The 135,543-nt window shown below is 36.3% G+C and overlaps 4 protein-coding genes and 1 long non-coding RNA gene across 15 annotated transcripts in view; 2 read left to right on the top strand and 3 right to left on the bottom strand.

The window, feature by feature from the left end:
* Positions 1–24,243, bottom strand: part of LOC106068973 (uncharacterized) — a 129,901-nt gene extending 105,658 nt beyond the window's left edge. The window contains exons 1-2 of one of the 5 annotated variants that reach the window (XM_056012337.1): positions 23,879–24,243; positions 22,754–23,153 (exon numbers count right to left, since the gene is read on the bottom strand). The gene's annotated coding sequence lies outside the window, so the exon portion shown is untranslated. Of the gene's footprint in view, positions 1–22,753; positions 23,154–23,874 lie in introns of all 5 variants that reach the window. The other 4 variants (XM_056012335.1, XM_056012334.1, XM_056012336.1 and 1 more) reach the window with 4 other exon arrangements.
* A 14,282-nt stretch (positions 24,244–38,525) lies between these two features.
* On the top strand, positions 38,526–78,749 carry LOC106071200 (uncharacterized). Of its 6 annotated transcripts, XR_008775008.1 has the most exons (8): positions 45,751–46,032; positions 53,040–53,857; positions 58,570–58,707; positions 60,003–60,174; positions 60,472–60,550; positions 61,586–61,704; positions 63,120–63,230; positions 78,398–78,426. XR_008775008.1 is itself a non-coding variant. In XM_056012348.1 (7 exons), the coding sequence occupies exons 1-7, from the start codon at positions 38,828–38,830 to the stop codon at positions 78,605–78,607; spliced, it is 936 nt and encodes a 311-aa protein (XP_055868323.1). In that variant the 5' UTR covers positions 38,526–38,827; the 3' UTR covers positions 78,608–78,749. The 6 variants fall into 6 exon arrangements, 5 of the variants coding, with proteins under 5 accessions (XP_055868323.1, XP_055868320.1, XP_055868321.1 ...); XM_056012348.1 differs by lacking the exons at positions 45,751–46,032; positions 53,040–53,857; positions 60,472–60,550 and adding exons at positions 38,526–38,842; positions 41,004–41,174 and having other exon boundaries at positions 78,398–78,749; XM_056012345.1 differs by lacking the exon at positions 60,472–60,550 and having other exon boundaries at positions 45,726–45,868; positions 78,398–78,749.
* Positions 66,062–90,341, bottom strand: LOC106071201 (poly [ADP-ribose] polymerase tankyrase-2-like). Its single transcript, XM_013231247.2, has 6 exons — positions 90,177–90,341; positions 76,451–76,661; positions 74,014–74,144; positions 72,646–72,844; positions 71,371–71,475; positions 66,062–70,298 (listed from the first exon to the last, which is right to left on the bottom strand). Exons 2-6 carry the CDS (start codon positions 76,565–76,567, stop codon positions 69,561–69,563), a joined length of 1,290 nt encoding a protein of 429 aa, XP_013086701.2. The 5' UTR covers positions 76,568–76,661; positions 90,177–90,341; the 3' UTR covers positions 66,062–69,560.
* Positions 83,112–86,618, top strand: LOC129923090 (uncharacterized). Of its 2 annotated transcripts, XR_008775010.1 has the most exons (5): positions 83,112–83,164; positions 83,498–83,731; positions 84,951–85,057; positions 85,411–85,479; positions 85,842–86,618. It is a non-coding gene; the product is annotated as an uncharacterized LOC129923090 (long non-coding RNA). The 2 variants fall into 2 exon arrangements; XR_008775009.1 differs by lacking the exon at positions 83,112–83,164 and having other exon boundaries at positions 83,346–83,731.
* A 35,165-nt stretch (positions 90,342–125,506) lies between the features above and the next one.
* LOC129923089 (uncharacterized) lies at positions 125,507–135,519 on the bottom strand. The gene is made up of 5 exons (XM_056012349.1): positions 135,425–135,519; positions 133,114–133,548; positions 132,108–132,240; positions 129,412–129,692; positions 125,507–125,688 (listed from the first exon to the last, which is right to left on the bottom strand). The coding sequence occupies exons 2-5, from the start codon at positions 133,160–133,162 to the stop codon at positions 125,573–125,575; spliced, it is 579 nt and encodes a 192-aa protein (XP_055868324.1). The 5' UTR covers positions 133,163–133,548; positions 135,425–135,519; the 3' UTR covers positions 125,507–125,572.
* Positions 135,520–135,543: the final 24 nt, after the last annotated feature.

Genomic DNA, 135,543 nt, shown 5'->3' with positions numbered 1-135,543 from the left:
TGTGATAAAAGAGTAAATTTATAGTTCTTTCACTTTTTATGGAAAGATTAGCTAAGCTTTACTAATATTTTTAATGTAAATCTAATATAGATTACAGCTAGATCCTTGATCAAGAAGGAAATCTAGATCTAGACTAGATCGTACGAGTTCTAAATCAGAAGTCTAGGTCTGGTATTATATCTAGATGTCCAAATAATGATATTATCAATAAATAATCACCCTACTTCTTTTCCAACTGCTCCAGACAGGATAGGATCATATCTTTTTTGAAGTAACGTCTGTATTTTATAAGATAAGATAAGATATCGCATTGAGACGTCAACAGCATGGAATAGCATGAAATTGCGCTAAACAAACAAACAAAATTGGTCAAACTTTTCTAATCGCACAGATTTATCATTGTTAGTCTAGATCTATTACAAATGTGATTGCATGACTGATCCAAACTAATTGATACAACTACGCACGTCTGTTGTTGCTGGGTTTTTTTTTAAATTATTTTTTTATGTTTTTTCTTGATCTGCTGTTGTTGTTTTCAAGCCAATTTTGAGTTGAGTTTCTTTTTCTCATTCCTACGAAAGAATGGATCCGTTGTGTCAAGCAGAAAATGAATTGCCTTCTGATAAGAAACTCATCCAACTAGATCAGGCTGATGCCAGCAAAGTGCGCAGTTCGCGATCCCGTCAAACACCGCACGCCTCGCCGCGCTAAACTGCACCGATTATGAATGTTTTACGGAGCTGGAGGTTCAGATTTGTGTAGTCGTCCGCTTGCCATGTTCGACAAATATTTACAGTGATAAGCAGACGTCTGCAAATGTTCGAGCCTTTCCTTCACGTTTTAAGTTCACTTTAATCAAGTCGTAACAAAACGTTTTCTCTCTCTCTCTCCCTCCCCCTCTCTCTCCCTCCCTTCGTCCCCCCTCCCTCTCTCACTCTCTCTCTCTCCCTCCCTTCGTCCCCCCTCCCTCTCTCACTCTCTCTCTCTCCCTCCCTTCATCCCCCCTCCCTCTCTCACTCACTCTCTCTCCCTCCCTTCGTCCCCCCCTCCCTCTCTCCCTCTCTCTCTCCCTCCCTTCGTCCCCTCTCCCTCCGTCTCCCTCCCTCCCTCTCTCTCTCTCCCTCCCTCTCTTTCTCTCTCTCTCTCCCTCCCTCTCTCTCTCCCTCTCTCTCTCCGTCCCCCCTCCTTCCCTCTCTCTCCCTCTCCCCCTCCCTCTCTCCCTCCCTCCCTCTCTCTCTCTCTTTTCCTCTCTCTCTCCCTCTCTCTCTCTCTCCCTCTCTCTCTCTCTGTAGCCTGGAAGTGGGTTTATCAAAAAAAAAGGGGGGGATGTAAGGTGTGGCTTGTACTGGCAGGTGAATGAAGTCAATGTGACGTAGGTGCGCGTGTTTTTGAGTCGGAAACAATAATACAAAAACTTTAACGAAGGATGCACTTTTTTAAAACAGGGATCTCCCCCCACCTGAAATCACCCTCAGGTAGTCCAAAGTCCACCAAGCAATGAACCCAATCGTACCCCAGGTAGTCGGACTGGGATGGTAAATGTTAAGTTTCCCCACATACCTAGATCATAATACCAGCCAGCACACACACACAGACATAGGCGCAGTACATTTAGCTATGATTTCCAATATTAAAAAAAAAAGGGCGGGGGGGGGGGGACTCTAATCAAGAACATCGGCGTATCTCATTTTTAAAAGCAGGTCGAAACAAAAGGGTGGGGTGAGATGTAACAGCCGTGTAACAGCGCCAGACAGCTAGACCAATTAACCCTTGCAAGTGTTTACCACTTACTTGATACAAAGCTCTTGAATAAAGCTCAGAGCACTGATTTTACAACAACAAATGATGAACTACTGACAAATATATGCAGCTTTCAATTGAGTTTAATGACGATTTAGGCAGAAACACGCAAAATAACAGGCTAAACACACACACACAAAACTATTAAAAAAAAACAAAGCTTATATTAAGTGTATCAATTAGCTCGAATCAATCACGGAAGCTCAAAATTGGAACCAGTGAAATCTGCCCATGTGGAGTATCACCAGAGAATGCCGACCACGTCCTCCAAAACTGCTCTCTTTACCAAGAGGCCCCCGTATAAGACATTGGCCCCAAATCACCCCAATAGAAAGGAAACTATATGGACAGCTCCCTGATTTGGAAACCACTGCGCAGTTCATCTCATATATTGGTCTAGTCATCTGAACACTTCAACAAAACAATGAGAAAGAAGAAGAAGAAGAAGAAGAAGAACAACAACAACAAGAAGAAGAAGAAGAAGAAGAAATCACGTAATTACATTTGTAATAAGCCTCAGATGACAATCCATAAAGGGGACCAATTCATTTTATACCACCACTTCAGTCAAGTACTGTTTCTTTCCCTTGTTTATTGTTAATCTATTGCCTACAGTTAATTAGCTACTTGTTCATTGAGTTTGGGTGTCGGAGAAATAACGTGTACAAGCTTTTTGGCCAGACAGACACACACACAGAGACACACACAGACACAGAGAGAGACACACATACAGACACAGACACACACAGAAACAGACTGAGCGAGCTGTAGCAAGATGTCTAGCAAAAAATACGAGACGACAGTTTAAACCATTAACCAAACCATGTGCCAAAAATTCATATCCATAACCGAGGGGACGGGAGGAAAAAGTGATTCTGGAATCCAAGGACCAAAAGTAGGTTTTTGGAATGGGTGGGGGGGTGATATAAAGAGGGCCTATCCAGTTGAACATAACAGATACTAGAATTTACGGGCCAAAAGTTTAATAAATGGGAACCGACAAAATCCGGGCCGATTCATTAGAAATTTAAAAAAAAAAAGGAGGGTGGGGTGTCCTGTCAAAAAACTTTGTGGAAGAGCGGAAAGGTGCAAAAAAAAAGGGGGAGGGTGATGTCTTCCATTTTATTGAAATGTGGATAGGAAAAAATAAGAAGAAGAGGGTTAGCTGATCAAAATAAACAGTATATACCCAGGGAACAAATCAACGGGCATAGCCGGGTGGTTGAATGCAAGTTTCAAAATGTACTTAAATTCTGTTCAAAAAGAAAACTACAATCAACACGAAGCCATTCACCCTCTTGACTTCAGCTTCGGCTTTTATCAGCAGTTCATCCCCACCCCCCCCCCTTTTTTTTTTTTATACGCAGTCATCTTGCATCAGAATTTGCCAGCCAATCCACCAGTCCATAAATGCTCGCACACACACACACACACACACACATCATAACCAAAAAAAAAAAGGGGGGGGGGAGGGGAGGATGCTAGAATGTTTAGAATTTCAGGGGAGGCAATTAATTAGTTCTGCTGGTATTTGTCTCACTCAACCGCCTAGTTTTTATAACAAATTCACAACCCGGGACCACGGGGGCCTTGCTACGCCACTGTGTATTTATTTATATTTATATATTTATGTATTTATTTATTTATGTGATTCTCTTTTTTTTTTCCTCAAAAAAGTTTGAATTTTTAGAATTCAATGTTGTACTTCTATAGTGGATAACAGAGCTAATGTGAACTCGTTCAGTCTGGCTGGTAAAAGGTGTGTACACGTTATTTCTCCCACACCCATTCTCGAATCATGCTGAAACCTCGCACAATTATTCATTGACATAGACAAGACATGAATATATAAATAAAAATTAACCAATTAGACACTGGTAATTCATTATGTTGTTAACTAGCAAACAAGGGAAACCAATACTTCAGAATTCACAGATATGGCTATATATGTTGGGTTTAGTCCCCTTAATTAATTGTTAACGCTATTTCTCCCTCACGCATTCTCCGATAACGTTGACACTTTAAACAATTATATATTTTAACTAATAAAACATGAATCAATAAACAAAAATTGCTCAATTAGTCACTTAATAATTGGTAATTTATTATTTTGCTTGATATCGAATAAGGGAAATAACTTGCACATTATAGATATAGTTATAAGTACGGAGTTTTTCCCCTTTAGAAAAGCTTTGTTTTTAATGAAAAAAGGATTTCGCTTGTTAATGTTGTTGATGTTGTTTTATAACAACACCAGAAAATGAATATCATGAAAAAAATAATAATCAATCAATACAGACGATTATGACATGTTTAGCCATACTAAGAATAAAGGTAGAATTGTTAGCCGATTCCGAAGTATGGGAGCCCTAGTTGGTCATATGTAATCTTTTTTTTTTAACCCATTGACTGAAAATTAGGAAAACTCTACCTCATTTCTTATTTAATAAATTAAAAAAAAAATGAAAGGTCAAGGTAACATAGGCATTCCAGGTGTCTGCGCTAGAGAAAAAGAAAAAAAACTTCTTTGACGTCATTACCTGATTTTTTTTTCCCTTTTTCTTTTACGTAGAGTCGTAGATAGTAAAAAAAAATAAGCAGTAAAAAAAAAAAAAATTCTCCTGGGTAATTTTTTAAATTATTTTTTTTCATGTTCTTGATCTCTTGGTTTAAAAAAAATAATAATAACTTTGTTGAACATAGCAAGCAACCAGTGTTGTCACGATATAACAAAACATGTTGTCTGACTTTTCTGTTCAGACATTCGGGAAAAAAAAACATTTTAATGACTTTTTTAAATATGAAAACACAGACGGCTTCCATCGTCCGCACGAGAATCACACACACACAAAGCAAAGGTATCAAACAATTGTTTAAAGTCTTCAAGTTTGTCTTTTAAGTAAAAGTAAAAAAAAAAAAGTTTCCCTTTCAGACCATGTGGTCTATAGGGCAGATGATGTAAATCTCATCTGTTTCTGTGGCCTAGTGTTATCGAGGGTGTCATGTGCCTTTACTTTTCCACCAACTATTGTCTGGTACCCATTAGATCTGAGTGAACTCAAAGGCGCCCTAAATATTGATACGATCTTCTCAATCAGGCCTTCTGCAAACACTACTTAACAACACAACAGCACATCTAACACAAGAACTTGACAACAAGAGCTTCAAGTAACAAAGTGGCGGTTTAATTACAAATACATCGACAGCCAATTCAACACAATTGGCCACATCAAATTCAAATGCTTTCTTGAACTTAACAGAACGGCCTAACTAAACATTACTAGTCTCTCTAGCTCGTACAGCTACATTCTCGAAGACTCAAGGCACCCCAAGTCCTTACTGCCTTGCTGTCCTGGACTCAACTGTCCTTGTAAACACACTGTCTCTCGACCATGAAGGGCTCTTGATCACACGACCACAACACAGGTCATACTTGCGTGAACTAGCAGTACTGTCCCTTGTCTATCGACAGCCGCTGACCCGTTGACCTGTGTGATTGGCCTGAGTCGTGTGTATCAGTAGGCCGCACATACATTAACCCTTTCGATCCGCCACTGGAGTTACAACAATATATAGAACTTAAAAATTTCAGTCTTCACCAGGATTTGAACACGGGACCCTCCGGTTAGGAGACCAAGCGCTTTGCCCCTCGGCCCGTGATGTTTAAATACAATTATTTAAAGCTACTGCCTTTTAGTCTGCTTCTACATTTTGTTAAGTGTTAATGGCTATAATTGGATGTTATTCATATTTCAAGTGGTCTTATTTATGTACTTCAGTGTTTTAGTGAGATTGTCTTTACTTTGTGCCATACTGTTGTTGTTTTTTAGGGTTATAGCTTTTATGAGCCTTGTATCTAGACACATACTTAGACTGTAAAGTGTTTGACTTATTAGGTTTGATTATTTGATTTATATTAGGTGCTAAAGTCTTGAATACGTGATGTTGATTTTGCTTTTAATTTTTACGTACTATAATGATTTCCATGCTATGACCTTCATATATTGAGCTTTTTTTGTTTTGTTTTGTTTAGTACCATTGGTCAGTGCTTGTATTTAAGGCTACAAGGCCAGGAGGATAGCCACCAGCAAAGTAAATACAAGCCAGGAAACTCGAAAGAAATGCAGTGGAGCAAGGTGCAACCGACCCAAGAGAAAAGACAAGCCAGGAAAATCGGAACAAATGCATACACTAGAGCAAGGTGCAACCAACCCAAGCCCTGAATGTCACTGGCTCTATAAGATAGCAAACTATAGCTATCTTATCTTATAAATTACAGACGATCCCCCAAAGGATAAGATAATTACGTCCTACGCTTACCCACATTTTACTCTAATCATCCATGTTAATTAGATGCTTAAACTCTTTGGGGCAGGGGTCATTAGGCGTTACAAAGGTATCGCGTGGTCAACCCAACGAGCGACTGCGTTCACTTTCAACTAATATGCCCTATGGAATTCGATGTATCCAGGAGGGTGGTGGGGGGTGCGCCTGAAACAACTTAAGATTTAAGACTTTCAGTCTTCCTCGGGATTCGAACTTGAAACCCGTTGGTCCGGAAGCCAAGCGCCCCATCCAGACACCTCGCCCCCACCCCCGCAACAAAAAAACTACAAGCAACAAGGAATTAAAACGAACAATTTAACACATCAGTGAACTTAAGTCATGCATGTATAACAAATACATGTCGAACTCGCAAGCATCTTCGTACAGTTTTCAGAGTTATTCTCCCTTAAATCGAGGCAGCTTTCAGCCCGCGGGCCGCAGACCGACGACCACCGCAGCGTTGTAAAGGCAAGCTCTTTTTATGCCAACTACAAGAGTCAGGTTACCGCCGAGACCACAAAACATCCACCGCAGTGACTCTGTTCGGCTCGCATCTAGTACCACCGAGTTGGTTTATTGTCACAGGCGACACTCGGCTGTTATGTTTGCTAATGGAAGGACTAACAAGCTGATTCAGGGGGGGAAAGGTTGAGACGCAGGGAGGGGGAGGAGGGGGGGGGTCTATTTCTACCCTCCCTTTTGAACATTAGCGATCTCTCCGTTTCGTGCAAGAGTGACGTCCCTTGTTCAGGTAAATAAACAGTCACGGAACCTAACAACTAGATCGAGGGTTCGTGGGGAGGTCAGATTGTCAGAAGTGTAGATCTTTCACCTTCACCTGTCTCGAAGCTGGCTACACCTTTGGGAACAACATTTGATCTGTCCACTTTTCTCCCATTTCCTAACTGTCTTACGACCACCGGTGAAATGGACACTTTTTGACAAGTGATGGGCACTTTTTAACAAGCGCCAGAAAATGGGCACCGGATTAATGAGTACTCTTTGATAGCGACTTTGATCTTTAAGATTAATTGTCTTTTTTTTTTCAGAACGCGTCCTACATCCTGGGCTATGACGTCATGGCGTCCTTTCAGAAAATCCAAACTTTGTTTATTTGAAATTGTATTTTCATGACTCGAAAAGCTGACAAAACAAAAAGCTGACAAAACGAAAAGCTGATAAAACAAAAAGCTGACAAAACAAAAAGCTGACAAAACGAAAAGCTGATTGTCACAGATTACATTATAGAATTGCTTGTACATTTCACTTTTGAAAGTAATATAAGCCCTCGACATAAGTCTCGGGATTTAATCCTCAAATTTAGACACTTGACATTCAAGTCAGGATTTACCCAAGGGACATAATTAGTATGTTTAAAATCTATTGGTTGATTTGAATTAAAAAAAGACATTTTTGAAAAGAGTTAGCGCCAGGGAATTGGCGGTAGTAAGAAGGTAAAGGGAGTCGATAAAATAAGGTTCTTGTAGATAGACACGTTTTCTAAGAGCTCTGTTTGAAAAGCCTTTGTAATATGGTTCATGCTCATTGATTTGTAATTTGTACATAAACTGTACTTACGTTGTATTTAATAAAGTTCCAGAGTTTTGTTTTATCAAAAGATTCGTCATTGGTGATTCTAGATCTTCATTTTTTGTTAACTATTGAATTCAAGTAAAATCCCCGGCATCACAACACGTCATACCATCTAAATGTTGTGACACTGATAAAACAAAAAGCTGACAAAACGAAAAGCTGATAAAACAAAAAGCTGACAAAACAAAAAGCTGACAAAACAAAAAGCTGACAAAACAAAAAGCTGACAGAACAAAAAGCTGACAAAACAAAAAGCTGACAAAACAAAAAGCTGACAAAACAAAAAGCTGACCAAACGAGTGGAAAAAAAGGCCCATAGGATACCAAATTTACGATGGACAATTTTTCGACGGCCTTTCTTTTTAAATTCCTAGATGTAGTGCTCGCATCGCAACCTTTGTTTGTTTGTCAATTCCTCTTTATCCCTCATAATGTTTCCAGTAGAACAGTGTGAATCTCCAGTCCAAGGTTCTCACGCTTACGTGAATGTAAAGATCTAGATCATTGATGCCCAACCATTTTCGGCCGGCGGGCCAGTTTAATTTCCGACACTCGTGTCGCGGGCCACATCATCGAATAGATAAAAAAAAGAAATAGAGAATAAACCATTTTAAATAGTTTTATTAGCAACCCGTAGCACTATTTGGCCTACGTACACACGTATGTCTATTATGTAAGATCGGTTTCATTTGTTTTATTAGTGAAACGTTTGTCTACTCAATGAAGTGCTTGTAAACATGTTTAGGCGGGCCGGATAAAGCCACATCGCGGGCCGGATCTGGCCCGCGGGCCGTAGTTTGGGCATCACTGATCTAGATAGCTTCTCAAAACCCATTACCCAGCTAGATAATTCAATATAAAATATAATTTTAAAAGTACATAATACACACACACACACATAAAAAAGGAAAAACATTTTTTGAAAACTTTTTAAATAAAGACAATACCTGATTTGTAAATCTTATGGAGTGATTATTTTGCTCTTCATAACTAATGAATGTTATTGTTGTTTTTTTTAAAAGGTACATTTTATATTTAGCCTCCATTCCTCCCACCAACCCCCAACCCCCCGGGAATGAAACCCTGTCTAAGCAAATCTATTAGACTTTATAATGTTCTGAGGTTTTTAATTTCGGGATCTTTGGGAGCCTCTGAGTCCACCCAGCTCTAATGGGTACCTGACACTAGTTGGGGAAAAGTGAAGGCGGTTGGTCGTTGTGCTGGCCACATGACACCCTCGTAACTTTTTAAAATAATATTCTAATGGTTAGGCCGCCCAGATCTAGCCTTAAAAGACGGTTCGCAAAAGGTTCCCTAACATTAATTTATTAAACTCTTCAATGAATCATGCCTGCAAGAGGAAATACACTAAGACGTATACAGTCTGTTCAAGATAAATATTTTTCAAGTTTTCTAGCCAAATTTACATTGATTTCTCTGTATACTTTAAAATATTATAACGGTCAAACTAGAGTTTTCCCAATGAGGCCCAAAACTAGAGTTTTCCCAATGAGGCCCAGTGGCTGACATTTTTTTTTTCCAACTGTCAAATTTATATATTCCGGTTTTTATAGGTTTGAAACAGTTTTTATTGTTTTGAATAACGATTTTTCAGCAAAATAATAAGCAAGATATACTAATCCAAAAGTGTCCCAACCTTTTTCGCCCAGATGAGTTTATGAATTTCTGGCACGCGGGCAAAGGAGGACTTAGAAGTCCGCGGGGCCCCGGACGGGTGTCATAAGCTGGATCGGGAGGCGTAAGCGTAGAGTATATGTATCCGCACCACTTCAAGCTAATGGGGTCGTCCTCCTCTAATGGGGTCGTCCTCCTCTAATGCTGTAGACCTCATTGTTAGTAAAAACAAAACCAAAAAAAAGTCCCTACGCAGGTATTGGCAATACGTTGTTTTTTTTTTTTTTAAACCAACTTGTCATGTTGCGAGCTACCATGGTAACTGGTATCATATCAATGACGGGGAGGGCTTCCAAAATATCGAAAACAGGTCCTCGTTTATAAGATCTGATATGGTTTCCGACGTTGACGGTGACAAGGAATCTCATATCGCGGGGCCCCCTTTGGGTGAGGGGTCTGAGCAGATTGCCCCACTTGCCCCCCCCCCAGGCCGCCTCTGACACGAGTCGAAGGAGGTATGACCCCTTTAAATATATGTAGTATATATGTTATATGCATATATGTGAGTGGCGCTCAGCCTCATCGGCTTCATTTCACTCCACCGGAAGTAGCTTCGAGGGGGGCCGGTTAGCACTGCGTCACGGGGGTCGGATGTGGCCCGCGAGTCGTAGTTTAAGCATCACTGTACTAATCAAATGTGGTTCATACATTCATATTTCAACAAGTGATGGTTGTTGTTTTTTTGTTGTTGTTTTTTTTGTTTATAACCACGTCTTCGCACATGCATTTCAGAACATTTACAGCCAGGTATCTCAATATTGTAAATTTATTTCCTTTTTATAGATATATAACAAAATTATTTAAATTACCACTGTTAAATTAACTATTTTGGTTATTTTTTTTTTATTGACTCGTGTTTTGTCTTCGACAATGAATAATTGTGCAAAGTTTCAACTTGATCCGAGAACGAGAAGTGAGAGAAAATGATGTGTTCGATATTTGTACCAGACGGGCAGACAGACAGACAGAGGAGTTGATAGAAGTTTGTCAAAACGTAAAGCGAATGTTCGTTTTCTCTAACTTGATACCGTAGGCATAAAAAAAATGTAGAACATTTTAATCATAAATAGAAAATGATATATATCTTAGAGCAGTGTTACCCAAACTTTTTTCCTTAACGGACCACTTTAGGCATTCTGGGTATTTAACCGAACACTTTCCTTATTTTTTTAGAGAGATCAATTCAAGTGATGACCTACTAGTTAATTATTCCATTAGTTTGTGGAACACCTATTCAGGCCTCGCGGAACCCTAGAGTTCCGCAGAACACAGTTTGAGAAACACTCCCATAGAGGTTTTAAAGAGAGAAAAAAAAATGCTGCATATAATATTTAGAGATATACACAAGATTATTTCGACCTTGAATGTGGAGTAGTCTCGACATCAAGGGGCCACGAGACATGCTGGTGACGCCCCTGTCTGGGGTTTTAACACCCTCAGGAAACATCCACGTCATTAATAAGTGCTGACGCTGCAGGTATTTCTATATTAAATAAATGTTTCCACGAGTAAAGAAGAAGAAACTATCGATATTACACTGACTAAAAAGCAAAAAAAAAAAAAATGCATATAATCTCAGGTGAAAGAGATAGTTAAACTACTTATAGATAGTGGGGGAGGGGGGTGATGAATCTAGTCCAGGGGTTCTCAACCTGTGGTTCGCGACCCCCCTTGGGGGGTCGATTGACGATTTGCCAGGGGTCGCCTAAGACCATCAAAAATATGGATTGTTATTGTCTATTCTTCTATTGCTGTATGTGTGTGTGTGTGTGTGTGAGGTGGGATCGCGGCAGAGTGGGAGATTGTAAAAAGGGGTCGCCGTTCTTGAAAGGTTGAGAACCGCTGATCTAGTCACTAGCGAGAGACTCGGGCAGACCCAGACATTTTTTTTACGTACTAGTGACTTCATTGAGTATGTTCGACACACAGGCAGCCAAATTTATTTAATAAACTTTTTTACTCCCCCATTTTTTCGGTTCGTGCTCCAAAATGGAAATATCGAAAAGCAAAGAGTTTTTAGTCACGAAAGTGTACACCAAAATTCATACATGCATTAAAATCTTTATATTCCTGAACTTATTTTCTTCCCCGAGGTGGAGACAAAAGAGGACGAAGAACATTAGGAGACGTGGCAAAACGTCCTAAATTAAATTTTTAGGGCTTGAAAGTCAATGCATTTTTTTTATCACTAAATGCACTGTATGCAGCAACATAAGTAGAAGCAAATAGAGCATCCTATTGACTTGATCAATGGAAGACGGATAGACAGGAATAGATGGATCAATGGATACATGAATGAATGGATGGGAGAATGGATGGATGGATATATGAATGAATGGATGGGCGGATGAATGGATGGATGAATGGCTGCATGGATAGATGAATGGATGGATGGATAGATGAATGGATGGATGGATAGATAAATGGGTGGAAGAAGAGAGAAGATCAACACAATTTCTAATGCTTGATGTAGTTTGATATAAACAAAATTGAACAACTAACTGGAGGCCGATATTCCACAAGTGAATATCCAGATTGCGGAAGCCCCAACTTCACAATCGGCCAGCGTTGCGGCTCAGTCCGGTCCTTCGATACCCCTGCCCACATTGGAAAACGAGGCCACAGAAATCATAGTCCATGACGAGGCCCGTGATACTTGAGCTGGAAACCCATAAGGCCCCCCACCCCAAGCCGAAAAAGCCTAATGTACCACTGATATGCAAACACGCGCAACACATTCTTCAAGACAGAGGCGTCGCTAAGAGAGGAGCTACCGGTGCACTCGGTTTTCATTTACGCCATTGACACTGCTTTGAGGTACCAAAGCTGTATCTTATTAATATAATGGATATAGCTCTTTAATACTGCGCCACTTTTGCTGAGGTTTCAGAGGTTAGCAGTAAAACCAACACGACACACACTATCTTAGATGTGAAGATAGCATGCGGCCCGGCTTGCCCTGGGCCTGCTCCAGGGCACATCTCGTATCTGACCTACATAACATGGCGTTAGATTAACACTAATTAGTTTCACCCCAAAGAGGCGCCCCGTCTAGCGAGGGCGACATGGGCGATGGGGGATCTGGTGTGAGGTTGATTTAATTAGCAGAGCTCTTATCAAATCTACTTCTGTTTTATGTTGGTTTTCTCTAAAACTCAGCCATAGCTTTGCACTCTCCTTTTTTTTTTTATTCAAACAACCGCCACCATATTTTGTTCTAACACTCTATCTAATATATAAACTATTATAAAGCATATCTGAGGTGTTTGCATATTTGCATAGAGTAAATAGAAATCAGATCCGTTTCCAATCTTGAACAAAATTTGGCATGAATGTTTCTTAGATCATGGTGGAGAGCGTAGTGTAGGCTTAATGCCTCTCCAACATAAAGAAGGCCATTAAAATAAAAATACCTAAACTTAATCTCTATTGAAGAATGAAACTTTTAAACAATTCGATTAAACCCAATTACACGGTTCCTTACACTAGCTATGTAAGGGAACATGGCGCTAGATGAGTGCCCCAATACGCAAACCAAGGCCCTTGGGCAGCGGGGTCATATCAGACTAGTATAAACACAGTAAATACAATGTATGAAAAAATTTTACTAAAAAAAACAACAACATATCTTAAGCATTTTCTTTGTTTGTTTACAAAATGTTCAAGTCAATTCAAGCTCTACAATAAATACATATAAACTATATAATACGCCTACATCGGCTTTGTTGTACAAGCTGTCTGAAGTTACAATCCAACGACCGAATATCAACACTCATGAGACATGGTCCCTCGTTCGACCTCTCAGGTGCGGTTCAAAGACAAAACAATTGCTCGTAGATTGTTTGCTGACTATGGCGCAGTGAGGGTAAACTTCTATAAAGTTCGAAAACTTTTTTATAAATAAACTCGCCTTCATTCTACAGATGCAATGCCTCATTAGAGGCCAAAAAAAAATTAACAACTATTAAATAGTTGTTTTTTGTTTCGGTGTATCCGGTTTTGTTTTGTGTTTAGTTGGCATCATTGAAGTACAATTTAGAATCCTTCACATTGCTTCGTTTCTAATGAAAATCCCCAAAATACAACTTAGTAAAATTCCAATGTAGATATGTATGAAAAAAAAATTGCAGGATGCCTAATGACCTCCACCCATTTCAAAACCAATACTTGTAACATATAAATAGCACACCTACTTCTTTCTCTATGTGAAATCTCTACAATGAAACAGTTTCTTCCCAGACCAGGCATACTAGAAAGCACAATCAACCTGGTTTATATCTAGTCCACCAAAATTCCTCATGAGCTCACTGCAATGCTGTTTGGCCTCAAACTTGGTTTGATGACAAGTTAACATCTGGAAACTGGCGCCGGTCTGTCAAGTTGTGGAGGCTTCTCTAATAGTGATTTGGAAAAAGCGGTCATAGTTCCCTTGGACCTTTCAGACTGTATACAATGGGCGCAGGACACGTGACTTATACACAACGTGCTAATGACAGAGTGATGTACAGGGACATTTTTTTGCGTTGATTAGCCCAGCTCCAAGTACACCTTGTTGTACTTGTACATAAAAAGTTACAATAGGAGTTGTCAGCTGGTAAACGCACCAACAAAAACATTTAGTATTATGGTTTCTCGGAACCCTTAGGCTTCCGAGGAAACTAAAGACAGTTCCTTTCGAAAGAATCCCAATATCAAGGACCTCGTTCGTGTAAGTACATGTGTCTACAACAGAGGACAATAGACAACCCAATGATCGTCAAGTCTGAACAATTTCTGTACCATATTAACCTGAATTGTTGTGAAAACATGGAACTTACGGTTTTGTCTTAAGTGATTTTTGGCAATGTGATCTTCTGCTGAAAAAAAATAAAAAGTCCTATCATTTGCATCAATCCTACTCAAAGTTGCGTCAGACACTCGATACAGACACAGTCTACAACAAAGCCAATCACGACATTTTGGCATCAACTTGGCAGCCGCTGCTATTAAAGTGGGATATCGCGGTTATGATAGCCACCTTATCAGATACAACTGCACGCGCTCATCCCACGTCTGCTCTGGTCTGATGCAGAGCACGTGTGCCCACTCGCCCGTGGAATGAGTCTATAGCCTTCACTCCATGCTCACGTGTGATCAAGGTCGTTTGAAAAGTGGTACAGGCGCTGCTTAGATTGTGCTGGATTATAAGATACTGATTAAAGGGATGCACTAAACACTTTATATCATTAATGAAAACCCGAATGTAAATAAATTAAAAAAAATACCAAAATACTTTTGTAAAAAAAAAAGGAAAGCTTATATAAGGGAAAGTACCGCATAATTACTTCCAATTCTCTCAATACTTTAAGATTTATTTTCTCCATTCATGTACAAAAATGATACAACGACCAATGTATGTTTGTTTTTTTTTTGTTTTTTTTTTTGTTTGTTTGTTTTTTGGTTACGATTATAACCACGTCTTTGCACATTCATTTAAGAACAGGAAAATTATTTTTTTTTTACATGCTTCAAAAAAAAATATAAAAAAGGTAAGGGAAATAACTCCACATTGACAAAAATTTATCCAAACTATAATAATTATTTCCCTTTTTCGATATCAAACAAAAGTAATTAATTAACAGTTATAAATTAACTATATATTTTTTTTATTCATGTGTTGTCTTGGACAATGAACAAATTGTGCAAAATTCCAACTTGATCTGAGAATGAGAAGTAGGAGATGAAAAACGAGTAAAAGAATCCCCCCCCCAGACAGACAGACAGACAGACTGACTGATTAAATGAACATAAGCTTTGTAAAAATAAGTAAAGATTCATGATGGTGTCAAGTGGCCCGAACAACGACCAACCGTATTTGCTTTCCACAATCCTTTGGTTTAGTCTTATAGACATCCTCGCAATTACGCATTTAAAAATGTCAGGTTTTGAACTCTTGGCCTTCGCTCTACCATTTAGCGACCTTTTCAAAGACTTTTCACATTCTATGGCATCGTACTTAAGAGACTCTTTGACCTCTGCTTCATGACCCACGAATAAACTCTCTAAGAGACGGTGACCCGACAAAACGGCACCGACAAAATAGCGCGAAATTTCCCTACAAAATAGCGCAAGACAAAATAGCCCGAAATTTCCCTACAAATTAATGCAAGACAAAATAGCGCAAGACAAAATAGCGCGAAATTTCCCTACAAATTAATGCAAGACAAAATAGCGCAAGACAAAATAGCGCGAAATTTCCCTACAAAATAATGCAAGACAAAATAGCGCGAAATTTCCCTACAAATTAATGCAAGACAAAATAGCGCCGACTAAATAGCGCGAATTCCCCGACAAAATAGCGCAAGACAAAATAGCGCGGACTTATATGTGTGGGTATCAAAGTGAAGGTCCTGAGCAGCATGCTTTCTTGATGCCTCTATCTTCTTCGATATGAATAGATCTAAAAGTATGTCATATTTGCAGAGAAAGAGATCACTTGTACATTTTATCTCTTTTTCCTTATTCATCAATGTTTAAATTACATAACAATTATTTTGAAATGTAGTGACCCCGTTCAAGGTTCAGGCATATGATGATGTGTGTGTTACACATGTGTGTTATAGTATAATCAGAAATCTTGAAAATTTGCGCCATTTTTCGGAATCTAAATAAATGATATATTTAGAAAATATTCATTTTAGTTTATTACAATTTTTAAATAATGTTGCATATTTATGTTTTCAGATTTATAAAGAGTTTCCTGCAAAATTGCTGAAAAATAATGATAACATTAAGATAAAAAAAATATTGTCTCTATTACTATTTTACGATATCTAAAGTAGTTTTTTGTAAATGAATGAAATATATTTTACCAAGCTATTTTGTCGGCGCTATTTTGTCGGGGAACCCTAAGAGACTACGTCACTGCTCGGCTGAATTTTAGTAGCGTTTTTTATTTTTTTTTGATCTAAAATTCTTTAGGAAAAGTTGAATGGCCTGGACCCAATAAAATGCATTTGGGTTAATTTGTCAAAATATTTGGTGTTAATTTTTTTGAACCAATTAATATTTAATTCACACCTGGAATTTGAATTTAAGTGTATGACAATGAACAGGTGAGCGATGCAGATTTTTTTTTTTCGTGAAATGTAGTTGCATTTTATCACGTACGCTCTACACTGTCTTATAAAGAGAAATTTCGTATTTATTTTCGGTGGGCATCTTTTTACATGCATGGGGAAAGAAAGCAATTTATTACTATGATTCAATCTAAAGGAAAAAAAATTATTAAAAAAGAAAGAAAAAAACATAAATTTAGTAGATTCCTCAAAGGAACCACAAATCAGCTGACTGAATTAACGCTACTAGATCTCACTGAATCTAATCATTATATATCATTATAGGCAAAACGAGCATGTTTTATAGTTTATAGCAGCTGTATTTTCATTTGAGACCAAAAGAAAATCCGCTTCCGACAGACGCAAGTAGCGCAAAGAAAATCTACATCGAACACCGGCGGGCAATGGTGATGTCTGCGCAGGATGTGGCAAAATATGTAGGTCACAGCTGGGCACGTGGAATACTGCATTCCTCATTAATCTTCGAACTCGAAGACACGCCTTATTATTATTTCCATTTTCAGATATTATTTTCATACCGGAATTTCCATATTCATTTTCCAAACATGAATACCCTATTTTTATGCTTATGACAATGCTCGAATACCTTATTTTCATGCTTATGGCAATACGCGAATGCCTTATTTTCATACTTATGACAATACTCAAATACCTTATTTTCATACTTATGACAATAATCGAATACCTTATTTTTATGCTTATGACAATACTCGAATACCTTATTTTTATGCTTATGACAATACTCGAATACCTTATTGTCATGCTTATGACAATACTCGAATACCTTATTTTCATGCTTATGACAATACTCAAATACCTTATTTTCATACTTATGACAATAATCGAATACCTTATTTTTATGCTTATGGCAATACTCGAATACCTTATTGTCATGCTTATGACAATACTCGAATACCTTATTTTCATGCTTATGACAATATTCGAATACCTTATTTCCATACTCGAGTACAGTACTTCCATGCTCAAATAGTTTGTTGGCATACACAATACACATCTAAATGTATGCTCGAATATTTCATTACCATAATTTTCTTAATTATGTCTATACTCGATTATCGTGTTTCCATTTTCGAATACCACATTTTCATGCTCGCCTTGTTAGTACACTCGAATACATATCTAAATACACAGTAGTGTCTTACTATGTCCGATTATCTTATTCCCATACCGAAATATCATATTTTTATAATCGAATACAGTATTTTATACTCGAATACCTTAACAGTTGGTAGCTTTATGAGAAAAGTGTTGCGTTTATCGGAGAAATGTCACTTGAAAATAGAATTTAGTCATAGCGTTCACGTGTGTTGTGACTGACAAGACGTGACGAAAGTCGCGCAGACGTGGCACAAACAACTGGCCTACACCATCGCGCCCCCACGCACACACAGGCACCTACCTTCGCACCCACAGCAGCGAGTGACACACGGACCTTCAGCTGACAAGACCACGGCAGTTGGTGACATGCAGTCTGAACTTATTGTCGTTTTATCAATGCAGGTCACCGCCAACAATATTTACATTAGGAATGAGTAACTTCCTGTCGAACAATCCTTTATCGTTTTTTTTTTTATTTAAAAAAAGAGGTTATGAATAATTGCATTATTCGTGCTTTTCGCTAGTTACTTCCTATATTTATTGTACGCTCTAAAAACAAGTTGTAGGCCTTGGCTTTCTTAAAGATATAAATAATTACTTAGCCTATTTTTAGAAAAATTGACATTTTAACAACACATCTTTTTTTTTTTACAAGTTAAGTTTCAGAAGTTAGTTCAGAAATATTTTTACCAATTTTTATCACGTTGAGCTATGAATATGTTTTGTTTTTTAACAGCGCTTTATAAATACAATTATTATTTGTTTCTGTTTAGCTTTTAGCTTTCTCAATGCGCTATGATCCTATCACTTGTCAGGACCAGTCGTGAAAGGGGGAGGGAAGAAAGGGGGTATCTTGGTGAATGTTGACATGATCGTTTTTTAAATACATATAAAAATGTTCACTCAGGAGTCAAGAATCCTCAAGGGGACTAATTCAACTTTTACCACATCTATCAAGTACGATTTCTTCCTCTTGTTAGTCAAGATACCAAACCAAAATAACTAATTACAGATAGTTAATTAACCAATTGTAGTTATTTTTTTAATTGATTCATGTATGCTGGAGTCAAAGAAATAATCGTGCAAAATTTCAACTTAATCCGAGATTGGGTGTGGAAGAAATAACGTGTAAAAAACCTTTTTAACAGACAGACAGACAGACAAGAGTTGATATAAGCTTTGTAAAAACAGATTTAGAAAAAAAAAAAGGTCGAATCACTAGGATATGATATGCTCTAGCAATGCGATGCCCAAAATACGGCCTGCGGGCCAAATCCGGCCCGTGACATGGTTCCATCCGGCCCGCCGAAACGTCGGCTAAAAGTGGAGAAAATCCCCCCTCTAAAAAAAAAAGGTTCAAAAAATGTATCTTTAGTACTTAAGGATTCTCATATTATCTCTGATAACCTTTAACGTGCGTTTCTCAATAGGAAATGTAGAATATACCAGCAAAAGTGGGAGGATCTTTACTTTTATTTTTTTTTGTGGAACATGTTAATAAGCCAAAATGTTTTGTTTTATAAAGAAATGAGGCTGTTTAAAAAAAAACAACATATATGTCAGCATTATAAAATAAATATGGCGGCATTCTTGTTTCGAACCACGAATACAAGATTGATTAACTCAGCGGATCGATGGGAATATTCCCCAAAAAGAGACAAGAAAATGAGGCGGTTTTAAAGGCACCTACACTGCTAACATTTTAAGTAGAGAAATGAAGTTATTTTCTAATATAACATAATCCAAAGGGGTTCTGGTGAACTAGTTTCGGAACAATTTCATTTCGTTTCTGTAACTTTTCGGTCACGTGACCCGCGAGACGAGTGTTGTGAATCAAAATGGCCCGCAGGTCGAATTAGGTTGGGAATCACTGCTCTAGCCTATACTGTAGTGATCTAAGGAACATGCCAGGTTTCACACACTAAGACGATCAAACGTTGGTGATTTTAGTAAGAAACAAAAGAGCTACATATATAGATACCTAACATTCTACTTTATATAACAGATACAGCAAAATAAAGGCGTCGAACACAGAAAGTCGCTGACAAGAAAATGACACCAATTCGGTTTAATATAAAAATTCACTATTACACCCAATCGTATTTACTCAGTAGAATGATGTAGTGGTATATTAATGGCCTTTTTTTTTCATGATTTTCGTAAACTTCATATGGATGTCATCAAAATGTCAATAGTTGAAACTTTTCATACGACAATAAAGCGCTTTTTAAAAAAAAAAAAGTTTTAATTTTTTTTTCAAATATGTTAAAAAATCCATGTAAGCACACACAGTAGTGCTCATCTCTAGACAGGAAATGACGACTCCACTCAACTCAACATCTCAAAATACATTTTTAAGCGTAATCAACTCTCTCCATTGCGAAGTCTGTCACTAGTGCATACAAAAACCAAGAAGAGAGGCATCACGTGACTAGATTCAAGTGTCTACACGGTGACAATGTCTTAATTGATTGCAGGAAACACAATTGTAACGATAGACGATAACACTTAAGTCGGTTAAAAACAAATAACAATAACATTGACCTCTTCACCCGAGACAAACTTGTAACATGTACAAGGTCCGGACAGGAATGCAATATTTTATAGCGATGTGTAGCTGAGAGGCTTAAAACCGTTTGGCCGTGATTTGACTATCCAACAAGGAGGCTCGAATAAGAATCACGACTCGAGCAGGGTTGTATTTACCGAGCGCTAAATGGCAGCACGGAAACCTTCTGCCAGATTCTTCCTTCAACGCTGATCCCCTAAACAGATTGATGTGTTTAGCGCGGGGGCATTAACATATGGTAGGATGCAAAGGGTGATTAAAAGAAGTATCAGCTTTGTTTTCAATATAATAATAATAATAATAATAATAAAAAAAACAACGAAAATATGGGAACCTTGGCTTGGAGATTAAGCGTTTATGGAAATTATCTAAAATAACAATATACCCCATTGTCATATCAACCGAGGGGATACTACTAACTGACCTCACAGATACCTTCAAGGCCCTTAACATTCCTAGGAACATTCTCGTTGCCTGTCAGAGGGCGGTACTGCTGCAGACCTGCCACATCTCCAGAAAATTCCTCAGTGGAAACTGTTAAAGGGACTACGATGAATTTTGTTTCTCTTTAGCGAAACTCGACCCTGGCAGCGCCAGAGAATGACTACTCGTTCATTTCTAACATAATAATAATCTTTATTGTCCGTAAGGAAATTTGTCTTACAATTTGTACATTACACCAAACAAAGCATTGTAACTATAAAAAAAAAAAAAAAATGTACACTCACACCTAACTCACTCATAATTTACATGTGAAAAGTTTAATATCAGATTGTTTTTATTGTTTATATAAAAAGTGATATACTGTCATTACTCAGATATTATCATCATCATCAAACTCCATTGGAGTGAGGGCTTGAGAGGTTCAAATCCTCTCTTGCAAAAGCCCTGGAGAAAGACCTGCTGTTTTGCGTAGTGCGTGCATGTTATCATACAGATCGATAATTTGTGGTTTCCCAGACCAGACGGAGATCAGCAAGTCGGTAATTCACGGGCAAAATTGATGTGTATGGGAGGGGTAGAGTTATAAAACGAGCCGGGACACGTAGATATAGCAGATACTAATATACTAATACTACTAACTGATACAGATACCGAGGGAGGGACGAAAATGTCGAGGAGAGAAAAAAAAAAGGAAATGGAATGTACAGGCCAGGGGTGACTTGAGTTTGGGAGGGCGTTACAAAGCGGGCCATACCCATGAAACGCAAAACATATAAGAATAAGCTAGCCAAAAGGGACATAGTCACTAGTTTTATTGAAAGTGAGTGTCGTTACCGGTCCTTGACTTGTAGCAACAAACTGCTTACAGACATCTAAACTGCTGTACGCGTAATAGATCTTTATTAATAAAACCTGAAATAACTTGAATAACTTCCTTTAGTGAACAAACTAAAGTAGAACTTTATTTATAATATGGACAAAATCAAGTTAATATGAAATCAAATAAGTTAACTAGACTTAAGTAATAGTATTTCTTAACAAAATCTAACGCATTACAATAACAACCGTTCAGTCTCACGTTCTGGAGTCGTCTCCCCTAACTAAGACCAAGTGACGACAATGCCACCTATGTTGCATCATTCACAACCGATCGCTAACCTCTTCCCACCGTCACCATATCAACACACACACACACACTCCTTAACAGTGAGGCGGCCTAAAAGTTCGTTGTTGTGGATAAGGGCTATCTATTGTGAGATGCTAAAATATTATACCATTATACTGCAATGCTGAATGTTCCACTGAATATACAATGCCCAAAAAAAGTGTTTCGTTTGGGGAAGAAACGTTTCATTTAAAAAGTAGTTGGGGGGGGGGGGGTATGACGCAACTGATGGGAACTAAGTAACGTTTGTGCTTACTCTATACGATGATTTCAACCATAGTGTAGCCGGGGTATATGCTAGTAGATCTAAATTGATATCTTAATCTATTATTAAAAAGCCCAGAGTTCTATGTCATAAAATGTTGTTGTTCGTTTTTAGCAATTAGGTCTGAAACCGCGGTTGCTGAGTGAAAAAGCAGTTGGCTTACGAACCGGAGGGTCCAAGCCTCCCAGGTTCGAATCCTAGTGTTGATTGGGATTTTTAATTTCGGGATCTTTAGGGAGTAGTCCGTCCAGCTCTAATGGGAACCTGACATTCGTTGGGGAAAAGTAAAGGTAGTTGGTCGTTGTGCTGGCCACATGACACCATAGTTAACCCTGGGCCACAGAAACAGAGGACCTTTACATTACTTGCCTTACAGACCCCATAGTCTGAAAGGGGAACTTTAATTAGATCTAAATATAAATCTATATTTCTTCTAATCGATAAAATGTCTTTAAGCAGCTCATCTGGCAAAATAGGACATGAATCAATACCATCCAAAGGCGTATCGATCTCTCTCGTGGCCTGCCTCTATTTTAGGGCTGCTCGGAGAATCCCCAAAGCTTAGGGGATTGCCCTTATTAGAAAGTAAACAGATCCAGAAGTACACATGACTCATGGTGAACTTAAAATAGTATTAGAACACAAATTGGGTGACTCACCTTTGTAAAATTAATTCCAAGACAGAGAATGAAATTTGTCACAGATTGTGTCACGTTCTTCCTAGAAGTCACTTATCTTATTAGATGTAGCTCTAGATATTATCCCACGTCAATGAAAGATTTAACATTTTATAGATATATATCCAAAGGAATTCACAAGCTTAACACATAATTCACATATGTCAATACAAATCTAGATTCATGTGTGACCAAATAGATCTAGTCAATGTTGACAGATAGATCAATGGCTCCTTTCTCCAAATTCAGAATAAATTAGGCCAGTAATAGATCTTATATCTTCTTATCTTATATAATACAGACGTTACTTCAAAAAAGAAGATGATTACGTCCTACGCGTCATGCATTTAGTCATCTAGATGTAAACTCTATGAAAGTCGATCTATTTGGATAATACGAAGAATCACAACCAATGAAGACATTGCGAACTAGACTTAGATCTCAATCTAAATTAGATCTAGTTACTAAAGTAAAGCTAGGTATAATATTGTAGACCTAGACTCTAGATCTTTAGTGTTGATGGCCTATTGTGAGCGTAAGCTAGATCTAGATCTGATAAGGCCTACTCAAAATCTTATATTCTAAATGTAATTAGGTGTTCTCTCATTAAAAAATGATGTTCTAGACTCTATAGATCTAGATAAGTTACATCTAGACAATACTAATCAATCCAAATGATTATCTAGAAAATAAAGATATGTTGACTTAGAATATTTTCTTTCAAAATGATTGTTTCTAAATAAAAGATAAGCAGTATATAGGATCATAGATTTAGTATATAGATCTAGATCTAACTAGGTAAAAACAGAAAAAGTATAGAACTATATAGATATATATATGATTATGATATAATACTTCATATAAAATCTAGAGTCTAGATCTCTAACACTAAAGCACAGCTTGAATACGAATTAATTACTAGACTAGATCTAGAATCGTAGAGTTTAACATAATTAATAATGCACACAGTATAACCAGAATAACACTAATTTCTTTTTGGATTATAAAGATTATTATTATTATTAAATCTACTGATCTAGATCTAGACAAGTCAATAGATCTAGATCTATAATCTATCTATATTCTATATCCATGCTATCGACCTACAGAAGGCTACAGCCACAGAACAAGGTTGACACATGCACAATTTTGATGTATACCGGTACGAGAAATGAAACTGATGTACACATGTGTACAAAGCTCAGCCCTCGTGTAGACAAAAAGCATGTCACGAAAAGTGAAAAGTACACAGGGCTATATATCAGTCACTGTTTGAACACTTGACACAGTAATACGATCTCGGTATCTAGAAACTAAGGCTAGTAACGGGCTGAATAACTCCGAGCGGAAACACATGCGGGTTTTTTTTTTAATTGTGTGTCACACTCGGTGTTTTCGTGTGTATGTGTTCTTGACGGTGACACATTGAAAATTCCGAGACCTTACTCAGAATAGAACAGTATTATTTTGAAATAACTGGATCTCGAGTAATAATAGACTGCTGATTGCGTTACTAAATAAATCACAGAATAGAGAAAGGGTAGTGTTTACTTTGTATTCAGGCAGGGGGAGGAGGGGTCAGAGACGAAGCGGAGGTCCAGAAGGTTGACCTCTCGCTGGTGGGCAGAGTTAACCTTTTAGACTCTGTGCTGCTAGCGGACAAGGGGAAGAAAAAAAAAACCTGCGTGACACACAAGTGACAAACACACTCGAGGTCATACAGTCGGGGTAAAGTCTCAGCAGACGACAGCCGGTGATAATTTCAGAGGAAGAACAAAACAATAATGGCGCTATTTGGATAGCGGAAGTGATGAATTATTACTGTTAATATCACTCCGCTTCCCTCCCTCGTGTATCACATTTGCTTTTTCTTTTTTGTTCTACTGTCGCTTTTTGCTCGGTCGTATTTTTTAAGCTATTTTTTTTCTTTTCTCTGGACCCCCCCCCCACCTCCCCAGCTGTTTTCTTCGCTTCTTGTCCTTGACACTTTTTCAGAAATTTACACCAGGTAACAGAAAGGCAGGAAACTGAATCAAACGACATTGAATTAGCACTACAACTACAAGATTGATATATGTGTGGTTCTTCCCCTTTTGGTAAGCTTTTTTAAAACAGTTCCAGTTGTCAAAAAGTGCTATCGAGTTTAACTAGTGAAGTAATTTGATATGTCTTGGTGTTTGTGGTAGAATTGTAATATTACAATATTTTCAATTATAATATGTTCAATCGGATTAAACCGAAGAACAGAAAGATACAACAACAACGAAAGAGAGAGAGTGTATAGACGGCCCTCTTGGTCCGCTGTTTGGTTGGCAAATGTAGGTCAAAGGATTTTTTTTTATATTTATAGAGCGATAGCATGAGGTTGGTGAAATAAGTTTACTATAGCGATTTCGCTTTTGATATTTGAACCTTATACAATACAGACGTTACTTCAAAAAAGAAGATGATTACGTCCTACGCGTCATGCATTTAGTCATGCATATTAACCAATGACTTTAATTCTGCCAAGTCACTGGTTTTCCTGGCTAGCCCAGGCAACCCATTCCATGCACTAATAGCACTAGGGAAGAAGGAGTGTTTGTACAAATTTGTCCTAGCATATGGGACGAGGAATGTGCCTTTAATATATTAATAGTGACCAATTATAGAATTAATTGTGAATTTAATAACATGAACTCATAATGAGAATTCAGTAATTTTAATAGAAGGGGGATAATGTGTACAGTGAAAAAAAAAAGAGCTAACGAAGGGATTTTTGACAGGTGTGAGATATAAGTTAGAGGGGGGAGGCCAAGTGCATCTAGTCTAATGTGATGTTTCTTCTTCCCCTTTTTTTTTTCCTTGTTTCAATACATTTAGCGCTTTTAAAATAAAAGAATTCTATCCTGCAATACCAACCATTCAACACCAAAACTTTTTATGTTTACAATTATTTTAAATTTTTTTTTTTCTCTTTTGTAACTTTACCGCGAGTTATTTCCCCTATCTCTCACTTTTTAACGAATGCGTTTTTAATTAATCTGGGAATCGTCTCTCTACAGCACGATGTCAGGCAGAGCTCTGGTGCACGCGCTGGCTATAAATACATTCCAAGACTACGATGAAGACATATTTATTTCTTTATCGCTCGGTATTTCAATAATTACACATAAAAGGCACCCCCCCTTTTTTTTTTCATGTCAGTACCCGAGTAAATGACTCTGTAACTCTTCTCTGAAGAGGAACTTGGGAGTCAATGCCGTGAAAGTATTCAGCTTTTTGGTTGAAGTTTCTAAGCAGATTTAAAGACGAGTCACTGAAAGTATTTCTGGAATTCACGGCAACGTTGAATACTGCATGCCGTGATTCAGGGGTTCTCAAAATATTTGTTGGAATGTGTAAATAATTGTAATCATAGCCCGTGTCATATGTCTCCTTTTTTTTTACCTTCTAAATGTTTAATTGCTTTAAACAAAATCAGTGCTACCAGACTCCCAGGGGGCGCGATGGCTTAGTGCTTAAACGCTTGGCTTCCGAACCTGGGGTCCTGGGTTCGAATCTCGGTTAAGATTGGGATCTTTAGGGCGCCTTTGGGTACTTGACTTTAGTTTGGGGTAAGTAAAGGCGGTTGGTCGTTGTGTTGGCCACACCCTGCTCATTAACCGTAGACCAAAGAATCAGATGATCTTAACATCATCTGCCCTATAGATCTGATAGGGGAACTTTACTTTTACAAGACTCCAAGGAATTGAGATTCCGTCAGTAAAATAAGAATTTCAAAGCTTTCTAAGCAGGAACATGATAACCAACTATTCATACGATTGTAATGCAATCATAAAGGCTAGTACATACATTAAAAGTTATAAGCTCCCAAATACTCAGGGGATGGGTACGTATTAAGATTTAAATTGAATTGCTTAATTCCTGACGTTTAATTCAGGATCAAATATCTAAAAATTTCAAACAGGATTTTGAACCAGAAAACTTTTCAACAGCATCTAATTTTGGCCTTTAGTTTTGTCCTTATTAATTTGTCAGTAACAGAATCTAAACCTATACGCTGCCTTTGTGGACCTCACCAAGGCTTTCAACCAGATGCGTAGTGAGGGGAGATGGGGGGGGGGGGGAAAGGGGGCCACGATGCCCCGGGCGTCACACTCAGGGGGGCACCACTCGCAGAAAGATAGCAAAAAATAAAATTATTGTAAATATTTTAATTAGATAATACATATTAAGGTAATTTGTTTTATATAATTATTGCTGCAGCGATCGTACCCCATGATGACCTGCTAAGTATTGTAAAGAAACGCAAGCTTAAAATAAATGGCCATATTACAAGATCCACGGGGCTCGCAAAGACCTTTCTTCAGGGAACAGTACCAGGAAAAAGAAGAAGAGGCAGACAGAGAAAGCGATGGGATGACAACATAAAAGAATGGACGGGCCTGCCACTGAAAGAGGTTCTAAATAAGGCAAAAGACAGGGAGGAATGGAGAAAGACGGTCGACAAATCCTGCTTGATGCCCCAACGGTCCAACAGACTAAGGGATAGGTAAGGTAAGGTAATTATTAAATACATTGTATTTATTAGCCTATATTTCTATGTGATGTTCATGGAAAATAGGGGGTCGCCAATAATGTACATTTTGCTTTCTATGCCTCTGCTTTCGACATGGTTTGTCGCCATGGCTTTAGATAGGATTTTGACCATTCTCGGATGCCCAACTACGTTCCTATCTATTCTCAAGCAGTATTGTTTAGGCTCTCTTTGTTGAATTCTTCTTTATCGGTATTCTAACTATATCGAAATGTAGTTTTAGAATCACTGTCAAGGGAGAGAAAAAAATGCGGTCATATTATCTACTGGATTCCTTGCCAGTCAATAAGTTTCTAATAGGCTGTTATGATTGAGTTGGAATTGAATGCTTTTTCTATCTGTGTCGTCACGCTTGAGATCACGTCAAACAGTTTTGTTTTTGAGATTTGCAAGACTTGAATTCCTGGAGTATGAGTCTTCTCTGGGAAGTCATTCATGCGCCCAGTTGTAGCTACTATTGGCATAAGACCAATATTATAAGACACTCTATTGCTGAAATGTTTGAGTGTGGTTGTTTCTGTGTGGGCGATTGCCGTTGTGTGTTGTAAAAGTGGTGGGTGACTTTGAGCATAATTATTAAGTGTTAACATACGCGTATATTGTATTCAGTTTATGTTATTTAAAAAAATTCTAAGGATTGAAATGTATATGTACATATTGGCTTCACCAAAAGGTATTATTCTAATTGAAGTGTTCCTGGTCGTGTGTTTTGCGATTTGGGCTGTCGTGATGATGGCCCCGAGTTCGAACCCTGACCCGCTGGCCTCCCCTTACGTCCTGTAGGAAGTTTCGACAATGCCGTAATAATCTTCCTTTCTGTAGGAACATCTGCAAGTTATAAGTCAAACAATTGGTGTATCCGGTGCGCGTAATACGAAAGTATTCATAAGTTGTTTATTTAAAACAAAATACTAATATTTAACCTTTTTAGAACAGATTATTTTTTTAACCTTTAGTTTTAATTCCATGATTCTTTTAGGACGCTGCTGAGTCCACCCAACTTAATTGGGTACCTGACTTTAGTATGGGGGGGGGGGCGTCGGAACTGTGATGTGGCAACAAGCTATTGGCCTAAAATGCCCACATATTGCAACGTCACAGGTCAGTGTTAAGGCCTTCTGTAACGATTGGCCTAGCTTGCAGTATGAATAGCCGGATTTCTAAACTGTAAACAAAGAGCAGATTATTCTTATTAACATAATTATGTTACCCCCCTTGGCACGTAAAGCGCACTCACACACACACACACACACACACACACACACACACACACACACACACACACACACACACACACACACACACACACACACACACACACACACACACACACACACACACACACACACACACACACACACACACATGCGTTAATTGCTTTAGACATAAGGCGTTGTCTCCTAAGATTACGGAAGAATGCTAACCGTTACGTCACAGTACGGACCGAACCTTGACCTATATTTATGGTTGGAGCTATGCAGAATAAGCTGTTATCTGCTGTGGGTCTGTTGTTTTTTATTAGTTCTTCCATTTATGCGATTTTTATTGATCCTTGTTGTTTATGTCGGGATAATATTCACGGAGGTCTTTTTTGCACTGCGGGCCTTAGATAATTGGAGGTCCAAGGTGGCTGCCTTGTGTTCCTAGTATGATGCAGCCTATACCTATCACCGGCCCTGGTCTTTGAGAGTTGTCTCGTTTGTCTCCCTTTGGAATCTATTCACTGCTGCTTCTTCTCTTTTGTGAGTGTCCAAAAAGAGTCAGTCCAAAGGTCACTAGACTTCTGGCTGAAGGAAAGAGTTTCAGCCAATGACAGAATTTACATTTTAACAAGAATACGATGGACCCATATTTGACATGCATATTCTGCCCAAATCCGCCACAGACAAAGATTCGATAAATAGCATTTGTTTCATGGCACTCATCACCGAAAAAAAAATATTCTGATCTTCTGCTGTATCTTCTGCATCAATGAACAAATATGTCGACATTCTCTGCTGTTTCTTCAGCACTATGACCAAATATTTCGACATTCTCTTCTGCTTGTTCTGCATCGATGAACATGTATGTCAACATTCTCTGCTGTTTCTTCAGCAATATGTCCAAATAAGTCGACATTCTCTTCTGCTTGTTCTGCATCAATGACCACGTATTTTGATAATCTCTGGTGTTTTTTTCAGAACTACGACCAAATATCTCCACATTCTGTGCAGCTTCTACTACACAAGTGAACCTTTATTAGGAGAGCCGGATAACACCTTAGAATGGGTATCACTGATTATTATAATGCAATATTAGAACATGAGTAGATTTATTAATTAACAAATATATCCGGATGTTGTTGAATATTGTTTGCACAGACTCAGGCATTATCTTGATAAGACTGGTTAGCATAGAGCAGCGATGCTCAAACTAAGACCCGCGGGCCATATCCAGCCTGTGACTTGCTCTATTAATTAAAAAGGATGTCCGGGTGTTATCGAACAAAATTAATTAATTACCATTACTTTATTACCTTATTGTTTTGTTTTTTCTTTTTATTCATTCGTGTTTTGGTAGTAACAATAAATAATTGTGTAAAGTTTCAACTTGATCCAAGAATGGGAAGTGGGAGAAATAACGTGTTCAAAATTTTTTACCTGACAGAAAGACAACAATAGAAAACAAAAAACAACAACAGACAGACAGAGTGATTAGATACAAGATTAAACTGTTTTACAATTGGAAGGGGCCAAGTCATGGGACTGCTCTGTTCCTCGGGCCCTCGGTTTGAGCATCACAGATTTTAAGGGTATCTGCTAGAGATAAACTATCGTTCTAGTCAATGATTCCCCAAAATTTGTTCTTTAACGGATCACTTGCCGTATTCTGAGTAGTTAGCGGAACACTTTGTTTATTTTTCAAAGAGATTAATTGACGTGCTGACCTACTGATCAATTATTGCAGTAGTTCGTGGAATATATAATTCAGGCCAGGTGGTTGGATATCTCTGTACATAGTTATGGAAACATTGACTGTAACATAGCTATTCTCTCTGCCATAAGAGTAATAACTAAAATATGGTTCTCTTCGAGGCCCAACCATGAGGGACACCACGATGAAAAAATCATGGAAAGATAACTTTTATTTCTGCAAGTCGGACTAGAGTTACACCACGTAACTTTCGCGGTGACAGAAAGCGAGGCTCAGAAAAAAAAAACAGAGGGAGGGGGCGTATGCTACGCCGCGGGTTGGCTCGTAGTAACTAAACAACTTCATAGAGTTACTTATAATGTTGTTTTGAATTTTTTAAGTTAACCGACATTCGTAACATCACAAATAAATCTATTAGTTTAACATGATTTACATGCTTTGGCTTCAACTTGATTATAGCTCCAAAGGGAGAGTACACACCCTCAGTTTCATATCTGCACATTTAGATTAAAGTAGCTCCCCCTGTGGGGTTCGTTATACACAACATATTTCCTTAATGCGAAAGATACGAGAATGCAATTTAGACGAGGTCAGCGCCAGGTCGAGATCTACCATACACAACAATACACACCCAAATGTAATCACACTCAGGTGCACACATACACACGCCCATAAACACACATACACACACTCTTAAGCACATGAAACTTATACTACAGCATGAGTGACTAATAATTTTGACCAGTGTTTCTCAACCTGAAGAGCGCGCCCCCAAGAGGTGCCTTTCTTGTGATGACAGGGAGACGCTAAATTGGTTAAGGAGAAGTTACACAGGGCCGGCCTTAGGCTACTGCAACCAATGTGACCGCAGTGGCCCCCGCACTTTCATAGGCCCCACGCTAATCCTAGGTGTAAAATATTAAATTAAAACCATTTTATAACTTATAACAGATTTTCCGAGTCTTCATGATTTAACAGGAGTTCCTGAAAATCTCCTCTGGAAATCTCCGGAAATTATTAAAATCTTTTGAAAACTCATAAAAGTCTACTGAAATATAGACAAAATTGTCATTTTGGGGTGTTATTCAATATGGAAAACGCTAATTCTATTCACGATAAAAAAAAACAACGGCATTATACAATATCCGAAATTGTGGACTCTGATGAAAGACGCTTTTCGCGCCTTAAACTAATGAAGATAGATTGGAACATTTGGTAATTCTGGCTACTGAGCGTGATCTATGTAGGAAATAGAACTTTTATGATGTACTGTATGACTTCGCTACACGCAAGGCTCGTAAAGTAATTCTGTACGTAGTAAAGAATGAATAAAATACAAAGACAAATTTATTTTTTAATGAAACTCTTAATTTTCACTTATTTTCCGTATCCCTACCCAAACTGGACCCTGCCTAATCCGTTTCGCATAGGGCCCCGCAATAGTTAAGTCCGGCCTTGCTATTAAGTGACAGGTGAATACAGAGAAGATTACACCCCCCCCCCCCCCCCGTCTTTTTTTTCCGCCGCAAAAGTTACGTGGGAAAAAAAGAGTTATCTTTTCATGACTTTTGGTGGTGTCAGGCATGGTTGGGCCATGAATAGAATTATATATACAGATATATAATGAAAGGGTTTTCCTGGCCTCCTAATTTTCCTGGGCCCCCTGGAAATTTCTTGAAATTGCAAAATATACGAAAAAGTCCTGGAAATTTCCTGAAAAATAGACAAAAATGTCCTTTTGGCGTCCCAAGCCTACTCGCAATAAAAAAAACGGCATCGTCAGCTTTCATAAAAAAATTTTTTTTCGCAAAGACGAATGTATTTAGTAATACAAATCTTAATTTTTACCAGTGGCGTAACTACAGTGGATGGAGGAGGGGGGGGGAATTTGAAGAATGAGTGTTTTTTTTTTTAACATTAAATATTACTCAAAATGCAGGGGCCCCCAAAGAGGTCAAGCCTCCCCCCCCCCCCAAACCGTGCGCCCGAACGTTGGAAGTTTTCTAGCTACGCTCCTGATTTTGACATTATGCTTAAACCTACCCGCGTAATCCATTTCGCATAGGGCCCCGCAATCGTTAAGGCCGGCCCTGAATTTACATATCCATATTTTTTGGAGAATGATCAGATAATACAGATTAGATAAAAAGTGGATTAAATGATCAAAAGCAATGATTAAATAAAGAGACGACACTTTACCTCTAAAGGATCTTTTTTTTGTACGACGTCTTTGACAAGTTAGTTTTCAGAATTTCCATGACAGAATCCTCTACCAACGCGATTCTAAGCGTCTTTCTCAATAAAGAAATATGTAATTTCATAGTTCGGTAAACTTCGTTACCGTCGTTATTTATGGAAACTCTCAACAGTTTTGTCCCTTCATTCTTTACGGAAAGTGCCGAACCATTGATCTGAAAAGTCCAGTGGCGTAGCTAGGGTGGGGGGAGGAGGGGGGAGACTTTGAAAATCCCCCCGGTCCCCCACTTGAGGGGGCTCCCCCCCAAAATGAGAGTTTTTACATTAAAAATTAAATATTACTCAAAATGCAGAAGATCCCAAAGAGGTCAGGGGGGAGGAGGGGGGAGACTTTGAAAATCCCCCCGATCCCCCACTTGAGGGGGCTCCCTCAAATGAGAGTTTTTACATTAAAAATTAAATATTACTCAAAATGCAGAAGCCCCCCAAAGAGGTCAGGCCCCCGGGCCCCCAAACGATTGGAAATTCCTAGCTACGCCCCTGGCAAAAATTCGGTACTTGTTTCCTAACACTAAGTTAATTTCAGACGATCATACGGTTTTCAAACGATCATAAGCTAGCAGATGTCTTTCATACTGCAGTCTTTTACTTTCCTGCCACCTTCTTTATTTGACTTTTTTCAAACCTACACTGATTGTTTGCACTGAAGATGCCAGGAGAATGCATTTCTTCAACTCCGAATGCCGGAAATGGATTAGCTCCAACGCGACACTTCCTTGGTAGCGTGTTGGGCTCCCTCCAAAGACTTCTTGGTCAGTGATGTCCAACCTTTTCCGACACAATTCAGCAACAATCTCTGCGGATTCATTATGAGTTGAGCGGCAGAGATGTTGCAGGACTGGAAAACACAGTGTTACCAGCTGGATATTGCCCGTGGGCCGTTGTTTGGGCACACATACCCTGGAGGGCTAGCCGAGTTGCTGAGATAACTTTTTGTTTTCCTTTGGAGAAGGGGGGGGGTGAGGCTACGTAGGCAAAAGTTCGTGAAAAACATTCTTAGACTTTATCGCGAGCTAAACACAAGACACTAAATGTGAAAGACATTTTAATATCTGAAATAGTTATATATATATATATTTATTGACCTTATATGATTATAAGGTTAAAGGTCATATACTTCAAGCTTTCCCTGGCACGTGCTATGAGTGGGTGTTATTATTATTTTTTTTTTAAATGCACTTTCGAAGGGGAAGATCAAAATCAAACTCTAATAGGCTGACACAGGATTGAGAGACATAAATACACAGTGGGGTGGGAGGAAGGGGGGTCCAAAGGATAAAATCCCCCCCCCCTTGGGCCACCACTAGAGTGGGTCCCCCACATGAGTGTCCGAAATTTGTTTTTACATTAAATATTATGCCATTTTCTCATATCATGTCAAATGTCAAAATGAAGGGGGCCCTAAAGAGGTCAAGCCCCCCCCCCCACCATGGCCCCAAATCCCTGGCTACGCCACTGTATATCTATGTATATTTATCAGCAGATTGGTTCTAAGACAGTTAGGTGTGGAAGCACGCGTTTAAGCTGGCATGCATTCTGGCTAAAGGGAAACAACTTGGAGATAAGGGCGGGCAAAGTAGACGGATTGACAGAAATATTAAAAAGCATATAGAAAGACAGATAGTTACAAAGATAGAGAGTAAGGAAGAATAAGAGATGGAACTTAAAGGAGTACACTGACTGAGAGAGTGTGAAAGAGAGTGAGAGATACACAGACAGAGAGAAAGACAGACAGAGAGAGAGAAAGAGAGAGAGAGAAAGAGAGAGAGAGAGACTGACAGAGAGAGAGAGACAGAGACAGAGAGAGAGAGAGACAGAGAGAGAGAAACAGAGAGACAGACAGAGAGAGAGACAGAGAGAGAGAAAGACAGAGATAGAGAGAGACAGAGAAAGAGACAGTGAGAGACAGAGAGAGACAGAGTGAGAGACAGAGAGATAGAGAGACACAGAGATACAGAGAGAGACACAGAGAGAGAGAGAAACAGAGCGAGAGAGAGAGACAGAAAGAGAGACGGAGAGAGTGTGAAAGAGAGTGAGAGATACACAGACAGAGAGAAAGACAGACAGAGAGAGAGAAAGAGAGAGAGAGAAAGAGAGAGAGAGAAAGAGAGAGAGAGACTGACAGAGAGAGAGAGACAGAGACAGAGAGAGAGACAGAGAGAGAGAAACAGAGAGACAGACAGAGAGAGAGACAGAGAGAGAGAAAGACAGAGATAGAGAGAGACAGAGAAAGAGACAGTGAGAGACAGAGAGAGACAGAGTGAGAGACAGAGAGATAGAGAGACACAGAGATACAGAGAGAGACACAGAGAGAGAGAGAAACAGAGCGAGAGAGAGAGACAGAAAGAGAGACGGAGAGAAAATAGACAGACAAGGAAGCAAAAAGACAGACAAGGAAACAGGAAAACAGAGAGACAGACAGAGAGAGAGACAGAGAGAGAAAGACAGAGATAGAGAGAGACAGAGAAAGAGACAGAGAGAAAGACAGAGAGAGAGAGATAGAGAGACACAGAGATACAGAGAGACACACAGAGAGAGAAACAGAGAGAGAGACAGACAGAAAGAGAGACAGAGAGAAAACAGTCAGACAAGGAAGCAGAAAGACAGACAAGGAAACAGGAAGACAGATATGAATGCAATTAAGCTGATAACCGTTAGAGACACAGACGAATACCGCCCAAGCTTATGAACGCTCACATTAACCTGTCATATTTAGTCTTCCATCCATCGTGATAAAACTTTCTGTGACGCCCCTGAAGCTGAGAAAGAAACGTGACATTTCCGGACCCTACTTGTTATCTACACTTTAAAATAACGTATCCACACCCCTGGAGATACCCCTTCCAGAGCAGGCTACGCCTCTTCTTCATTAGGGCATAAGTGAGGGAAGAAGAATCTTGAAAAGAGAGTAAACCGCGATATTAATGTATCACACACACTTTCTGACATAACCTGAGCACTATCGTTAGGAACTATTTCTTTCTAAAAGCTTCTCAACACATACAAAGTAAGCCTACGCTGAAAAAATATAGTTCCATTCATAAACTTGCAAGATATTTCTGTCGGTTCTGTCACTATTTCAGGAAGGTTTTTGGAAAACATCAGCGATTCTCAAACTGTGGGGCTTATTTTGATACTTAAGATCCAGTTTACGAACTTTGAACTATCCGGCTGTGTATTTTGCTGCGAGAGAGTTCATCCCCCCCCCTCCCAGTATGCAACCTGTCACGTGGCTAATGAAGGACTTCTAGACACAAATGAACACCATACATCATTTACAAATTGTGCAATTAAAATCACCAACATAACAATATAAGACTTTTCTTCCAGTACAAAGATTAATGAGGAGTGCAGTATTTTACTTGGCTACTCAGCCCAAGCTGTGACCTACATATTTTGCCACATCCAGAGCAGAAATAACCATTTTCCGCCGGTGGTCGATTTATATTTTTCTTTTCGCCGTGTACGTCTGTCTCCGGCAGTAGGTTTTCTTTTGACCTCAAATGTGTATCCCGCGACCTTTTTAAGTGACCTTCCAGCTGTCTCATTCCGAAGACGCCTTCAACCAGGTGCTCTCTTCTATGTCAGTTAAAGCAAGTTGGAGCTTAAACTGGTAGTTAAAGCATTTCCGTGGGGGGGGGGGCGGAGGCGTGGGGGAGGGCACCTCTGATACGTGTAACACCTTTCAGCTCACCAAAATGGACTGATTACGTTCGTCCCCTATACGACCTGCCCAGCGTAACTGTCGGACCAAAAGAAGTCCCTATATACTGTCCATACCGGGTTCGCAAGAAGATTTTTTTGTAGTGCGGTCTTACCACCATATGTCCATGATGGAGCGTAAGCATCTTTGGTGAAAGCCTTCAAGAAATCACCACCATACTTAGGATTTAAGTGTGGTCCTTAACATTGGCTGGCTGTCCAGCTAGAAGATGGACATTGGACACTCTGCGAATCCAAACCTCTTATGCCTTGCTGCCAAATCCAAACATGATACAGGCTTTATCAGAGCTATTTGTGTGCCGATCGCGTGATAGGCAATGACGTCATTTATTTTTCAGTCATATCAATGGCAGGTGGACACATTGTCAATCAATCTGAAGGTAAGCCGATGCACGTAGAGTGCCGAAATGGTTATGACACTTGGCGAGGTGTGTTTGGTCAAGGCAAGCGGTGGCCAGCCTTTTTTTTTCGGCCAGAGGGTCATTTTAATTTCCCGGCAGCAACATCCTGCCAATGGAATCGAGCCTCAGTGACTTAGAATCTTCACTTAAAACAGAAGTTTCGAGGTTCCCGAAAGTGGCGTAGCTAGGGTAAGGTGAGAGGGGGAGAATTTGAAATTCCCCCGGGCCCCCACTTGAAGGGGACCCCAAAAAAGTATTCGAAATTTTTTTTTTTTACATTAAATATTTAATATTACGCAAAAGGCAGGGGCCCAAAAAGGTCCCCCAAATGACGGCAAATTCCTAGCTACGCCACTGGTAGCGCGCCCAAATATGGTTGACTATACCAGAGTAGACACTCCTTGGTCACCTTCGAACTAATGGGGAAGACCATCGTTATATTTTTCTCTCTTATTTAATACTACGTTAGTGTAAGGTAGATAATCGCTAAAATATTTTCAAAACAAAATGATAATCGTTAGCTCCCTTTATTTAGCCGCGTGCGCGAGGAAAAAAAGAAAGAAAAAGGGTAAAAGAGAGACTAGAATGACATCCAAGACAGACGGACCTGACAGATTGCTGTTCATGGTGGTTCATTTATAGCGTCATACTACTAGTGGACGACTAAATCGTTGTAGGCGTATTTTATTTTATAGAACTTCAAATAACTTCAATAAACTTCTTTTTGTGTACGAAATTAATTATTTAAATAAACGTATTTTTTAAAGCAAATGAGTACAGCTTATCTTGCATCATTCTACGAGAGTAACATTAAATTAACACTCTCTCTCTAAAACTAATGATATAGAATTCCTTCTATATTACCAAAGAAACACACGCACCCTACATAACAGGATGGCTGCCTGGTCGTGCGGTAAGCGCGCTGGACTGTCGTTCGGATTTATCGATGATCCCGGGTTCAAACCCAGCCCTCTGCCACCCTACGTCGTCCTGCGAGAGGTTTGGACTGTAAATTAATTTATCTACAACTTTGAGCGAACATCAGAAACATGTCAAACATTTTACAAACAAACAGATCACACAAACTACAACTTACGATGTGCCACCGAGGAACGTGAACATTTTCGTTCTCGTATCTTAAATTTTGTTATTTTTTTTTGTGGATTGAATCATGACTTGTCAGGTTTAGTCAATAATTGTGCAAAGTTTTAACTTGATCCGAAATTAAGAAATGGGAGAAAGAACATGTTTAAACTTTTTACCAGACAGACAGAAAGATAAAATGAGTTGATCTAAGCTTTGTAAAAAATTACTTATTGTTTGTTTTGTGAAATGTTTTCCATGTTTTGGATGTTCCCTTAGAATTGAAGATAGTTTACTTCCTAGTCAAAATCTCCTGCAGGACGACGGGGGATGGGAGCAGGCAGGGTTTGAACCCGGAACCATCGATAAATCCAAACAACAGGCCAGCGAGCAAACCGCACGACCAGGCAAAACGTGTATAAAAAGACTTGCATGCAGTTGTTCATAGAATATCTGGACTCCTCAACTCAAGAAAACATTAAGAAACTGGAATAGACACAAAATATAGCAGTGTGATTCATAACAAACGATTATTCACATCTGACTAAAGTAACACCTTTAGTAAAATCACTAAATTTAAAAAGCCTTCAGGACAGAAGACTCAAAAGTAAAGTAGCAATCATACATAAAAAACTGAACCATGATCTTCAAATACAAAAACAAAATTTAATAAAATATTCAGAAAGACACAAAAAACACCCAGACAGACAGAGAGTGAGTTAAAATAAACTTTGTAAAAATGCGCAGCAAAAAAAAAAACTTCATTAATTTCAAATGTTTGTTTTCAACGCGCATTTATTGACCGGAAGTCAGAGCAGTCTACCAAGCCATGAGTGAATTGGATGTGCTCTACTTAATGTTCATTTGTATTTTCACTATGTGTATGTATGTACTTATGGTTTTGAACTATTCCCGATAGTTGTCCAATAGAATGGACTAACACAAGGTCACACAAAATGAAACGTCACCTGTAGCATACTGCACATCTAGATTCTAGGTCTAGCCTACAATGTCTACATCAAAACTAGATCTAGAATCTAGACGAACATCTCAGCTCTATTCTAGACTCTTCTAAACTCATTCAGTCATCCTAAGTGAAACATGGCAGCTAAAAAGGTAAGAAATAGTATTTAGTTTAACTCTTTCTCTCCATAATTATTTTTCCACGTTTCGACGGAGTTATTCATTTTCCCATTCCTATTTATGATCCCTGTTATGATTAAGCTTCAATAGCTTTGTTGTTTGTTATCCAGAAAATGTTTTATTTGGTACAGAATTAAAGGGAAATGCATGCTCTTTTTATATAACACAAAGTCAAGTTTATAAAATTAAACATTAATTTAATTTAAGGAGATCGAATTAATGATGCTATTATTATTATTATTGCTTTTATATAGCGCTACTTTCATTTATAGCATGCTCAGAGCGCTTTTGGTTCAATCTCATTTGTGGACCGGTGGGGGGGGAGGGGATATCTAGGAGTTGGTTTTCCGTGCTGCCTTTAGGCGCTCAGTAAACACAACTCTGCCCCAGTCGGGTGTCGAACCTCGAGCCCCCTTCTAGGTAGCCAAGCCAAGCCAAGTTCAAGCGCACTTGGCCTCTCGACCACGCTTCCCACCAATCAATTGCTATCGTCAATCGAAATGTCAATCAGGAGAGAAAGAGTTAATAATCTAAACAAAAAATAATTAAAAATAAATACTTACAAAAAAAAACAAAAAAACAAAGCTTATATTAAGCGTACTTGTATCAATTAATTTTGATCAGTCATGTAATTAAATTTGTAGCACATCCAGACTAACAATATAAAAGCATTTATAGAAATAAATTAAAAAAAAAAGTGAATTTGTGGGTTAAATCTTGCTGAGGCTTCTCAAGCCAACGCGGTAACCACTCTGCTAGCGAACATGGAAGGTTGTAAAGTTATCTCTTGTTTCTATTTTATGTTTGTGTTCACTAAGCCTCAGACGGCAGCCTAATTTAAAGGGGACTCATTAAGCTCATATCACCACTTTAGTCAAGTACTATTTCATTCCATTTTTTATTTGAGATACCAAACAAAACAATTTATTACCAATAGTTAATTAACTAACTGGTTATAATTTTTTTTTATTGATTCTTGTGTTGTCAGGTAAAAGAAATAATTGTGCGAAATGTCAACTTGATCCGAGTACGGGTGTCAGAGAAATAACGTGTACAAACTTTTGGCCAGACAGACAGAAACACAGACAGACCGACAGAGTGAGTTGATATAAGTTTTGTAAAAATAATTAGCGAATTTACGTAATCGGCTTAGTACATTGATGGAGGCCCCAATCCACTTTTAAAAGCGTCAATGTAAAATTATAAATGCTATTTTTGTACCAAATAATAAAGGAAACAATACAAAAAATATTTTAAAAACAATGTCACAAAGACAGTTTGTGTGGAAACACAAACTCAAAATCGGCCCCCGAAGTGTTCCACCCAGGCAGGTAAAAAGGCAGGTATCAATATTTTCAGAAAGAATATCAGAATGAAATTCTATCAAAGACAAATGACAGAGAAGAATGGAAAAAGGAGGTTGACAGATCTTGTGTGGTGCCCGAGAGGTCCTGCAGACCAAAGGATAGGTGAAAGTGAATGTGAAGTGAGATGTGAACCTGGCCTAACTGATGTCTTATAATAAGTATTTAATTTCTTCTTCCTCGTTCTCATTATTATGTTGGAGTGTTCAGATGACTAGACCAATACATGAGATGAACTGCGCAGTGGTTTCCAAATCAGGGAGCTTTCCATATAGTTTTCTTTCTATTGGGGTGTTTTTGGGCCAGTGTCTTGTACGGGCCTCTTGGCAGTATCTAATTGATCTAATTGTTTTGTAAAGGGTCAATTTTCTTATTCAAAGCCTCAAGGAAAAGAATTTCCGTAAAAAAAAAAAAATTAAAAAATAAAATTCCTTTAGTTCAGTGTTCCAGGAGCGCTATAGTCCAATCTCAATTGTGGACCAGTGGGTGGGAGGGGGTATCTGAGAGAAGGTTTTCCGTGCTGCCTTTAGGCGCTCAGTAAACACAACGCAGCTCGAGTCGGGCGTCGAACCTCGAGCCCCCTTCATAGGTAGCCAAGCCAAGCCACGTTTAAGCGTATTTAGCCTCTCGACCACGCTTCCCAAAACTTGGTGTGTCCTAACCTGTATCAATATAAGCATTTTTATTAATTATATTTTTTTTTAAAGTAGAATTTATGTTTTATAAATAATGCTATATCTCTTATGTCCCTTTGGTTCCAACACGTCAAGAAGTCCCTCCCAATTCAACACTTTGACTGCACCACGTTGGAGGAACAGAACATCAGGAAAGAGAGACCAGTCCGTGGGTTTCGAACCTACTACTTCACAGTACCACCCGAGGATGAGACCGACTCTGCTAGCGAAAGGAGCAGTGCTGGGAAAACGCCAAGCTTACAACATGTGAGTGCGAGATTGGTTAGTTATTAAGTATTTTATAACACCCTTCAACTAACTCATTCTTTTCTGGTGTCACGGAACGGAAGCGTGCAAGGCCATTTCGAAAAACTAATTAGTATTCTTTCATTGGTTGAAAGTTTACATAACTAGGTCATGGCGGGATGTTGATGACGTAAATCCCATACCATATAAGGAGTGGTTGGGAATTTCCACGCGCGTTGGTTCCAAAAGGTGGGAAGCTCGGAGATGGTAAAAAAAAAGTATTGAAAGGAAGCCAGTCTAGCCATTGGTAGTTTGGGGGACCTGAACGGCGTTAGTAAAAGTATTTTATTAAATTGTATTGTACATTTATAAAGTGTTGATATTATTTGGGTTATTCCTAGTTCCAGAATGAAAGCTTTGTATTTATAGTTGAGGGATCTCAGTTTTGAATGTATAGTTTACATGTGTATCTTTGAGTGTTCAGTAATTGTTTAAATAGAGAAAATGTTTACAAAATTAGAACATCAGAAACGCATTGTCTGGTCAACACCATCTCATCGTAGTCATCTGGCACTCTAAACTAATCTTGCCTTGGCTTATACATTCACTGTCCAATGGACCTCATTCACCAATCGTAAATAAACACATTTAGCCACGTCATAATATTGATAAAACAATCAAAAAAAAAACGCAACACGTGACAGCCACTATGGATTACATAATTTGTATAGAAGATATACAGAATCACGTGGCTAAATGTTGTTTGTTTACGATTGGTGAATGAGGTCCATTCTCTTTCCGCCACTCACCTGGTGCAGTCAACTCTTATTGGTTGCTGGTACAGTAATCGTTGGGTTCTGACTCCAGACAGCTAGTCCAGCTATATCTTGTAGAAGAAAGGTGTGAAAAAACAAGTCCCTTTAAGTATAAAGTGCCTTTTAATTGTGAAGCATTTCAACCTAACATATATACAAGGCTAACATTATATACAGAACAACTCCACTAGATGACTTCCTTCTTGTTTCCAACACACTCCCAGGTACCCAACACTTGACGACCGTGTGTCACGGTTGACCACACATAGTAGCCGTGTCACAATATAGGGCTTAATTTGAACGTTAATCCTGGATAAATCTCCAAAAACCTTTTTAAACAAAATAAGCTTTTAACTTTTATTGAATTTTTTTTTTTATGGCTTCATTCAGCCGTTAAGCGACTATGTTTCAATGTCATATCGATAGTTCGTCCATCGTGGTTCGATGATGACCACTTTTGTCATCCAGGTGGCTGAGGGCTTTGCACTAGGGTTTTGTGCCTCCTCATTTGGCTGGTGAGACCTATGTGAGCCCGGAATGTTCGGCTGCACACCGGGCAGGTTATTCCAGCTGGAGCTAGTATCATTGGCCTTGCTTTTCTTCTCTGGCGCTTTTCTTCTGCTAGCACTGTTCTCTTGTCCTCTGCAACCTGTGCTCCAGTTTTTACAGCGCCACGCCATGATGCTCTGTCATGTGCCTCTGTCTCCCATGTGGCTGGGTCTATGCTGAACGCCTTCAGAGAAGCTTTAAGGGAGTCCCTGAAGCGTTTTCTTTGTCCGCCTTGAGAGCGCTTTCCTTCTCTTAATAGGCCATACAGGAGTCTTTTAGGGATGCGACAGTTTTCCATTCTGATGACGAGTCCTGCCCATCGCAGCTGGAACTGCATCAAGATTTGAAGGACTTCATTTCATAGAAATGAGATGAATGCCTGGGCAGTAGCTATGTTTGGAACGATGTCGCCTAAACAGCAGCCCCCCCCCCCCACACACACACACCTTTTTTCACGCAGCGGATGAATCCGAAAGAACGGCAAGTGCCGATGCAGTTTAGAATCAGCGGCGTCGCAGGCTCTGCCAGGGTATAACATTTTGTGCTGCAAACTGCATAAGGGTTGCCGGCTCCATGATTTCTCCTCAGGGTTGACTTACGAATTATTTCCCATGTTTGGTTATAAATGCATAAATTCTAGGTGATTAGCCAGCCAAGGCTAACGAGCCCCTCTTGTCTAAGGTTAAGTGGTTTAGTCGCCAGACTGGAAAGCTTTTAGTTACCGAGTTGAGGATCTTGGACTTTTTTTTTTTACAAAACTTATACCGGCGTCTGGTAAAAAGTGTGTATACGTTCTTTCTCCCTACCCCTTTCTCGGATCAAGTTGAAACTTGGCACAATTATTCATTGGTGAAGACAATACATGAATCAATAAAAACAATTAACCAATTAGTCCATTAATTACTGGTAATTCGTGTTTTAATTGATACCAACAAGGGAAATTAATCCTTAAGTATTCACAGATATGGCTAAATTTGTAGGGTTTTGTCCTCTTAAATAATTGTACACATTATTTCTCCCACACCCACATTCGGATGAAGTTCAAACTTTGTACTCAACATAACAGGAATACATTTGAAAAAAAAAAAAAAAAAAAAAAACAATTAGTCATTTAATTATTGGTAATTAATTATTTTGTTTGATATCGAAAAAAAAAGAAATATCTTCTACAATGTTATGAGATATAATTGTAAGTGTGGAATTCGTCCCCTTAGATAAGGATTTTAAAAAAAAAATTATTGTTTTTTTTTTTTTTTGCTCTACTCGTGTTGTTTGATTGTCCTGTACCCAAGACTACCACCTCCACTAGCGGTTGTATTAAATAATTTATGATTCAGAACAGGTGGATCTTTGTGCTGCTAGCTTACCACCCTCGTAGGCATAGCAAGTAATAAAAGGCCCACTTTCAGAGCTTGCGATCTATGAGGGCTAATGAGGTAAAGGCCGTCAGTTTCTGTGAACCGCGGTTAACTAGGGTGTCATACGGCCAATCCAACTACCATAAACAGAGACACGCCTGGAGTTTACCGAGGGACGGGGTGGCAGAGTCCTTTTGACCCTTGGAGAGCAAAGCATGTCGGCTCCCTCCCCGCTTCTCCCCCCCCCCCTTCTCCCAAAAGTGTACGTAATCCATATTTATATAAGAACAGTCAGCCTTTAAAACGTACATGTAATGTTAACGAAGTTAATTAATAAACGTACAATCTGCAGTGACAGATGGTCATGATATTTTATGAAGTGCTCAATCCATCCATCCCATTGGAGCTACAGTCTATGGAGGGCTCTGGCGTGTCTCTGGCCCTAAACCCGAGCCTTTCATCTCCACGCCCGGAACCCCCAAGCTGTTGTAGATCTGCCTCAACTTCACGAACATGAAGTGTTAGGATACCTACAATGCCCCCCCTCGCCCCTACTTATATAGTCGGTTGGACCGTTGGGGGGCCACACACAATCCGTTGACCGTCTTTCTCCATTTCCTCTGTGTTTTTTGCCTTAGATCGAATCTCTTTCAATGACAGGCCTGTCCATTCTTTCACCTTGTCTTCCCATCGCTTCCTCTATCTGCCTCTTCTTCTTTTTCCTGGTACTGTTCCCTGAAGGAAGGTTTTCACGAGACCTGAGGACCTTGCAATACGGCCATAGAGTTTTAGTTTGCGTTTTTTTTAAACAGTAGTTTGCAGGTCATCGTGGCGTCCAATATCTAGACTAATCCTGTCTCTAATCTTTTCATTGTGATCCCTAGGATCTTTCTGTAGCAATATATATATATATATCACGTGTTTAGATTGATTACACAGTTCGCTGTAGCCATAAGCTTAACTGTACCATGTTAATGATTCTAACGAAGTCCCCAAAGCCCTAAATCATTGTCTAAAAGAGAACCATGTGTTTACATGCATGACTGGAGATCATTAAAACCAGTGTACGTAACAAACACATGCTGCCTCCCCCTCCCCCTTTTATTCCCTTACCAGCTAATTAGAACAACTGTATTCTATCGATCAGAGCCCTTGATCAATCATGTGATAGGATCGTCGCTGTTATAGCATGGCCGCTTCCTGACTCGACGGTTCTCACAGAGTCCTGCCTGAGGGTACTATGTTCATAAAACGGCACTCGATAATAATAAGGCTTTACTTAAGAGCCCGAAGATTGAAGAGAAGGGCAGTAATTGACGTGGTTACGAAGTCCTGTGACCTACATATTTTGCCAGATCCCACGCAGACATAGCCGTTTCTCTGTTCGCATTTAACGACTGTCTTTATTAATAAATTTTCTTTTGGCATGACTAGTAGACAATTATAAATATTTCAACCAAAAATATTCGCGACGAACAATATATACAAGTCTCTGTTCCCAGGGCAGGATTTAAGCACGCAGAGGCTCAGTCTCCACTGCCCACAGGTTGCGACGTCGCAAGTCAGTGTTCAATCCTACTATAACAATCGGTGTCTCTCAGAGAAGCACAGTCTTCACCGGGATTCAAACCTAGAACCCATCTGTTCCGAAGCCAAGCGCTTTAAATTGTGCAGTTTGTGGAGGCCCCTGTTTTAAAAGTGAGGCTCTGGGCTGCCGTAAATCTGGCCCTGTATGTTGAAACGTATTTAGACTGATGTAAAAATGCGCTTTTTAAAACACTGGTAGATTTCCCCACTTCTCACGAGTTGAGAACCTCTCTTCCGGGGACCAGCATTTGACCAGCCCTACTCTGAAAGTTCACGCCGCGCGTTATTTTGGAAAGGCTTAGTCTGTGTCGACAGAACGTGAACAGCGGTGTTTTTGATCTCAGGAGTGAAAAGTTCGATTCTCAAGCGGAATTGTTTCTATGGAAGGAGCGTCGTAGTTACCATGGTGATCAAATCACCTGGCTTTTTTTAATCATATGGTGTTATTAGTTATAACAGGCGATGGAGTTGTTTCAATTCGTTATAGATTATAATTAAAACAGAACAATGTTTTTGTGAGACAATGGATGAGGAAGTTCAATTGTAATGACATAATATTTTTTATATTATGTCAGTACAAAGCACGTGATACTTTAGTTACTTCTTGGTTGCTGTACTTGTGGATGATGATTGTTTTTGTGTTCGTAACTTCATGGAAACCAAAGCCTTAAACCTGGGCTGGTGGACGCGCCTCTCGAAAGCGGCTCTAGCGACTTTTTGGGGGGAAATTTGATAGTTGCTGTATATTTCCGCATACTGGAAAAACTCTAGTTCGACCGTTATAATTTTTCATGCTAGCCACATGACACCCTGTTCGTTAACCATTTGCCAAAAAAAAAAAACAGATGACCTTAACACTATTTGCCCTATAGATCGCAGGGTCCGAAAGGGGGACTCTACTTTACTTACGTTCTAAAATAACTTTGTTATTACTCTGCGACTGCGCCACCCTCGACAAATTAAGCCCAATCAGACTTATTCTGATCGTATTCAACTTAAAAGAGGTTAGGTAATATAGAAATTATATTTATTCACATTTTCACAAACTCTGACCCAACTAGACTCTCTTAATTATCCTTTGGTATTGCTCTCCATTTCTAACGATTATTTTTTTAACCCTTATCTAGCTGACTAACTTAGTCACACAGCTCAACGGCTATTTCAAGTGACTATCCAAATACTTGTCTATAGGTATAAGTAGGTAGGCTTTTAGAATACCATTGTACATTTACTTCTACAATACTAATGATTGCAATGTCTTTCGATGACTAAGGAGCAGTTACAGTGTTTATCATGGTCACGCAAACTAAACAGCGACCTGCATTTTCCCCCCTCATCACGTGATTTTGTATTACTATAATTAAATTATAAAATTACATATAAAATAAATTAATAACAAAAAAAAAAAAAAACAAGCAAGAGAAGAAAGAATACTTTTTTTAAAAACCAAAGCTTATCTATAGGGGAAATAACCGCAAATTACTGCCATTTATCTGAAATTACAGGGTTTAGCTCCGTTTCTGTTGTGTAAAACAGAATTAATTAAATAGTACTAAACAACTAAATAACTGGTTAATTTTTTGGATCGATTCATGTATTGTTATGGGCTATGAATAATTATGCAAAAAAAACAAAACGTGTCAAGATGTATTAAGGGGACTAAATCCACACACACACACACACACACACACATATATATATATATATATGTAGCATTAAGTAGCATTTATTTCCCTTGTTCCGAAATCAAACAAATAATTAATCATCAACAATGAATTAACATTTTTTTATTGATCCAGGTTCAATAAATAATTGTGCAAAGTTTTAACTTGATCAGGGGCGGACTGGCTATATGGGCATTCGGGCAAATGCCCGGTGGGCCGGTACCCAACTGGGTCGGTAAGGCACCTAAAGAATCTCAAGGATGCCATTATGACACTCACTAAATCGAGGTTTTATAATAAAGTCACTTTTGAGCTTGGTGTTCAGAAAATTTTTTACAGTGGAATACTAATCGAAGTGATACTCTGGTTTTTAATCTCGGGATCCACCTTGCTTTAATGGGTACCTGACATGGGTTGAGGGACAAGTGAAGGCAGTTGATCTATCCTATACTATTTTATATCATTATGATATACAATATATGGGCAGGATTGTTAAGAAATGCTCGGGCTGATTTTGACATCCAGTCCGCCCCTGAACTTGATCCGAGAATGGGTTATGGATAGATATATGAAAAAAGGCACGTTTAAACTTATTACCATACAGACAGACAGAGTGAGTTGATATAAACTTTGTAACAACTGTACATTTGATTTCGATTTTTTTAAATTGGTGTTTAAATTACCAGATAATGGGGTTTTTAATCTAAAACTACACGCGAAACACTTAAACTATTTCATTGAATTAAGTCTATGACTGTGAAGAAGAGAACGGAACTGGCTCTGCGTCATTGACAAGTTCTGCTACTAATGTGTCACAGCAACAGAAAACTCCAGATCCATCCAGTTCCTTCCCATTGGCGCTCTCCTTGTCCGGTTTTTCCAACCAAGTTGTTACATTAAATGTCAAAGAGAATGGGTTCGTGGTCGAGTATCAATGGACCATATGGTGCTAAGTGAGATAACATTGTGGCGCACAACGCCACAAACCAACACACACAGTCACTATCCAATACAAACACACATATGCACGCATATTCACTCACACACATTTAGCTACACACTATTATTGGCTTCGATCCGTTGTTATTGTTACCACTTCCCCCTTTCTTTTTTCCACCCCACTAAGTCATTAAATAGATTAGATAGATATTAGATAGTGATATCTGAAAATGTATGTATATAAACATACATACATCAAAAAAATAAAAGGGGGGGGGGGGTGATGGGGGTACAAATACATGGTATGGAGTCGAGAGAAAGGACGCGGCATTTTAAGCGTCCCCCAATAGGGGAATAGCTGTTATAAGTTTTGTGTGGTCTGTCCGTCCGTCCGTCAGTCCGTCAGCCCTGATTAGATCGCCAAAGCTAGAAAAGATAATAAAACTATGAATTCATGATATTTGAGTTCTTTCAAAGTTTTGATGCAACATTTTATTTTCATAAACGTAAACCATTTTTACAACTATTCACTACTGATAAAAAAAAAAAAAAAAGAAACAGCAGCATCTGCACTACCTGCGATAAAACTGGAATTCACTATTTTGCAAACGTTTTCTTTATCTGAAATAATGTTATAAAAGATTGTTTTCTTTTTCTAAATTAAATATTCACTATTACATATGCTGCTTTTTTTTTTAAAGTTTACTAATGTTTTAAAAGAAAAATACAATTCTTAGTTTGAGTACAATTTAAAACAACAATTAATAAGCAGTGTTTCATATATAAATGAAGTGCCGTTCACTAAATCAGAAATACACTTTCATAATTAGCCAAAGGGAAAAGCTTCTTCCTTGAAGCCTTGAATGACAGATTGGTCTTTAACAAAATCATCATATAAATAATCATTAATAACATCAGTTATTGTAATTTATAAGATAAGATAATAACATCAATAAATCTACGTTTGTATGTAAAATGTTTTATATGTTTCGGATGTTCCTTCAGAGTTGAAGATAATTACTTCCTAGTCCAAACTTCCCGCAGGACGACGGGGGATGAAAGCGGGCAGGGTTTGAACCAGGGACCATCGATAAGTCCGAACGACAGTCCAGCGCGCAAACCGCGCGTATCCTGTGTTATCCGTCTCTCCTTTTTCTGATGGAGTATATAGGGTTGTGGTTGTTGATAGTTTGTCTCTCTTTGCTCCAAGTATTTATTCTAAAAATATTTAAACCTGCCATTTTATCTGCACTTCGGGGGGACCAACTTTGAGTTTGAGCTTCCACACAAACTCTCTTCGTAACATTGTTATTAATTTACCTGCGTCTACACAAACAATGGCCCTTGGCGCAAGAACGATAACTCCTAATGACTTCTGCTATCAGTGACGTGACCTAAACTCATTATGGCCCACTAGTTTGGGTCTGTAGTTTTCTGACACGGGGCGAAGATCGTACGAAGTGTTCTCAAAGAGGATTCCCGTGTTCGGCTGTAATATTATTAATACATTTTGTGAAACACACGGCAGTTGTTAGGTCAATATGACGTGTTCGATTACTCCTGCCTGCTCGTCCTGTTAGTTTCCAAGGAGAAAGAAATCGATCACAGTAGCGTAATAATTAGTAAATAAAGAGACATGAATCTAGGGAGAGAGAGAGAGAGTGATATGTGGGCTAATTAATTATGTAGTGGTATAAGTGATTGAATATAATATTCTTTTCAACCCTAGAGACCGAGGTAAAGTCAAACAACCGGACAGATACCTGATCGTGTGGTATGCGCAGCGGATGTGGTCTCGAGAGTCCCGAGTTTGAACCCTACTTGCTGTAATCCTTAGACGTCTTGCAGGAGGTTTGGGCTTGGATGTAAAAAAGTAAAGTTCCCCTTTCAGACCTTGTGGTCTATAGGGCAGACGATGGAAAGGTCATCTGATTATGTGGCCTACGGTTAACGAGGGTGTCATGTGGCCAGCACAACGACCAACCGACTTTACTTTTCCCCAACTAATGTCACGTACCCATCTGCGCTGGGTGGACTCAGAGACGCCCGAAGATCCCGAAATTAAAAACCCCAGGATTCGAACCTCGGATACCGGTTTGGAAGTCAAGCTCAGCTCAGCCACCGCGCCTCCTGGGCTTGGATGTAGGCCCTTTATAAGGCTCAATTCTTAAGTAACATCCGAAAAAAAGAGATATAAAATAAAAAAACATTGAAGTCTATCTATCTATCTATCTATCTATCTATCTATCTATCTATCTATCTATCTATCTATCTATCTATCTATCTATCTATCTATCTGTCTGTCTGTCTGTCTGTCTATCTATCTATCTATCTATCTATCTATCTATCTATCTATCTATCTATCTATCTATCTGTCTGTCTGTCTGTCTGTCTGTCTGTCTGTCTGTCTGTCTGTCTGTCTGTCCGTCCGTCCGTCCGTCCGTCCATCTATCTATCTATCTATCTATCTATCTATCTATCTATCTATCTATCTATCTATCTATCTATCTATCTATCTATCTATCTATCTATCTTTCTGCCTGTTTGTCTCTCTGTCTATCTATTTTTATTCCAATTCTTTGCTTCTGGTACTGTTGCCTGAAGGTCTCTGCAATCCCTGATGATCTTGACATGTGGACATACAGTTTAAGTTTGTGTTTTGAGACAGTGGTAAGCAGGTCATCATGGGTCCCGATTGCTGTATTAATCTTGTTTCCAATCACGTCAGGGCGATATATACTCGGCCTCTTTTTTCACTAGAGTGGGAAGATACTGTCTCTTGGATTTCTCACCTAAAGAGTTCTTCCATATCCGGTGACGAACAATGCTTTGCTGCGCATCATAGGCGCATGCGCAGGGCAGAGTTATTCAGATATTATTCTCTAGTATCGAGACTTGAAAATTGACTTCTGCTTAATGAACCGTTTTCACTTCATAGATATTCTGTTATGATTAGTTGTAATCGATTCACATACATATATAAATCTTTTGTTAGGATCAGCCATAATCGATTCTTATATATATTTGGTTAGGATCAGTTGTAATCGATTCATATAGAACGTTTGCTGGATCCGCTGTAGTCGATTATTCTCATGTGGGTTTCATTCCTTTGCTTTCTTGTTTTGTTTTTTGTTTTTCATTTTACATTACCTTTTTGTCTTTCTTCCTTTTTCAGCCTCTCTCTCTCTCTTTCTCTCTCTCTCTCCCCCCCCCTCTCTCTCCCGGACTCATATTTTACTTTCGAACTGCTTTGATGACGCCTTTTTTTTTTATTGTAATTCCACGGAAGTTTTGGTCCATGTCGTTGTGGGAGAAATGGATTTCTCTTGTTGCCCAACCTGGACAGTTCGCTTTTCAGGACTTGTTCTACGGGAGAGCAGAAACAATATCACGACGTTATAATGGCTTCTCTTTTTATTTTGTTTATTTACAGTGGTTTGTGTGCTATCTTTTATTGTGGCTTTCATTTCTTTGTTGTATTTCATTCTTCACCCTCTCTCTCTCTCTCTCTATCTATCTATATCTATCTATCTATCTATTAATCTATCTATCTATCTATCTATCTATCTATCTATCTATCTATCTATCTATCTATCTATCTATCTATCTATCTATCTATCTATCTATCTAATCTATCTATCTATCTATTATTCTATCTATCTATCTATCTATCTATATATCTATCTATCTGTCTGTCTGTCTGTCTGTCTGTCTGTCTGTCTGTCTGTCTGTCTGTCTGTCTGTCTGTCTGTCTGTCTGTCTGTCTATCTATCTATCTATCTATCTATCTATCTATCTATCTATCTATCTATCTATCTATCTATCTATCCCTCTCACTCTCGACATTTCTTTATCTATCTATCTATCTATCTATCTATCTATCTATCTATCTATCTATCTATCTATCTATCTATCTATCTATCTATCCATCCATCCATCCATCCATCCATCCATCCATCCATCCATCCATCCATCTATCTATCTATCTATCTATCTATCTATCTATCTATCCCTCTCACTCTCGACATTTCTTTATCTATCTATCTATCTATCTATCTATCTATCTATCTATCTATCTATCTATCTATCTATCTATCTATCTATCTATCTATCTATCTATCTATCTATCTATCTATCTATCTATCTATCCATCCATCCATCCATCCATCCATCCATCCATCCATCCATCCATCTATCTATCTATCTATCTATCTATCTATCTATCTATCTATCTATCTATCTATCTATCTATCTATCTATCTATCTATCTATCTATCTATCCATCTATCTGTCTGTCTGTCTATCTATTGTGTTTGGGCCAGTGTAACCCAGTGTATGTGAATGCTTGCATGCATTTAACTTATACACTCGGGAACTGGTCTGTCTGTATCAACTTCTATAAAAATCTCCTCGAGAATCAACGAACCGTAAAAACAAAAACATGGGAAATGACGAAATGAACTGCAGTGCATTCAATAAGGCTCAAACCTTTGGCTTTCTAAGTTACCTGCCTCAACCATGCTCGTGTCATGAATATGTGAATATGTAGTTTCTGTATCACCCCCCCCCCTACCAATTTTCCCTTCTATAAAAATAGCCATAATGGTATTGCCTTGGTGAATCCGGATAGCATCTTTAGTAGTGAAGCCCTATACTTATGCGCATGTATTGATTTTATGTGGTCATTATCTAGATCCGTCTATAAAATTTAGATGACTTATATCTTCTCTTATCTTTAATAACTTTTTTTTTAAAAACGGACTAAATTCTATATAATTAGGGGGAAATAAATTAATAATTATTTTGAATCCATTAAGGGGCAATCACTCGACATCTGCGGCTAGTGTCTGGGTTAGTGTTCTTGTTTACGGTTCATTCCCCCCATGTCGATCGTCTGGCCAGATAATTGTCAAGAGTGGCAGGCTTGTTTCGATTATGCGTCAATTATTATTTTTTTTTTGTGTGTTCGTCTAGAACCGGTGCTTGCTGTGAGTGTGTAACTTATATGTGTGTGTGTTGTAAAGCTGTGACGCCACACTACACAGACTCTCATTACATGTAAAATTATGCAGCGAAATAATTCATGTTTCAAAACTTCGCTTCGATTTTTCTTTGATCATTCTTCGTTGTAATAAAAGTGCTATAGAACAATGGACATTTTCGATAGAGATGACTTGTCCGATCTAAACATGGCGCTGTCCGATCGCCTGTCAGTCAACAGCGACGTCAGCTCCAACTTCAGCGGCGGTTCCAGTGGGGGAGCTGGGCTCCATTATTCTCGTGTGCACACTAGCTTCGTGGATTACTCCGGGGAGTCGACGCCCAGGGGTAACCTGTCAGACGTTCGCCAGTATCCGTATACTGACAAGACGTTTGGCGGCATCGTCAGGGCGCCAGGCTATGCAGAAACAAGCGAATTAGGTCATTCAGGACTTACTTCTCCAAGATGGACACGCGGGTTCCAAGGGCGCCCTGCCATCAAGTCGTCAAGGGTCAGCAAAAGACCCCCACAAACCGCATGGCCAGGCGATTCTGAAAACCTTAACTCTTGGCCTTCTCAGAAAGCTAAAACACTCGACAGCCGTCTGCTGTTAACCGGAAATGGCATCCCAAGAAGCTCTTCAAGCCAAGCTTCCGGCGAAAGACATTATAATGTCATGCCAAGGTCAAAGACCAAACTTACTTTGGATAGACTTAAGACCAACACGAGCCCGGAAATGTCTAAAACTAGCATCAAGCACGGAAAGCACTGCGAGGCTTGTGCTGTGGATTACATCAAACATTACATGAAGGTACAAGGTCAATACTGTCATCTTATACATTTGTTGACTTATATTCTTATCTTATTATAATACAGACGTTACTTCAAAAACAGAAGATGATTACGTCCTACGCGTCATGCATGTTAACCAATGACTTAAATTTTGCCAAGCCACTGGTTTTCCTGGCTGGCTCAGGCAACCCATTCCATGCTCTAATAGCACTAGGGAAGAAGCAATATGTTTACTTTTCATGAGCTAGCCAATGCTAGTTTCATACTAAACAATACCTTTTGTCTATTTTAGTAATTTTATCAATAATGACATCACTTGACTATATTTTTTTTTACATATTTAATTTTTTTTTTAATTACTCTTTTAATATGATAAGAAAAAAAAAGTAAAGTAGCCTACCCCTTTAAGACCTTGCGATCTATGGGGCAGATATTTCTGTTAACGAGGGTATCGTGTGGCCAGCACAACGACCAACTGCGTTCACTTTTTCCCAACTAAAGTCTGGAAACCATTAGAGTTGGGTAGACTCAGAAGGCGCCCTAAAAAATCCAGAAACACAAAATCGGTCTTCACCAAGATTTAAAACCGAGACCACTCGGTTTGGAAGCTAAGTGCTTTACCCCTCAGCCACCAAGCTCTTATATTGATATAGATAACAGAATAAATCAAAGGAGGTTGCAAGTTATAAAACCTTACTATAATCATAATGTATACATTCATAAATCCATATACCATTTCTGTTTCAACGATTTTCGGCTATTTGGTTATGAAACACATCTCTAGCGATAGGAAGGCAAAAGCATAAAGGTCATTCGTTTCTATGGTCGACGGTTAACGAGAGTGTCATGTGGCCAACACAATGACAACCGTGTTACTTTTTCAAACTAATGTTAGATACTAATTAGACTCTAATTAGAGGTTTAGCTGACTCAGGGGCGCCCGGTTCGGAAATCAAGTGCTTTATTACTCGGCCACCTTGCTCCAGCAAAAGAGGGGGGGGGAAGGGGCATGCAAGGTCTAGAAAACGTTGTATTGATAAAGTAAAAGGGACTTTACAAGACTTAGAAACTTAGAAACGAAGTCTTAACCGTAAATTTGAAATATTTATTATGAAAATATATAGGTATAATCCCAGCGTCGTAGTGAGGGGGGCGCCACACTCAGAGAAGTGCAAAAAAAAAAAATAATTATTGTAGATTCTTTATTGATATTATATATTTATTAAATACTTTTTATATATAAGCCTATATTTCTATGTGATGTTCATGGAAACTTGGGGGTGGGGGGGGGGGGGGGCCAATAAAGTTTCTTTCCCCGGGCGCCTTTTTTTTGTTCACTATGCCTCTGAGTGATCTTTATAAAGGGAGCAGCCATTGTGAAAATCCATTCGCACAATATTTTTACTAAATTATAAATTTTTTACTAGCTTAACTATTTTAACTGTGAATAGACCTTGCTTGTAATCATTGAACTGATTGCAATTTAGCTCTTGTGATATAAAGGGAGAGTAATCCTTGAAGGACTACCGGCAAGACATGGCCTAAATTGTGCCGATGTGCCGAAAACTCAAACTAAAACCCATATTTTGGGCTTGCTAAGTTTAAATTTTACTTCAAAACTAGATGTTAATGGTAAAGAAGTTGGCGTGGGAAAAAAAAAGCAAAAGATTAGTTAGTGGTGGAGTACGAAATGTTGCATACAGTTGAATGGCCAAACATTAGAAGTTGACTCATTTCAATACTTAAGGTCAAACATAACAAGAGATGGAGAGCCAATCATCATCATCAAACTCCATTTGAGTGAGGGCTTGAGAGGTTCAAATCCTCTCTTGCAAAAGCCCTGGACAGAAACCCTGCTGTCTTGCGTAGCGTATACATGTCACCATACAGGTCGAGAAATTTTGGCTTCCCAGACCTGTCAAGACGGAGATCAACAAGTCTGGGGTGGTCAAATAGAACTAATAGAAGAGAGAAAACCCTGTTTAAGTTGGGCATCCACTAAAGTAAAGTTCCTCTTTCAGACCTTGCGATCTATGGGTCATCTGTTTCTATGGCCAACGGTTAACGAGCAGGGTGTCATGTGCCAGCACAACGACCAACCGCCTTTACTTTCCCCAACTAAAGTCAGGTACCCATTAGAGTTGGGTTGACTCAGGGACGCCCTAAAAATCCCGAAATTAAAAATCCCAGCCTTCACCGAGATTCGAATCCAGGACCTCAGGTTCAGAAGCCGTGCGCTTAACCACTCAGCCACTGCGCCCCCACTGCAACCACTGCAATGAGCAAACTGTGGAAAATCTGGAAGAGTAACATCAACTTCCAAGTCAAATGAAAGCTGTATTCTTCCTTAGCAGTCTCTGTTCTTCTATATGGTTGTGAAAGTTGGACACTGAACTCTGAAGCAGAAAGAAGAGTCCAAGCTTTTGAGAGTAAATACTACAGAAAATGTTGGGTATCAGATGCCAGGAAAAAAAGACAAATGAGTTTTACAATTTTTATTCAACATACTGGCTGGCACAAAATGATAAAACACCCAAATACAGTGAAGTGACTAAAGCTGAGCTGGTTTGGTCGTATTGTAAGACAAGACTCTCTGTCAATAGCCCTCCTTTAAGGGCGGCCCAAAGAAAAGATGGCTAGATAATGTAAAAGAATGGACCGGACATTGATTGATATTCTGCTAAGAACAGCTGCTGACTGTCACAGCACCCTTAAGAAGTCAAGGGAGTCAAGAGACAGATAACTGTGTTGATGATGAATTTAATGCAATAGATCCAAAAGATATTTTGCTTTGTTTCCTGAAAGCGAATTGTCTTATTATTTTAATTAATGATGCACCACTTTAAACAACGTAAATGAAAACTTCCTTAATTAGACACTTTGAATGGCGAATGGTGAGCATTTAATTATTAGCAGTTTGTAGATCATAGCGTCTTATTTTCTGATTTTATTATAAACAAGAATTTAAAAAATAGATTTATATTTTTTAAGCACATTTAACCTTATCGTATGTCACAATCATTTCTGGTTATAATGCAAGTTTTTGGAGACTTGTACAATATAATTAAATTAGTGAACAAACCAGTGGCTTAGCTAGGGATTTGGTGGGTCCGGGGGGTCTGACCGTTTTTGGGGTCCCTGCCTTTTGAGATTAGACATCATGACATGAGGCATCATGACATGAGACATCATGGCATGAGACATCATGACATGAGACATCATTACATTAGATAAGATACATTCCCTATTCAAACCTTGCAATCTGTAGGGCGGATGATGTAAAGGTCATCTGTTTCTGTGGCCTACGGTTAACGAGGGTGTCATGTGGCCAGTACAAGGTCCAAATAACTTTTCCCCAACTAATGTCAGTTACTCATTAGAGCTGGGTGGTCTCTGAGGCGCCCAAATTAAAATCGCAGTCTTCACCAGCTACAGAATTCGGGACCCCTGGTTCGGAAGCCAAGCGCTTTACTGCTCAGCTACCGCGCCTCCATGTCATAATATAGGCTTAGTTAATAAATATATAAGTCTAAATTCTAATTGTACAGTATATAAGAAAAGTTTAAACAAAATAATCATTAAGACTCTTTTAATGAATAAACCGTTGTTTATAGGCGGGATAATGCACAAGTGACAAATCTCAATTATATCGCATCACGTCGTGCTTTCTGTGTAGCAAAGGTCATCAATAACATCATCTGGATCAGTGCTCTGTAGTTTATTTTGACTAGCAAGATTACTTGTCAGTGGCGTAATAAAATAAAATAATATAAAAAATTTAAGTCTAAGACTTTGACTGCTTTATTGATCCTTTTGTCATATAAAGACAACACAACAGAAACACACACATAAATAGAATAGACACAACATAAAACGTTCGTTCAGCGACTACACACAGGCATCTTGGTCCTTTTCATGTTTCCTAATCGAAGGGGGGCGTTGATAAAGTCTTATCTTATCTTATCTTATAAAATACAGACGTTACTTCAAAAAGAAGATGATTACATCCTACGCGTCATGCATTTAGTCATGCATATTAACCAATGACTTAAATTCTGCCAAGTCACTGGTTTTCCTGGCTAGCTCAGGCAACCCATTCCATGCTCTAATAGCGCTAGGGAAGAAGGAGTATTTGAACAAATTTTTCCTAGCATATGGGACGAGGAATGTGCCTTTATCTTTGTGTCTTTCAGAGTATTTTATTAAATTTTGTTTTTGTATTTGAAGATTATGGTTCAGTGTTTTATGTATAATTGCTACTTTACTTTTGAGTCTTCTGTCCTGAAGGCTTTCTAAATTTAGTGATTTTACTAAAGGTGTTACTCTAGTCAAATGTGAATATTCGTTTGTTAAAAATCTCACTGCTCTATTTTGTGTCTGTTCCAGTTTCTTAATGTTTTCTTGAGTTGACCGAGTAAGGTACGAACGAGTTTTTGTACCGCACTGTTCTTGTCTTGATTGACAGAAGTCGCCCACTTCGCGACGACTTGACCTAGTTATGACGTACGCCATTCAGTTGGGGGACCACCTCAATTAGGGGCCCGGAGGACTTTCAAATTTGCATCCCCCCCTTCCCCCACCTTAGCTACGCCACTGGGACAAACTCTTATATGGTCTAATGTCGGTAATGTAACAAAAAAAAAAAAGAGTTAATGTTGAAAATATGAAAAAAAAATATATGAAAACGAAAGCGAAACTAGACTTAATGTGTATTACGTTTCACATTCACAGAATCCTTCAGTGTCCGAACAAAACCGCAGAACCACTAGCATCATTAGTGAAATACTGGACCACCCTCGGCCTCGTGCAGCCATCAAGGCATTTTACGAGCCTCTGCAACTGTTGCCCAAATCGAAAGGTCAATATGAGGTAATTGATAAAAGAGCTAGGACAGTTATTTTGTTTAAAAAAAAAAAAACAAAAAAAAAAAACAACCTTAGAAATAATAAATTTAAAAAAAACTTAAATTTAACATATGCAGAGGCGTCGCTAGGGTTCATGTCTTCCGTTGCGATTAGCCAGTGCTCCTTCCCCCCCCCCCCCCTCCCACCATTATTTAATAAATTATCCTGATACCATTAGTCGTTAATATATGTAATCAATCAAAGGGCATGGAGCTAGTTGGTTTGAAAATGATTACAGACAGCTTCTTTTGATCTCATCTCGTGTTTTTTTTTTCTGACCATTTATCAGGTCGTTGTTACCTCATTGCCCCAGAGAAGTGTCACCCAATGTAGTCCGCACGCCTGGCACCCCCCCCCCCTCTCCCACAGCGACGCTACTGTCCCATGTATCATCGTGGTTCGATGATGACCACTTTTTGTCATCCATTGGGGCTGAGAGGGGTTTTGTGCCTCTCATTTGTCTGGTGAGACCTATGTGAGCCCGGAATGTTCGGCTGCACACTCGGCAGGTGTCGTGGGCCTTGCTTTTCTTCTCTGGCGCTTTTCTTCTGCCAGCGCTGTTTTCTTGTCCTCAGCAATTTGTGCGGCAGTTTTCACAGCGCGACGCCATGATGCTCTGTCATGTGCTTCCGTCTCCCAAGTGGCTGGGTCGGATGCCCCCTGAAGCGTTTTCCTTGCTATGATTCCGATGTACAATCTTTAGTGTTGATGTCATGTTAAAAACCAAAAAGGTTAATGGCATTGTTTTCAAAGCTTATTTGAGGTAGATTACGGTAGCAACAGTGAAAATTTCAATTTCGGGAGCTACAAGAAGTAAAGGAAACAAAACAAACCTTTCTTTAAGAAGGAACTAGCCGACCCGCGGTGTAGCATACGCCGCTATTTAGTGACGGGTGAAGACTTTGCGAAAGACAGAGTAGTCCAAATGGGGTGGGTTTGGGCAAACGACTGTGTGCGCATGCCCGGAGAGCGAAGAAGGCGCGGGTGCGGGCGGGGTGGGAGGAGGATTAGAGACTCGGCCTGCGTGCATGGTGTCCCTCATGGTTGGGCGACGTAGAGAATTATATATACGGAAAGAAGATTACTTGTTCTCCCCCCCCTCATGACTTTTTCATCGAGGGTTAGAGAGTCGGCGAGCGTGCGTGGTGTACCGCATGGTTGGGCGACGTAGAGAATTATTTTTTTATTTATATATAGATAACTTGCGCCCTGCGCTAAATGTACAGGGTTCCCTGCAAATCTTTTCCACGAATCTTTCAGAAAAATCTGATGCTAGCTGAGCTTACTAAAGAGGGACCGCTGAACGACTTCAAACTCTCCAAGGAGCCCGCCAACCTTCACACCGTCTGCCTGCCCAAGAAAGGTCTCATCAAACTGACCAGTATGGCCTACGAGCTGAACAGCCCAGACTACTACGATGACCGCCAGAAGAGTGAGTACAGCACCTGTGGTCACTGAGAAAATAGTGGACATTCGAAGATTGGGGGTTATTGGTATTTCTTACTTTAAATTTAAAGCGCTACCAGTCACGCTTGACAGCTCACGTAGCAGCTGGCCAGGCGTACAATAACTGACCGGTTTATTAGGTCACATTTAGCCTTAAGTTGATACTTAACACAATAACTGACTACTGACAAATAGACACAATTTAGACTTCAATTGATGACATGGTGTATGTTAATTTCCATTACATCCATATGTTTGAGTGTTGAAATCTGGTCATTGCCAGGAGATCCTCCAGGTGTGCACTGGGAACACACCAAATTTCATGTAAAGTCAGGTCAATGTCATGGACTTAAAGGATCAATGTAAACTTTTTTTTCTTTTCAGTTTCATTTTGTTTCCTTTCTTTCATGTTTCACTTTATTGTTTCGTTTCTCGCAATTTCTTTCAGTTCAAGCCATAAATGTGTGAATCTTTATTTTTTATTTTCTGAAGATATTTCCCACTTAGCACTTAATACTCTTATAGTGGTAAAAAAATAATAATTAAAAAATACTTTTAAAAAAGCAACGCTTATATTAAGCGTAATTGTATCAATTAGTTTGGACCAGTCATATAATTAAATTTTTAAATAATAATAGACTAACAATAATAAATCTGTGCGATTAGAAATATTTTTACCAATTGTTTTTGTTTAGCGCAATTTCATACTTTTAGCATTCTCAATACACTATGATCCTATCACTTGTCTGGACCAGTTGGAAAGGGAGGGGATGGGTATCTGTGTGATCTTTTTTAAAAATCTATTTATGTAAAGAAAAACCTGAATTCAAACAGGTGGGCTAAAACCCTTGTATGGCTTCTCAAGCTTACACGTTTACCACTCTGCTAGCGAAAAGCACATGAACATCGAAGATTGTATAGTTATCTATTGTTTCTGTTTCATGTTTCATATTATACCTTTTCAGTCAAGTACAATTTCTTTCCCTTGTTCGAGATACCAAACAAAAAAAAAATAATTACCAGCTACTTGGTTACATTTTTAAAATTGAATCTGTGTTGTCAGGTAAAAGAAATGATTCTGCAAAATTTCAGCTTGATCCGAGATTGAGATATAACGTGTACAAACTTTTTTACCAGACAGACAGAATAAAAATAGATTAAATTTACAAGTACTCTATTTACTTTTTGTAATCTATGTCATATATGTAGGCCTATTACTTAAAAAGTGGATTTTCTATTAGAGCTTTCGAAAAAGTGTTTGGGGCCTCCACAATAATCCTGTCCCAGGAGGCCTCCACAAACTTAAATCCGGCCCTGTCTAGATCTAACGTATTTTGTTGAGTTCATTGTTAAGGCGCCACATTTCATATCGTTCGTTGTCTTCTGTTTTAACACAGCTGCCAGCCAAAAAGAGCAAAGCAAGTACAGAGAGGCATTTTATGGTTCAGCCCTTCCGCCACCATCATCAGACGCATTCCGAGGTCAGCTCATCAGAAATAAAAGCATTATCAGACAAGTAAGCCCCGAGTGGTAGTGTTTGTTTGTTGTCCGCTATAATACTATAATGGCTTATATATTACAGAGATCAGACGTTACTTAAAAAAAAAAGTAGATAATTACGCCCTATGCTTTTAATGTGTCAATGTAGTCATGCATGTTAATCAATGACTTAACTCAGCTCGTTGGTATTCCTGGCTGATTCAGGCAACCCATTCAATTCTCTTATGGCTCTAGGGAAGAAAGAGCACCTGTGCTCTTGGCACATCCTGACTAAAGCGTAGCCACTGTAATGAAGCTATAGTTGGACCGAGACCAATCGTTACAGAAGGCCTGTACACTGACCTGCAACGTCACAACTTGTGGGCAGTTTAGACCAATAGCTCATTGCAACGTCACAGGTCTCGGTTGGACGCGTAGAAGTTGGGTCTAATCGGGAATTTCCTTTATTGACATGACGGTACATTGAAAACGTAAAACGGAAATAGCCTAGAGACAGGATAACTGTAGAGACTCACTTCAGCATTGCTTAGGAAAGCGGTTCTCAACCTTTTAAGCTCGGCGACCCCTTTTTACAATTCCTCACTTTGCCGCGACCCCCCCCCCCCCCCACACACACACTCAGCAATAGAAGAATAGACCAAAACAATCCATTTTTTTGATGGTCCTAGGCGACACCTGGTAAATCGTCAATCGACCCCCAAAGGGGTCGCGACACACAGGTTGAGAACTCCTGGCTTAGGACAGGACATGTTTTTAGCTCTAGCGACGTTGGACTGTGCCCTTCTTTTGGAATTAAAAAATAAGCTCCCCTTTCAGACCTTGCGATCTATAGGGCAGATGATGTAACGGCCAAGTGTTTCTGCGACCCACGGTTGTACGATGGTTTCTTGTGGCGAGTGGCCAACCGCCTTTACTTTTTCCAACCAATGTCAGGCACCCATTAGAGCTGGGTGGACACAGAGGCGCTCTAAGGATCCCAAAAAATAGAACTCCCAGTCTTTACCAGAATTCGAACCCGGGACCCTAGGTTTGGAAGCCAAGCGCTAAACCTCTCAGCCACCGCGCCTCTTGATACAAATAAATTATTAGTATATACATATAAATTATTAGTATTTTCCTTTTTTTTTTCTTTTCTGGTCCCTGTGGGTCCCTAATGGTTATGGGCCCCAGGGGAGATAATAGTTGCTACACCATTGTTAAGTGGTACTTCCTTACCACGTAAAGTCCTTACGCGTTTTTTTCCCCTTTCAGGGGCCGCTAATATCCGGATGACATTGGGTTACATGAAGAATAATTTACATTGGGAGTTATTTATAAACCTCAGTGAGAAGCAGTGGACGAATATTCTCTATACTCAAAAAAAAGACATACTCTTGAAATTTCATGGTGTTAAAAAACAATTTAGAATTGACTTTGTTCTTTGATCAACAGATTCAAAAAGGGGAAAAGCTAATGGCAGACCTGGAAGCACTACGTGATGGACACGAGATGACAGATGGCGATTTATGGGATACGCTGGTTGGAGGAATACTGTCGTATGAGGTAAGTATCCAAATTTGATTTGCGACCTAGAAATTCTCAAGCCAGAGTTGAATTTTTGCGTTCATTTTGCTGCTGTACCACAGCTTGTCTAATGGTATGGGAACCGTTGATTTTCCGTTATTCTAGTTAAGAGTCTACGATAAAAATAAATTAATCAAATTAATAATTTATTTTAATGTTTACATGTGTAATAAAAATAATAGACACATTTCATAGCCTCCTGGGAAGGTGGTTGTTTTTTTCAAAGGCAGAGCAATAGAAATTAATCCTAGAATTTCACTTGTTCCGAGGTCTATCGTTGGGGCATAGAAAGTATAACTTGGCATCCCATGTATCACAAGATTAATACCAGTTTCTTTGAGACATTAAGATAAGATAATTTTTATTGATCCAATCTAATGGAAATTCAGTTTGACTACAATTGACAAGCTCAGATAGACTACATCTATCACATGTAATACCAGGGTATCACAAGTATTTTATCATGTCTATTACTGGGGCATCACATATTTTACTAGGGCGTCACAGTGTATTACTGGGGCATCACAAGTATTTCTAGGGCATCATATCTATTACTAAGAAATCACTTGTAACACAAGGGCATCATGTCTATTATTAGGGCATCACATGTATCACAGGGGCATCATACATATTACTTGGGCATCTCATGAGATACTAGGGCATCACATTATCATAGGGGCATCCTATGTGTTACTAGGGCATCACATGCATTAGTTGGGCATCACATGTATTTGTGGGGCATCACATGCGTAAATAGGGCATCACGTGTAAAACAAAAGCATTATATCTGTTATTAGGGCATCCCATGTATTACAAACGCATCTTATCTATTACTAGCGCATCACATGCATTACTAGGGCATCATGTGTATAACTGGGGCATCATATGTATTTGTGGGGCATCACATGCATTACTAGGGCATCATGTGTATATCTGGGGCATTAAGTGTATTACTGGTGCACCACAGATATTACTGAGGCATCTCTGGAACTACTGGGACATCATATCTATTAATAAACAATCGCATGCAATTTTTACTGGCATATCAAATCATTAATAGGGCACACATGTTTAACTAGTGTATGACATGTGTTACTGGGGCATCACATGCACATTTCAGATATAGTGACCCTGTACCTTGAATGGCGATCTTTCCAGATTTAGTGAGCCCTGTACCTTGTAAGGTAGTCTTTCCAGATTTACAGAACCCAGTACCTTGTAGAAAAGTCTTTCCAGATTTAGTGAGCCCTGTACCTTGTAGGAAAGTCTTTCCAGATTTAGTGAGCCCTGTACCTTGGAGGAAAGTCTTTCCAGATTTAGTGAACCCTGTACCTTGTAGGAAAGTCTTTCCAGATTTAGTGAGCCCTGTACCTTGTAGGAAAGTCTTATCAGATTTAGTGAGCCCTGTACCTTGTAGGAAAGTCTTTCCAGATTTAGTGAGCCCTGTACCTTGTAGGAAAGTCTTATCAGATTTAGTGAACCCAGTAACTTTTAGGAAAGTCTTATCAGGTTAAGTGAATCCCTTGACTTGGTCCTGAGCAATGTTTGCATTTTTCAAATCAATAGTAACACTCGTTTACATTTATCTTTGTCTACCCTGAACATCAAGACTTTACAGGGAACCACAAAATGTTTAATACTTAGGATGAAAGCACAACATATTGGTTCTATCAATGATTTTGTATACTGCATCTTCCTGATTCTTTTGTGTACATTTGGGGGGGGGATATCTGAGCAAAACTTTCCATACTGCCTTTAGGCACTCAGTGAATACAACTTAATTAATGGCAATGTCTTCGATTCCGAAGATTAAGGATGAGTGCAGTGTTTCACATGACTACGCAAACCCAGTAGCGACCTGCATATTTTCCCGCATATCGTGCAGACAAAGCCGTTGTCTGCTGGCGGTCTTTTTAAGTTTCTGTGAATCTCAAATGTTTTTCCTGCAGCCTTTGTGAGAGCTCTCTGTCTCTTTCAGAGGCCATCTGCTGCCAGATACATTTTCTCTATGCCAGTGAAAGCAAAATGGCACCTGAATTGATCTTAATTGCGCTTACGGAGGGCACTTCTGTTACGCCGTCCTCATCTAAGCTCGCCTTTGGCATGCGGTCGTCTCCGATGCGGGATAAGATGGTAATTAGTACTTCTATGCTGTCCACACCGGCCTCCAGCAGAACATACTTATATACATACACCACTTACAGACCTTGTGATCTGTCTATTCTGTCCCTTAACTTTCGTAGTAGGGGTGCTGTGACAGTTCGCGTAACGAAATCCCTCCACCTTTTCCCGGTCAGCAGCTGTTTTGAGCTGGATATCAGGAGAGAGGCCGGTCCATTCTTTGATGTTACGATCTATGGGACATAATTTAAAGCTCATCTTTGTCCAAGGGTGTCGTGTGGCCAGGACAGCCACCACCTTTACATTCTCAGTGTATATTAGTCACCAATAAGAGTATGGTGAATTCAGGTGTGTGTGGGGGGGGGGGGGGGTCCTAAAAATCCCAAAGTTCAAGATCCCACTCTATAATAGAATTTGAACTCAATACCCCTTGTTTCAGAGGCCAAGTGCTTCACCACTCAGCCAGCACCACATAAATACAACTTAGCACATTAAATCGTGAATTAAAAAATTTAACTTGAGCCCTCCCCCCCCCTCCCTTAATCAAGTAGTTAATTGCTTTATGTTGAGCCAGACATCTTATTAATAATTAAATGTGGATAAACAATCAAAGATACAACAGATCTCGTTTTCTAGTACAAGGAAGGTGGCAACTATAAAAAAAAACCCACCAAGCCAAACTCTTCTGGTCCAGAATCATTTCACCAATCAACAATTTGTATAGGCTTTGGTTTATTTCAAAACATTATGAACATAGAAATAAACCCAGATACATTACACAAAGAAACCATAAGTTAAAAAAACAGTCAAATAAGAAGATTTCAAAGCACCATAATCACTGAAGTAGACAGTATTCTCCAAATAAAAAAAAAATAGCAACTAAAGTATAACTATTTATAATGAACACTTGCTATAATATAAAGTACAGGCCAAAAGCTGTATAACATACAAAAAAATATCTCATGAATTATGTCCAAATGTATATTGTTTTAATCACTCTGTGAGAATAATTGCAGATTCAGTGTCTGGGATCAATCAAACCAAACCAATTGATCTTGAATTCATAATTTATGTTGTGGTATTGATCTATATTTTTATATCATTATATCACTAAAGAAGCATTTTAAGTCAATCATCAAATGAATTCAGAGTTATGGTACTTTAATAAACAAATTCAGTACATAAGGGTTTTATACATATCTAGATACCATTTAGTTTAAGTATTACAACAAAGCCCACACCACAAGGTCAGTGAAACATTTTAAAGGGGAAAGATTTTGATTGAATAAAAGAAACCTTACACTCAAGCTCATACAGGACCTTCCAATCTAAAGTGTAGAAGATGTTAAGGTCATCTGTTTCTTTGGCCAACGGTTAACGAGCAGGGTTTTATGTGGCCAGCACAACGACCAACCACCTTTACTTTCCCCAACTAAAGTCAGGTACTCATTAGAGTTGGGTGGACTCAGCGGTGCACTAAAAAAATCCAGAAATTCAAAATCCCAGTCTTCACCAAGATTCGAACCCAGGACCCCAGGTTCAGAAGCCAAGCGCTTAACCACTCAGCCAATAGGCCTACTCTACTTTGCTAGGGATTAATTTGAGAGAAGAAGAAAAATTGCTAGATTATGGGATCTAATCAAGTTGCTTCACTTTAACATCTTCACCCATCACACATTCACAGAGACATGTCCAAATTTCATTTTTCTGTGATTCTATTCTATTTTACGGGTTTCAAATATGCTTAAACTCTTTCAGTGTGTACTGTTTTTTTCTGGGAAGAACTAAAATGTGCAAGGCAGGGTAGAGTTACTAAATCTAACATAATGTTTTGAATTTTTTAAAAGGAAAATGAATTTGCTACAAAAGTACAATAAATAGAATAAATGATTCAAGAATGCATTTTTTTTCATTTAAAAGAGTAGGGTACAAGAGGAAATACATCTAAAAATTCATCAAAAAGTTATATTTTGAAAGATAGAGTAACCCCACACTGAAAGAGTTAAGAAATGAAGATTATTACATACAAGCCCAAACCTCCTGCAGTGGACAAGATTCGAACTGGGGACCAGCGTGATGATAGTTCAAAGCGCAAATCAAGCAGCCAAAAAATCCAAATTACATTTTTTCTCTCCACAGTTCTGTCTTTAAGTGTGTATCTTTTATAGTTATAAACTTATTGCACATCAACATATGAAACAGGACACAAATTAGCCACATTCTTTTAAAAGGAAGAGAAAAAAAACATCAAATCACAATATTAGTAACATACCAGTAGATCAAGGCTAACAATACATTTAAAATTATGTTCAAAACTGCCACCATTTGATTCTGACTACAAGAGTATATCAATATGATATATAGTTTACATTCACATCTTGTACAAGCTGTCTGGTTTATTATAACCACAACTGTTTTCTTGCATTTCAGGAGTTAGGTAATAATTCATCATGCATGATATAGCTCTTTGAATAATCATTATCATACAAAGTATCAATTATCATACAAATTCTATCTCTTTAAAGTATCAATTATACAGGTTTTATCTCTTTAAAGTGTTAATTATCATACAGGTTCTCTTTAAAGAATAAATTATACAGTTTCTATCTCTTTAAAGTGTCAGTTATCATACAGGTTCTATCTCTTTAAAGTGTTGATTATCATACAGGTTCTATCTCTTTAAAGTAACAATTATACATGTTTATCTCTTTAGAGTATCTATTATCATACAGGTTCTATCTCTTTAAAGTGTCATACAGGTTCTATCTCTTTGTGGTCATGCCAATTATCATCGGGATAGAAGTTCACAGTTATTTCAAACTTAGCCTTGGAGAACAAATAAGAAAAAGAGGCTTGCCCCAATGCTCTGATCCAGGAGAGAAGGAAAAATAAATCACAAATAAAACAGTTCTCAAATATGGGCATTTTGGTGGAAGCTATTTTATCACAACAAAACAAAAGTGAAGAACAACAAGAAAAAAAAAAGTAAAATGGTATGCTGGCTACATAAAACAATTATAAAATGGCAAATTTTTAAACAACGCATTACAAATTTAGATTTGATCACTACAATGTTATCTACTTTTACCCTACCAAATAAAGGAGAAATGTTATGTCATGTTGCGATTTTCCTTATTAATTATTTTTTTTTACCCCTTTAGACAATGCATGTACAAGTTGCCATATCGAGCCTCTAGTCACAAGATTAGACTGTAGCTAGTGTTCAGCAGATCTGAATAACAGAAGCTGTAAATTTTCACAAAATCAGATCACAGATGAACTTCAAACACAGGCTTTGTGCAGAAGCCTGTGTTGAACATTTAAGGGGCCCATGATGCCAGATATCAGGCCGGGCCTTAGGCATAGACTAAACAGGCAGCATCCCCAAAGTGATGTGGGCCTCGGACAGGACTAACAAATTTGTAGATAAAAAGTAGCAAAACTTGGATCAGATCTCACAAATAGTAGAGCACTAGGACTCTGCGTTTACAAGTCTGTCTCTGTTACAGAAATTGTGATATGTGAATTTCACTTATTTGTCCATTTAGATATATATAGATGGACAGGTTTTTAATTTTTAAAAAAAAAAAATTTTTTTTGGGGGGGGGGGGGAGCTACCAAATTCATTTTGCCTCCGATTATCCAAGGCTGGCCCTGCAGAGACCATAGAGTATATCACAACCTAAAATAGTTTCAATTTCAACAACCAAGTCACAGAGTGTCTCAACAAGCTTTCAAACAAACTGACTGTGCACAGCAGCCCAAAAATTGTCCAACTATTTCTGGGACCGTGACGACCAAACAGACAAACACACAATTCCTCATATTTTGAAATAACACTGTGTTAGATCATCCTTAGAAAAATCCAAGCTCGTGGGAATGCTCCAGTTGAAAGAACAAAAAATTACAAGGGCAAGACCTATGTTCACTATCTATTGTATCGTTACGTAAATAAAACAACCTTCCGATTGGTCAATAGGGTTATGATAAAATAACACACTATCCACTATCAACTGGTCCATTGGGATATGAAAATATAACACATTCCTACATAACAAAGATGCTTTATGTAGAGCCTGGGAACGTCAATCACTACAAGAAAAAACTCTAAGTTTGAGAATGATCAAAACAGAACATTACATTTTAAAAGTTGTCGTTAAATTTATGCTTATACTAAATAGCTGTGCTTTAGGTAGACTTTAAACGATCAGGACCTGTTGAGAATGCTCTGTCTATGTCTTTTAGCAGAAGCAGGCTTTTTAGTGCAGGCGGACATTGGAGTCTATGTGTGGCCCAAACCACATTGTGGCCGGAGCACATCATTGCACACCTGGCAACCCTGCGGGCCTGGTTCTGCAGGGACATGACCTGGTAGGAAGCCCTTTTTCCATCAGAGGTCTGCAGGTGGTGGTCCAGCTGCTGCATATGCTGAGAACGAGCAGCATGCCTCTGGGTGTTATTCGTACCATTGGAAGTGCCCAGAAGTTCATCTTGAGAGCTGCTGGAACAAAGCTGAAGCTTGTGGAGGATCATAGGGAATTCTTCAGGTCTGGAATTGATCAGAACGCGGATCAAAACGTCTGAGGATGACCCCAGGGAATGCCCATGGGCAGCTATTAATGCCATTAGAATATCCATGCCCGGTCCTAGAATATCCAGAGAGTTCCTCTTCACGAGTTCTGACATAGCCAGAATGACAGCATTCTCGTGAGTCAGCGTGGGTTGGGGACCGCTCTTGGGACTGACCTTCGCATAGCCGTATGCCGGGCAGAAGTCTTGTGGCCGAGGCCTGGTGAGCCCTCCTAAATATACCAGCTCATTGACAATGTCAATGTTTTGGTTGATGACTGCCTGGTACAGGGGTGGGCCTGAGCACTTATTCCACTGATGGACCGTGACCATGTTAATGTCTGCTCCGTAGTTCACCTGGAAGAAACGAAACAAGATTAGAACACGACTTTCACTTTGACCTTTAGGACAAAATATTTAAGAATAAAATAACAGTGTTAAATCCCCTAAAGAACTCTTCTATTATGTCTTAACTGACAGAGTAAATAAATATAAATATATATATATAACATGTGAAAGCAGCTCCTTTGTTCTCCCATGAACACACAAGAAATCTTAGAAATAAATACAGCACAAACAAATCCAAGGTTAGAAATTTTGAATTAATAATCTAACAAGAATGACTCCACAAATCCATATCACAAATATAATAAGACATGTCTTCGACTCTTAAGATTAATGATGAGTGCAGTATTTCAAGTGGCTATGTAGTCCTAGCCTGACCTACATATTTTGCCACTTTCAAAGCAGACACAACGGTTGTCTTCCGGTGGTCAATTTAGATTTTTAACTAGCCATCTAAGCCTGTCCTCGGCAGTATATTTCACAATATAGATATACATAATTATATATCAGGTCAAACTAGTAATGTTAAAGCTGACACTGTCCTCCTTTACTATTAGATAGCACGCCCCCTTGGCTTCCAAACCAAAGGGTCCCTGGTTCAAATCCTGAGATTTTTTATTTCGGGATCTTTAGGGGGGACCTCTAAGTCCACCCAGCTCTAATAAGTAGTTGGGGAAAAGTAAAGATAGTTGGTCGTTGTGCTGATCACATGACACCCTCATTAACCGTGGGCCACAGAAACCGATGACCTTTACATCATCTGCCCTATAGATCGCAAGGTCTGAAAGGGGAACTTTACTTTTAAAACTTTACCACCTCTAGAAATTATAAGAAAAAAAAAAAGAAAAAAAATAATGAGCATAGAAATTTAGTTTGATCTAATACAAAGTCAATGTCAAGAGCATGACACTACTAGACCTATTTTCCTTTTCTTATTTCTATTAGTGACAAGTTTATTAGTAGGTTAATCCCCGTTGGCTCTTGCTGTGATCTGCGACAAAAACTTAATGTTCGCAGAAGCACATCTTTTAAGAACTAGAAGCCCATTCACATTAACACGGAAACCGCACAAGGAAGCACTTACCAACAATCTTATCATGTCTATCATGTTGTAATCTATGGCAGTGCTCAGTGGTGTCATGCCATAGATGTCTATTGCATTAGGATTCGCTCCCTTTTCTAACAGAAGCTTATAAGGAGAAGAAAAAAAAAAAGGTGTTCAATGCAATTAGAAAGAAAAGTAAGAAATTATAATTGATATATTTTAAAAGGTAAGTTAAAAATTATTATAATAACCATTATGAGTTTTATACTAAAACATTCAAATACTTCATAGAAACAAAGAAAATATAATTTCTTATTTCAACATTATGGTGTGATATAATTTCTGAAAATGTGTAACACAGGGGGTGCAAAAGAAATCAGTTTTATTTTCAAAAGACAAAACTGTGTTACATTTGCATAACAATTATTAAGTCCATTATTTTAATAAGAAAAATGATTATTCACAATGTTTACTAAGATGAATAATCATCTGGAGAATGCAATTCTGCAGCTCAAAGCGTAAGAAAACGCTTGCAAAAGGGTCTCGGTCCTGGGCTCAACTAGGGAAGCTTACAGTGCTCCCTTAGCTCACTAAAGATATTAGGAAAACTGGGATATACGAGGGTATAAGATGCACAAGAATGGCTGCATGGTCCTGCTGTGTGCGCACCGAATTACAGTTCGGCCCTCTTGATGGGCCCAGGGTCATACCCTTCCCACTATCATCACCCATCGACCTGTGCGAAAACAAAGATAAGATATGGTAAATATTTCAATGAGGATTTTATAATCATTTCTTTACAAAAGACTTATGATTGCCCTTATTATCTTTCATTGTTTTGAGATATGGAGCTTTTGTATACATTCATGCATATTTTACAATTTTGTTTTAAAACTTCCTACTGACATCACCCATCATCTTGCGTGACAACAAAGATAAGATATGCTAGATAATTCAACGAGGATTTTATAAACATTTCTTTACAAAAGACTTATAATTGCCCTTGTTATCTTTCATTGTTTCAAGATATGGAGCTTTTATGCATATTTTACAAACTTGTTTTAAAACTTACAAGTGTTTGGTGACATGGAGAAACAAACACAAATAGATTTAATGCACAGCAATGATATTATTAACTTATACAAATTCTGACTAAATGGTCAAAACTTTTTAGACGAAACTTATTGACTGCTTATTACGCCATCAAATAAAAAGAAAATGTTAAAAATAAAAGATCACCATTAACCTTGAAATAACAAAGGGAAAGAAAATGATTTCAACTAAGACATAGTAGATGTCTAAGAAACTTCCTACCTTTGCAGCCCTTTCATTTCTGTAAACCAAAGCCTTGATCAGAGGTGTGCGGCCCCAAATGTCTCTCTTGTCAATGTTCTTTGAATGGCTAACCAGCTCCAGAACACTCCGGAAGTTTCTCTTCTTGCAAGCTTCATGCAGCGCTGTCATGTCACAGCTGTCTGCCTGGTCCACATTGACGCTGCGCTCAATCAAAAACCTTAGCAGGAATCAAATTTTATGCATTTTTTAAAAAGCTGATAAACATAGGGAACTTTAAAAAAAAATGTTCAGAAAAAAAAATTTTTTTTTGAAAGTGCAGATTATATTTTTGCTAAAATGTTGAAAAAAAATTATTCCATGTTACACATAATACAGTAAGAGAGATAGTTCTTTTAAAAATTTGTTGTGCAGGCACTTATGTTTATGTCGACATGAGAATGAAACAATACGTTTGAAAAGTAAAAAGTTTCCAGCTTATGGTCTCTGCTTGCTCTTTTCTATTGTCAGTCTTCCAGATCTTCAATATCTCTGTTCAATTTTCCACCAAGTCCACAACCTTTTTTTTTTAGCTTCATGAAGTTTTACTTGTAAATTTCCCCTTTCGGACCTGGTGATCTATAGGGCAAATGATACGCTTCTGTGGCCCACATTAATGAGGGCATCATGCGGCCAGCCCAATGAGCAACTGTCTTTTTCCCAACTAATGTCAGCTACCGATTAGAGCTGTGTGGAATCCGAGGCCTCACTAAAGATACTAAAATTAAAAATCCAAGTCTTCGCCAGGATTCGAACGCGGGAGCCCCAGTTCATAGGCCAATTTCATTACCACTCAGTCACCACACCTTCTTATCACATTATATTATAGTAATAAAAAAAAGACAAATTTCCTTACGGATAATAAAGATTATTATTATTATTATTATTAAATAATTATAATTGCTGGTTTTGTAAAGCCAAACCTCCATGCTTCTGTTGAAAGATCAGTGCCCTATGGTCTGATTTTCTTTAGTGGAGTAAGAAAACATCTAAAGATAAACCGGGAGAAGTTTTTTTTTGCCTCTCAGCCATGCATCTCATAATTGGTATGTAAGTTACTGAATATGTGCACAGCAAAGGCACTTAAAACAGTTTGACTAAATATAATGATATGTATTTAAAACAGTAATTTATCCTCAAACTACTGGAATAATTAACTAGTTTGGCTACCACATGAATTAATCTCTCTAAAAATTAAGCAAAGTGTTCCGCTAAATACTGAGAATGTGCGGAATGTTCCTTTAAGGAAAAAGTTTGTGAAACACAGCCTTAAAACAGCATTATAATAAAATGTGACCACAATACAAGTAACTCTCACACCAACATAACTTGAGACACAATGTTTCTTACTTGACTATATGATCATATTCTCTGGCCGCAGCTCTTTGTATCAGTGACGGCACCGTCTCTATGTTTTCTATGCTCCCAAAATTCTTAAACTTTGGAGACTCAAGAACTTCTCTAAGGCCTTCAATATCACCCTAGAGGAAACAAACACAAACAGATAATTTTACAGACTTTTCAATTTTCTGTTGCATTTTTTTTTTAAAGATGATTTATGACTGCAACAAGTCAATTTAACAGGAAAGACTGTAAATGGGGAAGCATCAATTCCAGTATTTTTTTTTAACAAACTGCCAGGCACCTGAGATAAACTTTGATTGGTAACAAAGCAGGAAGGACTACTCCTATCATAATGCTCTAAAGCAGTGATGCCCAAAATACGGCCAGATTCGGACCTCAACATGGTTCCATCTGGCCTGTCAAAACGTCAGTACAAAGTGTAGAAAATTCCCTTTAAAAAAATTTTAAAAAAGCGTCTTTTTTACCTTCGTTAGGGACCTCACTTTTTCTATGATGGAATGGTACGATGACCTTTGTGAACTGGGACTCTGAATGTAGAAGTTACGAGGAAGAGTAAACAGATCTTTACTTTTTTTTGTGAAAAAAGATAATTAGCCAACATATTTGTTTTATAAAAAATGTGACTATTTTGATTAAAAAAAAAACAACTACATTATCAAATAAATATGACGGCATTCTTGATTTGAGCTGCAAATAAATGATTGTTAAACTACGCCTAGAGATTGTAGGAATGATGGGAATATTTACAGAAAGGTACCAGAAAATGAGTCGGTGCTAAAGCTAGCTACAATGTTGCTCACATTTTAAGCAGAGAAAGGAAGCCATTTTCCTACACATTAAAAAAAATAACAAACCCCAATATCCCACTAATTAATGTAGTACTAGATCCACAGGTTTCTAATAAAACAGCTTGAGGTCAATTTAATATCGTTATTGTATATGGCCTGTGACACGAATATTGGAAATTAAAATTGCCCACAGACCAAATTACGTTAGGCATCACTGCTCTAAAGATATATTTATTTGTCTGCTAAAAAAAAGGTTTTAAAATTATTTCTAGTAAGATGCAAAGTGGTTTCAAACGTGCTGAGAAGAAATGCATGCTAGGCTACAATTTAATTATCTACAAGCTAGAAACCATGTGTCACAAAATACAGAAAATGGAGAAACAGTGATCAATTAAATATATGAACAGAAGTAACAGTGACAGTATCAGAATGTAACATTTACAAGTTTGGAGAAGCCTCTATAAAAACACACAGAAGAAACCCAGCGTTTAAAATAATTTTTCTTCAAACTCATTTCAGTAAACAATTATTCCATTCATGAACCAAATTCACATCAAACATAAATCACTTGTACAATTCATATAAATAGTAGAATAGCTCGACTTAATAATAGTGTTACTGTTAAATAAATACAACACAGTGAATAATTGCTGAACAAATAATCGGCTATTAATTACTAATGACCAACAACAGAACACAAATGATTAATGATTACTGAACATAATGGCTAGGTTTGATTTAATTTTTTAGTCTCCCAAAAGACTTTTTAAAAAAACTTTTACATATTTTAGACCCTTTCTACAAAGCTTCTAACTTCCTGTCTCTGTCTAATTGTTTACCGAAAAATACCTTCAAGAACGTAAGGAAGAATCTGGTCTACACACATAAATATTGACCCACTTTTCCAATCAGGTATCTACATATACACATTGTGACCTAATAACCTTTTGGTCAGTTCCCACATGCTTCATGATTCAGTCAAGTGTGACACCTTGAGATGATTCAAAATGTGGAGAAAAATGTATACAATTATTTAGTGCCAATTTAATGCCCCCATATAAATTGTTGTTCAGTCATGAACGTCTATGGTTCAAGCCTAGCCATTAGCTATAGTTGGAACATTGTTGCCCATCTAGCATTTCCCCCCCCTCTCCATGCAGCTGATGTGTCCAAACGATCACAGGTGGCATCACAGGTTCTGCTGGTGAATAGCAATGTGTGCTGCAAGCTGCCTAAGAATCACTGGCTGCTTTTTCCTCAGAGTTCACTAACAAAACCTTTCCCATGTTAGGGGTATAGCTGCAAGCCAGAAGAGGTTGGAATTTTCCTCTTCCTGGGTGGGTAGAAAGCCAATGCTAACGAGCCACTCCTGTAATAACTATAAATATTAGACGCTTAAAGCAAAAGAAGCATGGTCGAGAGGCTAAGTGCGCTTGAACTTGGCTTGGCTACCTATGAAGGTGGCTCGAGGTTTGACACCCGACTCGGGCAGAGTTGTGTTTACCGAGCGCCCAGAAGGCAGCACGGAAAAACCTTCTCCTAGAAACCCCCTCCCTCCACTGGTCCACAACTATAAGCATGAAAGTAGCGCTATATAAAAGCCATAATTTATTTAAATGAAATGTTAGTCCTACCTTTTCTACAGCAGCCACAATGGTATCTACATACTGGTCCTTGTCATCAGAGTTTCCAAGACTCAAACTCCAGCTAGGCAACAGTATGTAGCATAAAGAACTGAGCAGGGAACCCATTGGTGCTCATGGGAAGGGTTTCATTACTCTCTTCACTCCACTCTTGGATAAAATAAATATAATGTTGACTCTCCTTACCAGGTCACTGGATTGTCTGAAAAGTTGCACACATAAATTAACACTTCATTGATATTAGTAACCATCTATAATGGTCATTTTATAATTTACACAAGCAAAATATAAAAAAATCCTTTTGAAAAAATAAAACAAAGCTTATCTAAAGGAGAATAACTCTATCCTTAAAACTATACCAATAATGTACAAGTTATTTCCCTTAATTGATATCAAACAAATAATTAATTACCATAAATTAAATGATGAATTGAGTATTTTTGTTTATTGTTTAAAGTAACGACTTGATCGGAGAATGCATGAGGGAGAAATAGCGTTATTAATTATTAAAGGGGACTAAAGCCAACAAATTTAGCCATATCTGTGAATACTGAAGTACCAGTATTAGTTTCCCTTGTCTATTAAACAAAATAATGAGTTACCAGTAATTAATTGTCTAATTGGTTACTATTTTTTTTGTTTGATTCATGTCTATGTCAATGAATAATTGTGCGAAGTTTCAGCTTAAGAGGAAAATAGGTGTGGGAGAAAGAACGTGTACACACTTTTACCAGACAGACAGACAGAGTGTGTTGATATAAGCTTTGTAAAAACAAGGCCGGATGTACCACAGTGCAAGAGCCTCATTCCTAGATGGGGCCTCCACATTTTGACAAAATACAAATCATTAAATAAGAACAATCTGGTATAAACTTTGTCACATGTAAATTATGAGTGAGTCTGGTGTGTATGTACACTTTGGTTTCTTATAGTTATAATGTTTTTTGTTTGGTGTAATGCACAAATTGTAAGACGAATTTCCTTACGGATAATAAAGATTATTATTATTATTATTATTATTATTATATTAAATTAAAAATAAGGAAAATGAGATTGAATTTCTTTCTTCACAACCATGACATGCTTTTAGTATTATTTAGAGCGTTTATATTTAATGCTTAAAGAGTGAAGGAACCTCCATTGGGTACAGTTAGGCACAGTTTTACATTATTGAAGTTCTAACAATCAAATTATTTTGAATGATCTGCCGCGGGCACGTTGCCCTGCCTCATCGTGGCGCCCGCGTGGAAACGGCCATTTGAGGAATGGCTAGGCTAAATGGGTAGCAACACAGGACTCCCGTGGGGATGCCCACGGGTAGACAAGAGTCCACTCATTGCACGGGCGGGGTTGTAATAAAGTCCCCACAAACACGTCACCAATCCATGCGCTGTTCCTCAAAGGGACCGTTACATAAATGGCGGATCCCGCACAGTTAGCTTGGTACATTGAAGGAAAATGGCAGAAGTCCCCGGTGCATTCTCGGCCTTCGGCCGTGTCTCTAGTCCACGTGTCGGGGGCCGAACGCATCGGTCAACAGCAATGCCTTACATAGGCATTGTCTAGGGTCTCTCCCAAACAGAACTGTGTGTTCACACAGGTTTGTTTTTTTTTTTTTTTTTTTTTACTGTTTGGCGTCCAAATAGGTTTTTTTTTCAAACTTAGAGCTCGAAGAACCTTCGGCTCAGCTCTTAGACATCAACAAGGTTCAAAAGGAATGATCTGCCAGGTCACTGAAAGCAGTCATTTGAAATCCTAAATAAATTAAAAAAAAAAAAAAAAGTTAAAACTCTCCTAACGATCTAAGTTTGTTTTTTTTTTGCTTCAGAATTATGAGAATTCTGTTAAATTGGTAATTTTATTTTTGTGCCATAATTTTGGCCTCTCTTTAACTGTATTTCATTAATAATGTAAATAAAAGCATTCTTTTAACCACAGATCCCAGAGGCCCCACACCTGAACACAACACTACAGAAGTTTATCGGAGGAGAAAGTCTGCGCAACAGCCCCAGGCATCAAAGAGACCAAGTAAAATTTGATAGTCTAGTCCGTGGTACAGACAGATTGCAGCGATCTAGCCCTCCAGCAGACCAGCCAAGTAAACGTATCCTGTCGCCCAGCTTCCCAGCATTAACCATCAAGGAGTAAATTGCTACCAAAAAGAAACAGCGAAAAAAAAACAACCGAGCCATTCTAAGTGCTTAGCTTTGATCAATGAACAAAGTTATTGTGCAAGCGTGTAAAAAATGTATAAATGTAAAATTAAAAAAAAACATCTTGTATGTCCTGACTTATTTTCTGTAAATTTTTTTTTTAAGGTTATAAATGAATTAAATTAATTAGTTGGAATCATAACCAACAAAAGGCTAAATGTGGCTCTACTGTTATAGCTAAGATGGTTTATTAGAGACTGCGTCACCAACAGAGAAATATTCAGCAATGCGAACACTTTCCGGCCTCCTGAAATAGTGAACGAACATCGCATGATGTATATTAGACAAAATGAAAAATGCTCCCCAAAGATAGTAAAACATGGAAGCCGAAACAAGAGCAGTCCTCATATAAGGCATCACACCTTCATTTGAAGACCTTAAAGCAGTGAAGACACCAGTTTGGAAGAAGATGTAAACATCATCAAGGACTGATTCTGTGGAGGCAACTTGCCCCAGATGGGTGTTGGTGAATCTAAGTCTAAGTAAATAAGAACAGTCTGGCTGCTTAAAATCTTTGAGCTTCATTTTGTAACGACTCTCACTATCCAGGCTCTCTGCAAACTGCACCACACGACACCACCAACTCAAACTTGACAACTGGGGGCTCCAAAATAGCATAAAACTTATGTCCAATAGTAAAGCACAGCCCATGCTTGGCAACATCTAACACTGACAAATGCTTCACCATTGATAACCCAACCACTGTATTAACTCCTGTACCTCTGTATTAACTCCTGTACCTCTGTATTAACTCCTGTACCTCTGTATTAACTCCTGTACCTCTGTATTAACTCCTGTACCTCTGTATTAACTCCTGTACCTCTGTATTAACTCCTGTACCTCTGTATCAAACTCTACTGGCCTCTACGTCTCCTACCTAATTTGTCCTTGATTCTTTGTACCGGACTGACTTCACACTGGACTCACTGTAACAGGCTGGATCTTGAATGGTAACTTTGACTCTTACCTGTAAAGTTGTGAAGCGACATGACGCTACTTCTTCTTCTTCTTCTTCTTCTAGCCAGCTTTATTGCTGCTGAGCTGTGAGCTCTTTTGCAGACTGTGCCAAGGAAAAAAAGTGTGCTGTTTTCTTCAGTTGTTCAGCACTGCCGTACAGGGTTGTTGGTTATGTTGGGCTGTAGTGGAAGTAGGGTCTGCCTAAGGTGGATTAGGGAGGGGCATTCAAAGAGGATATGGTTTACGGTTTCAAAGGGGTGGGCCCAATGTCTGCAAAGGGGTAGTTGTGTGGAGTTTATTTTGTTCAGGTGGTAATTTAATAGTGGTGTGTGTCCTGTTCTTAGTTGGAAGATTGTAGATTGTTCTTTGCGGGGGAGGAAGTTAATACTGTCCAGTTTGTTAGGCGTAGTCATTTCTCTGTACATGGCTCTGCCTGTGTTTCCTGATGCCCATTGGTTGAGCCACTCCTCTTTGTGATTGTTGACTAACATTGACCTTAGGGTGAGGTAGTTAACAGGTCTATCTGGTTGTTCCATAGATGAACCTGCCTTTAATAGCTTATCTGCCTTTTCATTTCCCATGATGCCAATGTGTCCAGGGATCCACTGTAGTGTAATATTGATATTTAATTTTGATATCATCTGGTGGATTATCACAATGAGTGTTGTCAACTCTCTTAGGCTGTTTGAGGTGCTGCTGTTAAGTGCTTGCAGAGTAGATTGGGAGTCTGTAAAGACAACAATATCTGATGGTGGTTGCACTCCTTCATATAATTTGTTTTCCACTGTCTGGAGTGCTATGGTAATTGCCTCAATTTCGGCTTGGAAGTTTGAGCAGTAATCACCACAGGGTGCGCTTATCTCAAAGTGTTTATTTTTAGGGAAGACCAGGAAGGCACCAAGACCAGCATTGATGGTAGCTTAGAAAGCCGATCCGTCTGTATAAATATGGATAGCTGTTTTTTGATAGCTTTCGATTGTTTCAAGAGTGCCTACTTTGAGCTCCAGTGGATTTGATTCTTTTGTTAAGGTGTTATTTAGTAAATGTGTTTTGATGGTTGGTTGTTTGTAGTTTAGTCCGGGTGTAATGACATGACGCTACACCTTTGCTCTATATAAAAGGTCACCAAAGGTATTCTAGAAGGCAAAAAAATGAATCTTGTATTTTCTGGGTGATCCCATGACCCTATCCAACATGACTAGCCTGAGTTCATAATGTTCATAACATTATCTTTCTTGAAGCGCTGCCACTCATTATGGTTGACAGCTAGACTAGCACTTGCCTGTATTTTCTGAGTCATCTGATTACACACAATTACACCTATCCATGTTACCAACAGAGATATAACAATATGGACCATTGGATGCTGTACTCTTCTTCAGGAAAGCATGGTGGCTGAGCGATAAAGCACTTGGCTTCTGAACCAGAGGTCTCGGGTTCAAATCTGGGTGAAGACTGGGCATTTTAATTTCGGGATCTTTGGGCGCCTCTTAGTCCACCAAGCTCTAACGAGCACCTGACATTAGTTGCGGAAGAGATGGGACATAATTATTTTCATTACACACCTAGCCATTTAATGTGTGAGATTTCTAATGAAATGGCCCATTATTTTAGTCAACCTTAGAGCTATCCTTCTAGCAGACATAGCTGTGATTTACAAATTTTGCCACGTCAAACAGAGAAAACATTGCCTGTGGTCAATGTTAGTTTTCTCTTCACTCTCTTGTCAAAAGCTTGGTCTCTTTCACTCTCTGTCTTTTGTCAGTATTAGAGTCTCTTCCACAGACAGGCCCATCTATTCCTCAATGTTGTCCTCCCGTTGCTTACTTTGCCTCTTTTTTTTTCTCCTGGTACTGTTCCCTGCTGGAAAGTCTTTGGGAGCCCTGGGGATCTTGTTATATTGCCGTAGTCTTAACTTATGTTTTCTGACAATGGTTAAAGGTGATGATGGGGGGGTCTTACTGTGATTTTATTTCAGGTTTCCATGTTAATAATGTGGATTTGTATGTAACTTGTAATGTAAAATAAGACTTTTTCGCATATACTGCAATTTCAGGAGATTTCCAGGAGCTCCTAGAATTATAAATTACAGACGTTCTAGATGCTTTTTCATATGTCAATCTAGTCATGCATGTTAATCAGTGATTTAAATTCTGCTAAGTTGTTGGTTTTCCAAGCTGATTCAGGCAACCAATTCCATTCTCTAATGGCACTAGCCTCATTAGGCTGTGACTAGGGAAGTCTTGAAGAAGGACCACTTGTTCAAATTAGTGCTAGCATATAATATTAGAGAATTATTATATATTATAATCTAGATTCTAGACTAGGACTACTTTAGATATTAGATCAGAGACATTCAGTTGATTCAGATATCAGTCACATTCTAGATTCTACTTAAATTTTAGTCTAGAGAGTCTAGTCTATTGAGATATTCTAGTCTAGATTTACCAGATTACCAGATCTAAATTCAAACTTTAGTTTCCTCCTAACTCTAGATCTAGAGTAGTGAAAAGTCTCATTATTCATTAGTAGAGTCAGTGACTAGACTACTAGTAACTAGTAGTACTATACTCCCTATAGTCTAGACTAAGTAAAAAGAGTCTAAAGTCTAATGTCTGACTAGACCATGGAACTATACTAATGGAACACCAGCTTCGAGATTTTATGATCAGAGTGCCGTCGCGCATCTTTTTTCGCGCACCATACCAATTTGAAAAATCGATGAGGATGCCAAAGAAGAAATTTACTCCGAGAGCCACTTGGATTGACCTTCATTGAGAGTAAAACTTCCCCACACTATATTTTATTAGATCTGTAAAAACTTAATCCATTTTCTGACTATCTGATAAAATAGATACAATTTCCCTGAATAAAGGATCGTCACAAAATATTTTTTTTAAAGGCCACTTCGTTAAAATAGGTGTTTCCAGTACTTCCTCATTTGGGTATTTTACACAAAATCTGGAATTATTTTTATGTACATGTCATTTTTATCATCTGTCCCGCGCAACCAAACCATCCACTTTTCCCGGTCACCAATGTTCTTAACAAGATATCAAGAGAGAGAGGCTGGTCCATTATTTGCGTAGTCCAGCCAGCTTTTTTTTTTGACAACCTTTTTTTGTTCTCTCTCATGAAGGATATGTTTTGAAAATTAGTCTTACAAAATACAATTCCAAACCAACTCATGCAGTTATCGTCTTTTCACAGTATTGAGCAGTCATCCTTTTTGCTAGCCAGAGTGTTAATTGGCAAAAGTGAAAAATTCATTTGTTTAATTTTTTAAAGTAAATATTCTTAACTATATCTTTTATATAATAATATATTTTTAAAATAATCTTTTATATAGACATGCTTTAATAGATCTAATAAATGATTAACTCGGACCTACCAATATGGGTATATAAATACTTAAATCTGGGTATTTAAAATTTCGAATGCGATTTTTTTAAAAACCGAACCGAGATCTAGATCTCTTGTATAATATCTAGAATATTATAGATCTACAACACCTAGACTAAAGTTAAAGACTAAGGTCTAGATTTATTTAACGTTTTAAAAAAAATCAATAGATCTAATATAGACAGTCATGAGATCCACTCTATTTTATCTAGATCTAGACCATACATGAGATCAATAATTCAAATAATTGTCAATATGAATATTTTAATTATTTATAGATCTAGTCTAGAGTCTAGATCTATCGATCATCTAGTCTGTCTAGTATGTACTATAGCTATACTTATACACTTTTACAGTTTATGAGTATACTCATACGAGTCATACTGGCTATACTATAGTATAGACACTATAGTTAGTATAGTTAATACTTTTTAATAGTAGATCTATCAATTCTATCTAAATCTAGACTTCACTTTCACATCACATTCACACGATTATTGATACAGACAGTGAATGAAACGAATGCAGTGGTTATACTGATTATACTTAAAGTGGCGATACTACTTATAGATCTACCAGTTGATAAACATCATCATCATAGATAATAATCTACATCTATAATCATAGTACCCTTTATTTAGTCAATATAGTCAAGTCAAGATAGTGGAACGTAAACTCGAAGGTTTAATACAATAATATGGTATGAGTCTATGAGTTAGTATAAGATCTAATTATTTTGTTACTTTGTATGTGACAGTATGTCAATGTCTCAATTAAAATAATTAATATCATCAGCCATATCATTTTAAATATTTAAAAAGTAGACATAGATTTTTATTATATTATAAATAGATAGATTAGATCTAGATCTACATATAATTTTACAAACTTTAGAAATGATTGATTTTATTTTTAATTGATAAGCCTTCTAGACTAGATCTAGCATCTCTAGCTAGACTCTAACATGTAGATTGTAGATCTTTGAATTGGATCGATATTCACCTTCCTAAATTGTCTCTCAAGTCTGTAGCTGATTTGAGAGGCCCAACGAGGCAAGACGAGTCTATTAGTACTCTGTCACTTGATCTATCTAGTAGGCCTACTAAGCTAGTGCATTAGCCATAGTGTAGTCAAATCTTGACAACTAGTCTTCTAGATCTAAGCTTCTAGAATAATTAGATCTAGATCCAGTTTAGATTTAGAATATAAAAGTTTTTACTACCTAAAATGCTAAATCTACTGATCTAAATTCTAGATATATAGATCCAGTTCAGATTAGGAATATAAAAATATTCCACTAGCTAAAATTCTAAATCTACTGATCTATACTTAATATGTTGATCTAAATTATATGACATCTACAAAAATTATTATTAAGATATAATTATAGATTCTAGACTAGTTATATATGTACATAAAATATATAAATAAAAGATAAAATTTATGCAGGCCTAGGTCCCATAAATTTATAATTGATCCAGATCTATCAGTAAAAGTTACCTTCGATTGGCAGTTTTACCCAATCTAATCTATACAAGACAATTTATAATCCATGCCTTGACTACACCCCATATATATTAAATAATAGTTTCCATTCCATGCCATACCCAGACCCATGAGTTCATGAAATAATAAATGATGTGGTGTCAAGTTGGATCTATTCCCTGAAATTCAGTACTTTAATATAAAACTCACATATCTAGTTAATTATTTGCTATGACACTGATAAACTTGGACTTGTGTGATACATATATGTTTCTTATCAGATTTAATTAATGAAGTTTTGGTGCATTTTAACCAGTAATAAGGCTACAAAAGTAGCATCAGGTGTATTCTAACCATTGGTATTTTTCCTGTCAACATTTCTATTCTAGTCTGTGATAAATTATAAATAAAAAAAAATGTTTGTAATGTTTCAGTTATTAACAAGTAGAACCATGGCAACCAGTTCTGATGATGTACCTGAATGGCTCAAGGATCATACTTATACTATTTCTACTCTCTGGGCATCCATTCAATATTTAATGTAAGTACTACTATACAATTTTTATTTTAGTTATCTAATAGATATTTTATGAATTGTGTGATTTTCATGGTCAAGCAACATCCAAATATCTGGGATGGAATTTAACATTTTTCTCTCGTTTTTTTATTTTTTATTTATAACACTCTTAAGCACATTCATCTTTCATGAATGCCTAATATACCTTGGCTGTTGTGCAGGCCATTCCTTTACAATAAACTGTTAGATGAAATTAGGAAAAATTGTCTGATAATTTGTATGTTTGATACAACAACGTTTTCAATTTAATAATATTATTTTTTAATTTTAATGTTTTCAAAAGAAATTAACCAATATGCCTAATTGTATAATTACAGTTATGTTTGGAAATGCAAGAAAAAGGCATGCGTTCCTGAAAAGTCAATGATTGGTTGCACCTCTTAAAGGTAAGGTACTGCAATTTTTCCCTATGTACTTTTCTCATAAGCTGAAGTACTTGTATTTTTGAAAAACTAGTTTTCCATGAAAATGTAAATCATAATATATGTTATAGTTGCTTTTAGATTAGTTCAATGTGCATCAAATTAACTGAACATCTGCCTTCACCTATAGTAATAATTCATAACTATTAAGGTCAGGGCCATGTTTACACATTAACGCAGTAGCTCTTTTTAGGTACAGACTATTTTTAGAATGGCAAAATTATATAACTATACTTAATAACATATATACGTTTAGCATGGTCAACACATATGTCACACATATTTTTTTTTTTTTTTTAAATCCTTTTATTTATTTTTATAACTAGATAACTTCCTGTTATGAGAAAAGATGAGATTCTTGGACTCTTGCATAGCACCACCAGAAAGGAAAATCCCATCATGTTGCAAAATAAAAGTCTTGGACCAATTTTAATTTAAGATATATATATTATACTGTAAGCTGTATACATATTTATGTATATCCTGTCATTCAGCCAACAAGTTTGGATTTAGTATTTCCTTAAATCTGTTTGATATTGTACTTGAAAACTATTAATCTGAACCCCATTAAAACAAGAGGGAGCGCAGTGGATGAGTGGTAAGGGAAATTTTACTTTTTTAAAATTAAAATAAGAATCTAACAAAAGTAAACATATAAAATATGGTGCATTCTCCTTAAAACTAAAACCTGGTGCAAAGGTTTAAAATGTTGGCAAAAAAAAGCAACATCAATTAAATATTCTTAATTCCCTTTGCAAAACTTACTGAGAAGAACATGCATGTTGTTCCCTCATAAGTTTCTTGACAGAGGAAATCTTGTTTATATTAGATTTGAATTAAGCAAATTAAGAAAAAAATTATAATCATTATTTCAAATGGTTTTATCTAAACCTTATGAATTATTTTTCAGTTATAAGTATATTGAAATGAATGGATAATCATGAAATCGTTAAATAATTGCTGCTATCATTCCATTGACTAAAGAACCATAATTTTTTTTTAAATTAATTTCAAAATGATTTTTTTCAAGCAGAGTTCACATAGATCTTGAGTGAAATTTTTCTTTTTTTGACTAATGCTTCAATTTTATTGTATCATTAGTTTTTTATTTTTATTACCCAGAATATTTTAAAAATGAGTACACTATTTTCATGCAATAATGTAACTTGGTATTCACACATCAAAATACGCTATAATCTTTAGGCCATATAGATTTGTATAAATATAAATTAACTTGCTTAAATGCATTGTAAATGTATATTGTTTGGATAAGAATAAAGTTTTTCTGTAGACAATTATTGTTCAAGATTTGTTGATGCTCCTGCTTAATAAATTATATATACAGGTCATTAGTTTAATCACACTACTGACACAAGAAAAACTGGTCGCCCCCACTTCCATTACATCTATAGATGTAATAAAACGTGACCTCAAATCAGTGAACATCAATACTGACAATTGGGAAGACATAGCTTTAGACCGCAACAGATGGAGAGACAGTGACCAAGAAAGCTATGGACAGTGAAAGTACATAGGTCTCAGCTCAGGAAGAAAAACGTACAGTCCGAAAAACGGCCAGCTCCTCTACCACCGAAGCAAAAGCCTGTGCTATCTGTGGACAGGAGTGTCTCCAAAATAGGGCTCCACAGCCACATGAGGAAGTGTGCTCTGAGATGAAACCTTAGTCTTTCTACGACTGAAGGAGGCCAATGATGATGATACAGGTCATTAGTTTTAACACGTCTGATAATAAATGACAGTACAGGTTATTGAATGAAAATTTGTCATTATTTCAGGTGCTTTAGGCCTACATCAATGTGAGGTACCAGTACTTTGATTGTGTCATATAACAATTTAAAGCAACATTTTGAAATGAATAGTGTGTAGAATTGACAGTAAATACATTTAAGTGATGGGCTGTGATCTGCATGAATTGAGAGCTGATCATGTATTGAATTTGTGTTTTTGATCTTTACTTCAAGTAAATGTTAATGAACAATTAATTTTTAATGAATAAATAATTTAAAAATAAATACAAAGAAACCATAAACATCTACTTTAGTTTAATAATTTTTTTTCATCAGAACAGAATTTCCAACTTTGCATTCTTAAAATAAAATATAATTTATTTAGAGTAGAGTCAGAACACAAAATCATAGTTTTGAAGTTAAGTAAATTAAGTTTTAGAAGCTGTGATCTCTTATAAACATTTGTATATAGGCTACACACAATTTAATTATTATTTTTCATCAAATTGCAGGAACTAGTACATGTACTTATGCATATTTGACAATAAAAAACCTTAGTCAATGAAATAGTAATACTAGTAAATGAGATAAAAGTAAACTAAATATCATCAATGCTATTGAAGCTTGTTTCTTTTTATCTTGTTTGGTGGACTGCAATTAAAGTTGCTATTAATTTTACTGATTGTCTTAGCTGAAATGCCTGTGTCGTCTCTTTGAATCCTAAGCTTATTTTCTTGGTTAATGGAAGTCCAGATGTTTGGAGTTTCACTTTAAACACCTATATATTCCGAAATGGCCTTCCGATAGGCAAAACCTATTTGCCTAACATGTCATATGCACATAAAGAGGTACCACAGAAATGCTTTAAAGACAAGCTTAGGCGCCAACTTGCTTTAACTCACATAGAATAAGAGAGCACCTGGTTGCATACAGCTTCAGAACGAGACAGCTGGAGGTCACTTACAAAGGTGTGGTATACACCAATAAAAATTAATTGCTGAGGGTAGACGGAAAAAAAGAAAAAAACAACTGATTCTACCACAGGTGGACAATGGTTATGCCTGTGCTCAGTGTGGCATAATATGTAGGTCACAGCTGGGGCTGAGTAGCCACTGGAAACATAGCATTCCTCATAAGTCTTCGGAATCAAAGACAAGCCTATCATTTTTGTAGAATAGTTTGTAGCTTCTGTAAATGCATGAAATGCCATCACAAATGACACAAGTCCTCTGTGAGTTTGATGGATTATAAACATCTTACTTCTTTGCCTTATATTAAATGGTCCTTCTGTATGTTCCACTAGGTACTTGCGTTTATCTAAATATCATTGATATATCGTAACATGTCATCAAAATAAAAACTAGAATCTCTGCAACTGGTTTACAAGTCAGAAGTCATCAATAACACTTGCCATTAAAAAAAAAAAACAACAATTTAGATTACTGATTAGTCAAATTAGTGACTGATTATTCGATTCATTTAGGCCTATAATTTTTTTTATGTGAAGTTTTATAAATCTATTCCATGACAAAAACCCTGGCTAGATTTAGATCTACTGGTCTAGACATCTAGATCTAACTAGAATTAAACTAGAAAACTGAATTAGAGAAGTAGCTTTCTGGATCTAGATCTAGAACTAGAATCTATATATTACTAATATTAGATCTAGTTGCGTCAAACGCTTAATTTTTGGTTGTTGTTTTTAATAAATGCACATAAAATACATTGTATTTTGGCAATAAAAATACCCAGTTGGTAGTCAAGTAATTCTAATAATTAATTAACGAATGACTCTATCAGTATTTGTTTTAGATCTATCAGATTCATATGACTTATTATTTATACTTATTTTATATCATTCGTCCAAGAAAATCTAGCTCTAGATCTATTTCATTTTAGATTAGGCTATAGTTTTTTTTTTGTTTTTTGTTGTTTTTTTTTGTCATTTTATTTAGGCTACAATATTATGAAGATTAACTTTTTCTTTGTTTCCCACGAGACGTGTATGCCTATAGCCTAGTCCTTTCGATAATAAAAAAAAAACGATTAGAAATGCGTAGCTTGGAGTGTCAAAACTGTATTAGGCCTCCTATTTTTATTTCGTGCAATTTAGTATATCGTAACAAATACGCATTTAGCGGAATGGTAGACAGGTCTTCATCCAGATTTAGTGTAAATAAACCAAACACAGAAACACTGAAAGATTGTATTTTCGGAATTTAGATTCTATTTTTTGGAAAATAAGTGGCATTTTATAGGGTGATCGAAAAAAATAACTTTTGTGACGATCTCTTATTCAGGGAAATTGTATCTATTTTATCAGATAGTCAGAAAATGGATAAAGTTTTTACAGATCTAATAAAATATAGTGTGGGGAAGTTTTACTCTCAATGAAGGTCAATCCAAGTGGCTCTCAGAGTAAATTTCTTCTTTGGCATCCTCATCGATTTTTCAAATTGGTATGGTGCGCGAAAATAGATGCGCGACGGCACTTCGACTCTCTTTGTCTTTGTAAAAAACTCGAAGCTGGTGTTCCATTAGTATAGTTCCATGACTAGACTAGTGAGTAATCTCTAGACTAGACTCAGTAGACTAGAAATAGAATAGAGCAATAGAGTGATCTAGATAAAAAAAGATTGAGTAGAGATCTACTTGATCTAGGACCTAAGACTAGGATCTATACTAGATCTATAATTAATATAAAATAAAAATCTATCAATCATTTAAATTTAAATCATTATCATCAAGTCAAGAGACAAGACTCAAGATATCTAGATTAGATTTAGACCCAGAGTAGATCTAGAGTGCATATCTAGAGTCTACATAAAATGTAGGCCTAAATATGATCGTTTATTACATTGAAATTAGAACATAGACTAGAATATACTAGATCTAGAACTAGATCTACATTACTTTGTAATTTGTAGCTCTAATTTGTTTACTTTCCAGAGGGATTGACCTATGACATGTTAACTTAAAATCCAAAGAGTGTTGTTATTTTAAACTGCTAATCACTGTTTTTCGAATCTGGGTTTTCCCCCTCTGATCTAAGGTTTTTATTAACTTGGTTTCAATGGGTCAATTTGATCCCCGCTATGCAAAAAAAAAAAAAAAAAAATTATGACCAATAGCCAACTAATCTTTAAAATGGGCATCGGTATTGGTGGTGAAAAGCTGCCGAGTGTCAATATTTTTGAATACCTTGGAACTACTGTCTCAGATTAAAGAATCAAACCTGAACAACTGGCCAGAGTTGCACGGTCCACAGCAGCTCTTACAAAACTCAAAACAATCTGGAAAGACAAAGGCGTAGCCATCAACACTAAAATCTGACTGATGCGCTCAGTGGTCATGGCCAAACATTTTTCCTACAAGTCATTCTAAAAAGTTTAAAGTAAATGAAGATTATTCTTATTTCAAAATATTTATTAAAAGACACAAACTCAGGACAGTATTTATTCAATATTATGAAGAACTGTGTTGAAAGTGTTAAGTTGGCATGGGACAAACGGCAAGTGTAACAACTGATGAAGTCCGTGCTTAGACTGAGAACACTAAATTAAATTAAAGAACAATATCTCAATCATAAACTCTAAACTGCATTCAATATTAAACATATGATTGAACCATTACCTCAGTGATCAAACTTGTCAGAGCTAGAGGCCTTAACCCAGGGGGTTCTCAACCTGTAGGTCGCGACCCCCTTGGGGGTCGATTGACCATTTGCCAGGGGTCGCTTAAGACCATCGAAAATGTGGATTGTTATTGCCTACTCTTTTATTGCTGTATGTGTGTGTCGGGGGGGGGGTCGCGGCAGAGTTGGGAGGGGGGGGGGTTGTAAAAAGGGGTCGCCGAGCTTAAAAGGTTGAGAACCGCTGCCTTAACCACAAGCAGTTCAGATAAGTACTTTAAGATTTGGAGAAAAAAAGTCCCGATGTTTGGTACCACAGTAGTATCCGCTGGTTTAACAATGGCAATGTGTTGAGAAGAATTTAAAATCTCAAGAAAGAAATCGTTTTGTTCCTTGCTGAAAACGGACTGTGACTTTGTTGCTAGTAGTTCTAGTGCAGAGTGGAACACAGACTTCTCGTTTTATATCTGGATAATTGCAATTTGGTTGTTTGCACATTAAATGTATGTGCATGTTAAATCTTTTCAATCAAAGCTTTCCCATTCCTCCAGGCAAAGAAGTGAAAACAGGTTTTGTCATTTCCTTTGCTGAAAGGTATTATATAAGATAAGATAAGAAAGGTGAAACTTTTTTCTAGTGAAATGTTTAAAATGTACAAGACGTATTTGGATTCCTTGATTTTGGAATCTGAAAGCACATTTTAAGCCACCAATAACTTAGAACACGCTGTCCATACCCTCAACTCACCATTTAGTTCAGAAGCTTCTTCAGCTCCAGAAGACATCCCTCCAACCATGCAAGTGCAAATTATGACAGTAAAAGAAGTTTGTGTCAGTCAGGGCTTTATGGATGCCAGAAGCCTATATCCACACTTTAAAAAAACTTTGCTGCTAAACTTTCACATTATTTAAGTCCACAGACATCAGTAAACAAGCATTAATACTTTCTGCTACGCACGCTGGAAAGTAACTTATAATCACGGTGGAGAACCAGGGCACTCGCAATAACCAAAATAGTTGATTAGACGGTCATAGAAGGATTCAGTCACGGAACTTTCAGGGCTTGTTGCTGTACACTAATGATAATATTTTGTATCTTCTCTCCCGATGCGCGGTCCGAATAATTGTTCTTTACGAACAATGTGTGCGATAGAAGCTATACGTTTCGAGGTAGGGCTATACCAAGGGGTTTCAAAATAAAGAATGAAAAAAAAAACAACTGCCGCGCCCACGGCGACATGATGTATAAGTATAAGTAGTGAGAATCTCTCTAGCCAAAAAGAGCAGGTATCAAGTTCTTGACAGAAAACACAAACTCTCTTTTCTAATCTTTAAGGTTAGGCTTTCTAACAGATAACAAAAAAAAAACTTGGAAAGGATGGTTTTGAGGTCATACGATGAGAATACGTGGAATTAACATCGTATTGGTTTCAAAATCAACCAACGCAAGAAAAGACAGAAAAAAAAAACTTGGAATGGATGGTTTTGAGGTCATACGATGAGAATACGTGGAATTATGGCATCGTATTGGTTTCAAAATCAACCAACGCAAGAAAAGACAGAAAAAAAAACTTGGAATGGATGGTTTTGAGGTCATACGATGAGAATACGTGGAATTGGCACCGTATTGGTTTCAAAATCAACCAACGCAAGAAAAGACAGAAAAAAAAAACAAACTTGGAATGGATGGTTTTGAGGTCATACGATGAGAATACCCTGGAATTGGCACCGTATTGGTTTCAAAATCAACCAACGTTTGAATCCGCTGTTGGAATAATTTAAATCGACGCTCGCTGAACCTCCAAGAAAACATATATAACATCTATATTTTATTTGTCCTTGACAAAAATTGTTTAGCATTGGAATCGAACCTAGGACTTGTGTATCTTTTCTTATCTTATGCAATACATAAACTAAACTTCAGATTTAGCACTCTTAAGATCTGTATCTACTAGATCTAGATCTATGATATAAATTTGGAATAATTTAGATGTAATTTAGAATAGATTTATGAAAAAAAAATTATAGATAATTTATCAATAGACTAAATGCAACATCAAATGGAAAAATAGTAGATTATTGATATTGACCTTGACGTTTGGAAATAAAAATTTACTTTTTAAGTCTAGAAATTAAATTCTATATCTTAATTTAGTATATATCTGTCTAAACTAGACCTAGAAATTCTAGATCTAGAATCTACAAAGATTTTAATTAGAATATAAATCCAGATCTAGTTAAAAAAATCTAGATATACTGTAATAAAAAAATCTAGATCTAGTTTAAAAAAACTAGATTAGATCTAAATCTAGCTATTATGTCTTTTTAAAATACGATTCATGCCAACAAGGTTAAATAAACAGTACTATACCGAGTTGTTTTAGCATTTCATTGGAAGAATTCATTCCATATGACATCAAAGGAAAAAAAATCATTACGTCACACGGCCTACTTAGACTATAATATGTCTCATCAATACAAGCAGCATATCGAGGGATCATATACATTAATGCACCGATTGATTTCTTTTAGCATTTCATTTAAAGAATTAACCCTATATGACGTCAAATGAAAAAGAAATCTCCTACGTCAAACGGCCTAGTTAGACTAAAAAAGGTTTCATCAATACGAGCCAGTTATCGAGGGATCATAGACATGGTGCACCAAGTGAGTTCTTTTAGCATTTCATTTAAAGAAGAATTAATTCCTTATGACGTCAAAGGGAAAAAATCCACTACTTCACACGCCTAGTTAGACTAAAAAATGGCTTCGTCAATACGAGCCAGTTATCGAGGGATCATAGACATTGGTGCACCGAGTGAGTTCTTTTAGAATTACATTTGAAGAATTCATTCATATGACATTAAAAGAAAAAAAATCCATTACGTCATAATGGGCTAGTAACAAAAAATGTTTTTATTAACAAGAGAGATTTCTTGAGGGTGCATGACCTATGTTGCACAGAGTTCTAATAGAACACATTTAAAGATATTAAAAATATTATTTAGATTAAAGCCGCATTTTTTTTTTGCATTTTGTCTGTCATCTGTCCGTCCGTCATGTTAATATCGAAAAAATGAACAATAAAAAACTATTAAAAATTTGATTAACCTTAAATTTTCCTTCCGAAACATTGCAATAGTTTTAAGTATCTATAATAGATTATTCCGGATGTTTGTATGTATAGTCAGAAAAAAAGAGAATTCTAGATAAATCTTAAACCGTTTAGCTAGAAAATTAACTGTAATGTATGACAGAAGTGCGATGTTACATAAATAGAGTTAGAATGTTTTGCTTCAAAATCTGAAACAACCGATATTCGTATTTTTGAAATAAATTATTTGTTTCATTTATTAGAAGAGGGATTTTCAAAGTTATTTCTGTTAGTAGAGTTTTTATATACAATTCGGAACAATTTTGGCAACAATTAGTAAGAAAATGTAAGTAATATAGTTTGATTCCTTTTTCAAAATCAAATCCGGAACATTCTTAACATATAAAAAAAAAACAACTCTGCTACGTTTTAGCAAGAAAATTTAATGTAAAATAAATTTAAAAAGTGTTTTTCGATAATCGTTTCTAATAAATTATTTCCTTTTTTAATAATTCTGAAATAAAAACTTGGAATGGATGGTTTTGAGGTCATACGATGAGAATACGTGGAATTGGCATCGTATTGGTTTCAAAATCAACCATCGCAAGAAAAGAAAGACTGAGAAAACTTGGAATGGATGGTTTTAAGGTCATACGACGAGAATACATGGAATTGGCACCGTATTGGTTTCAAATCAACCAACACAAGAAGAGAAGAAAAAAAAACTTGGAATGAATGGTTTTGAGGTCATACGACGAGAATACGTGGAATTGGCACCGTATTGGTTTCAAAATCAACCAACGCAAGAAAAGAAAGACTGAGAAAACTTGGAATGGATGGTTTTAAGGTCATACGACGAGAATACATGGAATTGGCACCGTATTGGTTTCAAAATCAACCAACGCAAGAAGAGAAGAAAAAAAAACTTGGAATGGATGGTTTTGAGGTCATAAGATGAGAATACGTCGAATTGGCACCGTATTGGTTTCAAAATCAACCAACGCAAGAAGAGAAGAAAAAAAACTTGGAATGGATGGTTTTGAGGTCATACGATGAGAATACGTCGAATTGGCACCGTATTTGTTTTAAAATCAACCACCGCTTGAATCCGCTGTTGAAATAATTTAAATCGGCACTTGCTGAACCTCCAAGAAAACATATAACATCTATATTTCATTTGTCCTTGACAAAAATTGTTTGGTACTCTGCCCTGGTTAAGTGAAGCCTGAAAGAGTATTTTGAACACTGGGGCTAGCTCATTGCTTAGTTCTTTGAGTAATCTAGCTGGAATACCATCAGGTCCAGACGCTTTATTTGGTTTGGTGTTGGCTAATAGTTTTTGAATTCCATTTTCTTGTACTACTATATCTTCTATGTTGTCTGCTTGGTTCAAATTCAGTAATATGTCTTTGTCTCCTGGGGTTGAGAATGCTGATGCAAAGTATTTGTTTAGGATGTTTGCTTTAGTTTCATTATCATTATGTATTATGTTATGTTCATCTTTTAATGGCTCTATGCCTGTTGTTTCCATTTTCTTAGACTTAATGTATGACCATAAGGATCATATACATTGGTGCACCGAGTGAGTTCTTTTAGAATTACATTTGAAGAATTCTTGAGATTTCATGAGGGTGCATGACCTCTGTTGCATAGAGTTCTAATAGAACTCATTTAAAGATATTAAAAATATTATTTAAATTAAAGCCGCATTTTTTTTTTTTGCATTTTGTCTGTCAGTCTGTCCGTCCGTCATGTTAATATCGAAAAGGGAACAATTAAAAACTATTGAAAATTTGATTAACCTTAAGTTTTCCTTCCGAAACATCGCAATAGTTTTAAGTATATATAATAGATTGTTCCGGATGTATGTATGTATAGTGAGAAAAAAAAGAGAATTCTAGATAAATCTAAATCCGTTAATTAAATTTTTGGAATGGTTTCGTATAAATAATTAGATGTACCATAGCCTTCCAGAGAGATTTTTTTCTCCATATTTTGGTGTTAGAAAGTTGTTTTCCTTTAAAATCGGAACATAATATTAATTAGATTTTTTAACTGTACTGTACGACAGAAGTTTCGATATTACATAAATAGAGTTAGAATGTTTTTCATAATAAATCTGGAACAACCGATATTCGTAAATAAGAAGAAAATTATTTGTTTTATTTTTTAGAAGAGGGATTTCAAACAGTTGTTTATGTTAGTAGAATTTTTTATATAAAATTCGGAACAATTTTGGCGACGATTTGTAAGAAAATTTAAGTAATGTAGGTTGATTCCTTTTTCAAAATCAAATCCGGAACATTCTAAACATATTAAAAAAAACCAACTCTGCTACGTTTTAGCAAGAAAATTTAATGTAAAATAAATTTAAAAAGTGTTTTTCGATAATCGTTTCTAATAAATTATTTCCTTTTTTAATAATTCTGAAATAAAAACTTGGAATGGATGGTTTTGAGGTCATACGATGAGAATACGTGGAATTGGCATCGTATTGGTTTCAAAATCAACCAACGCAAGAAAAGAAAGACTGAGAAAACTTGGAATGGATGGTTTTAAGGTCATACGACGAGAATACGTGGAATTGGCACCGTATTGGTTTCAAAATCAACCAACGCAAGAAAAGAAAGACTGAGAAAACTTGGAATGGATGGTTTTAAGGTCATACGACGAGAATACATGGAATTGGCACCGTATTGGTTTCAAAATCAACCAACGCAAGAAGAGAAGAAAAAAAAAACTTGGAATGGATGGTTTTGAGGTCATACGACGAGAATACATGGAATTGGCACCGTATTGGTTTCAAAATCAACCAACGCAAGAAGAGAAGAAAAAAAAACTTGGAATGGATGGTTTTGAGGTCATACGATGAGAATACGTCGAATTGGCACCGTATTGGTTTCAAAATCAACCAACGCAAGAAGAGAAGAAAAAAAACTTGGAATGGATGGTTTTGAGGTCATACGATGAGAATACGTCGAATAGGCACCGTATTGGTTTCAAAATCAACCACCGCTTGAATCCGCTGTTGAAATAATTTAAATCGGCACTTGCTGAACCTCCAAGAAAACATAACATCTATATTTCATTTGTCCTTGACAAAAATTGTTTGGTACTCTGCCCTGGTTAAGTGAAGCCTGAAAGAGTATTTTGAACACTGGGGCTAGCTCATTGCTTAGTTCTTTGAGTAATCTAGCTGGAATACCATCAGGTCCAGATGCTTTATTTGGTTTGGTGTTGGCTAATAGTTTTTGAATTCCATTTTCTTGTACTACTATATCTTCTATGTTGTCTGCTTGGTTCAAATTCAGTAATATGTCTTTGTCTCCTGGGGTTGAGAATGCTGATGCAAAGTATTTGTTTAGGATGTTTGCTTTAGTTTCATTATCATTATGTATTATGTTATGTTCATCTTTTAATGGCTCTATGCCTGTTGTTTCCATTTTCTTAGAATTAATGTATGACCATAAGGATCATATACATTGGTGCACCGAGTGAGTTCTTTTAGAATTACATTTGAAGAATTCTTGAGATTTCATGAGGGTGCATGACCTCTGTTTCATAGAGTTCTAATAGAACTCATTTAAAGATATTAAAAATATTATTTAAATTAAAGCCGCATTTTTTTTTTTGCATTTTGTCTGTCAGTCTGTCCGTCCGTCATGTTAATATCGAAAAGGGAACAATTAAAAACTATTGAAAATTTGATTAACCTTAAATTTTCCTTCCGAAACATCGCAATAGTTTTAAGTATATATAATAGATTGTTCCGGATGTATGTATGTATAGTGAGAAAAAAAGAGAATTCTAGATAAATCTAAAACCGTTAATTAAATTTTTGGAATGGTTTCGTATAAATAATTAGATGTACCATAGCCTTCCAGAGAGATTTTTTTCTCCATTTTTTGGTGTTAGAAAGTTGTTTTCCTTTAAAATCGGAACATAATATTAATTAGATTTTTTAACTGTACTGTACGACAGAAGTTTCGATATTACATAAATAGAGTCAGAATGTTTTTCATAAAAATCTGGAACAACCGATATTCGTAAATGAGAAGAAAATTATTTGTTTTATTTATTAGAAGAGGGATTTCAAACAGTTGTTTATGTTAGTAGAATTTTTTATATAAAATTCGGAACAATTTTGGCGACGATTTGTAAGAAAATATAAGTAATGTAGGTTGATTCCTTTTTCAAAATCAAATCCGGAACATTCTAAACATATTAAAAAAAAACAACTCTGCTACGTTTTAGCAAGAAAATTTAATGTAAAATAAATTTAAAAAGTGTTTTTCGATAATCGTTTCTAATAAATTATTTCCTTTTTTAATAATTCTGAAATAAAAACTTGGAATGGATGGTTTTGAGGTCATACGATGAGAATACGTGGAATTGGCATCGTATTGGTTTCAAAATCAACCAACGCAAGAAAAGAAAGACTGAGAAAACTTGGAATGGATGGTTTTAAGGTCATACGACGAGAATACATGGAATTGGCACCGTATTGGTTTCAAAATCAACCAACGCAAGAAAAGAAAGACTGAGAAAACTTGGAATGGATGGTTTTAAGGTCATACGACGAGAATACATGGAATTGGCACCGTATTGGTTTCAAAATCAACCAACGCAAGAAGAGAAGAAAAAAAAAACTTGGAATGGATGGTTTTGAGGTCATACGACGAGAATACATGGAATTGGCACCGTATTGGTTTCAAAATCAACCAACGCAAGAAGAGAAGAAAAAAAAACTTGGAATGGATGGTTTTGAGGTCATACGATGAGAATACGTCGAATTGGCACCGTATTGGTTTCAAAATCAACCAACGCAAGAAGAGAAGAAAAAAAACTTGGAATGGATGGTTTTGAGGTCATACGATGAGAATACGTCGAATAGGCACCGTATTGGTTTCAAAATCAACCACCGCTTGAATCCGCTGTTGAAATAATTTAAATCGGCACTTGCTGAACCTCCAAGAAAACATAACATCTATATTTCATTTGTCCTTGACAAAAATTGTTTGGTACTCTGCCCTGGTTAAGTGAAGCCTGAAAGAGTATTTTGAACACTGGGGCTAGCTCATTGCTTAGTTCTTTGAGTAATCTAGCTGGAATACCATCAGGTCCAGATGCTTTATTTGGTTTGGTGTTGGCTAATAGTTTTTGAATTCCATTTTCTTGTACTACTATATCTTCTATGTTGTCTGCTTGGTTCAAATTCAGTAATATGTCTTTGTCTCCTGGGGTTGAGAATGCTGATGCAAAGTATTTGTTTAGGATGTTTGCTTTAGTTTCATTATCATTATGTATTATGTTATGTTCATCTTTTAATGGCTCTATGCCTGTTGTTTCCATTTTCTTAGAATTAATGTATGACCATAAGGATCATATACATTGGTGCACCGAGTGAGTTCTTTTAGAATTACATTTGAAGAATTCTTGAGATTTCATGAGGGTGCATGACCTCTGTTTCATAGAGTTTTAATAGAACTCATTTAAAGATATTAAAAATATTATTTAAATTAAAGCCGCATTTTTTTTTTTGCATTTTGTCTGTCAGTCTGTCCGTCCGTCATGTTAATATCGAAAAGGGAACAATTAAAAACTATTGAAAATTTGATTAACCTTAAATTTTCCTTCCGAAACATCGCAATAGTTTTAAGTATATATAATAGATTGTTCCGGATGTATGTATGTATAGTGAGAAAAAAAAGAGAATTCTAGATAAATCTAAAACCGTTAATTAAATTTTTGGAATGGTTTCGTATAAATAATTAGATGTACCATAGCCTTCCAGAGAGATTTTTTTCTCCATTTTTTGGTGTTAGAAAGTTGTTTTCCTTTAAAATCGGAACATAATATTAATTAGATTTTTTAACTGTACTGTACGACAGAAGTTTGGATATTACATAAATAGAGTCAGAATGTTTTTCATAAAAATCTGGAACAACCGATATTCGTAAATGAGAAGAAAATTATTTGTTTTATTTATTAGAAGAGGGATTTCAAACAGTTGTTTATGTTAGTAAAATTTTTTATATAAAATTCGGAACAATTTTGGCGACGATTTGTAAGAAAATATAAGTAATGTAGGTTGATTCCTTTTTCAAAATCAAATCCGGAACATTCTAAACATATTAAAAAAAAACAACTCTGCTACGTTTTAGCAAGAAAATTTAATGTAAAATAAATTTAAAAAGTGTTTTTCGATAATCGTTTCTAATAAATTATTTCCTTTTTTAATAATTCTGAAATAAAAACTTGGAATGGATGGTTTTGATGTCATACGATGAGAATACGTGGAATTGGCATCGTATTGGTTTCAAAATCAACCAACGCAAGAAAAGAAAGACTGAGAAAACTTGGAATGGATGGTTTTAAGGTCATACGACGAGAATACGTGGAATTGGCACCGTATTGGTTTCAAAATCAACCAACGCAAGAAAAGAAAGACTGAGAAAACTTGGAATGGATGGTTTTAAGGTCATACGACGAGAATACATGGAATTGGCACCGTATTGGTTTCAAAATCAACCAACGCAAGAAGAGAAGAAAAAAAAAACTGGGAATGGATGGTTTTGAGGTCATACGATGAGAATACGTCGAATTGGCACCGTATTGGTTTCAAAATCAACCAACGCAAAAAGAGATGAAAAAAAAAAACTTGGAATGGATGGTTTTGAGGTCATACGATGAGAATACGTCGAATTGGCACCGTATTGGTTTCAAAATCAACCACCGCTTGAATCCGCTGTTGAAATAATTTAAATCGGCACTTGCTGAACCTCCAAGAAAACATATAACATCTATATTTCATTTGTCCTTGACAAAAATTGTTTGGTACTCTGCCCTGGTTAAGTGAAGCCTGAAAGAGTATTTTGAACACTGGGGCTAGCTCATTGTTTAGTTCTTTGAGTAATCTAGCTGGAATACCATCAGGTCCAGACGCTTTATTTGGTTTGGTGTTGGCTAATAGTTTTTAAATTCCATTTTTTTTTACTACTATATCTTCTATGTTGTCTGCTTGGTTCAAATTCAGTAATATGTCTTTGTCTCCTGGGGTTGAGAATGCTGATGCAAAGTATATGTTTAGGATGTTTGCTTTAGTTTCATTATCATTATGTATTATGTTATGTTCATCTTTTAATGGCTCTATGCCTGTTGTTTCCATTTTCTTAGAATTAATGTATGACCATAAGGATCATATACATTGGTGCACCGAGTGAGTTCTTTTAGAATTACATTTGAAGAATTCTTGAGATTTCATGAGGGTGCATGACCTCTGTTTCACAGAGTTCTAATAGAACTCATTTAAAGATATTAAAAATATTATTTAAATTAAAGCCGCATTTTTTTTTTGCATTTTCTCTGTCAGTCTGTCCGTCCGTCATGTTAATATCGAAAAGGGAACAATTAAAAACTATTGAAAATTTGATTAACCTTAAATTTTCCTTCCGAAACATCGCAATAGTTTTTAGTATATATAATAGATTGTTCCGGATGTATGTATGTATAGTGAGAAAAAAAAGAGAATTCTAGATAAATCTAAATCCGTTAATTAAATTTTTGGAATGGTTTCGTATAAATAATTAGATGTACCATAGCCTTCCAGAGAGATTTTTTTCTCCATTTTTTGGTGTTAGAAAGTTGTTTTCCTTTAAAATCGGAACATAATATTAATTAGATTTTTTAACTGTACTGTACGACAGAAGTTTCGATATTACATAAATAGAGTCAGAATGTTTTTCATAAAAATCTGGAACAACCGATATTCGTAAATGAGAAGAAAATTATTTGTTTTATTTATTAGAAGAGGGATTTCAAACAGTTGTTTATGTTAGTAGAATTTTTTATATAAAATTCGGAACAATTTTGGCGACGATTTGTAAGAAAATATAAGTAATGTAGGTTGATTCCTTTTTCAAAATCAAATCCGGAACATTCTAAACATATTAAAAAAAAACAACTCTGCTACGTTTTAGCAAGAAAATTTAATGTAAAATAAATTTAAAAAGTGTTTTTCGATAATCGTTTCTAATAAATTATTTCCTTTTTTAATAATTCTGAAATAAAAACTTGGAATGGATGGTTTTGATGTCATACGATGAGAATACGTGGAATTGGCATCGTATTGGTTTCAAAATCAACCAACGCAAGAAAAGAAAGACTGAGAAAACTTGGAATGGATGGTTTTAAGGTCATACGACGAGAATACATGGAATTGGCACCGTATTGGTTTCAAAATCAACCAACGCAAGAAAAGAAAGACTGAGAAAACTTGGAATGGATGGTTTTAAGGTCATACGACGAGAATACATGGAATTGGCACCGTATTGGTTTCAAAATCAACCAACGCAAGAAGAGAAGAAAAAAAAAACTTGGAATGGATGGTTTTGAGGTCATACGACGAGAATACATGGAATTGGCACCGTATTGGTTTCAAAATCAACCAACGCAAGAAGAGAAGAAAAAAAAACTTGGAATGGATGGTTTTGAGGTCATACGATGAGAATACGTCGAATTGGCACCGTATTGGTTTCAAAATCAACCAACGCAAGAAGAGAAGAAAAAAAACTTGGAATGGATGGTTTTGAGGTCATACGATGAGAATACGTCGAATAGGCACCGTATTGGTTTCAAAATCAACCACCGCTTGAATCCGCTGTTGAAATAATTTAAATCGGCACTTGCTGAACCTCCAAGAAAACATAACATCTATATTTCATTTGTCCTTGACAAAAATTGTTTGGTACTCTGCCCTGGTTAAGTGAAGCCTGAAAGAGTATTTTGAACACTGGGGCTAGCTCATTGCTTAGTTCTTTGAGTAATCTAGCTGGAATACCATCAGGTCCAGATGCTTTATTTGGTTTGGTGTTGGCTAATAGTTTTTGAATTCCATTTTCTTGTACTACTATATCTTCTATGTTGTCTGCTTGGTTCAAATTCAGTAATATGTCTTTGTCTCCTGGGGTTGAGAATGCTGATGCAAAGTATTTGTTTAGGATGTTTGCTTTAGTTTCATTATCATTATGTATTATGTTATGTTCATCTTTTAATGGCTCTATGCCTGTTGTTTCCATTTTCTTAGAATTAATGTATGACCATAAGGATCATATACATTGGTGCACCGAGTGAGTTCTTTTAGAATTACATTTGAAGAATTCTTGAGATTTCATGAGGGTGCATGACCTCTGTTTCATAGAGTTTTAATAGAACTCATTTAAAGATATTAAAAATATTATTTAAATTAAAGCCGCATTTTTTTTTTGCATTTTGTCTGTCAGTCTGTCCGTCCGTCATGTTAATATCGAAAAGGGAACAATTAAAAACTATTGAAAATTTGATTAACCTTAAATTTTCCTTCCGAAACATCGCAATAGTTTTAAGTATATATAATAGATTGTTCCGGATGTATGTATGTATAGTGAGAAAAAAAAGAGAATTCTAGATAAATCTAAAACCGTTAATTAAATTTTTGGAATGGTTTCGTATAAATAATTAGATGTACCATAGCCTTCCAGAGAGATTTTTTTCTCCATTTTTTGGTGTTAGAAAGTTGTTTTCCTTTAAAATCGGAACATAATATTAATTAGATTTTTTAACTGTACTGTACGACAGAAGTTTGGATATTACATAAATAGAGTCAGAATGTTTTTCATAAAAATCTGGAACAACCGATATTCGTAAATGAGAAGAAAATTATTTGTTTTATTTATTAGAAGAGGGATTTCAAACAGTTGTTTATGTTAGTAAAATTTTTTATATAAAATTCGGAACAATTTTGGCGACGATTTGTAAGAAAATATAAGTAATGTAGGTTGATTCCTTTTTCAAAATCAAATCCGGAACATTCTAAACATATTAAAAAAAAACAACTCTGCTACGTTTTAGCAAGAAAATTTAATGTAAAATAAATTTAAAAAGTGTTTTTCGATAATCGTTTCTAATAAATTATTTCCTTTTTTAATAATTCTGAAATAAAAACTTGGAATGGATGGTTTTGATGTCATACGATGAGAATACGTGGAATTGGCATCGTATTGGTTTCAAAATCAACCAACGCAAGAAAAGAAAGACTGAGAAAACTTGGAATGGATGGTTTTAAGGTCATACGACGAGAATACGTGGAATTGGCACCGTATTGGTTTCAAAATCAACCAACGCAAGAAAAGAAAGACTGAGAAAACTTGGAATGGATGGTTTTAAGGTCATACGACGAGAATACATGGAATTGGCACCGTATTGGTTTCAAAATCAACCAACGCAAGAAGAGAAGAAAAAAAAAACTGGGAATGGATGGTTTTGAGGTCATACGATGAGAATACGTCGAATTGGCACCGTATTGGTTTCAAAATCAACCAACGCAAAAAGAGATGAAAAAAAAAAACTTGGAATGGATGGTTTTGAGGTCATACGATGAGAATACGTCGAATTGGCACCGTATTGGTTTCAAAATCAACCACCGCTTGAATCCGCTGTTGAAATAATTTAAATCGGCACTTGCTGAACCTCCAAGAAAACATATAACATCTATATTTCATTTGTCCTTGACAAAAATTGTTTGGTACTCTGCCCTGGTTAAGTGAAGCCTGAAAGAGTATTTTGAACACTGGGGCTAGCTCATTGTTTAGTTCTTTGAGTAATCTAGCTGGAATACCATCAGGTCCAGACGCTTTATTTGGTTTGGTGTTGGCTAATAGTTTTTAAATTCCATTTTTTTTTACTACTTTATCTTCTATGTTGTCTGCTTGGTTCAAATTCAGTAATATGTCTTTGTCTCCTGGGGTTGAGAATGCTGATGCAAAGTATATGTTTAGGATGTTTGCTTTAGTTTCATTATCATTATGTATTATGTTATGTTCATCTTTTAATGGCTCTATGCCTGTTGTTTCCATTTTCTTAGAATTAATGTATGACCATAAGGATCATATACATTGGTGCACCGAGTGAGTTCTTTTAGAATTACATTTGAAGAATTCTTGAGATTTCATGAGGGTGCATGACCTCTGTTTCACAGAGTTCTAATAGAACTCATTTAAAGATATTAAAAATATTATTTAAATTAAAGCCGCATTTTTTTTTTGCATTTTCTCTGTCAGTCTGTCCGTCCGTCATGTTAATATCGAAAAGGGAACAATTAAAAACTATTGAAAATTTGATTAACCTTAAATTTTCCTTCCGAAACATCGCAATAGTTTTAAGTATATATAATAGATTGTTCCGGATGTATGTATGTATAGTGAGAAAAAAAAGAGAATTCTAGATAAATCTAAATCCGTTAATTAAATTTTTGGAATGGTTTCGTATAAATAATTAGATGTACCATAGCCTTCCAGAGAGATTTTTTTCTCCATTTTTTGGTGTTAGAAAGTTGTTTTCCTTTAAAATCGGAACATAATATTAATTAGATTTTTTAACTGTACTGTACGACAGAAGTTTCGATATTACATAAATAGAGTCAGAATGTTTTTCATAAAAATCTGGAACAACCGATATTCGTAAATGAGAAGAAAATTATTTGTTTTATTTATTAGAAGAGGGATTTCAAACAGTTGTTTATGTTAGTAGAATTTTTTATATAAAATTCGGAACAATTTTGGCGACGATTTGTAAGAAAATATAAGTAATGTAGGTTGATTCCTTTTTCAAAATCAAATCCGGAACATTCTAAACATATTTAAAAAAAACAACTCTGCTACGTTTTAGCAAGAAAATTTAATGTAAAATAAATTTAAAAAGTGTTTTTCGATAATCGTTTCTAATAAATTATTTCCTTTTTTAATAATTCTGAAATAAAAACTTGGAATGGATGGTTTTGATGTCATACGATGAGAATACGTGGAATTGGCATCGTATTGGTTTCAAAATCAACCAACGCAAGAAAAGAAAGACTGAGAAAACTTGGAATGGATGGTTTTAAGGTCATACGACGAGAATACATGGAATTGGCACCGTATTGGTTTCAAAATCAACCAACGCAAGAAGAGAAGAAAAAAAAAACTTGGAATGGATGGTTTTGAGGTCATACGACGAGAATACATGGAATTGGCACCGTATTGGTTTCAAAATCAACCAACGCAAGAAGAGAAGAAAAAAAAACTTGGAATGGATGGTTTTGAGGTCATACGATGAGAATACGTCGAATTGGCACCGTATTGGTTTCAAAATCAACCAACGCAAGAAGAGAAGAAAAAAAACTTGGAATGGATGGTTTTGAGGTCATACGATGAGAATACGTCGAATAGGCACCGTATTGGTTTCAAAATCAACCACCGCTTGAATCCGCTGTTGAAATAATTTAAATCGGCACTTGCTGAACCTCCAAGAAAACATAACATCTATATTTCATTTGTCCTTGACAAAAATTGTTTGGTACTCTGCCCTGGTTAAGTGAAGCCTGAAAGAGTATTTTGAACACTGGGGCTAGCTCATTGCTTAGTTCTTTGAGTAATCTAGCTGGAATACCATCAGGTCCAGATGCTTTATTTGGTTTGGTGTTGGCTAATAGTTTTTGAATTCCATTTTCTTGTACTACTATATCTTCTATGTTGTCTGCTTGGTTCAAATTCATTAATATGTCTTTGTCTCCTGGGGTTGAGAATGCTGATGCAAAGTATTTGTTTAGGATGTTTGCTTTAGTTTCATTATCATTATGTATTATGTTATGTTCATCTTTTAATGGCTCTATGCCTGTTGTTTCCATTTTCTTAGACTTAATGTATGACCATAAGGATCATATACATTGGTGCACCGAGTGAGTTCTTTTAGAATTACATTTGAAGAATTCTTGAGATTTCATGAGGGTGCATGACCTCTGTTGCACAGAGTTCTAATAGAACTCATTTAAAGATATTAAAAATATTATTTAAATTAAAGCCGCATTTTTTTTTTTTTGCATTTTGTCTGTCAGTCTGTCCGTCCGTCATGTTAATATCGAAAAGGGAACAATTAAAAACTATTGAAAATTTGATTAACCTTAAGTTTTCCTTCCGAAACATCGCAATAGTTTTAAGTATATATAATAGATTGTTCCGGATGTATGTATGTATAGTGAGAAAAAAAAGAGAATTCTAGATAAATCTAAATCCGTTAATTAAATTTTTGGAATGGTTTCGTATAAATAATTAGATGTACCATAGCCTTCCAGAGAGATTTTTTTCTCCATATTTTGGTGTTAGAAAGTTGTTTTCCTTTAAAATCGGAACATAATATTAATTAGATTTTTTAACTGTACTGTACGACAGAAGTTTCGATATTACATAAATAGAGTTAGAATGTTTTTCATAAAAATCTGGAACAACCGATATTCGTAAATAAGAAGAAAATTATTTGTTTTATTTTTTAGAAGAGGGATTTCAAACAGTTGTTTATGTTAGTAGAATTTTTTATATAAAATTCGGAACAATTTTGGCGACGATTTGTAAGAAAATTTAAGTAATGTAGGTTGATTCCTTTTTCAAAATCAAATCCGGAACATTCTAAACATATTAAAAAAAACCAACTCTGCTACGTTTTAGCAAGAAAATTTAATGTAAAATAAATTTAAAAAGTGTTTTTCGATAATCGTTTCTAATAAATTATTTCCTTTTTTAATAATTCTGAAATAAAAACTTGGAATGGATGGTTTTGAGGTCATACGATGAGAATACGTGGAATTGGCATCGTATTGGTTTCAAAATCAACCAACGCAAGAAAAGAAAGACTGAGAAAACTTGGAATGGATGGTTTTAAGGTCATACGACGAGAATACGTGGAATTGGCACCGTATTGGTTTCAAAATCAACCAACGCAAGAAAAGAAAGACTGAGAAAACTTGGAATGGATGGTTTTAAGGTCATACGACGAGAATACATGGAATTGGCACCGTATTGGTTTCAAAATCAACCAACGCAAGAAGAGAAGAAAAAAAAAACTTGGAATGGATGGTTTTGAGGTCATACGACGAGAATACATGGAATTGGCACCGTATTGGTTTCAAAATCAACCAACGCAAGAAAAGAAAGACTGAGAAAACTTGGAATGGATGGTTTTGAGGTCATACGACGAGAATACATGGAATTGGCACCGTATTGGTTTCAAAATCAACCAACGCAAGAAGAGAAGAAAAAAAAACTTGGAATGGATGGTTTTGAGGTCATACGATGAGAATACGTCGAATTGGCACCGTATTGGTTTCAAAATCAACCAACGCAAGAAGAGAAGAAAAAACACTTGGAATGGATGGTTTTGAGGTCATACGATGAGAATACGTCGAATTGGCACCGTATTGGTTTCAAAATCAACCACCGCTTGAATCCGCTGTTGAAATAATTTAAATCGGCACTTGCTGAACCTCCAAGAAAACATAACATCTATATTTCATTTGTCCTTGACAAAAATTGTTTGGTACTCTGCCCTGGTTAAGTGAAGCCTGAAAGAGTATTTTGAACACTGGGGCTAGCTCATTGTTTAGTTCTTTGAGTAATCTAGCTGGAATACCATCAGGTCCAGACGCTTTATTTGGTTTGGTGTTGGCTAATAGTTTTTAAATTCCATTTTTTTTTACTACTATATCTTCTATGTTGTCTGCTTGGTTCAAATTCAGTAATATGTCTTTGTCTCCTGGAGTTGAGAATGCTGATGCAAAGTATATGTTTAGGATGTTTGCTTTAGTTTCATTATCATTATGTATTATGTTATGTTCATCTTTTAATGGCTCTATGCCTGTTGTTTCCATTTTCTTAGAATTAATGTATGACCATAAGGATCATATACATTGGTGCACCGAGTGAGTTCTTTTAGAATTACATTTGAAGAATTCTTGAGATTTCATGAGGGTGCATGACCTCTGTTTCATAGAGTTCTAATAGAACTCATTTAAAGATATTAAAAATATTATTTAAATTAAAGCCGCATTTTTTTTTTGCATTTTGTCTGTCAGTCTGTCCGTCCGTCATGTTAATATCGAAAAGGGAACAATTAAAAACTATTGAAAATTTGATTAACCTTAAATTTTCCTTCCGAAACATCGCAATAGTTTTAAGTATATATAATAGATTGTTCCGGATGTATGTATGTATAGTGAGAAAAAAAAGAGAATTCTAGATAAATCTAAAACCGTTAATTAAATTTTTGGAATGGTTTCGTATAAATAATTAGATGTACCATAGCCTTCCAGAGAGATTTTTTTTCTCCATTTTTTGGTGTTAGAAAGTTGTTTTCCTTTAAAATCGGAACATAATATTAATTAGATTTTTTAACTGTACTGTACGACAGAAGTTTCGATATTACATAAATAGAGTCAGAATGTTTTTCATAAAAATCTGGAACAACCGATATTCGTAAATGAGAAGAAAATTATTTGTTTTATTTATTAGAAGAGGGATTTCAAACAGTTGTTTATGTTAGTAGAATTTTTTATATAAAATTCGGAACAATTTTGGCGACGATTTGTAAGAAAATATAAGTAATGTAGGTTGATTCCTTTTTCAAAATCAAATCCGGAACATTCTAAACATATTAAAAAAAAACAACTCTGCTACGTTTTAGCAAGAAAATTTAATGTAAAATAAATTTAAAAAGTGTTTTTCGATAATCGTTTCTAATAAATTATTTCCTTTTTTAATAATTCTGAAATAAAAACTTGGAATGGATGGTTTTGATGTCATACGATGAGAATACGTGGAATTGGCATCGTATTGGTTTCAAAATCAACCAACGCAAGAAAAGAAAGACTGAGAAAACTTGGAATGGATGGTTTTAAGGTCATACGACGAGAATACGTGGAATTGGCACCGTATTGGTTTCAAAATCAACCAACGCAAGAAAAGAAAGACTGAGAAAACTTGGAATGGATGGTTTTAAGGTCATACGACGAGAATACATGGAATTGGCGCCGTATTGGTTTCAAAATCAACCAACGCAAGAAGAGAAGAAAAAAAAAACTGGGAATGGATGGTTTTGAGGTCATACGATGAGAATACGTCGAATTGGCACCGTATTGGTTTCAAAATCAACCAACGCAAGAAGAGATGAAAAAAAAAAACTTGGAATGGATGGTTTTGAGGTCATACGATGAGAATACGTCGAATTGGCACCGTATTGGTTTCAAAATCAACCACCGCTTGAATCCGCTGTTGAAATAATTTAAATCGGCACTTGCTGAACCTCCAAGAAAACATATAACATCTATATTTCATTTGTCCTTGACAAAAATTGTTTGGTACTCTGCCCTGGTTAAGTGAAGCCTGAAAGAGTATTTTGAACACTGGGGCTAGCTCATTGTTTAGTTCTTTGAGTAATCTAGCTGGAATACCATCAGGTCCAGACGCTTTATTTGGTTTGGTGTTGGCTAATAGTTTTTAAATTCCATTTTTTTTTTTACTACTATATCTTCTATGTTGTCTGCTTGGTTCAAATTCAGTAATATGTTTTTGTCTCCTGGGGTTGAGAATGCTGATGCAAAGTATATGTTTAGGATGTTTGCTTTAGTTTCATTATCATTATGTATTATGTTATGTTCATCTTTTAATGGCTCTATGCCTGTTGTTTCCATTTTCTTAGAATTAATGTATGACCATAAGGATCATATACATTGGTGCACCGAGTGAGTTCTTTTAGAATTACATTTGAAGAATTCTTGAGATTTCATTAGGGTGCATGACCTCTGTTTCACAGAGTTCTAATAGAACTCATTGAAAGATATTAAAAATATTATTTAAATTAAAGCCGCATTTTTTTTTTTGCATTTTCTCTGTCAGTCTGTCCGTCCGTCATGTTAATATCGAAAAGGGAACAATTAAAAACTATTGAAAATTTGATTAACCTTAAATTTTCCTTCCGAAACATCGCAATAGTTTTAAGTATATATAATAGATTGTTCCGGATGTATGTATGTATAGTGAGAAAAAAAAGAGAATTCTAGATAAATCTAAAACCGTTAATTAAATTTTTGGAATGGTTTCGTATAAATAATTAGATGTACCATAGCCTTCCAGAGAGATTTTTTTCTCCATTTTTTGGTGTTAGAAAGTTGTTTTCCTTTAAAATCGGAACATAATATTAATTAGATTTTTTAACTGTACTGTACGACAGAAGTTTCGATATTACATAAATAGAGTCAGAATGTTTTTCATAAAAATCTGGAACAACCGATATTCGTAAATGAGAAGAAAATTATTTGTTTTATTTATTAGAAGAGGGATTTCAAACAGTTGTTTATGTTAGTAGAATTTTTTATATAAAATTCGGAACAATTTTGGCGACGATTTGTAAGAAAATATAAGTAATGTAGGTTGATTCCTTTTTCAAAATCAAATCCGGAACATTCTAAACATATTAAAAAAAAACAACTCTGCTACGTTTTAGCAAGAAAATTTAATGTAAAATAAATTTAAAAAGTGTTTTTCGATAATCGTTTCTAATAAATTATTTCCTTTTTTAATAATTCTGAAAAAAAAACTTGGAATGGATGGTTTTGATGTCATACGATGAGAATACGTGGAATTGGCATCGTATTGGTTTCAAAATCAACCAACGCAAGAAAAGAAAGACTGAGAAAACTTGGAATGGATGGTTTTAAGGTCATACGACGAGAATACGTGGAATTGGCACCGTATTGGTTTCAAAATCAACCAACGCAAGAAAAGAAAGACTGAGAAAACTTGGAATGGATGGTTTTAAGGTCATACGACGAGAATACATGGAATTGGCACCGTATTGGTTTCAAAATCAACCAACGCAAGAAGAGAAGAAAAAAAAAACTTGGAATGGATGGTTTTGAGGTCATACGACGAGAATACATGGAATTGGCACCGTATTGGTTTCAAAATCAACCAACGCAAGAAGAGAAGAAAAAAAAACTTGGAATGGATGGTTTTGAGGTCATACGATGAGAATACGTCGAATTGGCACCGTATTGGTTTCAAAATCAACCAACGCAAGAAGAGAAGAAAAAAAACTTGGAATGGATGGTTTTGAGGTCATACGATGAGAATACGTCGAATAGGCACCGTATTGGTTTCAAAATCAACCACCGCTTGAATCCGCTGTTGAAATAATTTAAATCGGCACTTGCTGAACCTCCAAGAAAACATAACATCTATATTTCATTTGTCCTTGACAAAAATTGTTTGGTACTCTGCCCTGGTTAAGTGAAGCCTGAAAGAGTATTTTGAACACTGGGGCTAGCTCATTGCTTAGTTCTTTGAGTAATCTAGCTGGAATACCATCAGGTCCAGATGCTTTATTTGGTTTGGTGTTGGCTAATAGTTTTTGAATTCCATTTTCTTGTACTACTATATCTTCTATGTTGTCTGCTTGGTTCAAATTCATTAATATGTCTTTGTCTCCTGGGGTTGAGAATGCTGATGCAAAGTATTTGTTTAGGATGTTTGCTTTAGTTTCATTATCATTATGTATTATGTTATGTTCATCTTTTAATGGCTCTATGCCTGTTGTTTCCATTTTCTTAGACTTATTGTATGACCATAAGGATCATATACATTGGTGCACCGAGTGAGTTCTTTTAGAATTACATTTGAAGAATTCTTGAGATTTCATGAGGGTGCATGACCTCTGTTGCACAGAGTTCTAATAGAACTCATTTAAAGATATTAAAAATATTATTTAAATTAAAGCCGCATTTTTTTTTTTTTGCATTTTGTCTGTCAGTCTGTCCGTCCGTCATGTTAATATCGAAAAGGGAACAATTAAAAACTATTGAAAATTTGATTAACCTTAAGTTTTCCTTCCGAAACATCGCAATAGTTTTAAGTATATATAATAGATTGTTCCGGATGTATGTATGTATAGTGAGAAAAAAAAGAGAATTCTAGATAAATCTAAATCCGTTAATTAAATTTTTGGAATGGTTTCGTATAAATAATTAGATGTACCATAGCCTTCCAGAGAGATTTTTTTCTCCATATTTTGGTGTTAGAAAGTTGTTTTCCTTTAAAATCGGAACATAATATTAATTAGATTTTTTAACTGTACTGTACGACAGAAGTTTCGATATTACATAAATAGAGTTAGAATGTTTTTCATAAAAATCTGGAACAACCGATATTCGTAAATAAGAAGAAAATTATTTGTTTTATTTATTAGAAGATGGATTTCAAACAGTTGTTTATGTTAGTAGAATTTTTTATATAAAATTCGGAACAATTTTGGCGACGATTTGTAAGAAAATTTAAGTAATGTAGGTTGATTCCTTTTTCAAAATCAAATCCGGAACATTCTAAACATATTAAAAAAAACCAACTCTGCTACGTTTTAGCAAGAAAATTTAATGTAAAATAAATTTAAAAAGTGTTTTTCGATAATCGTTTCTAATAAATTATTTCCTTTTTTAATAATTCTGAAATAAAAACTTGGAATGGATGGTTTTGAGGTCATACGATGAGAATACGTGGAATTGGCATCGTATTGGTTTCAAAATCAACCAACGCAAGAAAAGAAAGACTGAGAAAACTTGGAATGGATGGTTTTAAGGTCATACGACGAGAATACGTGGAATTGGCACCGTATTGGTTTCAAAATCAACCAACGCAAGAAAAGAAAGACTGAGAAAACTTGGAATGGATGGTTTTTAGGTCATACGACGAGAATACATGGAATTGGCACCGTATTGGTTTCAAAATCAACCAACGCAAGAAGAGAAGAAAAAAAAACTTGGAATGGATGGTTTTGAGGTCATACGATGAGAATACGTGGAATTGGCACCGTATTGGTTTCAAAATCAACCAACGCAAGAAAAGAAAGACTGAGAAAACTTGGAATGGATGGTTTTGAGGTCATACGACGAGAATACATGGAATTGGCACCGTATTGGTTTCAAAATCAACCAACGCAAGAAGAGAAGAAAAAAAAACTTGGAATGGATGGTTTTGAGGTCATACGATGAGAATACGTCGAATTGGCACCGTATTGGTTTCAAAATCAACCAACGCAAGAAGAGAAGAAAAAAAACTTGGAATGGATGGTTTTGAGGTCATACGATGAGAATACGTCGAATTGGCACCGTATTGGTTTCAAAATCAACCACCGCTTGAATCCGCTGTTGAAATAATTTAAATCGGCACTTGCTGAACCTCCAAGAAAACATAACATCTATATTTCATTTGTCCTTGACAAAAATTGTTTGGTACTCTGCCCTGGTTAAGTGAAGCCTGAAAGAGTATTTTGAACACTGGGGCTAGCTCATTGTTTAGTTCTTTGAGTAATCTAGCTGGAATACCATCAGGTCCAGACGCTTTATTTGGTTTGGTGTTGGCTAATAGTTTTTAAATTCCATTTTTTTTTTACTACTATATCTTCTATGTTGTCTGCTTGGTTCAAATTCAGTAATATGTCTTTGTCTCCTGGAGTTGAGAATGCTGATGCAAAGTATATGTTTAGGATGTTTGCTTTAGTTTCATTATCATTATGTATTATGTTATGTTCATCTTTTAATGGCTCTATGCCTGTTGTTTCCATTTTCTTAGAATTAATGTATGACCATAAGGATCATATACATTGGTGCACCGAGTGAGTTCTTTTAGAATTACATTTGAAGAATTCTTGAGATTTCATGAGGGTGCATGACCTCTGTTTCATAGAGTTCTAATAGAACTCATTTAAAGATATTAAAAATATTATTTAAATTAAAGCCGCATTTTTTTTTTGCATTTTGTCTGTCAGTCTGTCCGTCCGTCATGTTAATATCGAAAAGGGAACAATTAAAAACTATTGAAAATTTGATTAACCTTAAATTTTCCTTCCGAAACATCGCAATAGTTTTAAGTATATATAATAGATTGTTCCGGATGTATGTATGTATAGTGAGAAAAAAAAGAGAATTCTAGATAAATCTAAAACCGTTAATTAAATTTTTGGAATGGTTTCGTATAAATAATTAGATGTACCATAGCCTTCCAGAGAGATTTTTTTCTCCATTTTTTGGTGTTAGAAAGTTGTTTTCCTTTAAAATCGGAACATAATATTAATTAGATTTTTTAACTGTACTGTACGACAGAAGTTTCGATATTACATAAATAGAGTCAGAATGTTTTTCATAAAAATCTGGAACAACCGATATTCGTAAATGAGAAGAAAATTATTTGTTTTATTTATTAGAAGAGGGATTTCAAACAGTTGTTTATGTTAGTAGAATTTTTTATATAAAATTCGGAACAATTTTGGCGACGATTTGTAAGAAAATATAAGTAATGTAGGTTGATTCCTTTTTCAAAATCAAATCCGGAACATTCTAAACATATTAAAAAAAAACAACTCTGCTACGTTTTAGCAAGAAAATTTAATGTAAAATAAATTTAAAAAGTGTTTTTCGATAATCGTTTCTAATAAATTATTTCCTTTTTTAATAATTCTGAAAAAAAAACTTGGAATGGATGGTTTTGATGTCATACGATGAGAATACGTGGAATTGGCATCGTATTGGTTTCAAAATCAACCAACGCAAGAAAAGAAAGACTGAGAAAACTTGGAATGGATGGTTTTAAGGTCATACGACGAGAATACGTGGAATTGGCACCGTATTGGTTTCAAAATCAACCAACGCAAGAAAAGAAAGACTGAGAAAACTTGGAATGGATGGTTTTAAGGTCATACGACGAGAATACATGGAATTGGCACCGTATTGGTTTCAAAATCAACCAACGCAAGAAGAGAAGAAAAAAAAAACTTGGAATGGATGGTTTTGAGGTCATACGACGAGAATACATGGAATTGGCACCGTATTGGTTTCAAAATCAACCAACGCAAGAAGAGAAGAAAAAAAAACTTGGAATGGATGGTTTTGAGGTCATACGATGAGAATACGTCGAATTGGCACCGTATTGGTTTCAAAATCAACCAACGCAAGAAGAGAAGAAAAAAAACTTGGAATGGATGGTTTTGAGGTCATACGATGAGAATACGTCGAATAGGCACCGTATTGGTTTCAAAATCAACCACCGCTTGAATCCGCTGTTGAAATAATTTAAATCGGCACTTGCTGAACCTCCAAGAAAACATAACATCTATATTTCATTTGTCCTTGACAAAAATTGTTTGGTACTCTGCCCTGGTTAAGTGAAGCCTGAAAGAGTATTTTGAACACTGGGGCTAGCTCATTGCTTAGTTCTTTGAGTAATCTAGCTGGAATACCATCAGGTCCAGATGCTTTATTTGGTTTGGTGTTGGCTAATAGTTTTTGAATTCCATTTTCTTGTACTACTATATCTTCTATGTTGTCTGCTTGGTTCAAATTCATTAATATGTCTTTGTCTCCTGGGGTTGAGAATGCTGATGCAAAGTATTTGTTTAGGATGTTTGCTTTAGTTTCATTATCATTATGTATTATGTTATGTTCATCTTTTAATGGCTCTATGCCTGTTGTTTCCATTTTCTTAGACTTAATGTATGACCATAAGGATCATATACATTGGTGCACCGAGTGAGTTCTTTTAGAATTACATTTGAAGAATTCTTGAGATTTCATGAGGGTGCATGACCTCTGTTGCACAGAGTTCTAATAGAACTCATTTAAAGATATTAAAAATATTATTTAAATTAAAGCCGCATTTTTTTTTTTTTGCATTTTGTCTGTCAGTCTGTCCGTCCGTCATGTTAATATCGAAAAGGGAACAATTAAAAACTATTGAAAATTTGATTAACCTTAAGTTTTCCTTCCGAAACATCGCAATAGTTTTAAGTATATATAATAGATTGTTCCGGATGTATGTATGTATAGTGAGAAAAAAAAGAGAATTCTAGATAAATCTAAATCCGTTAATTAAATTTTTGGAATGGTTTCGTATAAATAATTAGATGTACCATAGCCTTCCAGAGAGATTTTTTTCTCCATATTTTGGTGTTAGAAAGTTGTTTTCCTTTAAAATCGGAACATAATATTAATTAGATTTTTTAACTGTACTGTACGACAGAAGTTTCGATATTACATAAATAGAGTTAGAATGTTTTTCATAAAAATCTGGAACAACCGATATTCGTAAATAAGAAGAAAATTATTTGTTTTATTTATTAGAAGATGGATTTCAAACAGTTGTTTATGTTAGTAGAATTTTTTATATAAAATTCGGAACAATTTTGGCGACGATTTGTAAGAAAATTTAAGTAATGTAGGTTGATTCCTTTTTCAAAATCAAATCCGGAACATTCTAAACATATTAAAAAAAACCAACTCTGCTACGTTTTAGCAAGAAAATTTAATGTAAAATAAATTTAAAAAGTGTTTTTCGATAATCGTTTCTAATAAATTATTTCCTTTTTTAATAATTCTGAAATAAAAACTTGGAATGGATGGTTTTGAGGTCATACGATGAGAATACGTGGAATTGGCATCGTATTGGTTTCAAAATCAACCAACGCAAGAAAAGAAAGACTGAGAAAACTTGGAATGGATGGTTTTAAGGTCATACGACGAGAATACGTGGAATTGGCACCGTATTGGTTTCAAAATCAACCAACGCAAGAAAAGAAAGACTGAGAAAACTTGGAATGGATGGTTTTTAGGTCATACGACGAGAATACATGGAATTGGCACCGTATTGGTTTCAAAATCAACCAACGCAAGAAGAGAAGAAAAAAAAACTTGGAATGGATGGTTTTGAGGTCATACGATGAGAATACGTGGAATTGGCACCGTATTGGTTTCAAAATCAACCAACGCAAGAAAAGAAAGACTGAGAAAACTTGGAATGGATGGTTTTGAGGTCATACGACGAGAATACATGGAATTGGCACCGTATTGGTTTCAAAATCAACCAACGCAAGAAGAGAAGAAAAAAAAACTTGGAATGGATGGTTTTGAGGTCATACGATGAGAATACGTCGAATTGGCACCGTATTGGTTTCAAAATCAACCAACGCAAGAAGAGAAGAAAAAAAACTTGGAATGGATGGTTTTGAGGTCATACGATGAGAATACGTCGAATTGGCACCGTATTGGTTTCAAAATCAACCACCGCTTGAATCCGCTGTTGAAATAATTTAAATCGGCACTTGCTGAACCTCCAAGAAAACATAACATCTATATTTCATTTGTCCTTGACAAAAATTGTTTGGTACTCTGCCCTGGTTAAGTGAAGCCTGAAAGAGTATTTTGAACACTGGGGCTAGCTCATTGTTTAGTTCTTTGAGTAATCTAGCTGGAATACCATCAGGTCCAGACGCTTTATTTGGTTTGGTGTTGGCTAATAGTTTTTAAATTCCATTTTTTTTTTACTACTATATCTTCTATGTTGTCTGCTTGGTTCAAATTCAGTAATATGTCTTTGTCTCCTGGAGTTGAGAATGCTGATGCAAAGTATATGTTTAGGATGTTTGCTTTAGTTTCATTATCATTATGTATTATGTTATGTTCATCTTTTAATGGCTCTATGCCTGTTGTTTCCATTTTCTTAGAATTAATGTATGACCATAAGGATCATATACATTGGTGCACCGAGTGAGTTCTTTTAGAATTACATTTGAAGAATTCTTGAGATTTCATGAGGGTGCATGACCTCTGTTTCATAGAGTTCTAATAGAACTCATTTAAAGATATTAAAAATATTATTTAAATTAAAGCCGCATTTTTTTTTTTGCATTTTGTCTGTCAGTCTGTCCGTCCGTCATGTTAATATCGAAAAGGGAACAATTAAAAACTATTGAAAATTTGATTAACCTTAAATTTTCCTTCCGAAACATCGCAATAGTTTTAAGTATATATAATAGATTGTTCCGGATGTATGTATGTATAGTGAGAAAAAAAAAGAGAATTCTAGATAAATCTAAAACCGTTAATTAAATTTTTGGAATGGTTTCGTATAAATAATTAGATGTACCATAGCCTTCCAGAGAGATTTTTTTCTCCATGTTTTGGTGTTAGAAAGTTGTTTTCCTTTAAAATCGGAACATAATATTAATTAGATTTTTTAACTGTACTGTACGACAGAAGTTTCGATATTACATAAATAGAGTTAGAATGTTTTTCATAAAAATCTGGAACAACCGATATTCGTAAATGAGAAGAAAATTATTTGTTTTATTTATTAGAAGAGGGATTTCAAACAGTTGTTTATGTTAGTAGAATTTTTTATATAAAATTCGGAACAATTTTGGCGACGATTTGTAAGAAAATATAAGTAATGTAGGTTGATTCCTTTTTCAAAATCAAATCCGGAACATTCTAAACATATTAAAAAAAAACAACTCTGCTACGTTTTAGCAAGAAAATTTAATGTAAAATAAATTTAAAAAGTGTTTTTCGATAATCGTTTCTAATAAATTATTTCCTTTTTTAATAATTCTGAAATAAAAACTTGGAATGGATGGTTTTGAGGTCATACGATGAGAATACGTGGAATTGGCATCGTATTGGTTTCAAAATCAACCAACGCAAGAAAAGAAAGACTGAGAAAACTTGGAATGGATGGTTTTAAGGTCATACGACGAGAATACGTGGAATTGGCACCGTATTGGTTTCAAAATCAACCAACGCAAGAAAAGAAAGACTGAGAAAACTTGGAATGGATGGTTTTTAGGTCATACGACGAGAATACATGGAATTGGCACCGTATTGGTTTCAAAATCAACCAACGCAAGAAGAGAAGAAAAAAAAACTTGGAATGGATGGTTTTGAGGTCATACGATGAGAATACGTGGAATTGGCACCGTATTGGTTTCAAAATCAACCAACGCAAGAAAAGAAAGACTGAGAAAACTTGGAATGGATGGTTTTGAGGTCATACGACGAGAATACATGGAATTGGCACCGTATTGGTTTCAAAATCAACCAACGCAAGAAGAGAAGAAAAAAAAACTTGGAATGGATGGTTTTGAGGTCATACGATGAGAATACGTCGAATTGGCACCGTATTGGTTTCAAAATCAACCAACGCAAGAAGAGAAGAAAAAAAAACTTGGAATGGATGGTTTTGAGGTCATACGATGAGAATACGTCGAATTGGCACCGTATTGGTTTCAAAATCAACCAACGCAAGAAGAGAAGAAAAAAAACTTGGAATGGATGGTTTTGAGGTCATACGATGAGAATACGTCGAATTGGCACCGTATTGGTTTCAAAATCAACCACCGCTTGAATCCGCTGTTGAAATAATTTAAATCGGCACTTGCTGAACCTCCAAGAAAACATAACATCTATATTTCATTTGTCCTTGACAAAAATTGTTTGGTACTCTGCCCTGGTTAAGTGAAGCCTGAAAGAGTATTTTGAACACTGGGGCTAGCTCATTGTTTAGTTCTTTGAGTAATCTAGCTGGAATACCATCAGGTCCAGACGCTTTATTTGGTTTGGTGTTGGCTAATAGTTTTTAAATTCCATTTTTTTTTTACTACTATATCTTCTATGTTGTCTGCTTGGTTCAAATTCAGTAATATGTCTTTGTCTCCTGGAGTTGAGAATGCTGATGCAAAGTATATGTTTAGGATGTTTGCTTTAGTTTCATTATCATTATGTATTATGTTATGTTCATCTTTTAATGGCTCTATGCCTGTTGTTTCCATTTTCTTAGAATTAATGTATGACCATAAGGATCATATACATTGGTGCACCGAGTGAGTTCTTTTAGAATTACATTTGAAGAATTCTTGAGATTTCATGAGGGTGCATGACCTCTGTTTCATAGAGTTCTAATAGAACTCATTTAAAGATATTAAAAATATTATTTAAATTAAAGCCGCATTTTTTTTTTGCATTTTGTCTGTCAGTCTGTCCGTCCGTCATGTTAATATCGAAAAGGGAACAATTAAAAACTATTGAAAATTTGATTAACCTTAAATTTTCCTTCCGAAACATCGCAATAGTTTTAAGTATATATAATAGATTGTTCCGGATGTATGTATGTATAGTGAGAAAAAAAAAGAGAATTCTAGATAAATCTAAAACCGTTAATTAAATTTTTGGAATGGTTTCGTATAAATAATTAGATGTACCATAGCCTTCCAGAGAGATTTTTTTCTCCATTTTTTGGTGTTAGAAAGTTGTTTTCCTTTAAAATCGGAACATAATATTAATTAGATTTTAAAACGTTTAGCTAGAAAATTAACTGTACTGTACGACAAAAGTGCGATGTTACATTAATTGAGTTAGAATGTTTTTTATAAAAATCCGGAACAACCGACATTCGTAAATGAGAAAATTATTTGTTTTATGTATTAGAAGAGGGATTTCAAACAGTTATTTTTGTTAGTAGAGTTTTTATATAAAATTCGGAACATTTTTGGCGACGATTTGTAACAAAATTTAAGTAATGTAGGTTGATTCCTTTTTCAAAATCAAATCCGGAACATTCTTAACATATAAAAAAAAAACAACTCTGTTATGTTTTAGCAAGAAAATTCAATGTAAAATAAGTTTAAAAAGTGTTTTTCGATAATCGTTTCTAATAAATTATTTCATTTTTAATAATTCTGAAAAAAACAACTTGAAATGGATGGTTTTGAGGTCATACGACGAGAATACGTGGAATTGGCATCGTATTGGTTTCAAAATCAACCAACGCAAGAAAAGAAAGAAAGACAGAAAAAACTTGGAATGGAAGGTTTTGAGGTCATACGACGAGAATACTTGGAATTGGCATCGTATTGGTTTCAAAATCAACCACCGTTTGAATCCGCTGTCGGAATAATTTAAATCGGCACTCGCTGAACCTCCAAGAAAACATTTAACATCTGAATTTCATTTTTCTTGACAAAAATTGTTTAATATTGGGATCGAACCTAGGACTAGTGTGTCATTATCGAGACGCTTAACAACCAGTCATTCAAATATGTGCAGCATTTTATTTTGAATTAAATAAATCAGTCTTTTGTATTTTACAAAACTATAAAACAGTGACAGTGATCTTTCAATATGGCGTCCTTGAATTTGTTTGTTCCACTGGAACTACACGGCAATCTCTCGGTACTGCTTTTTTATTAGCGGCCCCCGAAATGGGAAAAGACGCTATTAGTTTTGTGCGAAATGTCTGTCCGTCTGTCCCGTTTAGATCTCGTAAACTAGAAGAGATATTGAAAATCCGACTTCACAATATTTTAGATCATTCAAAGTTCTGATGCAACGGCTACTTTTTTTTTCCTGAAAGCGAAAAGTCTAACTTTTAAAATCAATTATGCAAGCAGTTTTTTTTTATAAGAAAAAGCTAATTAGTATGCATTATATGTTAGACCTAATTTAAGACGAATAGTAATCTTATAAACATCATTTTTGTGCACAGTTTTTTCTAATAGCGGAAAATTTTTTTTTTTTTTTTTTTTTTGAGGATTCGAATACGAGATTGAGCCTTTTCAAAACAATTAACTTATTTATTTTGAACCGGGGGTCCCGGGTTCGAATCCTGGTGAAGACTGGGATTTTCAACTTCTGAGTCTACCCAGCTCTAATGGGTACCTGACATTTTGGGGAAAAGCAAAGGCGGTTGGTCGTTGTGCTGGCTACATGACACCCTCGTTAACCGTAGGCCACAAAAACAGATGAACTTTACATCATCTGCCCTATAGACCACAAACTAGTTAGGCCAGGTTCACATCTAACTTTACATTCACTTTCACGTATCCTTTGATCTGCGGGACGGTTGGGGCACTACACAAGATCTGTTAACCTTCTTTCTCCATTCTTATCTCTCATTTGTCTTTGATATAATTTCATTCGGATTTTCTTTCTGAAAATATTGAAGCCTACCTGGGTGGACCACTGGTCGTGCGGTTTGCGCGCTGGACTGTCGTTTGGATTTATCGACGATCGGAGGTTCAAACCCTGCCTGCTCCCATCCCTCGTCGTCCTGCGGGAGGTTTGGACTAGGAAGTAAACTATCTTCAACTCTGAAGGATTATCCGAATTAATTATGTAAAACATTTTACTTAGGGGGCCGATTTTGAGTTTGTGTTTCCACACAAACTGTCTTTTGTAACCTTGTTAATATTTGTTTTATATTGTCTTGCTAACTTATTTAATCATAAGTCTGCGATTTCTACGCACCTTGAAATCATAGTTGTGTACGGTACAAGAAAACTTTAAGACTAACTGTTCAAAAATTGTGTAGATTAGTTTGCTAATTTTTTTTTTACCTTGTTATATGTTTGTTATGTTCTCAAATAGAGCTTATATAGCCTTTGTTAACATGGCTGTATAGGTTAAATTATTATTATTATAACTAATTATTATTATTTATTATGTTAGAAACGACCGAATAATCATTCTTAATCTCCAAGCCTAGGTTCCCATATTTTCTTTGTTTTTCTATTTCAGTTTTTCTTAAATTATGAGATTGTGGTACGGCGATGTCAATAATGGTCACAACTCATCTGGGCCCCCTTCCTCAAGTGGCGACACGGGGATTTTAAAATTCTACCCCTCCCTCCTCTTAACTTAGCTACGCCTCTGCTTCCTTGTGATATTAGGGATCATGTCTGCAAGGTCCTTGACCCTTCGGCTGATTTCACAATCGGAAATATTGTAATTTATACCCAGAGGCAAAGTGAGAAAAACATGCGCCCGGGGTAAGGTAGTTTATTGGCGCTACCCTCCCCCATTTACCATGAACATATATAGGCGCCTCTATGTGTATGGCGCCCACATGAGGAAATCGCCCGGGGAATCGTGCCCCCCTTCCGCCCTCAGTTAATGTTTTCGTAATTTGTTCTATTGTTTTACGTTTTTAAATTGGCATTATTATAATAATTATTATTATTTTGCATTTTAATATATCTTAGTCGACAGAAATCTTCTAATTGTATCTAATTGTTTAATTTCTGTTTTTAAATCTATTTGTAAGTTTCAGACCACATACTGTAAGCACTAAACAATATTAAAAAAAAAAAAGAACCACACGGACGCACACGAAACACACATAAACAAAACACACAATAATGATACGTAATGAGTAGTCTGGCTGGGACCTGTCACTGTGACAGCACACATTCAAATTTAAAGTTGAAGTTGGGTCACTTACACAGACTATTTTTGATTCGGAGAAATGTGTAGGCGATATAATGAAACCGGGAAACCAGTTTATGTTAATTAGTTTGGATTAGTCATGTAATTAAATTTTGTAATAGATCTACACTAACAAAAAATAAATCTGTGCGATTAGAAATACATTTTGCTAATTGTTTTTGTTTAGCGCAATTTCATGCTTTCTCATATCTCAATGCGCTATAACCCCATCACTTGTCTGGACCAGTTAGGAAAAAGAAAGGGGCGACGGGAAGAAGGGGGTATCTGTGTGAATGCTACCGTGATCACCTTTTAAATTAATTGATAAAAAAAAAAAGTTATACGGCTTCAATTCGAACTTGACGGGTAAAGCCTCTTCAAGGGGACTAATTCAACTTATACCACCACATTTGTCAAGTAAATTTTTTTCTATTATTCGATACCAAACAAAATAATTAATTAGTTAATTTCTGTATTGATTCTTGATTTGTCAGGTAAAGAAAGTAACTGAACTAAATTTCAGCTTGATCCGAGATAGGGTGTGGGAGAAATAGCTTATACAAACTTTTTACCAGACAGAGTGAGTTGATAGAAGCTTTGTAAAAAATAGGTAGAGGCCGTGGTTATGGATGGTTGGGTGTTTCAAGAGTAATCAAAAGATTGCTGATTGTGCTTGACTTTTGTTTTATATTGATTTATTTAGTTGACATTATACAATCAGGGCCGGCCTTAAGCATAGGCAGACTGGGTAGCCACCTAGGGCCTCTAATTGGTGGAGGCCTCGCACACAAAAAAATTGGAGAAAAAAGTAATGCGAAACTTGGATCCGATCTCAAACCCAACAGAACGCTTTGACCATAGATATATCTATGTCTATGGCTATGACTCTATGTCTATTAGTCTAACTCTAGTACGGAAATCGGGAAATATAGATTTAAGTTTATCGTAAATTGAGATATACACAAAGGCAGGTTTTTAAAAAAATTGCGAAATTTATTTTTTTCCCTTTTTTTTCTTTTTTTAATTATTAAAAAGTTATATTTAGGACCACCAAACACACTTTGGCTAGGGTCTCCATTATCCGCGGTGCTGATTCAATGAATATTAATATTTATTTATCTTCTTTTTTGAAGTAAGGTCTGTATTATATACGATAAGATAAATCGGAGTAAATCTAGAGTATTATTAACTTGGCAATAGAGGCAAGTAGATCGGAGAGTATCCCAATGCTATATAGACTAATTTAATATATGAATTCATTGACATTGTTATATTACCCGCTACGCAATATTTGTCAAAAGGGCGGGAATAAAAACAAAGTTATAATTATTTATTTTCAAAAGACTCAATGGGTTCGAACATACATTGAGCGTAGAAGTGTGGTCATTTAGTAGCTAGTACATCACTATCCTTAAAACCAAATAGCGCTTTATAAAAAACAGAAGCTTAGTTTACGTATGTGTTTAGTGAGCACTGATCACTCAATCATTCATTCACAATGTTACTCTCGCTCTCTCTTTCTCTTTCTCTCTCTTTCCCTCTCTCTCTCTCTCTCTCTCTCTTTCTCTCTCTATCTCTTTCTCTCCATCTCTCTCTCTCTCATTCTTCCACACAGTCATGCGCTAAAATTCAGTGTCCTTCTACTATTGCCGATAAGCGAAACCAATATTAAATAGATGCTGTTATTGGCGACAAAATGAGAACAATCCACAACATTAGGCAGATGTGACCAATAGGGAATGTTTTAAAAAACCACGTGATTCTGTTGGAACTATTCTGTTCACCTGAGGAAGAAAATAAAACGAAAACAAATTAATTTAAACAGTTTTAAAAAATGAATTCAAACATCATAATGTTCAAGATTTTATAAGATAAGATAAGATAAGATAAGATAATTTTTATCGATCCAATCTAATGGAAATTCAGTTTGACTACAATTGACAATATCAGCGTAACTACTGTACAATAACAGTATAGATGAAAAATTCGAACAACATTCACACACGAAACACATACACATTCACAACCAGCGGCTTTATGAATTCGACTTCTTTGTACTCTCTCGATGACGACAGCTGATCTTTTAACACTCACACCGAAAAAGGGATAAAAGAAGTTTTTAAATTTTTAAGTTTTTTTATGCTCTCTTTTACAGGGGCATAGCTACGAATCGGCCATCATTTGGGGGCCCGGGGGGCTTGACCTCTTGGGGGAGGGGGGGCTGTATTTTGCGATATATTTAATATATAATTTGCAACCCCCCCCCTCAGGTGGGGGCCCGGGGAAATTCTAAAAATTCTCCCCCGCTACGCCACTGCTTTCATATATATAGCTGGAGAGGGCAAAGTGTGAAGTGGCGTTCTGTTGTATCTTGCAATGTTGTTCATTACATTAAATTAGGTCGAATAGGGTCAATTTATTTTTAGCTACTGTTCGCTAACAAGAGTTTCTAAGTGCTTTAAAATTTTTAACCATCAAAAAATGTAATGTCCTTTCTAAAATAAACAAGAAAATGAAAACTAAAAAAAAAAAAGAAAGCTTATCAAAGATAAGTATAATAATACAGGAATAAGCTCCCTTTTCTCTATATAAAACAAACTAAAAGTAATTACCACTAATTGATTAAAAATTGGTTACTTTGTTTATTGATGCACATATTCTCATGAAGTAATTATACAAAATTTCAACTTGATCCAAGAATGGGAAATGTGAGAAAAAATAAAACCTGTACAAAACGTAAAGAGGGAAATAACTCCTCATATTTAGCCACACCTCTCAATACGTATCATTTATTTCGCTTATTCGATTCCAAACAAAATAATTAATAAAAAATAATAAATGTTCTAATTAACGTTTTAAATCGACTCATGTTTTGTTAGGTAAAATAAAGAATGTTGTAAGGTTTCAACTTGATTCGATAAAGGTTTTCAAAAATTGTGAACTGATATAAGCTTAGCAAAAATAATGTAAAATATATATCAAGACCAAAAGCTGACGGGGGTGTTCAAGGACAAGCACAACGAGCTTCAAAATTTACTTTCCCCATCTGAGATCATTATCCACCCCCCCACACACACACAAACAATCTTTGTGTTTCAAGCTGGACACGTTGTCGCTAATTGCGTAGGGCAGTGATGCTCAAAATACGGCCCGCGGCCTGATCCGGTCCACGACGTCGTAGCATCCGGCCCGCCGAAACGTGTTACAAAGTGTAAAAAATCTATCCGTTAAAAGAGTTTGAAAAAATGTATCATTAGGCCCTAGGCCCTAGGGCCCTCACATTTTCTTTGATGGATTGGTACCATGACCCTTAATATTTGCGTGTTTATGGGAAAATTGAACAGATATTTTATTTTTTGAAACATAATAAGCCCACATATTTGTTTTATAATGAAAATATTGCTGTTTAAAAAAAATTACAGCATAAAATTACAGCATAAAAACAGCGTTATCAAACAAATATGGCGGCATTCTTGATTTTAGCCGCGAATAACAGATTTTTAACTACGCCTAGAGGTTGCAGGAATTTTGAGAATATTTACCGAAAAGAGACAAGAAAATGAGTCGGTGGTAAAGCAGCTACAGTGCTGCTGACATTTTAAGTAGAAAAATCTAGCCATTTTCCAAAGCGTAAAAAAAGGATACATTTTAGGTTTCCCATTAATCATTTTAAGTACTAGCCTATTTATAGATCCTAACGAGTTTCTTATCAAATAGTTTCAAGTCAATTTTCATTTCGGTTTTGTACCTTTTCGGTCACGTGGCCCGCGAATCGAGTGTCGGAGATTAAAATGGCCTGTAGGCCGAATAGGGTTGGGCATCACTGTTGAAGTAATCGAAAGTGAGCACATTTCTCTTATCCTATGAACCCGAATTTTCTCGAAGATGGCTGTAAAGTCCAATCGTCGCTTTAAAAATCCGGTCGCATACATGGCATGGGTGGGTTTGGTCAGTTGCAGATAGGCTTGTTTCTTCTCTCAGCTTTTTGTTGGTTCGGCGCTCTTTCACACTGGCCACTTTTCTTGCTTTATATCTCGTGACTCCGAGACTCACAGCTTCACGCCATGAGGAGCAAACGAGAGCTAGTGCTTCCCAGGCGTGAATGTCAATATCAGACTCCTTGAAGGAGCTCTTAAGGATGTCTTTATAGCGCTTGTATTGACCTTAGCAGGAGCGCTTTCCTAACAGCTCCCCCAAACAGAAGTCGTTTGGGAAGTCGATTCTCTGGCAAGCAGACATGTCCCGCCCATCGAAACTAAGATTCATCTACTGTGACATTGATACTGTTCATATTCGATAACTTTAGGATTTCAGTATCTGGTATGTAGTCAGACCAATGCAAATTACGAATTTTCCTTAGACAGCGATAGCTGAGCATTTGCCTACTACAACCCACCTTCCCACAGGATTCATTATGAAATGTTTAGTTTTGAAAATGTTTAATTTTGTAAATGTTTAGTTTTGAAAATGTTTAGTTTTGTAAATGTTTAGTTTTGAAAATGTTTAGTTTTGTAAATGTTTAGTTTTGAAAATGTTTAATTTTGAAAATGTTTAGTTTTGAAAATGTTTAGTTTTGTAAATGTTTAGTTTTGAAAATGTTTAGTTTTGTAAATGTTTAGTTTTGTAAATGTTTAGTTTTGTAAATGTTTAGTTTTGAAAATGTTTAGTTTTGAAAATGTTTAGTTTTGAAAATGTTTAGTTTTGAAAATGTTTAGTTTTGTAAATGTTTACTTTTGAAAATGTTTAGTTTTGAAAATGTTTAGTTTTGAAAATGTTTAATTTTGAAAATGTTTAGTTTGTAAATGTTTAGTTTTGTAAATGTTTAGTTTTGAAAATGTTTAGTTTTGTAAATGTTTAGTTTTGAAAATGTTTAGTTTTGTAAATGTTAAGTTTTGTAAATGTTTAGTTTTGAAAATGTTTAGTTTTGTAAATGTTTAGATTTGAAAATGTTTCGCTTTGGAAATAGAAAGTGTTGAAATGTGTATTCCTTATTCGTAATGTTTATAATAGAAAATGTTAAAAATGTTTAGTTCTCAAAAGGTTTAGTTTTGAAAATGTTTAGTTTTGAAAATGTTTAGTTTTGAAAATGTTTAGTTTTGTAAATGTTTACTTTTGAAAATGTTTAGTTTTGAAAATGTTTAGTTTTGAAAATGTTTAATTTTGAAAATGTTTAGTTTGTAAATGTTTAGTTTTGTAAATGTTTAGTTTTGAAAATGTTTAGTTTTGTAAATGTTTAGTTTTGAAAATGTTTAGTTTTGTAAATGTTAAGTTTTGTAAATGTTTAGTTTTGAAAATGTTTAGTTTTGTAAATGTTTAGATTTGAAAATGTTTCGCTTTGGAAATAGAAAGTGTTGAAATGTGTATTCCTTATTCGTAATGTTTATAATAGAAAATGTTAAAAATGTTTAGTTCTCAAAAGGTTTAGTTTTGAAAATGTTTAATTCCGAAAATGTTTAGTTCTGAAACTTTTAAAAAGACCAAGATAATATTTATAATTCTAAACTTACAATCGTTTGATTTTTTCAGCCTCTCCAGGTTTTGTCTTATAAAGTTGATGTCGTCTGCATAATCTTCAGAGTAGTGGGCCCTGGCGGTGGCGTTTCCGTAGCGTGACATTTTTGGCGTGACAGTGGAGTTATACTTGCTGGCGTTTTTCTTCTTCGGCTTTCCTGGCGAGGCGGCAGTTGGTGTAACTGTTGCAGTTAGTTGTGGTTTAGTGTTCTGCCTTTGTGTGGCTTGACACAAGTGGTTAGCCTCGTCTATACAGTACTCTAGTTCCTGTATAAAGCTGAAGAATACATTAATTTCAAAAGCAGTTTATAAATAACAAGAGAAATGTGAGATTAAAAAAAAAGGTTCCCCTTTCAGGCCTTATGGTCTATAGGGCAGATGATGTAAAGATCATCTGTTTCTGTTAACGAGGGTGTCATGTGGCAAGCACAACGACCAACCGCATTTACTTTTCCCCAACTAATGTCAGGTACCCATTAGAGCTGGGTGGACTCAAGGGCGCCCAAAGTTCCCGAAATAAAAAAAATTAAAATGCAAAACAAATAATTCTAGTTATTTGGAAATGACTTTAAATTTATAATGATAACCTTGAAAAAAAATAAAACTAAAAAAAAGGCATATACTTTAAAAACAAGCAAAATATTACTTTAAAAATAATTTTTGTTTTTAAGTCTTATCCAAGGGGAAGAACTCCTCACTTACAACTATATCAACCAATAAAGTAGAAGTTATTTCCCTTTTTTCGATATCGTACAATATAATGAATTACTAGTAATTAACTAACTGATCCGATAACGACTATGGCAGAAACAACGTGTGCCATTATTAAAAGGGGACAAAACCAGACATATTTAACCATATATTTAAATACTTAAGAATTAATTGACCCTGCGTTATCAAACCAAATAATTACAATCATTTAAATGGCTGGTTATTTTTTTTTAATTATTATCGATTCATGCATTGTCTCTGCTAATACACAGTTATGAATTGTTTCAACTTGTTCTGAGAAAGGTTGTGGGAGAAAACACGTGTTCAAACCTTTATTTTTTTGCCAGACAAATAGAGATACAGAGTAAGTTAATACAAGCTTTGTACATAAGAAGATTGTACTGAAATAGTTTCTTGTATTGGTATAGTAATGAAAATAAATTAAATATGTTTAAAACGTCTTGCTAATTTTGTCAGCGAACGGGAAATGTTACTCAAGGTCACGTGCTGTACCCAGCAAGTCTGAACTCTTTCTACGACCTTATGTTCTTATTATTTCCAAAACTTTATAAATGACAAATGGCTCATCTGACTAGAAAGACTTTTGTTAATTGTTAATTATATAAAGAGTGTAGAATAAAGAGAAACAGAGAAAGAAAGAGAAACAAAGAAACAAAGAGAAACAGAGAACTATAGAGAAACAGAGAAAGAAAGTGAAACAGAGAAAGAAAGAGAAACACAGAAAGAAAGAAAAACAGAACAAGAAAGAGTGACAGGGAAAGAAAGAGAGACAGAGAAGCAAAGAGAAACAGAGAAAGAAAGAGAAACAGAGAAAGAAAACAGAGACAGAGAAAGAAAGAGAAACATAGAAAGAAAACAGAGACAGAGAAAGAAAACAGAAACAGAGAAAGAAAGAGAAACAGAGAAAGAAAACAGAGACAGAGAAAGAAAGAGAAACATAGAAAGAAAACAGAGACAGAGAAAGAAAACAGAAACAGAGAAAGAAATAGAAACAGAGAAAGAAAACAGAGACAGAGAAAGAAAACAGAAACAGAGAAAGAAAGAGAAACAGAGAAAGAAAACAGAGACAGAGAAAGAAAGAGAAACATAGAAAGAAAACAGAGACAGAGAAAGAAAACAGAAACAGAGAAAGAAATAGAAACAGAGAAAGAAAACAGAAACAGAGAAAGAAATAGAAACAGAGAAAGAAAACAGAAACAGAGAAAGAAAGAGAAACAGAGAAAGAAAACAGAGACAGAGAAAGAAAGAGAAACATAGAAAGAAAACAGAGACAGAGAAAGAAAACAGAAACAGAGAAAGAAATAGAAACAGAGAAAGAAAACAGAAACAGAGAAAGAAAGAGAAACAGAGAAAGAAAACAGAAACAGAGAAAGAAAGAGAAACAGAGAAAGAAAACAGAGACAGAGAAAGAAATAGAAACAGAGAAAGAAAACAGAAACAGAGAAAGAAAGAGAAACAGAGAAAGAAAACAGAAACAGAGAAAGAAAGAGAAACAGAGAAAGAAAACAGAGACAGAGAAAGAAAGAAAACAGAGACAGAGAAAGAAAGAGAAACAGAGAAAGAAAACAGAGACAGAGAGAGAAAGAGAAACAGAGAAAGAAAGGGAAACAGAGAAAGAAAACAGAGACAGAGAAAGAAAGAGAAACAGAGAAAGAAAGGGAAACAGAGAAAGAAAACAGAGACAGAGAAAGAAAGAGAAACAGAGAAAGAAAGGGAAACAGAGAAAGAAAGAGAGACAGAGAAAGAACGAGAGACAGAGAAACAAAGAGATTAGAGAAAGAAAGAGAAACAGAGAAAGAAAGAGAGAGAAAGAAAGAAAGAAAGAGCAACAGAGAAAGAAAAAGCAATAAAGAAGGAAAGAGAAACAGAGAAAGAGAGAGAAACAGAGAAAGAAAGTTCGACTTGTCTAGCTTGATGAGATATCCATGGCATCATACGATTTTAGATTTTGAATTAGTACCTGCAGTTGAAGTCCGCAGATTTCACAGACAGGAACATGCATTCGTTGACCACCTGACCACACTGTTCCGAGGCCTGATTCCGAGTGACGTCTTCAGCATCGCGTAGGACCTCACTATACACATTTGCACAGCCTACGCAAACAATTTTTGTATTATAATCTAGGTTTAAACACTCAATTCTTGTTGTAAACAAGGTGGCAATTAGTTGAATACAAAAACGAAATAAGCATATTTAAAAAAAAAGATCCTGCAAAAAGAAAGAATTAAAACCCCTAGAAGCTTTAATCATAGTGCTGTTCTGGTGTTTTCCATTACCGTGGTCGGCATGTCCTAAAACGGCAGAGATGAAATAATAAACAAAATTAAATACACTGCTCTTAAAGAACGCATCACAAAAAATTAAGAGATTAGAGACAGGGTTACTGCAGTGATTGGACCCCATGATGACCTGCTATCTATCGTAAACAAAAACGCAAGCTAAAAATCTATGGCCATATTACAAGATCTTTGGGGCTCGAGGAGACCTTTATTCAGGGAACAGTACCAGGAAAAAGAGGCAGACAGAGAAAGCGACCGGAAGACAACATAAAAGAATGGACGGGCCTGCCATTGAGACAGGTTCTAACTAAGGCAAAAAACAGAAAGGAATGGAGAAATACGGTCGACGAATCTTGCATGGTGTCCCAATGGTCCAACAGAATAAGGAGTAGGTAAAGGTAAAATACACTGCTGGTGGACAACAGGTTGTCTGTATCAGACATGGAAAATTAAGCTGGTCGCCATTGGGTTTGCCTAATCATGTGAAACACTGCACTTATCTATAATTTTCGGAATCGAAGACATTGCCATTATATTATGTTAGTATTTACAACCGAAGGAGATGTATCTGGTACCTAGGCTTTGATGTTAAGTAAAAGATGTTTATTAGAGGATATTTTGTTTGATATCTAACAAGTTTTCATTGTTTGAATACAAATTTACTAAAAACAGATAAATAATACTTACACAAATAAAAACTGAGAAATATTGAAGACAAGTGATGCTGTAGAAACATAGCTTTGTGACCACTAGGACCTTAGATGTTAGGACCTTTGATGTTAGGACCTTAGATGTTAGGACCTTAGATGTTAGGATCTTAGATGTTAGGACCTTAGATGTTAAGATCTTAGAGGCTAGGATTTGACACAAAAGATTTAAAATTTCAGTAGACTCCAATAGAATCACAGTATCAAACAGTTGAATTTTTTCCTTCAGGTTTTCCCAAGAAACTGTTCATCTGCTTACTTTTAAACTCTTGACAACAAAAATTGTCCGAAACTGTCCTATGCCACAAAAAATCACATCAGTTGTTGTTTTTTCTCTGCTATAAACTGGACAGGATTGAAATCTCTTTTCTGTATTGTCTTCTCCAATCCAATTAAAAAATCTTGCAAATTAAGTCTAGAAAAACAAAAAGAGCAAAAACAAAAAAAACATTTTGAGAACATTTTTAAAAAGACAAAACTTCCTTTATACATCATATAGAACGACTATTTAGCTCTTAATAACTGCTGAATGTTAGATTCTAAACAAATAATGGAACTAGGACGTATAGGGTTAAATAAATATTTCTTAGCTCTCTCGCCAAATTTAATTTGTTTTTATTCTATGAAAAATTTTAACGATCAAACTAGAGTTTTTTCCCAGTGTGTCAGTCAAACTAGAGTTTTTCCCCAGTGTGTCAGTCAAACTAGAGTTTTTCCCAGTGTGTCAGTCAAAGTAGAGTTTTTTCCCAGTGTGTCAGTCAAACTAGAGTTTTTCCCCAGTGTGTCAGTCAAACTAGAGTTTTTCCCAGTGTGTCAGTCAAAGTAGAGTTTTTTCCCAGTGTGTCAGTCAAACTAGAGTTTTTCCCAGTGTGTCAGTCAAAGTAGAGTTTTTCCCAGTGTGTCAGTCAAAGTAGATTTTTTCCCAGTGTGTCAGTCAAAGTAGAGTTTTTCCCAGTGTGTCAGTCAAAGTAGAGTTTTTCCCAGTGTGTCAGTCAAACTAGAGCTTTTCCCAGTTTGTCAGTCAAACTAGAGCTTTTTCCCAGTGTGTCATTCAAAATAGAGTTTTTCCCAGTGTGTCAGTCAAACCAGAGTTTTTGCCAGTGTGTCAGTCAAACCAGAGTTTTTCCCCAGTGTGTCAGTCAAACCAGAGTTTTTGCCAGTGTGTCAGTCAAACCAGAGTTTTTGCCAGTGTGTCAGTCAAACTAGAGTTTTTCCCAGTGTGTCAGTCAAACCAGAGTTTTTCCCAATGTGTCAGTCAAACCAGAGTTTTTCCCAGTGTGTCAGTCAAACCAGAGTTTTTGCCAATGTGTCAGTCAAACCAGAGTTTTGCCAGTGTGTCAGTCAAACTAGAGTTTTTCCCAGTGTGTCAGTCAAACCAGAGTTTTTCCCAGTGTGTTAGTCAAACCAGAGTTTTTGCCAGTGTGTCAGTCAAACTAGAGTTTTTTCCAGTGTGTCAAACTAGAGTTTTTCTCAGTGTGTCAGTCAAACTAGAGTTTTTTTCCAGTGTGTCAAACTAGAGTTTTTCTTAGTGTGTCAAAACGAGGTAGTAACTCTTTTCCCAACGATATTTATCAAATGTCAAATTTCTAGAACAATCGTTAGAGCCGTTTTCGAGAAACGTGTCCGTCCATGAGGTTCCAGGTTTTGCCCACTCCGAATGTGTGACTTAAATAGAGGTATTGTTAATGACAATATAGATCTATGTGATGTTGATTGTATACAAATGTTCTGTTTAGAACTAATTTATCGTTTAAGATCAAATCGGTTTAGATAATAACTTTTTTAAAATCTTAATATTATAAGCGTGGTCGAGAGGCTAAGTACGCTTGAACTTGGCTACCTATGAAGGGGGCTCGAGGTTCGACACCCGACTCGTTGTGTTGTGTTTACTGAGAGCTTACAGGCAGCAAGGAGAATCTTCTCCCAGATACCCCCCCCCCCCCCACTGGTCCTTAAATGAGATTGGACCATAGCTCTCTGAGTATGCTATAAGCATGAAAGTAACGCTATATAAAAGCTCTAATTATTATTATATAATTATTATTAGTCATTTTAAACTAGAACTGACGGTGGGCTGATAATAAATAAACATATAATTATATAATAATTGACTAATAATAAACATAACTAAATTGTAAATCTTAATAAAACCCTGAACGATAAGTTTGTTCTCACTGATAGCAAACAAGATCTGTATCACAAAACGAATTGATTAATTTATTTATTTTATCGCATTTCCATTTAAGCACGATAGACCTGTATAATTATTATATGCATTAAAATTTCCTTACCTTGTATTTATTCACATTGTTTACGCTGAAGACGAGACGAAGAGACTCCCAGAAAAACTCACACGAAGGAGTCAGTAACAAAACGCGAGCCTAATTTTTCAAGTCAGGGGAGATAATTG

The sequence above is a fragment of the Biomphalaria glabrata genome, chromosome 15 (assembly GCF_947242115.1).
Source record: "Biomphalaria glabrata chromosome 15, xgBioGlab47.1, whole genome shotgun sequence".
NCBI lineage: Eukaryota > Metazoa > Mollusca > Gastropoda > Planorbidae > Biomphalaria > Biomphalaria glabrata.
This window is presented reverse-complemented; position numbering and strand designations above follow the sequence as displayed.

What these genes read in the sequence shown, in the direction of transcription:
- LOC129923089 (XM_056012349.1), bottom strand. Translation starts at nt 133,162, where the DNA reads ATGTTTCTACAGCATCACTTGTCTTCAATATTTCTCAGTTTTTATTTG. An exon ending in ATTTCTCAGTTTTTATTTGT is followed by an intron (nt 132,241 to 133,113) that starts GTAAGTATTATT and finishes TTGTTTGCGTAG; the next exon opens with GCTGTGCAAATGTGTATAGT. An exon ending in TCTGCGGACTTCAACTGCAG is followed by an intron (nt 129,693 to 132,107) that starts GTACTAATTCAA and finishes TGTATTCTTCAG; the next exon opens with CTTTATACAGGAACTAGAGT.
- LOC106071200 (XM_056012345.1), top strand. Translation starts at nt 53,216, where the DNA reads ATGGACATTTTCGATAGAGATGACTTGTCCGATCTAAACATGGCGCTG. An exon ending in ATAAAAGCATTATCAGACAA is followed by an intron (nt 61,705 to 63,119) that starts GTAAGCCCCGAG and finishes TTTGATCAACAG; the next exon opens with ATTCAAAAAGGGGAAAAGCT. An exon ending in GAGGAATACTGTCGTATGAG is followed by an intron (nt 63,231 to 78,397) that starts GTAAGTATCCAA and finishes TTTTAACCACAG; the next exon opens with ATCCCAGAGGCCCCACACCT.
- LOC106071201 (XM_013231247.2), bottom strand. Translation starts at nt 76,567, where the DNA reads ATGGGTTCCCTGCTCAGTTCTTTATGCTACATACTGTTGCCTAGCTGG. An exon ending in TTGTGGCTGCTGTAGAAAAG is followed by an intron (nt 74,145 to 76,450) that starts GTAGGACTAACA and finishes TGTTTCCTCTAG; the next exon opens with GGTGATATTGAAGGCCTTAG. An exon ending in GAAATGAAAGGGCTGCAAAG is followed by an intron (nt 71,476 to 72,645) that starts GTAGGAAGTTTC and finishes TCTCCTTATAAG; the next exon opens with CTTCTGTTAGAAAAGGGAGC.